The sequence below is a fragment of the Salvelinus fontinalis genome, chromosome 28, assembly GCF_029448725.1.
Source record: "Salvelinus fontinalis isolate EN_2023a chromosome 28, ASM2944872v1, whole genome shotgun sequence".
NCBI classification, from domain to species: domain Eukaryota; kingdom Metazoa; phylum Chordata; class Actinopteri; order Salmoniformes; family Salmonidae; genus Salvelinus; species Salvelinus fontinalis.
Window position 1 is genome coordinate 6807000 of NC_074692.1, and position 121385 is coordinate 6928384.

The following is a 121385-nucleotide window of genomic DNA, read 5'->3' on the forward strand; positions in this document are numbered from 1 at the left end:
TAACCTTTATATAATGGATTGATCTTCTTTTAAATTTGACACAATGTGTTCAAATAGCCGCATCCATACCATTGTTCATATAGGCCTACCACTGAAAGAAAGTAGTTATCGACCGACAGTCTTTTCTATCCCAGGATTTGAAGATATTCCAACTCTATATCCTTAGATTTAGTAGAGCCACAAAAAGGAGATGACTAACGGCAAAACTGAAACTTTCATCGTTTTGCACCTCAACGCATCAGCAAATGTGATTTGCATTTCCCCCTCAAGATAACCCCATTTACCATGAGCCTTAAAGAGGCAATCAGCAGTTGAAACATTGCCAAAGCGTTTTCCCCACCACTATTTTGGTAAAAACAGGGTGATTGGGGCTGGAGAAATTTAAAGACAGAGCTATGGATGCAAGGACTGACCATCCATGATATCCAAATGATAGTTTTAACCATGTTATGAGGCTGTACAGTGTTAGTTTACATTTACAATGTTTTTCCAAAAATGGAGTAAAACAAGCTTATATTTTGTGTTCTGATGGGGTGCGACAGTTCTAACTAATCTCATGAGGCATTTATAAGTTATACAGTGCTGGGAAAAAGTATTTGCCCCCTTTTATAGTTTTCTCTACTTTTGCGTATGTTTGATACTGAATATTATCAGATATTCACCCAAATCCTAATATTAGATAAAGGGAACCTGAGTGATCAAATAACACAACAATTACACACTTATTTCATTTATTTCATAAACAAAGTTATGCAACACCCAATGCCCCTGTGTGAAAAAGTAATTGCCCCCTTACACTCAATAACTGGCTGTGCCACCTTTAGCTGCAATGACTCCAACCAAACGCTTCCTGTAGTTGTTGATTATTCTCTCACGTCGCTGTGGCCAACTCTTCCATGCAGAACTACTTTAACTCGGGAACATTTGTGGGTTTTCAAGCATGAACTGCTCGTTTCAAGTCCTGCCACAACATCTCAATTGGGATTAGGTCTGGACATTGACTAGGCCATTCCAAAACTTCACATATGCTGCTTTTTAGACATTTTCATGTAGACTTGATTGTGTGTTTTGGATCATTGTCTTGCTGCATGACCCATCTGCGCTTCAGCTTCAGCTTACAGACGGATGGCCTGACATTCTCCTGTAGTATTCTCTGATACAGAGCAGAATTCATGGTTTCTTCTGTTAAGGCAAGTCGTCCAGGTCTTGAGGCAGTAAAACATTCCCAAACCATCACACTACCACCACCATGCTTGACCGTTGGTATAAGATTCTTACTGTGGAAGGCAGTGTTTGGTTTTCACCAGGTATAATGGGACCCATGTCATCCACAGAAGGAACCATGAATTCTGCTCTTTATCAGAGAATTCTACAGGAAAATGTCAGGCCATCCGTCTGTAAGCTGAAGCTGAAGTGCAGCTGGGTCATGAAGCAAGACAATGATCCAAAACACACAATCAAGTCTACATGAAAATGGCTAAAAAACAACAAATTTGACGTTTTGGAAAAGCCTAGTCAAAGTCCAGAACTAATCCCAATTGAGATGTTGTTACAGGACTTGAAATGAGCAGTTCATGCTTGAAAACCCACAAATGTCGCTGAGTTAAAGCAGTTCTGCATGGAAGAGTGGGCCAAAATCCCTTCACAGCGAGGTGAGAGACTGATCAACAACTACAGGAAGCATTTGGTTGGAGTCATTGCAGCTAAAAGTGTCACAAGCAGTTATTGAGTGTAAGGGGCCAAATACTTTTTCACACAGGGGCATTGGGTGTTGCATAACTTTGTTAACAAAACTTATTTTATTTATTTAATTATTTGTAAACTCAGGTTCCCTTTATCTAATATTAGGTGTTCATTGAAGATCTGATAACATTCAGTATTTAAAAAATATTCAAAAATAGAGAATCAGAAAGGGTCAAATACTTTTTCACGGCACTGTATTCTTCAAGAACCAATGGGTACATATCATTCATTTATAAGTCCAAAAATGTATGTAGCAACGCTGATTGCTCCTTTAAATGAATACGGTAATACAGTAGTGTTTGTGGAAATCCTTGGAAGGCTGACAAAGCAAAGCTCTTAGACCAAGGAGTATCTAGACTTGCACTAATACAGTAAGTATCCTCCTTAACATTCCACAGTGAAATATTTTCACGTTGTTTCAACAGCTTAACATCCCAGCACATGTTTCTGCCATCGTTTTATTCAGTCTTGTTGAAATATTTTGACAGATTTACAGAAGATGTATCAGATTCCAAATCCCTTTCCGTTTGGCTTCAGCACCCAAGCGTTAAACCATGTCACGTGATGTTGGAGGAGAGCTATAGTGAGACTACAGGCAGTGTGTGGAGCATTTGGTGTCAGCATTTTCCCACAAGGAGAGGTTATTGGTGTTGCGTCTCCCATCTAATGGGAGTATTGGATAACACCAGGCCGACTGACAGTGGGAGTAGGGTACATTTGTCCACAGGATTGTAGTGCAATTTACCCTGTTTTTCAGAGAGCAGGGGGATTATCTTTAGGAAAAGAATAATCTCTAAAACTGTTGATAAATATTTTAATATCCCTTATTAATTCCTGTTGTTTCCCATCACATATTTTGTCTATTAGTGTTTTTTAGATAATGACAAGACACATTAGAATTTAGTCATATTTTTTCATCATTGGACAAGGATATGTTAGGAACAGGTCTGAACTTTGAGCTCACCGCCTCCGACGTCACTGTGGCAGACACTCAACACTCAAGTTAACCACACAAGTCCCTGGGGACTTGGCATTGTGACGGATTGTCTTTCTTCTTTTGGTCGTGTCTGTCAGATCGTTGTCACCACAAAAGGAACGTCTCGGAGCACCCTTCCAGGCGGTTATCTCTTCCGGCCTGGCCTGTCATCTACTGTCTGTCACTTTTGGGAGGTTGTGTTTTAACAGTGGATGTGCAGGACTTTAGTACTCAGCTTGGTTCTTCCTTCCTGTCTGTACTCCATACAGACCTATATTGAGGCTTATATTATATCCAAATATAAAGCTCTGAACTCCATTATGGACACTATCCTCTCAAACTCTAGTCCTGTAGACAAGTTATGTATTTAATGTCCATTTGTAGCTCTCTGCTTTTTCAGAGTTGTCATTATGAGAGGGTAGAGGATAATACTGTGGTTTAGAGTTAAAGAGCAACTGCCCTTGAAAAGCAACTTCTCTTTTTGAAAATGGATTATGTGGCATCGATATGAGTCAGAAACCTTTATTCTAGTTGACTCGGAAGTGTAAATAAGATCATTTTGGTCATAAATATTTGCGAGATGATTGGAGAAAAATGTGTCACGGAATGAAGGGTAGCGTAAAATTATCCTGCTCACATGCCAACAGTAAGTAGTTGTCAATTCTGAGCGTTACACATGACCCTATCTTAATGCCCATGACTTGACATTAAATTTGACATCACTATGGGGCTAGTTTTTTATTTAACCCTCATTTAGATAGGCAAGTCAGTTAAGAACAAATTCTTATTTACAATGACAGCCTACACCGGCCAAACGCAGACGACGCTGGGCCAATTGTGCGCCGCCCTATGGGACTCCCAATCACGGCCAGTTGTGATACAGCCTGGATTCTAACAAGTGTGTCTTTTGTGACTTCTCAAGCACTGAGACTCAGTGCCTTAGACTGCTGCGCTACTCGGGAGCCCGAGTGGGACCATCAGTAAAGTAAACAATGTACATGGGACAATATCTTAAAAGGTCAATAGCTCCAAATGTCAATTAAATAAATTAAATAAAAAAGTCAAACCAACTTTGCCACACCAGCTAATTGGCTAAATGATTTGGCTAATTCTTCCCACCTGTAAACACACACGAGAGACACCCACATCAAACCACACCCTGAAACCAACTCATGTTTGAATTCAGTCATGGGCGCTAACATTTCTTAATGAACCAAATCTAAACTGGGCCAAATCTTTAAACATTCCAAAAGAAAGTCTCTTCAATTTATCGTTCCATGGATAAAAATAGAGAACATTTCCCATGATCAATGAAAGTGATTATTTTCTATTGTTAGAATGGAGTAATACTATTACCATGCATCCCTCATGTTTCTTCATGGAGTGGGATAGGGGGCTTTATTTTAGTTCCCACACAGTCTCCAAACTGTCTGTCCCAAGGGAGGTTACTGTTCGTGGAATATACCTCTGTTGCACTGGCCTCTATCTAGGATTTCTAGGCTCCTTTGCGAAAATGGATGCTCAGCCCATATTAGGATAATGGAATTACATTTTCAATAAGACTTGTGACCGCCCATCCATGGCTCCATCCGTGCAGGGCCTCTCGGCTGCAGAGTGGCATATGGCATGTCATTATCTACGCCCTCCCTCCCTCCCCCTCATCCAGGGCCAACAGGGTTCACCAGTGCTTAAACAAACCCAGGGTAAGGAGGACTGACGGGATGGGGAAGTGTTGAGGGGGTGGGTGGACACTGAACCACAGCCAATGCAGCGCCATCTCGGATGGCCTTCCTCCTCCACACCACCCTGGGCTCTGAGGCGGCAAAGGCACCTTTGAAAGATGGCCTGCTGTTTTTGATGATGGAGGGGAATTTTTTTGTTGGATTACTCTATGTGCCTTGGCCCTGGCTGGCTGGCTGGCTGAGGGGCCCTTTCTGCTCTCTGTGACAGATCTCAGGGAGAGAGCGAGATGGCGAGGCAGAGCAGGCCCTTGAAGCATTTAGTAATCAGGATAATTGTCATGTTGCGGCTGGTGCTGCTTCTGGTTTCAGCCACCCAACCTGTGACTCTATGCATTGAGAAACAGTAGTGTGTGTCTCTGGGGATGTTATGATGCACACTGGTCGCTCGCGTCAAAGCTCTTCTGCCTATCAATAAAGGTCTCTGGCCAGGATTCCAACAAACTAGACCAATATCATACAGTTTTTTTTACTGGTAAATTTCATTGGTCAATACTGCAGATGTCGGCTCAAGCGTAAATTACCTTCATAAGTCAAGTGCAGTGTGATGTCGTCACAGTGTAGCTTGCTTGAATCCTGGCCCAGGTCTCTATCTTATTGAAGGACAGTCTTCAGTGAGCGGTATTGAAAGATTTCCATTTGTATGAAGCACAAATGGTATGTTCATGTTTATCACTTGCCATTTGTTCCTGGAAGCGCAGAGGTTAGTGGATATATATATATTCTCCCACTCCTTCACTACACAGAGAATGACCTCCACATATTTTGTGCTATCTTCCTGTGGCCAATGGCTGTATAGAGAAAAGTTATCCTCACAGAATGTCTATTGACGTATTCCTCCAGCGCTCTGTATCTCAGGTATTTCAACAGCACCATGACTCTGGGAAAGGGACGATACTATGAGGCAAAGGGGAGAGAGGTGAAGAGGGATAGACTGGCTGTTAAGATATCTCAGTCAACAAAAAAGGGCAGATGCTCTCTCTGTAGAGCCTTGGCGCTGCCTCTATATACTGTACCTTGCACACACAGATGACACGGGTTGGGGTGGTTCTCCCCCCTACTAGACACTGCTTTTGCCCAGACCTAGAAGGCTGGCTGAGACATATCCTCTGACTTCCCCTATCCCCGGGACCACTCCTGTCCTCCTCCATTTTCCCACTGCCGACTGGAACATCATATCATCAACACAGTCCTCTCCATTTCGCTCTTCTACCTGTTAAAAGCAAAGCATTGTTTCCGTTGATAATTCTGGTCTTCCTGAGGAGGCTTGTACAGGTGACCTAAGAACCTTATGGATGTTGCACATGATCTATACTAGGGATTGAATTGCCCACAGATTTGGAGCAGAGTGCTTACAATGACTCCTCGTAGGCACAGGTGATACAGTTGACAGACGGACGTGTGAATATCATTAAGTTTGAATGTAAAGCACTGGTGATGTACTGTAGCGTCGTTATCTTTTAAAAATAATACAACATCAATAAAATAATCAAAACAGTTCATTTATAGCACAGATTAAAGATCAAAGAAGTATAATCAGTGGGATGCCCGTGTCCCGAGGATAAGCTTAGAATCCCTTCTCTGTCAACAAAGTCCAGCTGGGTACAATTTCAGGTGCCTATGAAGTTGCATTTTCCTCAATGTTATAACTGTATGTAAGGGAGACTGTTGGCAATTTGAACACCTTGAATGTATCAAAGCAGACACAAGCTAGAGTGATGAAACGCCCACAGTGCATGCCCATTTCGGTTATCTTCCTGCTTGAAAAATCACAGCCAAATATCTCACTATTTAATATTGTATGAATTATAACATAATATCTGTAACTAGCCTTGGGGTCCTGTAGAGTGCCAAAGAAGTTGTGGACAGATATGATCTGGGCACCTCCATCACCATTGGGCTGCTGAGTGGCGCAGTGGTCTAAGGCACTGCATCTCAGTGCTCGAAGCATCACTACAAACCCTGGTTCGATTCCAGGCTGTATCACAACTGGCCGTGATTGGGAGTCCCATAGGGCGGAGCACAATTGGCCCAGCGTCGTCTGGTTTAGGGTTTGGCCGTCATTGTAAATAAGAATTTGTTCTTGCCCCCCTATTCAGATGTTTTGAGAGGAAGCGAATGCTCATGCAAAAACATGAGTGTTACTGTAATTATTGATTAAGTACATAGAAATGTTTCTTTCAGAATCATTACATTTGTCTATGATAATAGGATCATTCATCAGCATGAATGTTTTTAGGTGATACATTTGACCCCAGCTACTTTTACAATAGCAGGGGAGAAGTGAACGTCCTGACTTTTAGGATTAACATCAATATTGTGTTCCGACCGTCTTATGTACAGACATAAATGATATGAGTTATTAGGAGACATATGCAAGTTAATTATATATACAAATTACTGGCCTAGTTCAAGTGGTTCTGAGCGATAGAGTACAATACAAAAACTGTTACAATTGCCCCCCGTCTCCCCTATTACAAGATTAATTCTAGAAGGACCCCCAAATCTCTCATCTATTTCATGGAGTGTCTATATGGCTGTGTGCGATCTAAAATTCTGGGGATTTTTTGGTTTGTTTTAGTATCTATTTATTGTTTGTTTGGCACACAGAATGTTCCTGTAGACAAACAGGACTGATTCTACAATGATCTCCAATGCTGCCAAAGTATGAGGGTGCCACAACCTTGAGAAAATCATATATATGGAAATAGGAAATCTATAAAGCATCTCTCTTATTGTTCTCCCTGCAGTGTTGTATTTATGATTTTGCCTCCTCAGGATGAAAAATGTGTAAAGAATACCGTTAGTTTTTTGTTAGTTTTTTGGAAACCGTAATAATATTTATTGATCTTGGATTTCAAACGGATGGTTCTGAATTCAAAAAAATGAAAAAGCTGTAAAATTCTTTAGCCTTGGGATTTTCAACTTTTGAATGTGCCTACAGCCAAGCATACCTGCGATTGCTTACCCCCCTATATCCCAGCCCACCTCTACAATCTCACCATAATCTCCCCGACGTCCCCCCTCACCTCCCCTTCCCACCCCACCTCTACCACATCCAATCTTTTGTGCCGCTGTATGCCCTCTCCCTCACCCCTAATTCCAACCCCCTTCAGCCCCCTTCCTCCAGCCCAGGTACCATAGTGGATAATCTAATGTAACTGCTTTTTTTGGGGGTCAATCTCAGGACTGAAATGTCTTTATTATGATGTAGATGGTTAATTTATTCTCTCTGTTCTGTAATATTGTTTGACATGAAGTAAATAAAGTGGATGATGACTTCTATGTCCATGACTCTGGTCGTTTTTTCCCTCTCACGGGAAGCTTTGCTATGATATAATAATCTGATTTCACTGCAATGAACTCATTTGAATGAGTTGCAATCTCTCTCATTTGTCCTCTCACTCTCTTTTTTTTATCTCTCTCGCACTCTCTCCATCGCACTCTCTCTCTCTCTCTCTCTCTCTCTCTCACTCTCCTTGCTAAACCTATTGTGTAAAGGACTTTCCCATCAGGTCCTAACTGATTACGGTAACCAAGGTAAGTTCATTAGTGGGAGGCCGAATCTCCATGAACGACACTATGAGCACATGTTGTAGTACCATATGCTGCCCTCTGCAATCCGCTTTGGTTTTTTCATCTGTTAGTGTGCAACTACATCTGAGGGACAGAATGTTTCTCTGTTTACAGGCAGGCAGCCTTTGGGTGACTTTGGTACTCGCTACTGCTTCTCTTTCTGTTATGTCCATGGTTTACCGTTACTGTTGCATAATTAACATTGATGCCCCACATGAGGAGAAAAGCCTTGCAGTGCTTTAAGCTGAAAAGGGGGAAGCGAGAAAGCAGTAGTATTATATAGTAGTACTGCAGTGATGGAAAAAGTACCCAATTGTCATACTTGCATAAAAGTAAAGATACCATAATCTAAATGATTTAAAACCAAATAAAAGGGAAAGTCGCCCAGTAGAATCCTACTTGAGTGAAAGTCTAAAAGTATTTGGTTTTAAATATACTTAAGTATCAAAAGTCAATGTAATTGCTAAAATATACTTAAGTGTCAAAAGTAGAAGTAAAAGTGTAAATCATTTCAAATTCCTTGTATTAAGCAAACCATATCGCACCATTTTCTTATTTTTTTAAAGACGAAAATGCCATGCTAATGCAGTCTTTTGGCCACTAGAGGACCCCATACAACTCCATGTCCAGGACATAGGTTTGGTTACAGTGGGTTTCAATTATAAATCTATCCTAATATGACTTGGATTTAAAGGGCATGTGCCTAGACTGGTACAAGAAATATGGTGGAGGGAATCTCTCTTGCACTGACTCACCCAATGATGGGCAGCTCAGTGGCTGGTGATGGCCGATGCGCTGATTGTGCTTTTGCCAAAAGCCGACATCTATCTCTCTTGTTTTACTTTGTAAAACAATATGCACTCAATAGGCCTATTTGGATGTTGAGCAAATATTTTGGTCATCTACAGCAGAGAGATTAGTCGTCTCTTCTCAGCAGGAGCCATTTGCTTACCCGATTGTATTTGCAACACTCCCTGATACATAAGTAAAAATATATATATCCCCCTATATGCTACACACAATCCACAGCTAGACAATTTTTTAAAGAAGCTATTGATCCTTTTTGGCTAAAGTGTAGGCCTACTCATGGAGTAGTAAGTAGGCTATTCTGAATTATTTAATTTCTTCTGAACAAACAGCAGTAATTCTATAACTTCTGGGAAATATATTTCAATTAATCAGCTGCAGCACCTCCGGCACGATGATTCTATAAGGAAATAAATGACTAAGTGCTGCTGCACATATGCTATCGGCCAACCAGACCGAATATTGATGATGATGTAAATCAAGTGTTATCAAGTGTTAATCAAATGTTATTCTGATGTGGCAGTACTGTCAATATTTAAACGAGGTAGCTTGCTACACACACTCGACAGTAACCAATACAGGGCGGGTGCTATCTCTGTACAGGGCAGACTGGGAAAAGACACAACCGGGCACAGGTAAGCTCTGTAGGCTACAGGGCAGACCAACAAATGGGGTAGGGGTAATGTAGCAGGCGTAAAAGAAACACATGAAACTAGATCCCCCCTACATATTGATCTTGATTTATTTTGTATTTATTTTTTAATTGGGGGAGGTTCTCTTCTGCGCTGTTCAACCAATCCAATAAATGTGGCAAGTGGGATAGGGCAAAGAGGCAGCTGCTTGAGCACAGGTAGACCCTTATCTGTGCACGAGCAGGAGAGCAGCGCATTACATTTGACTTTATAGATGATGTATGCTTGAGCTGACGTGCAATGTTTACCGTGAAATACCATATCCGCAAATGTTGAGGAAAACGCCTATAAAAGGCGCATTGCGTTGTCAGTTGTCCATTGCGCTGCTCTATAACGCACCTTGGATTGTATCCCGGCCTCAAACTACAAGCACTCCGTTTAAATGTTTAATGACACTGTCACCTTTAACCCCAGAAAGTTGAGCTGTGGTTGTTTTTTTCCATTCCATCCTCCCCACCACCACTACACTCCACTCCACCCACCTAAACCCTCTGATAAGCTCCCAGGCTGATGAGGCAGCCGCCTTCACCAGAGCCTGTGGATATGGGAGACTCACTGCACACTGATTTCATGCACAATGATTTCATGCACGCTCACTCACACAGTAAAGAGGGGATCTGTAAAGCAGAAATGCTTCTCTTATTAGCAAAACTCATCCACCAGCACGCCACATTGAGTCCCTGGCAATTTCACAAGAAATCAGGAGGACAGATGCCCATAGAATGGGCCTCCAGTGGGTTGCTGTAGCTCTGCTGTCACCATAACATCAACCTGCTATTTAGGCTTGGTTTACACAGGCAACCCAATTCTGATAGTTTTTCACTTATTGGTCTTTTGAACAATCAGATCAGCTCTGAAAAAGATCTGATGTGATTGCTCAAAAGGCCAATTCATGGGAAAAATATCAGAATTGGGCTGGCTGTGTAAACGCAGGCATAGACACTCAATTATAGTCCAAGGCCCGGTTTCTCAAAAGCATCTTAAGGCTAAGTTCATTGTTAAAATAGTGGACCAGGTTCAGAGCTTCAAGTTCCTTGGTGTCCACATCACTAATTCCTTATATTAAGCAAATCAGACAGCACCATTTTCTAGTTTTTTATTTATTTACGGATAGCCAAGGGCACACTTCAACACTCCGGAGGACAGATGCCCATAGCATGGGCATCCAGTGGGTTGCTCAACTATTTTAACAATGAACTTAGCCTTAATTAAGATACGTTTTGGGTATTGTGTGTAGATTGCAAAAAAAAGATATTGAATCTATTTTAGAATAAGTCTGTAACATAACAAAATGTGGAAAAAGTTACAAGGTACTGTGATAATGTGCACACTAATTAAGCAGGTCACTGTTTGCCTGTCCTCATTTTTTTCCTATGACAACCGAGAAATGCAGGGCAGGAGCAACTAGGGAATAATTTGTAATGTGAGCACTGAACATCCTGGGATTGAGGATGGAAGGAATGAAAGATTTGGGACAAGGGAATCGTGAAATGTGAGTGCGTCCAAGTAGTTAAGATTTTAGAAGTCATGTAGTGTATGCCCAGCATCAAAAAGTTGTCACATAGATAACAATGCATCTTGTATGATCATCGTAATGCTTAAATTACATTGCAACTGGAAAACGAGGCCCTGGTCCCTATTCCCAACTCCCCCAATGGCTATATTCATTCAGAAATGTCCCACTCAGGTGAGGTATTTCACAGGTGCATATGAAAAGCTTTTTAGGGAATTACTTCAAAGGAAAGCCTAATTACGTTTGGCAGAATAAATTGTCTGAGGGGCAATGAGTGATTCTGAGATAAAGATGTGTCAGCATGGCTCTTATTCTCCTTTCTGTAATCTATAATCTATCTTCCCACTGGGCAAAAACGGGTTGAATCAAAGTTGTTTGCACTAAATCAATGTGCAAAACTGATTGGATTTGCATTTTTTTTTTTTTTTCACCAAACTTTTAACCTAAATCCTATGACAAAGTGGAAATGTTGGTTAATTTCACACTGAATTCAAGTTATTTGACAACTCAACCAAACGTAAATCAAAACGACATTTAACGGACGTCTGTGCCCAGTGGGTTTCAATGGTTTCTGGACTCTACCATCTATCATCATTTAATGGTTATGAGGAATGTGGTAAATATGTTAGTTGTGGTTCATTCCGTTGATGAAAGACTTACAGTTCCCGTCTCCGCCACATTCTGATCCATGATGATCAGTATCTGTGGATATGTTGTTTTAAAGCTGAGTTGGTTCATGCGTTTAAAGTACAGCCAGAATGTCGATATCTTTCATTTACCATTGAGTGTCTTTAAAAAAAATAAAAAATAAAAGTGAATGTGTGGAACTATCTGACTGATATTCAATATTGTAAAAGTAATCAACAACCTTAGCAATCGGCTGGGCCAACCTGGTCTAAGAGCATTTTGTATTATTCTGTACGTAAATCCGCAGACTCCATTTTGTATAATACGTTACATTTTGTATGGTATGTATTAATTAATAATGATATGTTACGAATTATAATTCTCAGGGTTCCTGAGTGTCGCAGCGGTCTAAGGCACTGCATCTCAGTGCTAGAGGTGTCACTTCAGACCCGGGTTTGATCCTGGGCTGTGTCACAACCGGCCGTGACTGGGAGTCTCATAGGGCGGCACACAATTGGCCCAGCGTCGTCTGGATTAGGGGAGGGTTTGGCTGGGGTAGTCCGTCATTGTAACTAAGAATTTGATCTTAACTGACTTGCCTAGTTAAATAACATTTATTTTATGAATTTGCAAAACATACAATATGCTACGAATTTTCAAAATGTATGATATGTCACGAATTCTATCTAGGATAGGGGTTAAGGTTAGGGTTAAGTTTAGGAGTTAGGTTAAAGGGTTCAGGTTAGGTATAGGGGAAGGGTTAGCTAAAAGGATTAAGGTTAGGCTTAGAGGAAGGGTTAGCTAACATGCTAAGTAGTTGCAAAGTAGCTAAAAAATAGTAAGTAGTTGAAAAGTTGCTATTTAGCTAAAATGCTAACGTTGTCCGTGAAGAGAATCAAACTAGCAACCTTTGGGTTGCTAGATGTTCACGTTATATGCTCACCCATCCACCCCGACCAACCACCCTACTTTCGTTTTTTGCCTTTAGTAACCATCTGTCTTACGTAACCATACCAAACAAAACATATCATACGAATTCGAGTGTCCCGGATTTACGTGCAGAATAATACGAGATGCTCGAGACCAGGGTGACTGGGCAGGACACTTGATCCAAGTTGGATGCTGCCTATATCATAATGTAGGCACACTGAAATAAAAGAAAAGCAGCAGTGAGTGAGAATAGTAAGCAGGAGTGGATTGAGCAAGACTGAAGTCCAAATATCATCAGACTCATCAGGCTCTACTTCTAATGGTCTAATTGGCTGGGTGACAATATTTGGACAAGTTGTGCTGCCAAAACTGCAGCTCAGGCTACCCATTTCTGATATATATTTTTCCCCACTTATTGGTCTTTTGACCAATCACATCAGATCTTTTCACATCAGATCTTATTCAGATTGGTTATAAAGACTAATTAGTGGGAAAATATATTGAAATTGGGCTGCGTGTGTAAACGCAGCCTAAGAGGCTGCAGAGGGGAGGGCAGGCCAAGTTGTCAGGTGCTCACACTACTTAGATAAACCTGAAGGATTAGTGGCGTAGTTAAAGTTAGAGCAGATTAGTCTTTCCTCTGTGATGTGGAAAGAGATTCCCGGTGTGCTTCAGTAAGGCTGGGAATGTAGGGAGGGAGGGGAGGAAGGAAGGTGGGGGAAGTGATGGAAAGGTGAGAGGTGAAGCTCTGGGCCATATTCACAAAGTGCTATAGGGTCAGATTTCCCTTTTAGACCATAATTAATACGATTATATATCAGCACTCTGAAACTCTTTCTGAATACAGGCCCGGGCATCATGGTTGGAGGGTCGTGCAGCACTTATGCCTACAACGTATCTGAAACAGATGACTGTTCAACTAGACGGCAGGGGAAGACAAAGGAGCAGGTTTGCTGGATGAAGGGGAAAATCTTGGAGGTGCTTTCGGAGGTAGTGGGGCTTTGACTGATGAATGAGAATGTGTTTAGATTAAAAAGTAATTGGTCAGGGTTGTATTCATTAGGGAAACACCGTAGCAAAACATTTCCAATGGACAAAGAGGATTTCTTATTGGACAAGTTCAGGTCAGGTGGTCTTTTTTCTTCCTTTTGGTGCCTAATGAATACAACACGGGTGCTTTTGCGACGTGAGGGCACTGACTACATCATTTAGGAATTTAAACATCTGCTTCCATCTGCTGGCCAACATAAGGATTACAGTAGATTGCAGCTTCAGAACAGAAATAAATAATTTACCGTAGCCCAGAGTTCACCAATTTGTGGGCCGCAGGCCAAATTGGTTACATTTTGTAAAAAATATTATTTTATTTTTTATTGTTGGACATAAAAGACTGTAAAAACAACAGGAAATCAGCTTCAAGTGATTTTAATTTTGGAAAACTGTTCAAGTATTCCCACGCACAATATATTTTATACAAATTTAAGCAAGGTTTGAAATTATTATTTTAGTCAAATAATATATCTGTTTGGGTAGTCTACAAATGATTTGTAATTCTGTCACGGCTACCCGCTCAATAAAATAATCATCCCGCGGCTGAATCTATTTGACGATCCCTGCTGAAGCCTATACAATATAATAGTACATAATGTCATTTTTTTCTTCAGAAAAAGACAAAAAGACCAGGAGTTAACGTTGTCGCAAAATTTATTAGGAATTGTATAAAAGAAAATAAAAACATTTTGAAACACAGGAAGCTAATGTCCATTATGAATCAAAATGCCTCAACCAAACTTGATGGAAAAACAGCTTACATCTTCAACACCATTCCCTGGGTGATGTTGGATCAGTAGCAAATGTTTCAGTTATAATTGAAGGCATATTTTCATTTTGGTATAACACCCAAAGCTTAAGAAAATCCACATCCACGTAAATACAGTTGGGGAGAATATATCTTCCTCTCAACAAATCAATTCAGTGTTTGTTTGTTTTTCGATATGCTTTGCAATGATATACACACTTCATAAAACAAGTAAAAATTGCAGTTATGATCAAAGCAATCCTATCCAAGCATGAATAATAAAATTAGGGCCCTGTGCTTCGGACTATCAACAGGACTAGACTGATGGAAATGATAAACAGTGGGCCATATAAAGCTAGCGTTATTTTTTTTTGTCATTTAGTACATAGCTACATACATACAGTACATATTGTGCTTGAACACCCCATCCCAAAATGGTTGTTTGAACTTTAAATCAGTTCCTCTCAGTCCTTTTTCCAGATACTAAAAACAACAACGATATGTGTAAGAATATAATAAATATTGTTGGCCTTCTTGAACTCCCTGAGCAAGGTTTCTTAAATACAGAGGTACAATATGCTTTCATCAGCAGTCTCCCAGTAGATCACATCGACATACGTCTCATCTATGGTCAACTCTTGAAAACACACATTTGGATATGTTGAAAGTTGAAGCCATGGCATTCTGTCAGGTAACAGCTTTTCGAGGGTCCTTCCTCCTGGGTTAAAACCACCACGGTAGAGGATACTTATAATCAGAGGTATGACCACCATTCACAACTAGTTTCATAAAAAAGCTTTTGATAAACAAATGAATGGTTTCCTTTGACCATACACTACATTCCTATATTTTCTAAATCCTTTCTATTGTCTTATAATACTTTGTACATATCTTTGGTTCTAATCTCATGCCAACAGAGTTTTGTGCAAAGTGGCAAACTTTGTGGCCCAACTCTTCTTTGTCAGTCTGAGTACTGCCGATCTGTAGGGTGTTCTTAAGGACCCGGGCTCCTGGAGGCCCCCAGAGCTTGGGCCATAGCCCTAGCTGGGCTTTAGCCCTCTGCACAGGGTCTGTGTCTGGGGGTCAGTGGCTCCATCTCCAGTACTAGGTCTCGTGGTCGTGGCCCTTTATTCTGCTCCACAACCCGTGGCACCACCGTGGACCAGCGATCTACATGGGTTGGGGAAAGAAAGTCAAATGTTGGCTGATGTGATTTGGCTTGCCCTTATACACTGTGTATTAGCCTTGGTGAACTGTACGTATGCATCAGTGCATTTTTTTTTAGAGAACGCAGTAAAAGAGTCTCACCTCTCCTTAGGCCACGGACGGTTTGATGCACTGTACCAGAGCATTGCTGGGTCTCTGTTATGTTCTTTCCCGGGTCTTCGTTGATTATGGCCAGGTTCTGATTCCAGTGGCACCAGTTGACCTCGTCCACCCTGAAACGACCACAGAAGATGGTTTACATTTGACTTACCAATCAGACCCGTTTCTCTGACGCAGAGAGGGGTGAGAGTTCAGTGAAATTAGCATGTGTACCTGAAGCACCAGCGGTGGTCAGGGGTACCGTCCCAGTTCTTCCCCACTGTCACCATCTCCCCGGACCGGAAGGACTTCCGCAGACACACAGGGAAGGAGCGCTCGATGTCCAGGATTGTCGTAGCCCACTGTTGTTAAAACATAACGTCAACCAACATGCAGTAATGTTTTTCATAACATACTAATGTGACGGTGAACTAGAGGATGCACTGTGCATAAGGCCATCACCAGGGGTTCCCAGGGTCCTATTTACTAGGTACCAAACGTAAGAAAAATGACTGAAACAGGGAGGGACTACCTGGACTTCCAATAATACATGTTTATTTTCGTTTTCCGTGACAACATTTGCTGCGTTGTGCTTTCATGAATAGTGTTTACTGCATAGGGGACCTAGCTGTCCATCAGCTGTCCTCCTCACTCACCTGCAGCTTCCAGATCTTCTTGCTCTCCTTGGACACCTGGCTCACCGTCTCTCCCATCAGAGCGATCAACATGTTGAGCAGCAGCACGAAGGTGAGGATGATGTAGGTGACCAGCAGGATGAGGAAGACAGCTGGGTACTGGGCGCTGCTGACCATGTCCAGATCACCCATTCCGATGGTCAGCTTGAACAGGTCCAGCAGGAAGTTGCTGAAGGTGTCCGTGTCCCGGCACTGGGGGTAGGTGGGGCAGCCGCCTTCCTCCGGACACACCTCGTCAGGCCCGGGGCACACCGCCAGGAGGGACACCAGAGCTGGGGGGTGACATGGGAAACAGGAGGAGATGATAAGGTAGGTTTCTCCTCTGTTTCAACTGGTCGACAGACTGTGGAGAAGAAGTGTGCAGTAGGGGACACTGTACCTGACGAGTATCCAATCATGAAGAGCACGTAGACCAGCAGAAACCGGAACAGGTCTTTGAAGAGAATCTGAGAGCCAAGGAAGAAGGATCAATTGTGATCAGGTGTCTAGTGTCCAATTTGATTTCAAATTCAATGTGATGGATGAGAGAGTGAAGGAGTCGATACCTTCTGTATCATGATGCTGTAGGTGCCGGTGAGCTTCAGGCCTCTGGTGAAGTATAAAGTGTTCATCCAGCCCAGGACCAGTGCAAACACCATCACAGACACATAGGCCTCGATACCCGACAGGTAGAGGGCCGCAGTCACTATCACCAGCACAGAGTAGATGAAGCTAGAGATATAGTGTTCATTAGGCACAAAATTGAAGAAAACGGACCGAAACCCCTAGGTACTAACTGAACTTGTCCAGTAAGAAACCCGTTTTAATTTTCCCATTCAAAATGTTTTGCAACAGTGTACCCTAATGGCCTTGGTGTTCAGATTCCAGGAAACAGCAATAATCCTTATCCTTTCCTACGTGTTAGATACAGGCAACATTCCCAGTACACAGGAATGCCATTTGGGATTTAACGGACACCATGTTGGCTCTCGCAGATGCAGCACTAATGATGCAAACAAAACACCCTTCGGAGCGGCACTCAACATCCTCCGCTCTTTGTTGGGATCGTGAGTTTAATTAAAGAACATGTAAACTAGAAAACGTGCCAGGAAAAGGGGGGGCTTTAATGTGGAATTAAATACAAGACTCAATTAAGAGAGGATGATAAATTAGCCTCGGGTACAAGTCAGAGGGTGTTACAAAGGAGCTGAAGGTTAAGGAGGGGGAGCTGGAGTCTTACTAGAGCAGTTGAAAGGAGCCGTCGACAAATAGAGAGTTCACCCCGGGGCATTTCTTCAGGAAGAGGTCCTTAATCTACAAAGAGGGGACAGGGAGAGAGAGATTTTGGTAATGGCTGCCCACAAACATACTGTATTTTAGTTTTGGGGTTTGACACAAGAAGAAAGAAAGAGAGAGAAAGAAAGAGAGAGAGGTCAATTTACAGGGGAGATCGAAGATTTATAGTGAAAGTGTGTGTTTGTGTACACATTTTGAGGCCTCTTTAAAAACAAGTTGTTAATTGTAGAGTCAACATTCAAAGCTGTAACTCTGATTGGATGGTTCAACCGGAGAGAAGATGTAGTGGCTGCAGGCTGCAGACTTACGTTGGTGAGAAAGAAGAAGACTCCGGAGCCCAAGGTGATAAACTCCCCTCCCAGACGCAGATAGTCTGTGGAGGTGGTGTAAGGGTACGGAGGCTGGGCAGGGACAAACAGAGTTAAAGCTTTGCTGATCATGGCACCCATACTGTTTGCACAATACACATAATAATGCCACTTGGCAGACACTTTCATCCAAACCGACATTGAATAAGTGCATATATTTGTTGCATTTGTATTTGAGTTGTTGGTCATGTCCGTACCATTCCCTGGGATGGGCGGTAGTAGGCCACCAGGGTGAAGATGATCATGGTCACCAGGTAGGAGACAACACTGATGTAGAAGGTGACGGCAGCAAACTTCTGCCACTTGGCCCTCAACAGCTCGTTGATGGGCTCCACAGCCAGCATCTCATGGCGATTCTACGGACAGTGCAGGAAAACTCACAATAATGATAGGAAGAGAGTATGGTGTGAAAGAGAAATCACACTCCATCTTTCATACCATGCTGGCTCTCCCTTTATCGCAGGTAAACAAATCTATTACAGGTAAAAAGGCAAAAATCCACACTTGGCCTCTGCCTGCTCCATCCCACCTCACACTCTCAGCCACAAAAAAATACACTGTAGACTTGCGTTAGCTCCCAGAGCTTTAGAGTCAAGGCTTTATCTAAGCGGGCTTTCACGCACCTCGATGCGGCTGTTGTAGACCAGGATCTCCAGCACGGACACCTCCTCTCCACAGGTGTCCAGTGAGGAGAGGTCGTACAGGGAGGAGTACACGGGGCCGTACGCCCAGTCCTTGAACTTCCGTGAGAGGTGACGCGCTTCCTCGTCCTTGATCTCCCTGCGAATTATGTGCTGGAAAACCTGGGAGAAATAATAATAACAAAAGCAGACCTTGGTTGTCTGTTTTACAACGCATGCAATTATATCTTCTGTCAATAATAGAATATATAATCCAACAAGGCACCACACGATAGCATTTCCATGTGTTATACAAACTATCCAGTTAAGAGTATGATTCCTTATACACGTGATACATGAGTTCGTTCTCACCCCAATTTTTCCCAGCTTTGCTGCCATCATAAGGGGCGACATGCCGTCGTTGTTGAGAACGTCCTCCAGGCTGCATTCTGGGTAGAGTTTGGCACACTTGGTCAGCAGCAGGTCGTACATCTTGGTGAGGAAACGGGTGTTGTCCCGGGTGTTGTCGGCGATGTGCACCAGGGCGTGTAGCACTGTGTTGCCGCGCGAGTCCTGCCGTCGAAGGTCAGCCTTCTTATGGGCGTTCTCGGTCAAGTAGTGCACCATGTTCGGCTGGTTTGTGCACGCTGCCAGCGACAGAGGCAGCTCGCCTGGTCAAAGAGATACAGTCAGATACACACAGCAACAAGCACATCAATCAAGGGTATCCCATTTTACAACGGAAGCAATAGAAAAAGACTCAAACGTGCAAACCCTGCCCAACTGGCACTCATGCAGTTTCTTTCCACTCTGGGAAGTGATGTAAGTTCATATGGAACAGCAAACCACTTTCAACATGTCTTTGAAGGCTTTCTTTGCCTGGCTACCCAAACTTCTTACTCAGGCCTAACGCTACACCGGGCCTATGGACGTGGCAGACAAAAATATGTAGCGAACAACAGAGCGGCGGAAGAATTCAGTGTGAGTCATCAGGCTAAGCCTACCTATAAGTGGATCAACGATTGGATTTAAAACCTTGCAACGAAAAGGGCACAATTAGTACTACTTGTCTGAGGGAGGGGCCTGTGCATTGAAACCAGTGTGCCAAAAGCAGCTACTGAAAACGAGCCGTTGCCACGGGTGACAGATTACCCTGTCACCTCGCATGGGAAATGTTCTTCTTCATGGATTTGCACGGGAGCTCGTGGAGTGTTGGAGTAAGCGCTAAATCACATTAGCTGCCGCCCCTCTGCCAGGTTTCCTGGTCACCTTAGCACAAAGCTCCAGAGTGAATGACTTGCACTGTGCCACAGACACGCCAGGAGTTTGGAATGATTTGGGAATGACAGTATATGACAACTGGATATAATCCCTTGTGTGATGGAACATAACGCATTAATACAATAACAATGGCACTAGTGAGTTTCTTGGGGAAATAATTGCCTACTCAAATCTCCTGTCTTTTGCATGTCTCTCTTTCTCTCCCTTTCACATTCCTGAGCAGAGTTGTAGGTTTCTGCACTGGCCTGGTAAAGCATTCACCATAGTTGCAAACACAGTGCCAGAAAAGACAATGTCAAAATGAAATATCAGTCAGCACAGTCTAGTTCGGGTCAACATGAAAGTGTGAAAATTGTATTAGTTTGTTGAACTTGAGGCTGGAAGGGCTGTTGAGGTGAATGGGATGTAGGCTAGTCTACTCCGGAAGATCTTAATTTGTGCCAGTTTGCTACAACAGGAAAATAATCCTGCAGCAACAGCAAATGTGAATTATTATGTGGATTATAATTAATACCAATTTTTGTAGGGGTTGATACATTTTTCGTAAAGGGAAAATCAAGTCTGAAATTTCAAAGTGGACATTTTTAAACGTTTTACATTTCCTGCATTGCAGAAAAGTTCTCCTGCAACAGGGTGATCAATTAAGATCCTACACCTGTAGTGGGATGTTTGGTTCAGGGATATGAGTTGCAGGGATACTCTCCAATTAGCAGAGGGCAATATTACATTTACATTTAAGTCATTTAGGAGACGCTCTTATCCAGAGCGACTTACAAATTGGAAAGTTCATACATATTCATCCTGGTCCCCCCGTGGGAATTGAACCCTGGTCCCCCCATGGGAATTGAACCCACAACCCTGGCGTTGCAAGCGCCATGCTCTACCAACTGAGCCACACGGGACCAATATGGAGTGGCACGTTTTATTTGGAGGCTCTCTGTTTTGCTGACCTCACCGAGGTTGCTGGTCCATTGACAGAGGCAGCCCGCCCATTTAAAGGGAAGAATGTATGTTGGGGTTTTTTCAGCAGCAAGACACAGACACCTTTCATTAAACTGTTCGGAAATACTTGTTGAACTTGTGACATCATTGTTTTCTTTTCTTTTTTGGAGAAGCCTCCTACTAATAATGACATTTCTGATGATATGACTTCAGACTAGTTTTGGGTGGTTATATGAGTTTATCATAAGCCTAGCGAACTGTTCTGACTGCGTTTTCCCAGCCCAAACCTGCCATGTAAAAAGGGAAGGGTGGGCTCTAATGTCACTTAATCTTACCATCAGTGGTGTAAGGTACTTAAGTAAAAATACTATAAAGTACTAAAGTCGTTTTTGGGGGTATCTGTACTTTACACATTTTTTTTACAACTTTATACTTTTAATTTTAATTTTGATACTTAAGTATATTTATTACCAAATACTTTTAGACTTTTACTCAAGTAGTATTTTAATGGGTGACTAACTTTTACTTGAGTAACTTTCTATTAAGGTATCTATACTTTTACTCAAGTATCACAATTGGGTAATTTTTCCACTGCTGCTTACCATGGTAACTGAGAGCATTTTCCAAAAGATGCTTAACTCTACCTTAGTAGTGGTATAGTACTCCAAGTTATCCAACTGCGCAGCGATCCAGTCTTTGTAGCCCAAACCTCTGGGCATGTAAAATAAAGGCACACTGAGGTAGCTAGAAAACCACTTTTCAAGTGCACTGCTTTAAGATACACTGACATGACCTCACAATGTCAGGAACTAAGGCGCCTGTCATGGAAAACTACAGACATGTCATTAAAAAACCAAGAGGAATAGAATATGACTTTAACAGTATCAAAATACTGCCAAAGTTCAATAATACAATGCTAGGGCAAGAATGTTACCATAAATAGGACATGTATGAAGTCTCATCATGTGTTTAACTCTTAAATGTAACTACATGTAATCTAAAATGTAAACTATGTGATCCCGAAAGTAATTATTTATCATGAGAGGACCATAAACAATAACTAGTAACGCTGCATACTCCAATAAAGGCTAAAATCTCACCTTTCTGGTAAAAAAGTTTGAAATTGCTGCGGTGTAGTCACTTTTGAGGACACAAGCTCAAGTAAACAGTGCAAATATGATAAAAATATGAAAACATGAAATATTTCATATGTCGTATTTCCTATTCAACAAAACTGTTTGAATAAGACTTGAAATGACTTATATGCTTTCTAAATATAGTATCGTCAAATTATAAAATCACTAACTATAAGATTTCACCTGATAACTTTGTAAAATAGTTTTAGAACACCTACTCATTCAAGGGTTTTCTTCATTTCTACTATTTTCTACATTGTAGAAAAATAGTGAAGACAATTAAACTATGAAGTAACACATATCGAATCATGTAGTAACCAAAAAAGTGTTAAACAAATCAAAATATATTTTATATTTATACTTCAAATAGCCACCCTTTACAACCATTGAATCTATATGTTTTGACCATGACAGTTTACAATCGAAGGTAAGACCAAGTAATTTAGTCTCTTCAACTTGTTCAACAGCCACCCCAATCATTACAGGTTTCAGCTGAGGTCTAGAGCTTGGAAATTATTTGTAACAAATACAATGCTCTTAGTTTTAGAGATGTTCCGTACCAGTTTATTCCAAGCCATCCATTCCAAAACTGACTGCAACTCCTTGTTGAGAGTTTCAGTGACTTCATTAGCTGTGGTTGCTGACACGTATGTGATTGAATCATCAGCATACATGGACACACTGGCTTGTTTAATGCCAGTGGCATGTCATTGGTAAAAAATAGAAAAAAGTAGAGGGCCTAGAGAGCTTCCCGGTGGTACACCACACCCTACATATTTGACATTAGACAAGCTTCCATTAAAGAAACCCTCTGAGTTATCTTAGATAGATTCCTCTGAATCCACGATATGAGGTTGAAAAGCAATGAAACATTCACTACCGTTCAAAAGTTTGGATCACTCATGTGTCCTTGTTTTTGAAAGAAAAGCAAAGAATTGTCCATTAAAATATCATCAAATTGATCAGAAATACAGTGTAAACATTGTGAATGTTGTAAATTAATACTGTGGCTGGAAACAGCTGATTTCTTTAGGGAATATCTACATAGGCGTCCAGAGGCCCTTTATCAGCAACCATCACTCCTGTGTTCCAATGGCACGTTGTGTTAGTTAATCCAAGTTTAGCATTTTAAAAGGCTAATTGATCATTAGAAAACCCTTTTGCGATTATGTTAGCACAGCTGAAAACTGTTGTTCTGATTAAAGAAGCAATAAAACTGGCCTTCTTTAGACTAGTTGAGTATCTGAGCATCAGCATTTGTGGGTTCAATTACATGCTCAAAATGGCCAGAAACAAAGACCTTTCTTCTGAAACTCGTCAGTCTATTCTTGTTCTGAGTAATGAAGGCTATTCCAGGTGAGAAATTGCCAAGAAACTGAAGATCTCATACAAAGCTGTGTACTACTCCCTTCACAGAACAGCGCAAACGGGCTCTAACCAGAATAGAAAGGGGAGTGGGAGGCCCAGTTGCACAACTGAGCAAGAGAACAAGTACATTAGAGTGTCTAGTTTGAGAAACAGATGCCTCACAAGTCCTCAACTGGCAGCTTCATTAAATAGTACCCGCAAACCACCAGTGTCAACGTCAACAGTGAAGAGGCGACTCCGGGATGCTGGCCTTCTAGGCAGAGTTGCAAAGAAAAAGACATATCTCAAACTGGCCAAAAAAAAGAAAAGATTAAGATGGGCTAAAGAACACAGACACTGGATAGAGGACCTCTGCCTAGAAGACCAGCATCCCGGAGTCGCCTCTTCACTGTTGACATTGAGACTGGTGTTTTGCGGGTACTATTTAATGAAGCTGCCAGTCAGTTTGAAGCTGCCAGTCAGTTAACAGGTGCATGTTTATCATCAATTAGAAAAAGAAATTTCATAGATTCATCAAGTGCAGCGTCTGGATGCTCCTTGCTAATCAAATCAGACCAACAAATATTTTTTACATCATCCACATAAGAGTCACAGCAAAAGAAATTGTAAGATCTCTTATACACTATTCTAGGCCCATCTTTTGGAACCTTGGTTCTCCTAGATATAGCCACTATATTGTGATCACTGCAATGGGTACGGATACAGCTTTAGTTCAGAGTTGTACAGTATTAGTAAAAATGTGATCAAGACCTGAATGATCTTGTTCCTGTAGTGTTAGTAAACACCCTGGTAGGTTGATTAATAACCAGAACCAGATTACAGGCATTGTTACAGTGAGAAACTTCCTCTTGAGCGGAGAGCTTGATGAAAACCAGTCAATATTCAGGTCCCTAAGAATGTAGGCCTCTCTGTTTACATCACATACACTATCAAGCATTTCATACACATTATTTAGATCACAGGTGTCAAACTCATTCCACGGGGGGCCGAGTGTCTGCGGGTTTTCGCTCCTCCCTTATACTTGATTGATGAATTAACATCACTAATTAGTTAGGAACTCCCCACACCTGGTTGTCTAGGGCTTTATTGAAAGGAAAGACCAAAAACCTGCAGACACAAGGCCCTCCGTGGAATGAGTTTGACACCCCCTTGATTTAGATACTGACTGTTAGCACTTGTTGGCCTATTGCGAAACACCCCAAAAGAATAGGCTTTAGATGACTGTAAAATAGATATACGTTCCCCTCAAGTTCTTGGCTTTTTCCAGAACTGCTACCTTGTCCTTGAACCTCAGGATGTCACACCCTGATCGGTTTCACCTGTCTTGTGCTTGTCTCCACCCCTCTCCAGGTGTCTCCCATTTTCCCCTGTGCATTTATACCTGCGTTTCTGTTTGTCTGTTGCCAGTTCGTCTTGTCCCGTCAAGTCCTACCGGCATGTTGCCGTGTTTCCTGTGCTCTAGTTTTTTCCTACTCTTCCCCTGACCTTTCTGCCTGTCCTGACCCTGCCTGCCGTCCTGCACCTGCCTGATTCTGATTTGGACTACGACTCTTTGCCTGTGTCGTGATGTTGGTACAATTCATGCGATGACGATTATTTTATGAAATTAATGAACTATGTTTAATTATTACGATGATTACATTCATCATGTAACATTTAACTCAAAAGCAATCTTGGAGCACCACGGAAAAAGTTTGTTTAATGAGTTAACTCAAGAATATCGTTATCATCTTAGCCATCTTAGCCAATTATTATTACCTCATATCAGTCTCATTCTGAATGTCGCATAATCCGTAAAATCTGCACGAACCCTAGTCTAAATGATGACTCAGCGATACACAAAGTGGCCTAATTATTTATTTACTAACTAAATAATCACACAGAATTACATAAACACACACACACAGGATCGATTATACATTGATTACTAACAATGCAATGAAAAGTCCCTGGTAGACTAACCCGATATAGCGGCTTAGAAAGAGTGGGAGAAGGAGAGACAAAGGAATTCAACTATCGTACATACAGTTGAATAATACTCGTAAATATGGATATTTAGCACCCAAACAACCGCTCATTCAAATTTAGAAATGTAATGTACATATTTATGCTTGTATGTCTTTGTCGTCTCTCTCTGTTGAAATCACCCAATCAGTATGTGACGAATAGTTTAAAAGAAAGTCTCTGGTTGTGTAAGTCTCTGGTTGTTCACCTGTTCACCTGGTTGTCCTTAGTAGTAGCTTTCTTTGCTGGAAGTGTTCGTTAGACTGGATACAACACGTTCCAATGGTTGTTTGATAAGGAAATGTTCTTCTTTTCTCATCTTCGGTTGAGTTTCCTAGACTACATTACATGCAGAGCTGCATGTCTAGTCTTTGTCTTCTCTCTGAGTTACCCTTTCCTGGTCTGGTAGAGTCTAACCATTTTACCATCTAACCATAGCTTTACATTTTCTGGTCTAGTAGTTTTAAACCATTTGTGACATCCTGTTTACCGTCCGTATAGGAAAGGGGGATACCTAGTCAGTTGTACAACTGAAATGTATCTTATGCATTTAACCCAACCCGTTTGAATCAAGGAGGTGTGGCGGGCTGCCATAATCAACATCCATGTCTTTCGTTGCTCGGGGAATAGTGACTTGCTCAGGCGGTTCGACAGATTTTTACCTTGTCAGCTCGGGGATTTGATCCAGCAACCTTTCCGTTACTGGCCCAACGCTCTAACCACCTGCCGCCCCTGGTCTGTATTTAAATTGCAATCAATTCCATGTGTAGCCACCACTCCATGTTTTCTGGTCTACTGTAAATTTAGTTAGGAGTCGTTTTATAAGCACTCTGGAATAAGGGGCGTTCCATCCTTTTGGCATAATGTCTGTGCTCACGTGGGCGTGGTTACTAACTGGGTAAAACTTTACATGAAAAACAATTCTCATTTAGAAGGATAAAATCCCATTTCATCTTCTCACAAATAGTTTCATATTTAATCATATGAGTTTTACAACATTTAGACGTAACTCTGACATATACATTGTGAAAGATCTTAAAGTTACAATGTTTCCGTTACAACATCTTTAATGATACCACAAAATCACAAATGATACGACATCATCATTGTTTGGATCCCCACCGAACCATTTCCCACATTCTTTATGTTAGGAATATTGTTTCATTATCCACTTTTGGATGTTGAAGTTCTTTGGGCAAGAATTTCTCTATACCACTCAGACATTCCATTCGTGGATACTGAGAGGCAGAGGGAAGAGAGTTAGAAACAATTTACGACTGGTTGTTAAGTCATAAAACCGACCCAACTCCACCCCCCTTCCTCTCTGGTGGGAGAGAGAGGGGGGGGCTCTCTTTGATCCTCACCCAGGAGTGAAAGTCATGGCACCATCCTTGACCTACCGATTGCCTGCCATCCTGTACCTGCCTGACTCTGATTTGGACTACGACCCTTTGCATGCCTTGACTTACCTTTTGCCTGCCCCTTGTACTTTAATAAACTCAGAGACTCGTACTATCCACCTCCTCTGTCTGCATCTGAGTCCTGATACAGGAGCTTGAAGACTATCAACCTGGGCCTGTCACCTGGGCCGGTGTTGGGTTCTCCAGTCCTGTGGGCGCATTCTAACTCAATCTTCATGTGGTCCGTCTTCAGTTTCTCCGAGATAATTTTCCTCACTTTGTCCTCAAACTCCATCCAGATCTCATGTGTAGATTCTGCAATTCCATCTAGAACAATGTTGTTCCATTTTGATTGTCCCTCGAGATAACAATGCCAGAGAAATCAGATTATCATGGATTCACATATAGAACTAAATGTCCTCTCTCAATGACTTATAGACTTTTGCCATCTTGCCGTTTTCCTGCTTAAACTCATCTAGCTGACCCTGTGAGAACTGCAAACTGTTCTTCAGGTCCTGGACTTCTCTGCTCAAGTTGTTCATTATTTTATTAGTTGACTGCACTAGTATTTGAACAAAACACTTGAAGCTATTGTCTTGTTGTTGTAACTACTGCTTGTAGAACTCTTTTTGTTTGTTTAAAATATCCTTCACCTGTGATAGAGACACTACTGTCCTCAACGGTACTCCCGCCGGCTTTGGTCTTTGTCATGGTAGCAACGTAGGCTACGCTGTTACTCCCTGCAATTCCAGACAGGGCAGGTCGCAGGGAAGATGGAAACAGCAACAAAATAGGGATCTAGACAACCACAAGCCTGGGATAATCCGCGGTACCAGCCACAATGGCTAATCGCGTTGTAGGCTGCGTTCAAGTCCTCAAGGAAACCCCTCTAGCTTGATAGGCAGCTAACAGTGGCAGCTAGGTTAGCTGCTACGCCAAGCAGCTCATCATCAGACCCTTGGTCGTCAGGATCCCTGGACAGATAGCAGCGGTCCCAGCAACTGATGCCAATCATGTCGCGGGATCCAAAATCAAAAGGTACAGTAGCTAGCTAATAACCAAGCTTTTCCAATCGAACACTTTTTCAGACACTTTCAACCTTTCCAAACCAATTTACCGAGTGCTGCCTCATTCCGCGTTCAACAAGAAGTGACCTGTTGATTTCAGGCCTGCGCTTTGTCAGTGGCTTTGACGTAGGGTTCAGCCAGGAGTTGGACAGGTGGAAGAGCGAATGAAATGGTAGGAGAGAAGCTTCAAATGGTTTTTGATTTCACATCCCAAGTCACACAGGCACAAAAAACATACTACTGTGTCCGTGGGACGATTTATAAGCAAAAAACTGTCAGCCGGAACTGGTACTAGGACCATGCAGGTCTCCTAAACGGGGGGACTTTAAATCCAAGAGGTTTTAAACTATACTCCTACACTTAATGTACTGCCACTTTAAGTCCCTAATGACTGAGGACTTAAAATTATTGAAAATATTGAATCTCGAATCTGAATCTTGCGGTTTCTGAAGACAGAAGAATGGATCAGATCTGATCCTAACGTTATGGTGTCTTACCAAAGTAGAAGTAGCCCCCCTCGTCCCTGGGTTGGAAGAAGCGTCCGCGGGCCTGGGCGTGAACATCTGCCCCTTTCTCCACCAGCAGCTCCACGTACTGCTTACAGCGCCTCTCAATGGCGATGTGGAGCGCCGTCTGGCCTGTCAGACCACACAACAGTCAGTCAACACATTGGGTAAAGGGACAAGTGGTTAAATTGGGATTCTTAGATCATTCATATATTCTCTATTCCAGCCTTGACTGAGAGGGATTGAACTCTAGAGTGGATTTATTGCATTGTTTGGTCTCTCACTGTCTGCTGAGTTCCACCTTCAGGAGTGAGGAAAGGTGCATTGACTAGAGGTCTCGGACAAAGACGCAAAATCTCCATTCCAAGACTGGGTCGAAGGTCAACCGCTTTCCTCTCCTATCCACATTTCAACAACGGTATTGTTGTAACTAAGGCGATACCACATTCACTAAGTCCCTGTATCTCATCAATACATTTATTTTTATTTTTATGTTCAACAAAGGTAGCTTGGTTCTGCTGCAGTGTCAAATCTGTGAACAGTCATGGCACACAGACATAAACACATTCCTTCTGGCTTGTATGTTCATTAAAAGGGGACCTGTACCAACAGTAAGTAGACCATATGGCTGCCATGGGCTCCTCAGCAATCACCATCTGTCTACTACTTCATTACTGTGTGGAGGTGGACTATGGTTGTGTCTGAAATGGCATCCTATTCCCTATATAGTGCACTACCTTTGACCAGAGCCCTATGGGAAAAAGTGCACTACATAGGGAGTAATTTCAGACGCACGGAATGTGAGATATGCTGGCAAAAGTGTGAAATCCCATTCTAACAGCAAATCTTAAAGTGGCTGACATAGTGTGTGATGAGTGAATTTTTTTTTTTTTTTTTTAGACAGGGAGTTTATTGTGCTTAGACCTAAGACAGTAGATGGAAGAAAAAGGTGTGCTGCACTGCTGTTTCCAAGCTGTAAAGGCCAATCGTGGAGGTGTAACAGCCACATCATCCAGCCTTCCTCTGGAAATAGAAGCCCCATAGAGCAGCCCTGTGTTGGGCCGGAGACTGGGATGTGTGGTCTCTTTGTGCAGAAGGGGCAGTGGAGGGTGTAGGTAAGGGCGTCTCTATTAAGCCTGCCTTCATGGAAGTAGTACTGGGCTACGTGTGCATAGTAGGCCCTACATTTCAGGTAGGTATCTGTGATAATATCAAATTATAAACACAGTCCACGTTTGAAATAATCTACTTCAATCCTAGTCAAATGACTGGTTAATACAGTACTGGGTCGTGTTCATTAGGGCGCACAATTTAAAATAATCATTATAAAGGTTCACGGTTCATAACAGAAACCAAAAGTGAGCATTTCAGTCTGTGGTACCTATTGAACAGGACCCTGGTGTTTTTAGCGGCTAAAATGTGAAGAGAGTTTACCTCTGTAGTAGACGTCTCTGAAGGGCGTGTTGATGAACTCATGGAGGTTGACTGTCTGCTCTGCGATGTCCATCAGCATAGGAATGGTGTCATTCTGACCACTGTACAGGTTCAGAAGGGCTTTGGGTAGGCATGTCTTCCCTGTAGAAGGTTCTGGGAGAAATATAAAACCAAATTGATGGGGGGAGGGGTACTCAGAAACGGCATGTACATGTATAGTTCTGGACATAAAATTACTTTTAAAATATCCTTTGAGGCAGCAAGGTACATTGTTCATGTGACAAACGGTCTTGCAGCCACGGCGACACCAAGTGCCAAGTTCATAAGCAATCACCTAATAAACAATGTAATGAAATGCATTTCTGAAATATACCCTGCACCTCTCTGATTCAGAGGGGTTGGGTTAAATGCGGAAGACACATTTCAGTTGAATGCATTCCGTTGTACAACTGACTTGGTATCCCCCTTTCCCCAGACAGAGCAGGACCCTCCAATTTGAAGCAAATGCTTTTTCACTGTGCTGCAGTACAGGTGAACTTTATGATACACAGAACTGTGCTTAGAGAGGAACATCCAACAAATCACCCAAAACAGAGTTGCCAGTTGAGAGAAGAGAAAGAGGTAATTTTTTTTAAATGTTTGTTGAAAAAGTAAAAACTGGTGATAAATCGTTAGTGATAAAATAAGAAAGGAAAGGGAAGCAAGCAAGACATTTCACTAAACATGAAAGTGCCTCAAAACCAGGAGAAACAACAGCCAAACTAAACGTGGTGGTAAAGTAAGTTGTCTGCTTCTATTGTTTACTTTTAGTCTGAGTTTTTCATGTAGTCTGTCAAGCCACTTTAGTCATTTTCTTCCCAGAAGGAGACAGTTTGCTGTGATTTCTCTCTGCTCTCTGTTATAAAGCACACACACACACACAGGCAACAGGAAGCTGTCCTTGGACCAACCCTTGGCAGGACAAAATCTCTGACATCACAGTAGTTTCCTTCTCATTACTCTATGGCAGGGGTGTCAAAGTCATTCAATGGAGGGCCTAGTGTCTGCAGGTTTTGTGGTTTTCAATTAAGGCCTAGACAACCAGTTAAGAGGAGTTATTTAATAATTAGTGACTTTAATTCATCAATCAAGTACAAGGTAGGCGTGAAAACCCACAGACACTTGTCGCTCCGTGGAATGAGTTTGACACGTGCTCTATGGAGCCAAGAACAACAGGGAAAAGAGGACGGTGGAATACTGAGGAGTCAGAGACAGATAACCAAGTCACAGGACATGCCAAAGAGTTGAAGCCCTAAGGGCAGAAAAAGGTCTGTTTAGACATCGATACCTATTATCAATACACAAAGTCATGACAAACTCCAGGATGACACATTAACTGAAGGTGTTAGTCACAGGGCTAAGTGGACTAAGAAGTAAGGCTTCTCCTTTAGTAAGGCAACTGTAACAGATGTGAGATGTTTTGTTGTTCCATGACATCCAATTGGTAGTTACAGTCTTGTCCCATCGCTGCGACTTCCGTACGGACTCGGGAGGTGGCGAAGGTCGAGAGCCACGCGTCCTCCGAAACACGACCCTGCCAAGCCGCACTGCTTCTTGACACACTGCTCGCTTAACCCTGAAGCCAGCCGCACCAATGTGTTGGAGGAAACACTGTACAACTGGCGACCGAAGTCAGTGTGCATGCACCCAGCCCAACACAAGGAGTCGCTAGAGAGCGATGGAACAAGGACATCCTGGCCGGCCAAACCCTCCGCTAACAACGCTGGGCCAATTGTGGGCCGCCTCATAGGTCTCCCAGTCGCGGCTGGCTGCGACACAGCCTGGGATGGAACCCGGGTCTGTAGTGACACCTCTAGCACTGCGATGCAGTGCCTTAGACCTCTGTGTCACTCAGGAGGCCAAATGTGACGTTTGAGATAAAGTTCTGATGCTATCTTAGTCCCACCCCTTAAGCCCCACTCCTTAGGGCGGCAGGTAGCCTAGTGGTTAGAGCGCTGGGCCAGTAACCGAAAGATTGCTAGATCGAATCCCCGAGCTGACAAGGTAAAAATTGGTTGTTCTGCCCCTGAACAAGGCAGTTAACCCACTGTTCCTAGGCCGTCATTGTAAATAAGAATTTGTTCTTAACTGACTTGCCTAGTTAAAATAAAATTAAACAAACACACACTTTCTCTTTTCCTCCGACCTTTCTGCGTTTGGCTGTGAAAGCTGAGACAAGAGATATTTGGCACCACAGGGCTCCACCCACCACACCACCAATGGGGTTGTCTCACCTTTGAACTCCTCGTCGGTGAGCCTCTTTTCGTGACCCTGTAGGTACTCCAGCAGGCCGGAGAGGGCCTCTGGGTCGGCCCGTGACACGCCATCGAAGAGCAGCATGCGGTTAAACACCTTCAACACCTTGGGTGGGTCCAAGCCGGGAGGGTCCAGACTTTCATTGCAGGACGTCTCAGTCTTACTATGTAGGGACCATTGACATACATATACTCACATACACTGAGTGTACATTAGGAACACCTGTCTTTCCATGACATAGACTGACCAGGTGAATACAGGTGAAAGCCATGATGTCACTTGTTAAATCCACTTCAATCAGTATAGATAAAGGGGAGGAGACAGGTTAAAGAAGGATTTTTAAGCCTTGAGACAATTGAGACGTGGATTTTGTATGTGTGCCATTCAGAAAGTGAACAGGCTAGCGAAAATATTTAAGTGCCTTTGAACGGGGTATGATAGTAGGTGCCAGGCTCACCGGTTTGAGTGTGTCAAGAACTGCAACACTAGTGGGTTTTTCACACTCAACAGTTTCCAGTGTGTATCAAGAATGGTCCACCGCCCAAAGGACATCCAGCCAACTTGACACAACTGTCAACATGGGCTAGCATCCCTGTGGAACGCTTTCAACACCTTGTACTGTAGAGTCCATGCCCCGACGAATTGAGGCTGTTCTGAGGGCAAAAGGCGGAGCAACTCAATATCAGGAATGTGTTCCTAATGTTTTGTACACTCAGTGTATAACACATACTCTAAGTGTTTATAGACATCATTGGTAGGAAATCCCTGTGTTACATTACTGATCCGAAATGAAAGATGGCGGCTTATTCCTGGATCATTTTTTTTAAATGGTGATTTCTGGCATCAATAGGCCTAGAGGTGGTGGGACTAAACAGTGGGGGTCAAGAATGGCAGTTGGGCCAACGCTTTATTTAAAGCCAACAGTAAAATAATGCTTTATTACTTGTTATGAGCATGTATGAGCCTTTGAAATATTTTAGCAAATGTTCAATACACTCAAAATGGCTGGTATTTAGTCAGGATCATAATGCGATGATAAAATATAATATGGGGGTCATATATGCTTATGACAAGTCTAACAATGCATTATAACTCCATCATAATTCATCATACCTGTGGACTATGTAAAGTGTTACCAGTAGTTGTAGCCTAGAAAAAAGGTTGAACGTTAAACCATATAAAGTGAACTGCTGTCCAAATTCTACTACTGAACTACTCAATAAATAGACCTCACTGTGAAGCGGGTAGCCGGGAACAAGCTCCAGCCTAAATATTACCTCAACGGCTGTGAGGAGGGAAACAACAACACACTCTCTGTTAGATGACTGAATGTCCCTCTGACTAGCCCTTCTGTTTACGAAGTTCCACATGAGAGGGGCACACCTCTGTGACTAAACAGTGGCAGTTGAAGGAGTTTCTATATTTTTGCAATGAGCCATTTTTTTCCAAGCCGAGCCTTTGATTAATAATGAAAACTGCAATGTATTGTAAAATAGAACATTAATACAACTCTCAGCTCAGAAACCAAGCCAATTTGATCAACATTTTTAGGGGAAATCTCTTATATGGTAGAAATATATAGCCACAATCATAGAGGTAGTTTTTGAGTATCTATAACCCAGACCATCTCTAACAGGAATTTGTCTTTTATATTATATGGTGAGGTGTTAAACATGTCTAACAACCTTTGGTTCCAAGTACAAACCCTATGGTGTGGTCTGTGTAACAGAGATAGTTAGGTGAATCACAATTGTGTGATAAACAACCTTGCCTGACACCTGAAGACTTGCGTTCCCTCCCCAAGCCGATGCCTAGGCTTTAAGCTCAGGGGGTTAACACAGTCTTGTGGCATACAGGAGAAACCGAGTTCGAACCCAGTCGGTCACATTTACACCCCAGAAGTGATCTACTATGCTGCTTCTAACTCCGCATGTTGTTCAACAATCTATGCCTCTGCTCATAGACTCATGAAAGCCACCATAACGAATGAGTCACGTTTCTACTTCAAAACAGAGGGCCCTCCTCACCCTCGTGGGAGCTTCTTCCTGCGTGGCTTCTTGTTGTTGGTGTGCCTATAGGTACCATAATCAAAGAGAGAGTCCATGGGGGCTTTCTTGGGGCCGGGCGCCACGGGTGACTCGTAGATGGTCGACTCCAGCAGGTCCATGGGGTTAGAGATGCCCTTCTTAAAGGCACCATGGAACTTCATGCGGAGGTTTTGTCGGCTGTCCCCTGGCTGCAGCTGGCCTGGCCGGTCGACGTCCGGAGCCGGGTCCTGAGGTGACTGGGAGCCCTCCTCACTCTCAAACAGGTCGGCCAGTGCCGACAGATCAGGACAGGTACCATCGGCATCAGGCTGTCCCTCCCCACTTCCTCCTCCGTCCCCTGAGCCCGAGGTCAGGGCAGCCTTGTTCGCGGCCGAAGGAGCCGTGTCCGTCTCTGTCATGGCGATGCGACACCTTCTTAGTAGAGTGGCAGGGGAGCGGTCCTAAAAAACACCATAGCAAAATACACAGGTTATAACTCCATCTGGGTCATAGGTCAAAGGCACGGGAGAGAAACTTAGCAGTCCAATCATAGACCTTGTATTTGGTCTCACTCAACTGTGAATGACCTGGGTCGTGTTCATTTGGACACACAAGCGGAAAATATTTTTGCCACAGAAAACAAATTTAAAAAATCCTGTTTCAGTCTGTTTTCTTCTATCTGGTGCTTAATGAACAGGGCCTTGAACAACTATCACTGATTGCACGACAAACAGTCACTTGAATAAAATGAGCCTTTGGGTGATTGGACTGTGTATTTCAAGAAACAGAAAATGTATGTCTAAAAGTGATGCTCCTGTATGTAGCCTTGATCCTGAAGTAGCCAGGGCTGAAATGGTACCCTATTTCCTTTATAGTGCACTATGGGGGTAATACCCTATGGGCCCTGGTCAAATGTAGTGCACTGCAACCCAGATGTGTGTGGGCAGAGCTCTGGCATCCTGCTCATCTTGTGGGCCGCGTTGATGGCACAGAATGTCCACCAGTCAGCCATTTTCCGCCGCTGGCAGCCTGGGAACGTCATCTGTAAATATTGAGCAATGCATTGCCTGACCATTGCTGGCCCGGAACTAGTGCATGGTAGTGGTGCCCAGATTTTCCATTTGGGGTAGGAGAACAGAGTGGGATGCCTCTGAATTTCCAACCAGTTTACTGACCAGACAGAGAACACAACAGAGGATGACTTCAAATGCACTTTTCCCATGGCTGAGTATTTTTTCTTCTTTCCAACAGACACTGGAAGACGAATTCACCTTTCAGCAGGACAATAACCTAAAAGGCCAAATCTACACTGGATTTGCTTACCGAGACAGCAATATTTCTGAGTGGCCTAGTTATGGTTTTGACTTAAATCAGCTTGAAAATCTATGGCAAGACATGACAATGTTTTTTTTTTTTTTTGCAATGATCAACGATCAACTTGACAGAGCTTGAAGAATTTAAAAAAGAATAAATGGGCAAATATCTTGAGACGTACCCAAAAAGACTCCCAGCTGTAATCGCTGCCAAAGGTGATTCTACCATGTGTTGTCTCAGGGGGGTGAAAGCTTATCTAAGCAAGATATATTATATTAGATCGTTGCCGATCTACACAAGATGTTATACAACAAAATCTGGAAAAAGTAAAACGGTGTGAATACCTTCTGAAGGCAAGTAACCCATTACTACATTATAGTAATGCTATGGAATATGTATCTCCCTTTCTTTTGCAGATGCTAAACTGACTAAAACAGAGGGGGAACTACCTGGTTCAATAAGGGAGAAAACGATGTGTTGCAAAACCTTTATTTCATGGCCACGACCCAGAAACCTTTTCAAGTGGGGAAACATGCAACCACCACCTGACCAATTCTGAATGGCTACACTTCTAATGGTGCATTTTCTACTCGGGGACGACAGAAACAGAAAGCTGGTAAAGACCTATGACTCCTGCGATTGTAAAGGGCAAATCCCATGTGTGTTCTCCTGGGGTCCTGGGTTCTATTCAGATGGTCCCTTAATCCCTCCGTACCTCATTCATCCCTTATGTCACGCTGAGGTGCTGAGTTCTTCTTCAGGGGAAACTGGAAGTGACGCTGGGGCATGGGGGGGGGGGGGGTCCTGTTTAAGCGAAAAACAAAAAGTGTGGTATTTATTAACAGCATTAATACAGACTGGTTGACTCGCAGGAGAGCTTGATAAACTGATGAAAGAGAAGGGTGTCAGAGTAAGTAGAGGTTAGTCCACAGTCACTCCATGGGAAGCTCCATTTGTCACTATGGGCAAAATGTGTGTTCTGGTTGATCTTTTGGTTACTAAACATACATTACATGACCAAAGGTATGTGGACACCTGCTCGTCGAACATCTCATTCCAAAATCATAGGCATTAATTTGGAGTTGGTCCGCCCTTTGCTGATGTTGGAGCGATTATCCCTGGCTTGCAGTCGCCGTTCCAATTCATCCCAAAGGTGTTCGATGGGGTTGAGGTCAGGGCTTTGTGCAGGCCAGTCAAGCTCTTCCACAACGATCTCGACAAACCATTTCTGTACGGACCTTGCTTTGTGCATGAGGGCATTGTGATGTTGAAACAGGAAAGGGCCTTCCCTAAACTTGTCACAAAGTTGGAAGCACAGAATCACCTAGAATGTCATTGTATGCTGTAGCGTTAAGATTTACCTTCACAGGAACTAGGGGTCCTAGCCCGAACCATGAAAAACAGCTCCAGACCATTAATCCTCCTCCATCAAACTTTACAGTTGGCACTATGCATTCGGGCAGGTAAAGTTCTCCTGGCATCCACCAAACACAGATTTGTCCGTCAGACTGTCAGATGGTGAAGCGTGATTCATCCCTCCAGAGAACACATTTCCACTGCTCCAGAGTCCAATGGCGGTGAGCTTTACACCACTCCAGCCAACACTTGGCATTGTGCATGGTGATCTTAGGCTTGTGTGCAGTTGCTTGGCCATGGAAACCCATTTCATGAAGCTCCAGAAGACCACTTCTTGTGCTGACGTTGCTTCCAGAGGCAGTTTGGAACTCGATAGTAAGTGTTGCAACCGAGGACAAACAATTCTTATGCTACGTGCTTCAGCACTCGGCGGTCCTGTTCTGTGAGCTTGTGTGGCCTACCACTTTGCGGCTGAGCCGTTGTTGCTCCTAGACGTTTCCACTTCACAATAACAGGACTCACAGTTGACCGGGGAAGCTCTTGCAGGGTAAACATTTTACGAACTGACCTGTTGGAAAGGTGGCATCCTATGCCTGTGCCATGTTGAAAGTCACTGAGCTCTTCGGTATGGGCATTCTACTGCCAATGTTTGTCTATGGAGATTGCATGGCGGTGTGCTCGATTTTATACACCTGTCAGCAACGGGTGTGGCTGAAATAGCCGAATCCACTCATTTGAAGGGGTGTCCACATACTTTTGTATATATAGTGTCGCTTTGTACAAAACAAGCTGTATCCTGTTGGGGAATCATTGGAAACTCAAGTTAAGGTCTCCTGTCAGAATCAACCATACAGTTGCGGGCTGTGTCTGGCCTTTACTATGACAAATCCAGCAACACCTTTTTGTTTCACAGAGATACACACGCATGCACTTGCACACACACACGCACACGCACGCACACACAGAGAGAGACAGCAATGCTAAGTCATCATTCTGGATTCCCCAGGATATAGTCACCTTGTCTAGGCATTCCTTTAACAGTGAGTTATACAGTACATCCTTGGTATCAGCTACACACATCATAAATTGTAGCATGTCCTTGGTTGTAGAATGTTCTCACTCTCTCTGACAGCACATGGGGTTGACATGTAAACTTCCTCCAAGAGGAGCAACACAAATAGAGAGACTGCAATCCAGTCAGGGGAAACAGAGTGCCTCTAGCACACTCCAACATATAGGATTATCAGACTTTACTGTGGAGGGTGAAAAGATGAAAGGATGAAGAGGCTTTCTTTGATAAACTCTCCAAACAGAGGGGTGACAAATGAATGAGTCATCGGCCAGGCGTGTTTGAGACTACTCTGTTTGAGTTCAAACACAGAATGAGTCCAGAACCAGGAGCTAATACTATTGTGTTCACACCAGTGGAAGCTGACTTCAATTTAATGGTTCAATGCGGCCGTTTTTTTTTATCTCAATATCAAAGCATTTCAGGGTAACAATATAAGTACCTTAAGGTGATCCTTTTCAATTAAAATGGTCAAAAAAATAACAAAAATAGTTTCTTAGCAGCTTCTTCAAGCAAGAATTATGCTAGGACTGTCTGGGAGTTGTCTGAGTGGGGATGGGAAAACTGAAAATGTGCTGTTATTGGCAAAGACGTTTGTAACTCTTCTTATTGGTCTATTAACTAATTTACCGCATGGTGATGTCACCATGGAAGGCTAAAACTCCATCCCACGAAAACAGGCTGAACCTTCAGGCAGAATTTTCAAACAGCTCTTACACTAAAAGGGGATCATTATAAATTGCACATATTCATATTCATATTCCAACCTCATAGTATGGAAATATATATAAAAAACATAGGGAAATCACGTTTATGACTGCACTGGGCCTTTAAATCAGAGGACAGGCTCATTAATGCAATGGAACTGTGTCAAATACAAAATGTATAACGTTCCATTTATTCAATTCCAGCCACTACTATGGGCTGTCCTCCCTTCATCAGTCTCCACACATTCACACACTCCTCCAACATATTGGTAGTAGTAATGATTTATGATGACATGTCAGCTGGGTCAGACTGAGGATAACTATCCCCTTAGAGACACAGTGTGACTTCCTTAATCCTCCTCTTGGATTTAGTGGATATGATCCAGACCACTGGGGAATGTCCGGGTGCAAATATGGTCGTGGGAAAATGGGGGTTAGCAAAACAAGTTCCACTATTGTTTCAATCACAGCCCCCAACTCTACAATAGGTTTCACATTCATGTGGATGCATGCTTGACAGCAGAGGATATGTTCATAACCTCAATGTCTTAAAGCTACAATATGTAACTTTTCGGGCAATCTGAGCAAATTCACATAGAAAAGTGAGTTGTAGATCTTTCATTCCCGTTGAAAGCAAGTCTAAGAAGCGCTAGATCTGCTCTATGTGTGCTATTTCTATGCTTCCCATTCTGAAGTTTATTTTTTGTGTCTTTTACTTTCGGTTTTGTACACCAGCTTTAAACAGCTGAATATACAAATATGTTTGGTTATGGATATATATTTCACAGCGGGTTAGATGGTACAATGATTCTCTACACAATGACTGCAATTAGGCGAACTATTAGAATTTTAGCAACTAGGAAATGGCGGAGCGATTTCTGCATTTAATTGTATATTTTGGCCTTTTTACCCAAATCTGAATAGAAAAATTCAAATAAAAAGCAATTAAAGATGCACTATGCAGAAATTGCTCTGCCATTTCCTGGTTGCCAAAATTATAATAGTTCGCCTAGTTTATGTGACAAAACAAACAATCATTGTGAAGAGAATCGTTGTAGGCCTACCATCTAAACCACTGACATATTTTCCATAACCAAAAATATTGTATATTCAGCTGTTTGAAGCTGGTGTACAAAACCAATTTTAAAAGACACAAAAACTTCAGAACGGAAAACTTAGAAATAACACACATAGAATGGGCACAACATGCTAGATACCTTCATAAAGTGTTCTTCAAATGCAGTTCTAAAAATATGAAATACATAGTTTAACACAAAATACTCTCTGTTGAAAATAGGAACCCTTAATGGGGTAAAACGTGTTCGTTCTTACCTTGTCCTGTAATCAATGGACCTTTTGTGCAGCGCAGTTTTTCATTCTTAAAGATAGGAAAAGTTCTAAAAAGTTTGTGGACACAACATTTGGATCGACTTCCTCCCGACTTTAGTACCCTAGTTACTTCTTTCTTCAACTATTTTTGAAGAAATTGGTGATCTGATTTCGCGTGTAGCCTAGTCCAGTCATTATTCAGCTCTCCAGGCAGTGTTCCCAGTTAAATTTACACACTGCTACAGCAGCATACCTCAGTCCTTTGCTTTCCATGTTCACGCATCCAACTCACCGCCCACCTAAACAAGGGGCGCTTTATTAAAAGTGTTTGTGTGGTACAGTGACTACTCTTAACGTCAGTCCCACAGGATGACTTTTTTGTTTGTAAAACTACAAAACTCTTTGTAGTGGAGTTCAATTAATTGTCTATAATCACATGCCGTCTAAATCAGATAGGCTACTGTAATAACTCAGTCTGAAAACCGCCAGAAAGTAACTCAGACGCACCCCAAGTGGATTATAAAACAACTTGACCTGTTTATTTTACCCATAAATGTATATGGCTTTTTCTTAACAACTCTGTCTAGAAGCCCAGCATCCCGGAGTTGCCTCTTCACTATTAACGGTGAGACTGGTGTTTTGCGGGTTCTAGCTCTAGATTAACAATAATCAAACTGAACAAAAATATTAACGCAACATACAACAACTTCAAAGATTTCACCGAGTAACAGTCAATGAAATAAATTCATTTGCCAGCAGCATACTGCCCTGCATCCCAATGCTAGCTTGCTTCTGAAGCTAAACAGGGTTGGTCTCTGGATTGGAGACCAGAAACTGCTGGAGTGGTGTTGGAGGGCCAGTAGGAGGCACCCCTTCCTCTGGTCGAAAGAAAATATCGCAATGCCCTGTGTAGGGTGCTGTCTTTCAAATGGGATGTTTAACGGGTGTCCTGACTATCTGTGGTCACTAAAGATCCCATGGCACTTATTTTAACAGTAGGGGTGTTAACCCTGGTGTCCTGGTTAAATTCCCAATCTGGCCCTCATACCATCACGGTCAACTAATCATCCCCAGTTTACAATTGTCTCATTCATTCCACCTCCTCTCCCTTGTAACTATTCCCCAGGTTGTTGCTTAAATGAGAATGTGTTCTCAGTCCTTACCTGGTAAAATAAGGGTAAAATAAATAGAAAATAGGACCTAAGGTATTGATTTCACATGACAGCAATGGGAGGCCCACCCACCCACTGGGGAGCCAGTCCCGGCCAATCAGAATATGTTTTTCTCCCACAAAAGGGCTTTATTACAGACATAAATACTCCTCAGCACCCCCTCAGAAGATCCCTTAGGTGAAGAAGCCGGATGCGGAGGTCCTGGGCTGACGTGGCTACACGTGGTTTGCAGTTGTGAGGCCGGTTGGACATACTGCCAAATTCTCTAAAACAACGTTGAAGGTGGCTTATGGTAGAGAAATTAACATTCAATTATCTGGCAACAGCTCTGGTGGACATTCCTACAGTCAGCATGCCAATTGCATGCACCCTCAAAACATCTGTGGTATTGTGTTGAGTGGCTTTTTGTGTCCAGCACAAGGTGCACCTGTGTAATGATCATGTTGTTCAATCATCTTTTTTGATATGCCACACCTATCATGTGGATGGATTATCTAGGCAAAAGAGAAATGCTCCCTAACAGGGATGTAAACAAATTTGTGCACAACATTTGATAGAAATAAGCTTTTTGTGCATATGGAAAATATCTGGGATCTTTTATTTCAGCTCATGGAATCAACACTTTACATGTTGCGCTTATAACATACTTTAAACCTAGGCTGCTGTAACTGAAGTGTGTGGCCATGCACCATTGAATATCACAAAATACACACACACATTGTCATAACAATGCACGATTCAATATGAAACTACAATTGGTCATTGTTTATTGTGAAAATTAGTTTTCAATATTAGTTGAATATAATGTAAATTATCTTGCAGTATGAATGCACTGCAATTAAATGATTTTCATCACACAAATGTTTTCAGAGATAAATACATTTTCAGAGCCAGAAAATGAAATACTGTTCAAATAAGCAATACATTTTCAGTGTATTTAATGTTTGCTTGAAATTTGCTATAATTCCATAGTGTCTTATTACATTCTTTGAAGTCCAGGCAACCACACAAATTCCTATTGCAGAGGCATAGGGCATGGAAAGGGAAACATCTCACCTAAACCGTCTTCATTTTATAAGATTACACTACTTAAAGATTATTTAAAGATTATCTTGAGGCACATGAGATGGTATTAGGAAGAAATTCAGAATTGAAACTGAGGAATACCAAGCAAAGATACATGACATGGAGTATGATGGAGCAAGACTAACTATCTACAAGTGTTGTGTTCATTAGAACACACCGTAATAAAACGTTTTGGAACCGGAATGGAAAACATGCATTTCTTCCGTTTGGTGATGAACATGACCCAACTCAAGAGGCAGCCATTCAGTAAACTTGCACTGTTGGATGAAGACAAAGATAGTGAGTTCACCCTCTCCCCTGTGTCACTAGCAGAAGGCACAGTTAGGTTAACTATATTAGAGGGCAATAGTCTGTGGCTTGAATCACCCACTCCAATTACAAAGCACACTTCAAATAAACCTGGTTTACTATTCATATTGAACACGGCATCATGATTTTATTTCACAATTAATCACATTTATTAACTTCTACGGGATCGGTGTCTCCACCCGCGGGACAGTTAAGCAACGTAGGCTAATGTGATTAGCATGACATAAGTAACAAACAAAAAAAATCCTAGGACATAGACTTATCTGATGTATGCAGAAGGCTTCAATTCTTGTTAATCTAATTGCACTGTCCAATTTACAGTAGCTATTACAGTGAAAGAATACCATGCTATTGTTTGAGAGTGCAGAATTATTAACTTGAAAATGTATTAATAAACCAATTGGGTACATTTTGGCAGTCTTGAGACAACTTTGAACAGATGTGCAATGGTTCATTGGATCAGTCTAAAACTTTGCACATACACTGCTGCCATCTAGTGGCCAAACTCTACATTATGGTCTTTCTCTTGCATTGATTTCAATGTCACTCATCAAGTAATGGTTATACAATATTTCCTTTGTAACAAATGGCTTTATTTTTACACAACACTTTAAAAGTCTCACTTATTTGAATCTTAAACTTACAAAAACAAATCACTTTGACTTGTGTTTACTTTTGCAGGTTTATTGACTATATGAATACTAGTATCTTGTGACAAGACTGTTTCCGCAAGACAGATTTAGTTTTGAGTTCCAAGATGTGATTATGTAAAAACGCAATTTTACAGTCACAAAAGACACTAATCAATAACAATATATTTAGTGACACACAATCACATTGATGTAACAATGGAATCAGCTCTTAGGATGTAAATTTAACAAAGAATAAATAACACACATTTTTTTATTTATATTTACTGTCCTAATGATACAGAGTTGCATTATCAAAGTCAGAAAATTCTAACATATAAACAAATAAGAAATAGATGACATTCAAGTAGATAGAATCAATAAATCACATACCAGCAGAGTTAAAAAGGTTCATTAATATAAAATACAAATATTTGTATATTATTATTCAAATATCATAAGAAAATACATAATTATGAACTAAATATATTTTTGGTTTTGATTATTCTTTTACCACAATCCTCGAAAACGTTCTCAAAGTGCATAGGTTACTCATGTGACTACAAACAATTACCAAATAGCAATTACTAATACAATCATTTCCTCCATCTCTACTGTTAGTAGTTTTAAAAGAGTACTATGGAACTGCCCGCTATGCAGTTGTGTACAATAAACTCAATGAAACGTACATACACAAAATAATAATATCTAAGTTACTTGGGTAAGATGAATTTATAATTACAGTAATTCTAAAACATGTATTTCAGTGAAAATAAATTACAGTTGACCGAAATGTTTATCCATAGACTATACTTTCGACAGTTCAGATGCCTCTGCAGCTTTGCTCTATTGGGGCAAGAAATGGCAAATGTTTTAAAACAATTTGCAGTGGAAAACAAAAATGATAATTCCTTATTGGATAAGTCCAGGTAGTTCCTCCCCATTTCAGTACGTTTTCTTTCATTTTGTGCCTAGTGAACCTGATAACAATCAAACACAAATCGCCATGTAAAGACTCGGGTCCTATTGAAAGCTATTCCCTGTAAGAAAGTTTGAGGCATTGAAAATAAGCCACTAAACAGTTGACAGAGAAACATACTGATTAAGAGCAGCAAGCAAATGCACTCAAAGGAGATCTTAAAAAGAGCACAGACTGGATGTGTGACACAACACCGGATCTAACAAACACACACACACACACACACACAAACCTGTAGGAAAGCATAGCAACTCTCACTGCTTGTAATTGTCCCAATGGGGGGCAGATCATTGAGGGAATCGGGGGTTAGCTTGCGTGGTCACACGGTGTAATCTAGCTCGGCATTCATCTTGGTGTACATTTCATAGACGGCATCATTAGCGGCAGAAAAGTTGACTAGAAACTGTCGGATTTTGTCCAGGCAGTCCTCTTCCTTGACCTTACGCCCCTTGGACAGCGCCGTCAGGAAATCTGCCTTGTAGGGAGCTGCGAACACGGCTGCCTTCAGTGGAAGACATTCGAGTAAAGTCAGTTCAAAATGCAGGCTCGTCAGAATCATAAACAAAAGTTGCCTTTTAGATCTCAGTGAAGGTGACATCACTTGAACGATAACCACTACTAGCACAACTAACTATCAATCGATTTATTTGAAAAAAAAACTATATAAATTTAAAACATCTATTAAAAAAATAATAATAATCAGCTACACTTGCACAGTTTAAATGGCAACGGAGAAGCTGTGTAATCAAGCAGTAATCTAAAGCAATCGTGCTATGGTGAGACGCTTACCTTGAAGAGCTTCTGCACCAGCCAACCATGGTACTTCTTCAGGGCCAACTCATAAGCTTTGGTGCAATTTACACGGATAAGGTCAGGGTTGTTCTCATCTTTCTCCCCATCCACCAGACTCTGCAGCAGGACCTGGATGAACCGGAGTCCCCTGGTCAATGAAGAACACGGAAACAAACAAATCATATAAAATCAGACAGACAATACAAACGTGGAGCAACATACAGTATATCTAAGTAGACAGACTCATGGGTAACAGAATTTTCAGGTGGAACGCTTTATAATAAAGCGACTAGGTACATCCCTTTATTATTATTATTATGAGCAGATATGAGGCTTTATAATGTCTTATAATAAGGATGATATTAATATCACTCTATTGAAGTTTCTACTGAATCAAAACGGCTGGTACTTATTAGAATCATTATGAGATGACGCAGAGATCGTATGCTCATGACAAGTCTTATAATGCATTATATCTGCATCATAATGCATTACAGCTGTAGGCATTAAGTACCGACTCAAAGATCCAAAATTACAAAGTTGTCTGACCTCTTTAGCCACATAAGTGCCAGGGTGGCTCCCACTTTGGGCCAGTCTGCTCCATGCAGCTCCTTCTCAGCCTCCAGGATTTTTTGGAGGGTCTTGAACCTGCTAGGGTTGCTGTCAAAAACTGCTTTGATTGTCTAAACAGGGATAGTACAGTAATATAGTCGTTTGTTTCCTTATGGATCTAAGGTTACCAGTTTGAACTTTGACCGTATAAAAATGTTGCTGTAGGCTACTTACTGTGATGTTCCCTACAATGTCTGCTTTAATTGGAGCAAAAACAGTAGAGCCAAGGCAGTCTGTCGAGAGATGTAAAAATACCATGTTTGCCCGTACTGGAGAAATAACATCCTCCACAATTCACATGTCAGCTTTGTCTACAATCCCAAGAGCTAGGATAAGAGCTAGGATAATACAAGAGAGAGGGGTACAATTAGCATTACTGCAAAACTATTTTGCTGAAACTTCGTTGTAACTATCAGTAAGACATGAATCCCCCAAAAATGGTCAAAAAGCCATCCATCCATGACATCCCACACCAATCCCAACAACAGGCTGCAGTATCTCGGTCTGACGAGTAGTATGGAGCTGCGGGTCAAAGTATTGTTTCTTCAGCCTATGTAATGTATTTGGTGATGTTTTTTCCCCCCTACTGTTCAGAGAAATTAGTTATTGAAGTTGTTCGGTTCATGTCCCATCCTGCATCCTGATATTACCAGGTTCTGACAACTAAAATGAACATCATGGAGTTACACAATTCAATTTTTGGGCCTACAGAGTGGCGCAGCAGTCTAAGGCGTTACTACAGACCCGGGTTCATTCCTGGGCTGTGCTACAACCGGCCGTGTCCGGTTGTCCCATAGGACGGGGCACAATTGGCCCAGCGTCGTCCGGGTTAGTGGAGGGTTTTGACGGGGGAGGAGGGCTTTACTTGGCTCATCGCACTCTAGCGACTTCTTGTGGCGGGCCGGGTGCCTGCAACCTGACCCTGGTCACCGGTTGAACAGTGTTTCCGCCGACACATTGGTGCTCCTGGCTTCCGGGTTAAGCTGGCGGGTGTTAAGAAGCGCGGTTAGGCGGGTCATGCTTCAGAGGACGCATGACTCCGCCTCTACCTCTCCTGAGCCCGTTGGGGAGTTGCAGCGATGAGACCAGATCAAAAATTAGGGAGAAAAAGGTGGGTGAAAATAAAATGAAAATGCTAATAGAAGTACAATTTATTTGCATTGGATTTGTGCCACAATTGCTTAAAAGTTAGCAGTTGAAACAGTGACCAACAAAACCAAAGCATGGGTGGCTGTCATACCTTGTCTATAGACTGCTTACAGGGTAAGAAAACCAATGTAATTTGGGTGAACTATCCCTTTAACATTGAAAGGGGGGGCTTCAAACTTGTGGTCAGAACTTGGTAATATCAAGATGTAGGCTGGAACACGAACCTAACAACTTCAATGACATTTCTCTGAAATACGGAAAATAAACATCACCAAATTCACTGGGAATACATTACATAGGATGAAGGATCAAAGAATACTCTGAGGGGCAGCTCCATACTATATACTTGTTGTTGGGGTGGGATTGGTGTGGGGTGTGAGGGGTCCGTGGGTAGCTTTTGACCACTCCTTTGGAATCCTTGTCTAATTTTTTAAAAGTTTGGTCCAATTCAGATGTTTGTTACAATATTTCTTGAATATTATATGAATCCTATAAATTAAAATTGTCAATTTCAATGCAATCAATTAGATCAAATAATATTTCAAAAAAATAATCTTCTGTTTCTAATAACATGCATAATTTCAGAACAATTTGAGATGGTGGGTGTGCTTTTTGAGGTGGAACGAGAGAGCGAAAGAGAGACAGGACTACCTGTGGCCTCAATGGATCACGTCCCTTGAAGATTAACAATGCAGCCTAATAGACCCCTACGCTCTGTCAAATACTTTTGGCAAAACAAAGCCTTATCATTAGAACTAGAAAAACACAGGGTTGAGACAAACAGAGAATAGCATTCTGAGCTCTATGACTATGACTGAGCATGACTTGAATGCTTTTGATACAAAATGGTAGGTCGACAGCAAACTCTTATTGAACTTGAAAATCAACAAAATGCTAAATAATTCACTCTGCTCAGAGCACCTGACAGATTTCTGAAAGCACCAGAGAGACTCATAAAACTTTAAGTAGGTCCTAGTATCGTGCCAAATCCAATGGGTCTAATCCAATGCATCCCATCATTGGCCCTAAGCCTATCTATGCAACCGGAAAAGGAAATATATCCTCACATCATCTGTCTCTTTGAACCTTGGCGAGACCTCGAACAGAACCAACATATTACCCACATTTTCAAACAGTTTTTTTTTTCTTCATAGCAAGGTATTGGCTAGTTCTGTATAGTAACCTACATGTGCACATTCAGTTTAAAGACTTCCAACAGTTTGTCACAATGCAATTCTTCACTTAGCCTCGTCTTTCCCCAATCCATTTACATAACTACATAAAAGGGGGCCTGGCTGTTCATTTGGGGTAGCCCAGTGGACGACTTACATTCCGACCACACACGGCTTAAAGTGGAATGAAACTGACAACTGTTAGCCCTCAGCCCCAGAAGGCTATCCATTGTGCAAGTGGTACTGGTATCTTCTCTAGTTACAGAGAAGCCCCACCTTTGTCCTTATCATTTAGAGAGAGACATGCCTCTATCTATCCTGAATGTTACTCATTCATGACTACCACCAAAGATGCCCATCTCTCATTTTCCACCCCATACAATTAAACCCTTTTCTCTCTCTCAATTGCTTCCACATAATGCTTTTGTGCGGTTGCTTTGGAAGGTCCAGGCTATGTGATGAAAGCAGAGGTCATCAATTTATTATCGATGAATCCTAACATCAAGTGTAAATACACAACTGAGGTAAAGGTTGGTGGAAAAACAAAGAGAAGATCCTATCCTAGGCATATCCTCCAAAGAGATTTGAAATTCCAACATTATATACGCTAGTCACAACTCAATGTAGCAGTTATGTATAATTGAGCTGCGACTGATTATATCACGACACAAAATTCGTTACAGCATTAAAAAAAAGATAGAACACAAAATAAACCATACAAACACATATCCAGTTTCTTGAGTTGATAAGGTCAAATGGAAAGTTGCCTAAGAAATTATTAGGTCAGTTGGATCAACGATAACAAAATGGAAAGATGTTAATTTCAACACCAGACTTGAGTGTTTTCAGGGGTTTCACCTGCCTAATTCAGTAGAGTATCTTTGGCATACAGGATGAAGCCACACAATGATGCCCGGTGGGCTACACAGTCAGTGAATGGCCAAGGGGAACTCAACACCGCGCTAATCAATTTTAACAACTTCAAATCGAGGCCAGTGAATTAAATTATTAATGCAAAAGGTTTGTTGACTGCTTGATAAAGAGACATACGATCCAAAAAAAAGATTGTCCCTTACGGCATTTAATTGCTTGGGATTGACAGAGGTGTTTTTGACAGATTGCTTCTCACATTCTGAAATCCCAAAAGCAAACTATCCCACAAGCAAATCAGACTATGAAGTTAATTTAAGTCCGTTTTCTACACATATGAATGTTTCTCCTCACTCCTGGCATTGTCAGGTCAATCAAATGTTGATAACTCCACCCCTGCAGGCATACAAAATATTCAGAGAAAAGCAATTTGCCTATGACAAGTTGATGGCTAGCCACAAGAGTGTGATCATAAATTGTCTTTATCCATGATGGTCTGTATTAAATGGTGTGGCTTAACGGACAATATGTTGTTTGTTGCAACAAAATAGCGAGCAATTTGGGTGGTCGTCTATGCACAGACTGTGGCTAGAATTCATGTAGCAAGCTGAAATCATAGTTTACAAGCTACTTACCAAAGAATGGCGGAAGATATGACACCGACTCCAAGAATGATCTAGTTTCCACTTGTTTATCGGCTGGAAGCTGTTTAAATTGGTGCTCCATAAGAAGAGCCATCGTTAACACTAGACACAATATCTCTGACAATAACCGCGACCAGTGAAGTGATTTGTAAAACCCGGAACTGCCACCGAAGTGAGTTTGTGAGCCTCTCCAACAGTGCACGCCCCTTTCTGGTCCGAAAGATGCCTGGAAAGCACAGAAGCTGACTCAGAATGCTCATTTTAAATAGATGGGGAGCAGTGCACCAATCACGTGAAAAATGAGGGTTATTAAAAAACACTACATGAAATTTTGCATAGGTATCTATCTGACAGCAGAACGTCTCAAAATGTAGTACATTATGTAATAGTAGCCTATGCAACTTGTAAAAGCTGCCCTTTTAAATGCTTAATTGGTCAGGGAGCTGGGTACTTTTTATACATCATTATACGGCTAAGTGGATTATATCCCGTGGTGTAATCATTAGCCAAACAGTTGCAACTAAAACACGAGTTTCTATTGGACAAATTCAGATATTTTCCTCCCAGTTTCGTTCCGTTTAAGAAACGTTTCGCATCAGAATCGGCGTAATGAATATGCCCCTGTTGTTTGCTGTTTTGGTGTCAGAAGATGGATGATGCTCACTCATGTGGTCATTGAAAAGGACTTGTGAAAGTGATGTAGGTATTCCTGCAACTGTCTAGTGATCAACAATATAATTAGAACAAAATGAGCATACTATATTCAAATTGAGCTCATTGTGCGCTGCTAGACGTTTCGCAGAGAAAGGAAGATAAAACCTTCTACTTCTGGTCTAATTCCTTGATATAGCAGATACAGATGACAAAGGCCGAGAATGATCTGTTCTCCATTAAAGATTTAGCTATATATAAATAATTCATCAGACAATTATGTCTCCACTTAAGCCTACTCCTGGTGTGCTTCTTTATGCAATGTGGAATCACAACTTGGTGACAGTGGGCCAAGAACGGATTTGCATACAATTACTGCAGGAAATGTACTCCCGAAAATTCTGAGGGTTACCTCTACCCAGGTCACTGCGACTGTCAGTCCAACACATTACCTGCTATGCAAAGACATCTTGACAAGGTCGCTAGGAGTTGTACTTATAGGTGTATACACACAACCCCTGTCTTCAGAAAGCTCGTCCCGTCCCACATTTCACTCTAACAAGTCCTTTGATCTTGCTCCTACGTTGGGATATGCTGTCGAAGACTACCCACATTATCGATGTCTGCAACCAAGGGTCATCCCTCTTCTAACACCAATGTAGCGAAGTCAGAGGGCACATTGAACCACATACATTGAACTGTCACCCAACCCTTAGCCGTTACGGAGAGATCTGAACACTCATGGTGAGGTCGCTAGGTGTTTGGTTAGTCGCTACAGTAGCATACAGTATGTTGCACTGGCCAATATGAAGGCATGCGCTGTTCCTTTCGCTGATTTGTCCCAATCAGGGATCCCACCTACCCATCACCTCACCAATCAATCAATCAGCAAATTCACTAGTTTCAGTTTTTGGCAAAATTCAATACCACCAGCTGGTCTAAAGCAAAAACGCTGAATTAAAATCATGGATTTGGGTTGAAGTGCTGCGTGTATGCTTGGCATACATTCATCAATCGCCAATAAATTACAACGCCATTCTCGTTGCGCTGTTTGACCCTTGTGATGCGCCATAGTGTAACTAGGAAGAGAATTGGTTACTAAGTGAAACGGGAAGAGAAAGAAATGCAAGGATTTTCTCCAGTTGCAATCTAACATAGCCAGCTAATTTATATTTTGTAGAAGGAACGTAGACCGGTAAGCAATGTTATTCAAACATATCTCTGTAAATACAGATGCGAATTTTACGCTAGCTAACGTTTGCTACGACTTGATAATGGTTTGCTAGCGTCATGACACGTCATGATATTTTGAATCTACGTTAGCTAAATTAGCAAACCTAAAGCGTTAACTACCTAGCCAGCGGCTTTGTCCATTGCGATTGTCTTTAACACCAGCAGTTTTGTCTGTTTCTAAATAGCTAACTGAATAGGTGAGTTTTTCAATCTGGATCAATGGCTCTACCAACCCTCTCTGCCCACATTGGCCGAGTCGAGTTCGTTCTCTGGAAAGCCAGATGGTGCGGCAGGGGGAACAGGAGGCACGTTGGCGGCAACACTGGGAGCTGCACGCAATGCACTAAAGACAACAACAGAACATTGTAATCATTAAGCAGGCACACTGGAGTTCTCGTCAATCATACTAGACGAGGCAGGCTAATTAACAACGCAAATGCATTTTCTGTCCACTGTTTCGTTGATACTTTTGAAACTGATCATTGCCTGAGACACTATGATGGGAACTAGTCTGTTATTGCTAGTGTGTGTGTTTTATTTATATATATATATATATATATATATATATATATATATATATATATATATATATATACATATACATATGTATATATATATATATACATATACATATGTATATATATATATATACATATACATATGTATGTATATATATATATATATACATATACATATGTATGTATATATATATATATATACATATACATATGTATGTATATATATATATATATACATATACATATGTATGTATATATATATATATATACATATGTATGTGTGTGTGTGTGTGTGTGTGTGTGTGTATGTATGTATGTATATATATGTGTGTACAGTTGAAGTCGGAAGTTTACATACACTTAGGTTGGAGTCATTAAAACTCGTTTTTCAACCACTCCACAAATTTGGCTGATTTCTTTTTTCATGACATCAAAATAAATCAGCCATATTTGTTGAGTGGCTGAAAAACGAGTTTTAATGACTTCAACCTAAGTGTATTTAAACCGACTTCAACTGTGTGTGTGTATATATATATATATATATATATATATATATATATATATATATATATATACTGCTCAAAAAAATAAAGGGAACACTTAAACAACACAATGTAACTCCAAGTCAATCACACTTCTGTGAAATCAAACTGTCCACTTAGGAAGCAACACTGATTGACAATAAATTTCACATGCTGTTGTGCAAATGCAATAGACAAAAGGTGGAAATTATAGGCAATTAGCAAGACACCCCCCAAAACAGGAGTGATTCTGCAGGTGGTGACCACAGACCACTTCTCAGTTCCTATGCTTCCTGGCTGATGTTTTGGTCACTTTTGAATGCTGGCGGTGCTCTCACTCTAGTGGTAGCATGAGACGGAGTCTACAACCCACACAAGTGGCTCAGGTAGTGCAGTTCATCCAGGATGGCACATCAATGCGAACTGTGGCAAAAAGGTTTGCTGTGTCTGTCAGCGTAGTGTCCAGAGCATGCAGGCGCTACCAGGAGACAGGCCAGTACATCAGGAGACGTGGAGGAGGCCGTAGGAGGGCAACAATCCAGCAGCAGGACCGCTACCTCCGCCTTTGTGCAAGGAGGTGCACTGCCAGCGCCCTGCAAAATGACCTCCAGCAGGCCACAAATGTGCATGTGTCAGCATATGGTCTCACAAGGGGTCTGAGGATCTCATCTCGGTACCTAATGGCAGTCAGGCTACCTCTGGCGAGCACATGGAGGGCTGTGCGGCCCCACAAAGAAATGCCACCCCACACCATGACTGACCCATCGCCAAACCGGTCATGCTGGAGGATGTTGCAGGCAGCAGAACGTTCTCCACGGCGTCTCCAGACTCTGTCACGTCTGTCACATGTGCTCATGTGCTCAGTGTGAACCTGCTTTCATCTGTGAAGAGCACAGGGCGCCAGTGGCGAATTTGCCAATCTTGGTGTTCTCTGGCAAATGCCAAACGTCCTGCACGGTGTTGGGCTGTAAGCACAACCCCCACCTGTGGACGTCGGGCCCTCATACCACCCTCATGGAGTCTGTTTCTGACCGTTTGAGCAGACACATGCACATTTGTGGCCTGCTGGAGGTCATTTTGCAGGGCGCTGGCAGTGCACCTCCTTGCACAAAGGCGGAGGTAGCGGTCCTGCTGCTGGATTGTTGCCCTCCTACGGCCTCCTCCACGTCTCCTGATGTACTGGCCTGTCTCCTGGTAGCGCCTGCATGCTCTGGACACTACGCTGACAGACACAGCAAACCTTTTTGCCACAGTTCGCATTGATGTGCCATCCTGGATGAACTGCACTACCTGAGCCACTTGTGTGGGTTGTAGACTCCGTCTCAAATTTATTGTCAATCAGTGTTGCTTCCTAAGTGGATAGTTTGATTTCACAGAAGTGTGATTGACTTGGAGTTACATTGTGTTGTTTAAGTGTTCCCTTTATTTTTTTGAGCAGTGTATATACACACACACACACACACACACACACACACACACACACACACACACACACACACACACACACACACACACACACACACAGGGTGGCAGGAAGCCAAGTGGTTAGAGCGTTGGACTAGTAACCGAAAGGTTGCAAGATCAAATTCCGGAGCTGACAATGTAAAATCTGTGGTTCAGCCCCTGAACAAGGCAGTTAACCCACTGTTCCTAGGCCGTCATTGAAAATAATTATTTGTTCTTAAATGACTTGCCTAGTTAAATAAAAAATAATATATATATACATACACACACACACACACAGTTGAAGTCGGAGGTTTACATACACCTTAGCCAAATACATTTAAACTCCGTTTTTCACAATTACTGACATTTAATCCCAGTAGAAATTCCCTGTTTTAGGTCAGTTAGGATCACCACTTTATTTTAAGACTGAAATGTCAGAATGATTTATTTCAGCTTTTATTTATTTCATCACATTCCCAGTGGGTCAGAAGTTTACATACACTCAATTAGTATTTGGTAGTATTGCCTTTAAATTGTGTAACTTGGGTCAAATGTTTCGGGTAGACTTCCGCAAGCTTCCCACAATAAGTTGAGTGAATTTTGGCCCATTCCTCCTGACAGAGTTGGTGTAACTGAGTCAGGTTTGTAGGCCTCCTTGCTCGCACACGCTTTTTCAGTTCTGCCCACAAATTTTCGATAGGATTGAGGTCAGGCTTTGTGATGGCCACTCCAATACCTTGACTTTATTGTCCTTAAGCCATAACTTTGGAAGTATGCTTGGGGTCATTGTCCATTTGGAAGACCCATTTGCGACCAAGCTTTAACTTCCTGACTGATGTCTTGATGTTGCTTCAATATATCCACATAATTGTCCTACCTCATGATGCCATCTATTTTGTGAAGTGCACCAGTCCCTCCTGCAGCAAAGCACCCCACAACATGATGCTGCCACCCCCGTGCTTCACGGTTGGGATGGTGTTCTTCGGGTTGCAAGCCCCACCCTTTTTCCTCCAAACATAACGATGATCATTATTGCCAAACAGTTTTATTTTTGTTTCATCAGACCAGAGGACATTTCTACATAAAGTACAATCTTTGTCCCCATGTGCAGTTGCAAACCGTAGTCTGGCTTTTTTATGGCGGTTTTGGAGCAGTGGCTTCTTCCTTGCTGAGCGGCCTTTCAGGTAAATGTCGATATAGGACTCATTTTACTGTGGATATAGATACTTTTGTACCTGTTTCCTCCAGCATCTTAACAAGGTCCTTTGCTGTTGTTCTGGGATTGATTTGCACTTTTCACACCCCCGTACGTTCATCTCTAGGAGACAGAACACATCTCCTTCCTGAGTGGGATGACAGCTGCGTGGTCCCATGGTGTTTATACCCGCGTACTATTGTTTGTACAGATGAACGTGGTACCTTCAGGCGTTTGGAAATTGCTCCCAAGGATGAACCAGACTTGTGGAAGTCTACAATTGTTTTTTCTTAGGTATTGGCTGATTTCTTTTGATTTTCCCATGATGTCAGGCACTGAGTTTGAAGGTAGGCCTTGAAATACATCCACAGGGACACCTCCAATTGACTCAAATGATGTCAATTAGCCTATCAGACGCTTCTAAAGCCATGACATCATTTTCTGGAATTTTCCAAGCTGTTTATAGGCACAGTCAACTTAGTGTATGTAAACTTCTGACCCACTGGAATTGTGATACAGTGAATGATAAGTGAAATAATGTCTGTAAACAATTGTTGGAAAAATTACTTGAGTCATGCACAAAGTAGATGTCCTGACTGACTTGCCAAAACTGGATAAGAGCGTCTGCTAAATGACTTAAATGTAAATGTAACAAGAAATTTGTGGAGTGGTTGAAAAATGAGTTAATTACTCCAACCTAAGTGTATGTAAACTTCTGACTTCAACTGTACATATATATATATATATATATATATATATATATATACATACACACACATAGATCTATATACACACAGTTGAAGTTGGAAGTTTACATACACGTTAGCCAAATACATTTAAACTCAGTCAACAAGCAAGGGAGTCCACACGTTGGCAGCTATTTATTAAATAAAGTATAAAACTACAAAGGAAAACTAGCCTGTGACGTGTGAAAGTAGGCATGTGAGGTGTGTAATGGAGATATAGGTCAAATGTGTGTAAGTGTTGAAGGGTGCACCCTAATCAAAAAACAATCAACCAAATCACAAAACAAAATGGTGCTTATGGAGAGAGCCAGGACGGGGCACCAGGAACTTTTATATCGTAGATGATCCCAAACCCAGGCACAACTTGTCACCTTAATGACCCAATCAGCTCCACCTGTCCCCAATCTGCAAAGAAGAAGAGTCAAGTGACACAAGCCTCATTTGAGGCTATTGCACTGTCCAACTAAAGAGAGCCCAGGATGAGCTCTCATGTCCCCCTTGTTTTTAACTGCATGTGAATTGACACAATGGGATCATCCCCCTTCACCAAAGGGACCTCTGCTTGTAATGTCTGTGTTGTCCACCAGGAGGAGTACTGCAGACTCCTGCCAGACCTGTTGTAGTAGGAGCAGGGGGACCAGAGGCTGGAGAGGGCGGTGGCAGACGCCGCCAGGAAGAAGCATGTCATCGAGGAATAGCTCCAGTTGGAGGTGGTGGGAGGCTGTTTGCTGTCCTGTACAGGTTAGTAGTATCACCACTTATGACTGCCGCTGCCAGTCTAGGTCTGACTAAGGGGTGGAGATCTGCATTTGTGTTGCAAAGTGAATTGAATGTCTTGTCCTGCTAGGGAGAAGTCCCAGCGTGTTTGGGAGAAGTTGGAGGCAGAGTAGGAGAGGAGAGCCAGGGAGAGGCTCATGCAGGAGGTGAGTGGACTTGAGGGGAGGGCATGTGCAACACACCAAGGAGTGCCAAGCTTGTCTTTTTTATAGTGACAGCAGACTAGAGAATCCCAGCTCTCTCCCTTTGCTCCCTGAAAGGCTCTTGCAGATGGAGCTCAAGATGCAGGAGAACCGTCAGGCTCAGAATGAGTCTCTGAGGAGAGGGCTGATCCAGGAGCTGGAGAGGCAGACCAGACGCCGAGAGGGAGGAGGAAGAGGGCCAAAAGACGGCTCGGATACAGGAATAGCCTGTGTTGACCGGGGTCAGTTGGCCGGGTTAGATGGAGTGGAGGGAGGACCAATGATGTAGCTCATTGTTCTCCCTCCCCTGCAGGTGGCGCAGTGGGAGGAGCAGCGCCAGAGGGGGCAGGTGAAGGAGAGGGATGCTCTAAGGCTGCAGGAGGAAAAGCGGAGGCTGGAGACTCGTAGGATGGCCCAGCAGGGCTACCAGGACATGGTACTGGTCCAGTTCCATTAGGGCAAGCAAAGCCAATGTTTTTACCTGGTAGCTAAACAGATGACAATCAATTTGGCAAATATACATGCCCCTCCATATGTATTTGGAGGTAAAAATGGCTCATTTCTAAACAGTAAATCAGATATGCATGAAAATACCTTAATAAAAGGTGACATTGTGTACTGTTGTCTTATGACACATTTGATCTTAAATCTAAAATGCTGGAGTATAGAGCCAAATCTTGCATCACTGTCCAAATGCATGCGGAGTGGGATGTAAGACTATTGCAGTCGATTTGCATTGCTATGTTTTTTTTGTGTTAATTGCTGAAGCATTGGATTCGTTTTGTCCCCTGTATTTACTCTTGCCTTCCTCTGCTCATAGATTTTTAGCAGACCTGATCAGCCTGGACATGAGGATACCGTGAGGCCAAAAGACACTCCTATCATGTTTTTATACAAAATTATTCTTAACGGGTTTAAGATGTGTCAAGTATTCCTACACCATGCTTATATCAGCTGCTGCATGTGGTGGTTGTAAGGTATGTTACATATTTAGCAAACTGGTTTAAAGGTGTTATAATCCTGGTGTGGTTTTAGGTTTTTCTGATGGAATAGTTGTTTACATGAACATCATTTCTTTCTTTGCACGTTTCTCTACACATCACAGTTGCACAGTACGTGGCCAAATACGACATGGCATGAGGTTACAATTATAAATTAAGTTTATTTAAAAAAAAAAAATAAGGCTTCCCCCCCAACTGTAGCTATGATTACTGCACAACTGACACCTGTTATGAAGTCCATTCCGAACAAGAGTCAAGCAGAGGGACATTTCCTTGATTACATTTCAAGTATAACACAGCTCTGAACCATATGCTGACGACAACCAGCCACTTGTCGAAATATCTACGATCCAATTAGTTGCACATGTCAAAGCTAGCAGCATTATAGAACGGTGCACAAACACACATGGAAGAGGGCAAATGATTATTTGCGCTGCAAATCTATCCACTGTCACAGTACTAACACTGTTCTAGCACAAGACTGTGTCTAGCATCTTAGCTTATAAATAAAAAAATTCACTAGAACTCAATACAAGTACAACATATTGCTGGTGAAGAGCATCATTTGCCCCCCTGAACTAGTGTTGAAATGCAATAATAGATGGTTCTAGTAGATGCAGTTTGAAATGAATGCAATTACACTTGGACGGGGGAGACATGGGCATTGCAGGGATGCAAAAATGTGCACAGATGAGTGATGGTTCATCAGATCCAACTCTCCCAACATTCCTCCCTACGCTTGCTGGAATTGTATTAAATGATACATTAGAATTCCATAGTTATGTAGCTCCAAGGTAAGTAAAGTTTGTTATACACTTACGGCTTATTCATAGCTTTCACCACATCCTTAACCATGTGGAATACTATACTGGATCGCATTTGGCCTGGGGGCTGCCAGTGTGAGACCCCTGGTTCTGAGAAGGCGCATCAAAGTGGATGAAAGGCATTTCTCAGGAGGAGGGTATAGGTGTTCGGGAGTTAAAAAAAAAAAATGGCTTCTTCGTTGGTGTGAGAAATACTGTATCTGGAAGTATGTAGAACCACAAAACTAAGAAGTGTGGTTAGGAAACTGCATATTAGCAACAAAGGATCTCCTGGAAATGCCCAATCATCTTGTCAGTATTTGGCTGTACTGTGGATTCCTGTAGTAGCTCACGACAAACAGCTTCTCCCTTCCAGTTAGTAGAGCTACGGATGATTTCCCATAGCTGTTCAGTCTTTTTGTCCCAATATTTATACTCTCATTTTGTACACTTTGTATTTAAATAAATTACATGCAAATATCAAAACACAGATTTTTTTTTTACGACCACAGTAAAACAATGCATAAAAAAAACATAAGTTAATGGATGAACAATACATTAACAAAATGGAGACGTTACAGGGCCATACGGTATCTAAAAGCCCTGCGACGGTGGCCATGATGGTCAGTTGCTGTTCTCCTTGGTGGTGATGGTGACAAGCTGCTTGGCAGCTTTGGCAATGTCATAGGCACACTGGATAACCTGCTGGGTGACCAGCTGCAGGTCGGGCCCTGGGCCTTCCTCGGGGGGCGCTGCCTTCCGACACTCACCCTGGAGCCGGAAGGAGCTAGACGTCAACAGGCGTAGGGGGCCTCTCACCATCTCCGAATGGGGTCTCTGGAAAGCGTAAGGTGAGATGAGGTTAAACACATAATGCGACTATGAGCTGGGTTGTGTTCATTAGGCAATAAAACAGAAGAGAAAGTTATTTTCCGTTGCAAAACATTTTTAAATACCTTTGCATGTGAGTGATGGAACCATGGAGGATTTGTAAGCTTACCTTGGGAAAGAGAGCGGCCATCTCTGTCACGGCCATATATATTCTTTCGGAGCATGGTATAAAGCTGTAAAAGAAAAGGCATCAGGATAGTGGTTATTAAGACAGTCTCTTAACATAATTATTTCATGGAGGAAATCCAAAACTTGGATTAAAAAGTTACCTTTTGCGATCCCAAAACAACACTATTCAAAACAAGTCACAAATAAAACCTTTTTAGTCTGGGTGAGGAGGGGAGGCAAAACACAACACTGGCCAAGCTACATGCTGGAATACAAACCGCAGTCCCAGGTTAATGCTTGGTTAATCTATTTTACTATTCCAAATATTGCATTCTGACATGGTCAGACAGCAGCTGCCACAATTCGTGTAGCCTGGATGCCAATCTGTTTCTGCACTATGGAGTAGGCAAGAGGCAGTGGCAACCAAGCTACTGTATAATTCACGGTTAAACAATAGGAGTGAGGGATTAGAGCTGATCATGTGATGAACTATCAGCTACACCAAAACAAGAATATATATATATTTTTAATAATGGCTCATATGGATATTAGACTACAGGGCACAATTCCTTAACCTAAACGCATACATAAATGATCTAAAATTGATGAGACTGCTTGTATTCATTATGCGCTTGGTGATGGACTACTATGGATGCAACTAGCTCCAGCTCTACTCTAAACACAAGGAATACCACACATGGGTACCTTGAATATCAAAGCCCTTTGATGGGTTGTCTGAGTTTAGTTGAGGTAGTGGTGTTTGCGCTGATATTTGCAACGGAAGAAATGAAGAGAGTAGGTGAGTGAGAGTTCATTAAGATCAGTCTTTCACTCTAATGCCTAGCAGACAACACACCATAGCAAAAGGAGGAAATCATCGGAATTGGGAAACAGCAGGGGCAGGAGAGAGAGAGAGAGAAAAGACACTGTGCCTGGGAGGCAGGGACAGAAGCTAGTAGAGTACCGGGAGGCAGGATCAGGGGAGCACAGGCTGAGGGGCTGCATGGGAGAGGGGTCCTTCTCAGCCCAGGGCACCAGGGTGCTGAAACAGCCCAGACTGTGCCTGAGCCGGCGCACACCCTCACAAGGTCTGCTTACAGGAATAGGATAGGGGAGGGGGGCAGAGACACCCCCACCCCCGAAAGAATGAAATGCCAGCACGAGGAGGGGAGAACACAGAAAGTGGAAGAGGTGAAATCATAGGGAAGATTCTATTTTTTTTTAAACTGAACCGAGAAGAACACATACTGTAAAAATGCAATAAACAGCGACAGTGGGGGAACTGAAGAAGAATCTAGAAAGTGGAAGTACTTTGAATACAAAAAAGGGAAAAGGCGACGCTGCTATAATGAATTCGGTTAAACAAAAGGGGGGTGACTATCTGGAACTTTTCAAGAAACACAGAAAAAGCCTTGTTTTATCTCCATAGAGATAGTTACAGAGTTATATTTCATTCGGCTTCATTGTTCGAGCTTGTGGCCTGTCACTTTTTCCTCACCTGTCGTGCTTGTTCTCCTGCGCGGCACGGAGCAGCTCCTGGATGTTCTTGGTGATCTGCTCCGTCTTGCGGATGACATCCTCAGTGCTGGGGAGCACTGAGTCCGGTTCTGCCCCCAGGTCATCCAGCTCAGGGATGGAGCTGCCCTCCCCCAGCCAGCCACTGCTCCTCAGCCTCCCACGTCTACTAAGGGGTAGACAGGATCATCCAGGATGTTACTACAATCTCTGCACCCCAACATCCAGCCCTAACTGTCCACCTGATGTGCAACACAGAAAGCAGTGGCAACTTCAAAGTGACACAGTGTGTGTTCCTACCCAGAGTCCTTCATCTCATGGTCATTGGTTGTGTTGTCATAGTCACTGTCTGGCATGCTGCTCTGCTTGTCCAGCTTGGAGGCCTAACATGAGGGAGAGAAAACGAGAGTAACAAAAATGTGTCACAGTGACAAATGCCAATGATAATGCAAGCAGAAAGAGGATATAGATTTCTAGATAAATTCCCAATTTCAATGCACTGCATCATACTCACAACATACAAAATAGTTTCTAGCAGTGTAGCACAAACCATTGCATTATATCTATCCCTAAAACGTAAACAGTAGCTGACAGAAATTTGACTTTGAAACAGTTTTACATCGTTGTATGGCAGTGACAAATGAAACGAACTAAAACCACGGGAAAGCAACATGGAGAACGACAACGCATTAAACAAGTCAACAAGCAAAAGCATGGAAGCACAACAGAAAATCATAGTAAAGCCTTTTCAATTTCATTGCCAGGGTTAGTAAAAAGAGGTTATCCGGGGGATAAAAACATGTTTTTTTACCCTCACGCAATTGGAAAAAGTTGCAAGTTCAATGTCTATAAGCTATTGTGACAGAAACCACACTGGACAAATGGAATGGCTGATTGATTGGTACCATGCCAAGCGGAGACGCTAGGCTGGTTCAATGTCTATTGCGTGTAAAAGATGGAGACTTTTGGACGATATTAAACCATGGCGATGAATCAAGGGCCAAATGCATAGTCCAGGAAAAGCTTCAAACACTGCCACGCTGGCTGCACCCCTTTTTAAAGCCATATGCCAAGACAGATGAAGTCAGGGATGTTTGAGGAGAGAGAAATCGCTGGATAGCTATCACACAGAAAGAAACAACCGCTACTGAATTACATCAGAACCATGATCCATTCCAGATCTCCGATCCAAGACTTTCATTAAGAGTCATAATAACTTTCATGACATGGAATCAAGGTCCCGATGAGTTCGGGTCAAAAGTCAAGAGGGGGAAAAAAAGCACTGTGACAATGGACAATTGTGTGGCACAAATTCAACGTAAGTCATTGGCTAAGACGATGCTGATGGAGATACTGCTTAACAAACGTGTATTTGACCATCTAAAGTTGGCTGTACTCAATACGCAATACTGTGTGGTGCTCCACCCAGCCTGTAAGCGTTGGTGCTGCGTCACGAGACTGGTGGACAATATCGCTTGAGCTGTACTCTAATATCAGATAGGAAGCTTTGGGTGCACAGCACTGACCCCGCACTGTCACATCCGCGCAGATCCCGCCCTCTTTCTGCACAGAAGAGAAACTATGTAGGAGGAGGTGCGTTTTCAAAGAAAGGAGCAGAGACAAACACCAAGAGGGACACAGGCCACATACCGTACAGTTACATACCCTTTCCAGCCTAGCCCAATAGACCCGTTCAACAACATCCTCTTCCTGTCTGCAGGACAAGATGCCAAGACCCACACAAACACACACTACAGCAAACTGACGAAAGTGGGATTAGCTCATACAGGTGTTTTGTTGATTTCTCTCCCACTGGGCTTGCAGTTCTGCGCATGTCAGTCAAAGGCCCAGTCCAGAAACAACCCCTAGCCCCTACCTCCTAGACACTTGTGGAGCTTTGATAGGTTTGAGCAATATGGTGATAGCTCCACCTTGCCCTCTGATAGGTTCGGTGGAATTGTTATCATATTGCTTTAAATCTACTAAATCCTCTCAGATCTTCGACATGATCTCAGCAAGTGTCTAGGGGGTAAGGGCTAGGGGTTGTTTGCTTCTGGAAAGGTCCACAGTCTCAGTGAGGAACAGACTCCTGGATAACCGGAGAGTTTGGGTGTTACTAGAGGGGAGGGAGGGCGTGCTGGATGAAGCTCACTGGGCGACAGCCGTGTGCTGATTAGAGATGGAGAAAAGATGTCATCAATAAAAAAAATATATTAAAAAAAGTACAGCAAAATGTTGGCTATGGAGGTGGAAGGAGCCCAAGGCTTTTTTTGTTTGTTAAAATTAACAGCATGAGGAATTTGGGAAAATGTAAGAAAGAAAAATTGAAAACCTTCTAGCTGATTGTAACAGGCATGAGGATGAGGACAGTGATGGTGGAGATGCGTGTGGGTGGTGGTGCTGAAGAAAAGGCAGCCCATGGGGGGGGGGGGGGGTTTGGCTCATGCAGCAGGACAGGTAGGGAGCAGCATATGGAGGGAGGGAGGGGCTCCCCCAGTAGATTTGCTGCGTCCCGAGAGGCACGGACCAAGCGAGGAGGTACTTAACCCTTAGAGCACCTTTGTCCCGAGACCAGGACAGGGTGGATGGGAAGGAGGGGAGGGATGAAGAGGCCACAAAAGCACCCCTTCCCATCTAGAAAGGGGTTCAAATGATATGTTTTAAAGAAATAAAACAATGGGTTTTATAAAAACTAGTTAGTGCTCTCAAGAATAAAGTCTTGTTTAAACCACATCATGGAAATAACAGGGTTTGGGAACACTAAAATAAAAATATCATTCAAGAAAACAAAACCATAGTAAGAATGAAGAACACCATAAATTGTGATTATGACAAGGAATTACACTTAAATGACTGCATTTCAATTCCTTGTTGGATCTGAGCATACTGTACCTCAAATCCCATACCTTGAACGTTATAAACATCTAGACAATGAACATATTTTATCATTTGATATCGCATAGTACACGTTTGTTTCATAGACATTGAAAGGGGCAATCCGGGATTCGAACGGCAACAAAGCGCTACCCGCCCCGTTTTGGTGAACGGCTGAGGGAATGGGGCTGGAGAAATGCAAACCCTCAAATTCACAGAGCTACAGATGAAAGGACAGACCATCCATGAGATTGCAGGGTAAAGTTTTTTTATTTATTTTTTATTTTAAGCTATAGACTATTGTTTACAATTACATTGTTAACAAACAATGGCGTGAAACAATCTTACACTTTGAGTTCTGACCGTGTAGAACAAATATATGTGCCAATCCCGAACTGCTCCTCTTGAAATACTGTACCAGAACTAAGAGATTCGTTACAATTAGAAAAACACAAAATTCCCATAAATGTTTAAAAGAGAAATGACAATGCACCTGGATTTAGAACCAGAAATGATCTTGTTAGTCAGAGACAGAATCAAATAAACACTGAACAAATTTGAATGGGATGTTTAATTCTTATTTGAAGTTACATGAAAACCTTCAAAATATTTCAAATTCAACCTTGAAATGACATTTGTCTATTGTCTACCTGAGAAAATGTTTGAACAGAGTACTCCGAATACCTTCAAATGCACCCGGCCTTTTCTTTGAGGAAATCGCTGATCTAAACACATTAACATTGGTGAAAGCAACAGAGTGGAAATGTTTGCACGCGTCCATTCACGTAAAGATCAGGGATTATCTCAAGGAAGAGAGAGGAAGGATGCATGTTAAAGGTATTGGAACAGGGGCCAGGTGAACATTGTGGAAACCAACAGCCCTGAGAAGAATCCTATGAGACTGCAGCCATTCAGAGCAGACACCGAGTTGAGAGTGGCTATGTGTGACCTGTGTGCTTGGCATTGTATTGGCTGATTATCACCATCAGGTTCCAAATAACAGCTACAGGCAAACACTACCAGTACACCAAAGAACAACAGATTTGAGTAAAAGTAGAAAGGAAAGGGAACAATCAGAGAGAAAAAAAAGGACTGCAGAAACAGACACAATGAGGAAAAAAGGAGGAGGAAGAGGAGAAGACGCCTAAAAGACGGAAATGGGAGAGGAAATAGCAAAGGCTGGAATGTGGGATTTTTACTTACATGAGGTGGGAGGAAGGGTTGCAGGGTGGGGACACCCTCCTCTGGGTAGGGGGTGTCCCCCTTAGGGAGGTGGGGCTTCAGACCTGAGCCAGTCTCATAAATAGACATGGACATGGGCCGGCTGGCCCGCGCCGACTGCCGGCGCTTCATGGCCGAGGGACTGGAGGAAGAAGGGTCAGTGTACTCTGACCCGCTGCTGATGGGGACCTGATAGATATGGGTGGTTGGGCCCTGCCGCCTGAGAGACGTGTTCTCGCTTTGCAGAGAATGCAGCTGGAAGAGACGAGTCAGCAAATACACTAAGAGGACGCGTTTCTTATCAGCGAGCAAGGTGACTTGTTTTTCTAGCTTTAACGCATGCTTTATTCTCTACAGGGCGAATCCTGACTTTCACTTAAGTTGAATTTCACTTGTCATGAATTGATGTCAATAGGAGACTAAGTGAAAATGTAACTAAAGCGGATGTTAGGATTTGTCCCCATTTCCCCTTCCTCTAAATGTTTACTTCAGGTGTTGGGAACTGTCAGCATCCATCTGTACGAAGCTAAGGCCAACGCTACTACTCATGTCTTTATAACATCGTCTTGTTATGCATTTCCCCGCTGGTGTTACTCATGCTAGGCATCCGAAAACTCCACTCAAAAAGCAAGGGGTAAGAGCAAGTAGAAAGTGTTGCAGGCAAGCCAAGCAGTTCAGATAGCTCGTCTCTGTCTAATCTATCTGAACTAGATAGATAGATAGGACAGACAGGATAGATATATAGGACAGATAGAAAGCCCTCAATGGCGCCCTCTATCCAACTCTATGGTCTGTGCTATTTATTCAGAGAGGGCAACAGGGAAGTTCTCTGACGGCTAAGAAAGACAAACGAATGTGCCATCAGTTCAATCAATGCCATCCCACACAGCTAAATCACATACTGTACACGTCCACCACTGAGGAATGCCAGTTTGACTTCTACTGTCTGTTCCATAGAATATTATTGAGAGCATTTTTTTTTTTTTTTTTTTTTAAGGATGCACGACCCAGGATAAAGAAGGGGTTCAAATGCACGATCCGGAGCCTACATGTCTGCAACAACAGCTGTTCAAACCGCGACAAGAGCATCTCACCACCTTGTAGAGTCATACCCTATATTTCTATGGTTAATCGTTCTCGTAAAAGGCGTTTGTCACCATTTATGCCTTTTAGGTTGAACAGAGGCTGTTGATTGGGGCAACGACAGTTTGGTCTATTGCCAAATAAAGTGGTGGGCCTGCTGTTGGGCTGAAACACACACTCCGGATTGTGACTGGAAAATCATTAGGGATTCTGTATGATAAATCATAGGGGTCATATGGATAAGAAGACTCCAATTTAGAGTCAAACGATAGTGTAACACTTTGTAACACCGACTGTGGAGGAGAACTCTGGAAGTGACAGTACTCCTGAGCATTTAAGATTATTATGAATGGACACAGGGGCCCTGATCCTAAATCAGCACTCCTACTCTGAGACGCTTTAGAAATACAGCTTTGTTAGGAAACAATCAGACGTAAAGAGTCTTACTAAAACCACAGCAGAGGACCATTGGAATGTTTTCGAATGACAAAGGCAAATGCTGCACCTGTGTAGCAATAAGAGCTGTGCTATCAAACACCTTCAAGGAGGAGTCTTCTGATGAGCGAACATCAAGGTTAAGAAGAAAATCACGTATAATTGATAAGCTTGTTGAAATCACAATGCAGGGTCACACAGATAGAACACAAGATAACAACAATGCTATGCTTACTATGTTAGTCACCATACAAACGACTAGAGGAGGGAAATTCACAGTGCGAGTGATGTCATGCTGTTTACTTGAGCATGCCTGTTAGTCGTACCATAAGAAAGAACACCGCTTTCAGTGTATGATGCACGGTCTCCAGGGGGAGGGAGATAGTTTCCCACAATAGAGTGGAGCAAGAATGCATCTCTTGAACACAAGTAAAAAAAATAAAAAAAATGCGAAGAATTTGTCAAGCTATAGAAGCCATTGTCTGAACATGGACTGAAACATGCTGGCCCAAATAGTGGAGCTAGATGGAGAGCAGTCTTGCCTTGCAGGAGAACCTTCCCAGCAGCCTGGTGGTTACCGGTTAGGATCCTCACTCGAACCAGTGTGTGAAGGGAGGTTACCGTGAGGGGAGGGACCAGAGCTCAGCTGACCAACCGCTGTGCCCCCCTCAGTCCAGCCCTCCGTCCCATTGGTCGAGTGGCAGACGGACCGAACGGTGTTAGTGATCTGATTGGTGGATCTCTGCAGTGGGCGGTACCTTTTTCTGCATCAGCCGCAGCTCGTCGCTCAGGTTGCTGTTGACCTTCATCAGCTGCTGGATCTTGGCCTCCGAGGCCGACAAGGCGTTCTTCACCTCCAGGAACTCCTGCACCGTGACAGGCCCGTCTGACAGGTCCGAGTCCAGACTCTGTAAGGGGAAAAGTCAGAGAGGGTGGGCTTTAGGACTTGTCTGAGTCCAGACTGCGGGCGCTCATTTTCAGGGTAAGTAAGTACTACTTCAAACCCTTTACTAGGTTTGCGTGCCAAGAGATCACATTAGTCACCTTGGTCCAGTCCTTGCCCGAGAGTGTCTCCTTATCCGTGTCCTCGTCAGAGGCCACGCTGTCGTAGTCCGGTTGGTCGTTGTCCAGACCATCGCCACCACTCCGGCTTTTTAGGATGAGTTCAACGTTTTCTGTAACCACAAAGCAAATGACCCCTTTCTCATTTCATATAAAGACATGCAATTTTAATTATGACCTTAAGCCATGTGTGTCTGAGATAGTAGGTCCATTATCTCCCAGTACTTTACCTTTGGGACGTATCGTAGAGTTCCCCAGCTGTCGACGTTTCGAGTCGCTTAATATGTCGATGACAAGAGTTGCAAATTCATGTGCGTTAAATCTCGCAAGCTTTTGCCGTCCCTGGAGAAAAAATAAAAAAGCCTAGCAAAATGCATCCTCTCCTACTGCATCTGTTGAAACGTCACTGAAGGAACCGAGAATCAGTCATACTTAAAGGGAGAGAGAAAACCAGCAAGGGGGAATGTATTTAACTAAAGCAATCAGTATCAAAGTGTTAACTAGGGAAGGAGTTATGCAGCAGACTTGCCTGGTTTCGTGTGGATGAGTACTCTGGGTTCACAGGAAGGAAAGGCACCACTGTGGTCTCTGTCACCAGGGTGCTGTGGTTCTGTGTCGCCAGCCATACTGTGCAGAACATAGAGTGTTGCATCAGGGCCATATTCATTAGGAAACGCAAACGGAAAACGTTTTGCAACGGACAACAAAAATGTGTGTTTCTTATTGGATAAGTCTAGGTAGTCCCTCCCTGTTTCAGTCCGTTTGGTGCCAAATGAACGCCACCCAGATGTTTGACTGGACATGGTGGACCGAATGCTTAAAAAACATGCACCGACCATTACTCCGCATCACTGTCTGTCCGTCTTACCAGCATCGGTCTCCCTTCGGTCCACTTCGTCAAACACGTCCATCGCCAGCTCCTCAAATAAATGATTACTGAGCTGAAATGAAATGTGTGATTTGTAGAAAAATCAACCCAGAACTAGTTGTATGAATACGTTTTTGATTACATAGGTCTCTAGATTGTAATATCATACAACTTATCCATTCAAATCTTAAAGTGAACACTTACAGACTGGAGTTTCTTCTTTGCCGCCTTTGCCAGTTCTGATAAATCTAAACTGCTATACATGGGGGAAAAATAAATCTGCTTAGCCTCTCATGTTGAATGGGAGGGGAAATGGTCAAACCTAATTATGATAAAATACTTACATGTTCCTTATCCATCAAGACAGCAATAAAAAAAGAGAACATGTTTTGAGTTCAAATATCAGAACTATGCTATAATAAGTTAATAATATGCTGTAATAAGACCAACCAAACTGTAGCAATTTAGCTCAGATATGTATTATTAATATTATGGTGCAATAACAATACTGGGTACATTCACACTAGTCATACTAATAAAATAGTTTGACTAAAACGTTTACATGCTTTGCAAGAAGAACAATTTCCCTAATAATCCGGTTTACATGGACACATCTGAAATCAGGCTACCTGAAGGGACTTTGATAAATGCAGAAAATTCTCAATCAAAATAAATGTTCTACCACAGCGACCATGTTCTTTTTTGGAAGCCATTTTGATTCTGAGTTTGGACATATGAAGTATGTACGTCAAAACCATTTCTAAGATGTATACTTTCAGTTTTTCCCGAACTCACTTCCCTTGCGCAAAAGGAGGTAGGCTTGTGCTGCTGGTGCTAACACATTCCCAGACCAAATACACCGCTGGAACTCAGATTAAGGTGTTTATATGTCCTAATAATTACAACAATTTCCCAGAAAACCTGGTGTTTTAATTGCTGTATGCTTACTTAAATGATGACCTTACACCAATTAATATAAGCAGAGTAAGGTGTTTACATGACTAATGCCATACTCGGCCTACGGCCATAATCGAATTATTAGTGCGCATGTAAATGTACTCAAAGATTTAAGGGGAAGATTATGATCTTGACAACATGTAACAATTGCTTCAGCCTGTTTCATCTCATGCCTGTTACAAAAAGCCACAAAATATATGGCTCTAGAGGCTCTAGAGTTGGACTGCACTGTCAAACAGCTCACGTTTTCTTTGCCCCCCCAAAACAGATTTAAAACTTCACCCACTTTACTTATCCTAGAACAAGCCCCCCCCAAGTGCTATTTAATTAGTCTGGTCCCAGATTGGTTTAAGCCGTCTCGCCAACTCCTACGGTCATTGTCAGTTGGCAATGACAACGACAAAAGGGTTCGGCTATTTTTCATTATACCTTTATTTAACCAGGTAGACAAGTTGAGAACAAGTTCTCATTTACAATTGCGACCTGGCCAAGATAAAGCAAAGCAGTTCGACACATACAACAACACAGAGTTGCACATGGAGTAAAACAAACATACAGTCAATAATACAGTAGGAAAATAAGTCTATATACAATGTGAGCAAATGAGGTGAGATAAGGGAGGTAAAGGCAAAAAAAAAGGTCATGGTGGCGAAGTAAATACAATATAGCAAGTAAAACACTTGAATGGTAGATTTGCAGTGGAAGAATGTGCAAAGTAGAGATATAAATAATGGGGTGCAAAGGAGCATAAAAAAATATATACAGTAGGGGAAGAGGTAGTTGTTTGGGCTAAATTATAGATGGGCTATGTACAGGTGCAGTAATCTGTGAGCTGCTCTGACAGCTGGTGCTTAAAGCTAGTGAGGGAGATACGTGTTTCCAGCACAAAGCCTGGGACCAGGCTACTATTTTATACATTGAGCCACACAATGCTTCCTTACCTGTCGGCCATCTGTGGGACGATGAAGTGTTGGCCATTTTTATGATCTGAAAGCAAGCACGGATGGGTTGTGGCGATAAGAAACCTCATGGGAGACACTGTATGCGTTCAGTTGAGTAACCCCTGAAACTAGGCTGCAAGCGTTGCGTGTGCATTGTTTCTTGCCTGCTATACCAGAACCGTAGAGGCAAACATCTAAAATGCATGCCACTTCTGTGTGTGCTTCAGAGAGGCATGTCTCTGCCCTAGACGTGAAGCGGAAAAATGAAATGTTTAGCGACCCACGAGTTGCTTCACTGACGTGCTGCTTCTGTGGCTGGTGTAGCATTTCTCACTGATTACTGTGGGTTTGTTTCAGCTGTGGCTGACGGACGCTAGGATAAGCGGACACGCAACACTTGCAGTCTAATTTGAGCAGGCGAAAGCCTCTCCTCACTTACTAGGCTTTCTCCCACAGAGATAGAAAGCCAGTCTGTCAGTAAGTTCATACTGGATCTCTACCAGCCTATCAGCCAGGTCATGGTAGCCAGCTTGCCTGAGAAAGAGACACACAATAGAAATCAGTTAGGCCTCTTTTCTTGCCCATTAAGCCTGCCTGGTCACCACTAAAACATGAAAAAAATGACTTTGATAAAATAAGTTGACATCCTAAATGTTAAACTATCCCTTTAAAAGGCTGGATGTTGCAGTACCTTGCATAGTTGATGGGGGTCTTGGCGTTGGCGTCGGGGGCGCCGGGGTCAGCCCCGTAGACGGTCAGCAGCTCTGCCTGAAACACCTGCCCTGCCTTTGCAGCCACATGCAGCGGCGTATTTCCTTTCTCCTGGAGAGAAGGTAAGACCCCACCCATACGTGAACAATTAAAACTGGGGGGGAAAAATACTAAAATACATAGATAGGGTATGAGAAAGGGTAAGGGTCGGTTCACACTGCTTGCGGACATTTAACTGGTTGTAGTGCAAGGTTGCAATTAATCCAATGAAAAGGTTTCCTTTTTGGCATAGTTTTTTCCCACAAGCAGTGTGAACGGTCCTTCCCTCTTTCTATTAAGTTGCTCTCGTACCTGTGGGGCAAAGCGGTATTTATGGAAGTTACACTGTTGTATTAACATGTTGTTAAGGATATGTTTAGAAGCTGGATGGGGGAGAAATGAGATCTCTTACTGGGTCAAAGAAATTGGCCTGGGCTCCAAGAGAGAGTAACCTCAGACATGTCTCCAAGTTACCAGTGCGGACGCTGGAGTGAAGTTGCTGAGGAAAAATAGAATCAACATTTATTGGTAAAATATTGCTCATTCAAGCTTGATACACCTTCATTAGGGAGTTGTGTGGGCACCGAGTGGCAGATGTCTCACCTTGCTTAAGTCCTTGGCTGTGAAGCTGTCGTCATCTCGACAAGGCATCCGGTGGACAAAAGCCAGCATTTGGTATTTGGCCTTTATGAACTCTGTCTTGTTTGGGCTTTGGGAATAACATCAAACAGAGGGGGGTTAACAGAACAGCAGAGCATTGTAGGAGGATTTCAATTGAAGCACTTCCAACTTCAAGCAACAATCACTCTTAGGTTCAGGTGAATTGACCCAACCATAAGTTAACTGAAGCAATTCAGGTTTCTCCAGCATTGTGTGCTCCTGCTGAAACCCATACACTTTTCATGCTATCATGCTGAACCAAACCAGTACTTTGGTGGATGTGTATCCAGGCCAGTGCAGTTCAGCCAGTTCATTTCTCATTTGGGTCTCGAGCTGAAAAAGCTTAAGAACCTATGTACTAGTGTAACTGGACCAATTGCCTCTCCTTCACTAGTGAACAAGGCTGCAATCCTGGCTCACTCGGCAGCCATCAAAAATACATGACTCACTGCACTTTGTCCTGAGGGTTGGCCTTGCGTTTACCACTCATCATCGGGTCCAGTAGACAGTGCTCCCATATCGAATTTGCACCGTTGTTGTATAACGTCTGAACCATCTGATTAAAAGACAAAGAGATATTATCCATTAAATGAAATATACAGACAGCCTCTTCTATCACAAAAGCAGAAAAGGGGATACCTTTGACCAAGGTAAAGAATAGTGTGTGTGTGTGTGTGTGGAGATCTTACTTGTAGCTGTGTAGGAGCCCATGGTGTGTGAGTCAGGTGACGCACTTGGGAGCTGTGTCTGCCCAGACTCCGATGAACACTACAGCACTCGTCGCAGATCAGCACGCCCCTGTTCACAGAGGCCCAGCGAGGCTCTAAGCATAAAGGAAACAAATACGTATACTAAATAAATACAAAGACATTCATCTGAATATTTCATCACCTCAATTACAAAGCCTTATTTAGCTTTCGTTCATTCATTTGTAATGCCACGTAGTAAATATACTGCGAAGGACATGTGGGAGTAAATACACTGACAGTGCGTGTAACCTATTCTTATAACCTATTGCTTAATAGTCACTCATTTTAATAACTGGGCAATTCCACAGTAACAGAATTGCAAAAAGACAAAAATATATTTCACTTAAAATGTATTCCAAACAAAAATACATTGATTTCAAAGTGTAACTCTACGCACAAAGAGTACTTTTAACAATTTACACTGAACATTTAACAAAAACACATTTACTGGAACAACTGTGCAGATGCAAAGTTTGGCAACAGAATATCTGTCAACTTCTCTTTTTTGTTGTTGTGTGTGTGTAAACAACAAACTCAAATATCTTCTCTGAATTAAGATTCAAATATGTCGGCAGAAAGAATGGGGTGTCAGCTATGACTTGACATGCTTGACTCTGAAAAAGTTTTACACCAGGTAACGGAATTGCAGTAACGGAATTTCGTTGTGGGTCCCTTATCTGTAAGACACAGAAATTAATAATTATGAAAAGGAACGTCATTATCTTCATAGTAATGTCCTGTACTTTAAATAGGTACACAAATGTAGAAATATGCAATATCCTCATTTGCATATTATTCTACACACTGGCTATTATTTTAATGAGCTCTCCTCCAAACAAGACCAAATTTGGTTGGTCCGAACGAACCAAATCTGAACCAATCATAGACATCTACGTTTCACAAGTTTGGACATCAACGTACAGCACAGTAAGAGTTCAGTGGAGTACAGTACAGTAGAGTCAGGGTTTCCATTAGGAAAATGTTGCCTGTCAAATGTCCAGCGCCACATATTCATTTACAGGACTTTTGGCGTAAACTAATTAGGGCGTCCACCCACGGTGCTCAGAATTACATAATTCCCCATTTAGAATATGGTAGGCTAATTCATATTAACAGAACATGCAAGTCTAGGATGCAACCATTCTTACTGAATTCTGATGTGCACTTTGAACATGTTAGAATAACTGCCCACACTTACTTTTCCTCGAGTACCAAAAAGCAAAATCACTAGGCTACGTCAATCTACTATAGTAGAAAAGTTTAGGCTATTCTATTGGTCAGCTTGTCGTGAAAAAAAATTGCCTATTCCAAACAGACTCTGGGAAAGTTGTGGGACGACAGATCCCAAATTCATACAACCTAGGCCCATTAAAAAAAAATCAAAAACACCTTTAAAAGAAATAAGTTTGATGCAACAGATCAGAACGTTTAGCTTAAAATGCTGATAAACTATTATTTCTTCACATTATAAGCGCAGCAATGCACACAAGACAGTATGTTACACATGAATGTTCGTTCTATAATGCAATTAGCGGGAAAACCCCGTTGTCAAAAGGGGACCGCACACGCGAGTGGTTTCACGTGACAGAGGTGAAAATATCTGTAAGATATTTTGAAAGAGAGTAGACATAATAGGCATTCCTCATAATATGTATGAAAACGTTCAGGTTTCAAAACAATTAAGTATAGGCTATTTGTATGCTGTACGCTTCTGATTAATAAGATACATAACTAATATACTGTACACGCACGCCAATTTAATGCCACAAAATTATGCAAACTGCCTATAGACGGATAAGCATGACCTGTCAAATGTATTTCCATCGACTGGTATTTCCATCAATGAATAAGCTAAAAAGCATTATTTCGCAATGGGATTTATTCTTCTCCCAGACAGTTGGCCGGCGCCTATTTATTTAAATCGGCTTTTCTATATATCCTTTTTAATTTTTTTAAATCGGACAAAAGCCTGCTATTACCGGCTAATGGAAACCCTGAGTAGAGTATAGTACAGTATAGTAGATTTCAATACATTAGTGTACTCAACTCTAATGTGCTCTACTGTGTACTGTACTGAACTCTACAGTACTCTGCTTTAATTTACTGTACTCTACTGTGCTATCCAAACTTGTGAACCCAACCGCAGTTTGCAGACTACTATGATTCCCCCCCTACACATTTGTGTGAGTTTTTTTCTCTCTCGCCTGAGTAGCCTCATTTCACTGCCAAAAAAATAAATTAAACCATCTAGTGTTCAGCGAAATAACAAAAATGTTAAATACAGGTAAAGCCTAGTCAAATAATTAACATCCAATCACATTAACCGGTACTCTCTCGCAGGAATTCCACTAACGGTCTGTATGTAGCTGCTGCTCATTCCGTTTGCTCGAAAATTGATAAATGGTTAAAAAAAAAAGTAAGGCCCGCGTCCTGCTACTACCAGCAGTACTACACCTGCACCTGTTGACTACACAAGTTTTTCTGCTTCCACGAGCACATCCAATGCTAGCTACAGTAATTCTACATTTGTTGTTAGCCCAGCTAGCATGGACACTGACAGTTGTGAATCTGATGCAGCCGAAGAGCTACTGCCCCCTTACCCGGGAAAACACCGAACAACAGACAGGGATGTTGGACCATCGAAGAGGCACAAATATGATGGGAACACATTGATTTGGGGTTCACTTATATTGGGAGTAGTGCCTTTCCTCAGGCACAGTGTGTTATGTGCAAAAGTACTCTCTCACAACTTGATGAAGCCTTCATTCTTGCGCAGACATTTAGAAACAAAACATGCCAATTTGAAAAATAAGCCACAGGAGTTTTTTGGGTGAGAATTAAGACGATTTTCGAGTAGTTAGACAGGTATAAAAGCAACAGATACCATTAATAAGTAGGGTCTAGAAGCGTCTTATATGGTGAGCTACCGAGTGGCTAGGACAGGCAAGCCCTATACTATTGTGGAGGACTTAATTCTTCCTGCTGCTGAGGATATGGCTGGGACAATGATGGGGTAAAAGGCCCCAAAAAACTATACAGACTAGAGGTCAACCGATTAATCGGATTGACCGATTAATTAGGGCCGATTTCAAGTTTTCATAACATTTTTGGACACCGTTTATGGCCGATTACATTGCACTCCACGAGGAGACTGCGTGGCAGGCTGACTACCTGTTACGTGAGTGCAGCAAGGAGCCAAGGTAAGTTGCTAGCTAGCATTAAACTTATCTTGTAAAAAACAATCAATCTTAACATAATCACTAGTTAACTACACATGGTTGATGATATTACTAGTTTATCTAGCTTGTCCTGCGTTGCATATAAATCGATGTGGTGCCTGTTAATTTATCATTGAATCACAGCCTACTTCGCCAAACGGGTAATGATTTAACAAGCGCATTCACAATAAAAGCAGTCGTTGCTCCAACGTGTACCTAACCATAAACATCAATGCCTTTCTTAAAATCAATACACAAGTATATATATTTTTAAACATGCATATTTAGTTAATATTGCCTGCTAACTAACATTAATTTATTTTAACTAGGGAAATTGTGTCACTTCTCTTGTGTTCTGTGCAAACAGAGTCAGGGTATATGCAGCAGTTTGGGCCGCCTGGCTCGTTGCGAACTGTGTGAAGAACATTTCTTCCTAACAAAGACCGTAATGAATTTGCCAGAATTATACATAATTATGACATAACATTGTAGGTTGTGCAATGTAACAGTAATATTTAGACTTTGGGATGCCACCCGTTAGATTAAAATATTTTACTGAAAGAATAAATGTTTTGTTTTCGAAAAGATAGTTTCCGGATTAGACCATATCAATGACCTAATGCTCGTATTTCTGTGTGTTATTATATTATAATTAAGTCTATGATTTGATATTTGATAGAGCAGCCAGACTGAGCGGTGGTAGGCAGCAGCAGGCTCGTAAGCATTCATTCAAACAGCACTTTACTGCGTTTGCCATCAGCTCTTTGCTGTGCTTCAAGCATTGCGCTGTTTATGACTTCAAGCCTATCAACTCCCAAGATTAGGCTGGCAATACTATAGTGCCTATAAGAACATCCAATAGTCAAAGGTATATGAAATACAAATGGTACAGAAAGAAATAGTCCTATAATTCCTATAATAACTACAACATAAAACTTCTTACCTGGGAATATTGAAGACTCATGTTTAAAAGGAACCACCAGCTTTCATATGTTCTCATGTTCTGAGCAAGGAACTTAAACGTTAGCTTTTTTACATGGCACATATTGCACTTTTACTTTCTTCTCCAACACTTTGTTTTTGCATTATTTAAACCAAATTGAACATGTTTCATTATTTATTTGAGACTAAATAGATTATGTATTATATTCAGTTAAAATAAAAGTGTTCATTCAGTATTGTTGTAATCGTCATTATTACAAATATATATAAAAAAAAAAATCGGTATTGGCGTTGAAAAATCATAGTCGGTCGACCTCTAATACAGACAATGCCTTCATCAAACAACACTGTTTCACGACACATCAGTGACATGGCAAGAGATGTTTTGAAACATTTACTGCTTCGCATACAAGCCAGTGAACTCTATGCGTTACAGCTGGATGAGTCAGACGTGGCGGGCCTGGCACAGCTCCTGGTATATGTCCGTTACGTTTATGGGGGGTCAATTAAGGAAGACATCGTCTTCTGCAAACCAGGACAACAGGAGAGGAGAGGATTTTTTAAGTACTGGACAGCTTTGTGAGATCAAATGGACTTTGGTGGTCTAGATGTGTTGGTATCTGTACTGATGGCGCAAAAGCCATGACAGGAAGACATAGTGGAGTGGTAACGCGCGTGCAAGCAGTTGCTCCCGACGCCACTTGGGTACACCGCAGCATCCACCGAGAGGCTCTTGCTGCCAAGAGAATGCCTGACCGTTTTGGAAACTACAGTGAAAATGGTTAACTTTGTTAAAGCAAGGTCTTGAACTCTCGTGTATTTTCTGCATTATGCAATGATATGAGCAGCGACCATGTAACACTTTTACAACACACAGAAGTGCGCTGCTTATCAAGGAGCAAAGTATTGACATGTTTTATTAAAAATTGAGACGAGCTTAAAGTTCTTTACTGACCATCATTTTCACTTGTCTGACCGCTTGCATGATGACAAGTTTCACACACGACTGGCCCATCTGGGTGATGTTTTTTCTCACCTGAATGATCAGAATCTGGGATTACAGGGACTCTCCGCAGTTATATTCAATGTGTGGACCAAAATTGAGGCTATGATTAAGAAGTTGGCGCTCTTCTCTGTCTGCATTAACAAGGACAACACACAGGTTTTTCCATCATTGTATGATTTTTTTGTGTGCAAATGAACTCAAGCTTACAGACAATGTCAAATAGAGCAGCACCTGAGTGAGTTTGGTACGCAATTACGCAGGTACTTTCCTGAAACGAATGACACAAACAACTGGATTCGTTATCCTTTTCATGCCCTGCCTCCAGTCCACTTACCGATATCTGAACAAGAGAGCCTCATCGACATTACAACAAGCGGTTCTGTGAAAATTGAATTTAAATCAGAAGCTACTGCCAGATTTCTGGTTTGGGCTGCGCTCAGAGTATCCTGCCTTGGCAAATCACGCTGTTAAGAAACTGATGCCCTTTGCAACCACGTACCTATGTGAGAGTGGATTCTCACATAGCATGAAAACTAAATACAGGCACAGACTGTGTGTGGAAAATGATTTAAGACTGAGAATCTCTCCAATACAACCCAACATTGCAGAGTTATGTGCATCCTTTCAAGCACACCCTTCTCATTAACCTGTGGTGAGTTATTCACAATTTAATTAAAAAAAATAAGGTTTTAAAATGTAAGATGGCTAAATAAAAAGAGCAAAATGATTGATTATTATTTGTGCCCTGGTCCTATAAGAGCTCTTTGTCACTTCCCACGAGCCTGGTTGTGACAAAAATTCACACAAATTTTTATGTTTAACCTGTTGAGGCTGGGGGCGCTGTTGTCACTATTTATGGTAATCTTGTAATTTTTGAAACGGCTTCCTACAAAACTCTTGATCGTACAATATGCATATTATTATTATTATTGGATAGAAAACAGTCTATAGTTTCTATAGGAGTTGAAATTTTGTCTCTAAGTGGAACAGAACCCATTCTACAGCAATTTCCCTGACATGGAGTCAGATTTCAGAAATTTTGGCCCCTGATCTGGAGTCAGTTAAAAGGCCACTGTTATTGCTATGAGTATACGGACACTGCTTACGTCTTCCCCTGGATGCCTTTACGTGATGACGATTTGAATGGGGTCGATTGCGCGTTCACAGGCACTATAAATTAAAAAACCCTGTAGCTAGTAAGTCTTTTGGAGCTGCGTCATGCGCGTGGAGGACACCGACCCGCACCTGTTCCAAGCATTAGTGTTGGGAGTAATCTTTCTCCGGTCATGTTAAGACTCGTTATAGGAGTTAAAAACATCATAAGGTAGTTAATTTAAAGCGTTTTATAGCAATTTATATCCGTTTAGTGCGATTTTGGGACATTTATTTCTGAAACGCTGTGAATGGCTGGGCACGCTTCCAGTTCATGCTGAACGCAGTTGGCATTTCCACATGGCAAGAGGACAGCTTTCCACCAAAAGACGATTAGACCCAAGAAAGGATCCTTTGCCCAAGATACTGATGGAAGAACAGCTCAAAGTAGGACATTTTTATTATGATAAATCGTGTTTCTGTCGAAAAATGTTAGTGGCTTAGGACGCCATGTTTTTTGACGTAGCTTCGCTTGGCGCAAACTGTATTGAAAAGTAAGGATAATTTAAAAAATGTAATTCCGCGATTGTATTAAGAATTAAATTGTCTATCAATCGATGTCCACCCTATATGTTTTAGTCACGTTTATGAGTATTTATGTATAAGAGTAGATCACTGTCTAATATGGCGCACGGACATTTTCTCACCAGCTGGGCTACTTTCCCCATTGTCTAACCATGATTTTGGTGGCTAAATATGCACATTTTCGAACAAACTGTATATGCATGTTGTAATGTGATGTTACAGGGGTGTCATCTGAAGAATTCTGAGAAGGTTAGTGAAAAAAATAATATATTTTGGCGATGTTGACGTTATCGCTCACTTTGGCTAGAATTAATGCTGGGGTAATGTTTGCACCTGTGCTATGCTAATATAACGATTTATTGTGTTTTCGCTGTAAGACACTTAGAAAATCTGAAATATTGTCTGTATTCACAGGATCTGTGTCTTTCGATTAGTGTATGCTGTGTATTTTTACGAAATGTTTGATGATTAGTAAGTAGGTAAACACGTTGCTCTATGTAGTTATTCTAGTCCATTTGTGACGGTGGGTGCAATTGTAACCTATGCCATCTACCTGAAATATGCACATTTTTCTAACAAAACCTATCCCATACCATAAATATGTTATCAGACTGTCATCTGATGAGTTTTTTTCTTGGTTAGGGGCTATAAATATCTTAGTTTAGCCAAATTGGTGATAGCTACTGGTGTTGGTGGACAAATAAAAGATGGTGGATTATGCTAATGTGTTTAGGTAATAGATGTACATCTTTACATATTGTGTCTTCCCTATAAAACATTTTAAAAATCGGACATGTTGGCTGGATTCACAAGATCTGTGTCTTTCATTAGCTGTATTGGACTTTAATGTGTGAAAGTTAAATATTTAAAAAAAATATTTTTTTTGAATTTCGCGGCTCTGCCTTTTCAGTGGGGGTGGGGGGGGGAGTGCCGCTAGCGGCACCATTAGCCTAGACAGGTTAATAAATGTATCGTATATTGTGTGTGTGTGGCAGGCTAACAAAGATGGCAAAAAACAACATTTGAGAGTGCGCTAACCCTGGAGCTAGAGGGGGTACGCAGCTGGAGGTTTAATGTTTGAAGGGGTACGGGACTATAAAAAGTTTGGGAACCACTGCCTTAGACCTATCAATTAGTTAGTGTTTATCATTATTTGTTACTTCTGTGAACTTTCATTATTCTCACTCATGAGGGAGAGAAATTAGAAAATATCTTAAAGATGTGGGTTTTGGTAACGGAATTTCATGTTTCTTAAAACTCACAGAAGGCAGACACATTTCTCCAAAAACAAATTGTTGATATTAGTTGGCAGAGGTCTATTTACTTCAACATTGTGTTTTAATGTATTTGTAAAACTTTTAAAGACTTAGTCTTGGTAGTTGTTTACCAAGACTCCTTATCCATCTATTTGTCCAGAAATCAAAGTATTTGCTTACTCCAAATTTTTTAGGATGGAAAATGGTTGAAAAATGTATATGCGCCTTAACTTCTCAAAACATATAAACTCTTATCTTTCATTTGACACCAAATTTGACATGCACTTCATGTTAATGCTCATGGGTACATGGAAATGACATGGAAATGACCAAACTGCCACTTTTAATATCATCAATATTCTACAGTACATCAGCAGTCAAGCTTTAAAGGAATAATTTGGATATTGGTAATAAGGCCCTTTATCTACTTCCCCAGAGTCAGATGAACTCATGGATACCATTTTTATGTCTCTGTGTGAAGTTTGAAAGAAGGTACTAACCAGCGCTAGCGCCATTGCTAACTAGCACTAGCTATGGGTATCTGTTAGAATGCTAACACCCATAGACTTCCAGTCATTGTGCTAACGCTCAATAGCATTGGCTTGCAAAACTACCTCTAACTTTATACTGGACACAAACATAGAAATGGTCTCCACAAGTTCATCTGACTCTGGGGAAGTAGAATTAGGGCCCCATTGCCAAAATCCCAAAGTGTCCTTTTAAGTCCAGAGAAGTTTCTGAAATCCATCTTCAAGCTAACACTTAAGGCGTCCACATGCTTCCAGGCCGAAACAGTTTGGAAGTTTGTTCATATAGCATGACAACATTTTGTGGCGTTCTCATTAGGTTTTTTATTTCGGTAAGGGTTTTTTCAGGTTGTTCAGGCACAAAACATTTGAGGCAAGCCGGAGTCAGGTTCCGAAGTCTACACCCCTTCGTCAGTGATTGGTCAGCAGTAAGGATTCTTCAGTAAAGTCTGTCATTCAACGAGAGACGACTCGTTTTCATGCACGTTTTTTCATTGAGAAATACTGCACCAAACATCAGTCAACCGAGAGTTTGATGTTCTGAAACTGGGTATTTACAAAGTGTAGAATGGAAGGTTTTTGCTTTTGAGTCCTTACTAAAAAGACTAACAAGATAAACTAACGGAATATGATAAGTAAAATTGCGTGACTAAGATCTCCTCAGCAAAAACATTATAATTAGTGACATATTTCTTGAATTATCTTAGATTATTTCTGACTATTTTGAGGAAGTGTATACTGTCTATGGCGTCTCAAAATGAACGAACAGTGCAATTGCCACTTGAAAAAATATATATAGTTTTTCAAGCAAAGGTCTTTTAAGAAAGTATCCAAGCACACTTGTTTGGTTCGCCTAGCCGTCTTCGGCTAGCTGATCTGAAGCATGCTGATGTCTACACAATCACAGCTTATCTTGGTTTCTTACACCTTCCTTATGACTGGGTTTTTCCACTGGTCTTCACATTCATTATTCAAATTTCTGGCATGCCGCCTTTGGCATCTAGTCCACTTCACGTCTCACTCAGCTGCGAACTCACTCTGGCCCCAGACTCTCCATTCTTGTGGCATCCCAGTTAGGCTACATTGACGGGACAGCCGTCCCAGACACACCTTTGGAACCTATACGCCTGAGGTCTAACTGGTCCTGTTTAGATGCCTTTGTTGATTAAGGAAACCCTATTTAGGCTCATGTAACCTGGAGACAACCTCGGGGCACACTATTCTGATAGCAGATAAGAGTGAGGCATCTAGTCTGGTCAGTTAACTTATTGTGACAGTTTTTTTTCACAGCTGTCATATGCAATGCATTCAGAAAGTATTACGACCCTTTGACTTTTCCACATTTTGTTACATTACAGCCTTCTTCTAAAATGCATTTTACATTTTTTTTGTCATCAATCTACACACAATACCCCATACTGACAAAGAAAAAAGTTATCTTGTGCAAATGCATGAAAAAAATATATTTACTTAAGTATTCAGAGCCTTTGCTCAGGACTTTGTTGAAGCACCTTTGGCAGCGATTACAGCCTCGCGTCTTCTTGGGTATGACGCTACAAGCTTGGCACACCTGTATTTGGGAAGTTTCTCCCATTCTTCTCTACAGATCCTCTCATGCTCTGTCAGGTTGGATGGTGAGTGTCGCTGCACAGCTATTTTCAGGTCTCTCCAGAGATGTTCGATCGGGTTCAAGTCCGGGCTCTGGCTGGGCCACTCAAGAATATTCAGAGACTTGCCCCGAAGCCACTCCTGCATTGTCTTGGCTGTGTGCTTAAGGTCATTGTCCTGTTGGAAGGTGAACCTTCACCTCAGTCTGAGGTCCTAAGCAGATTTTCATCAAGGATCTCTATACTTTGCTCCGTTTATCTTTCTCTTAATCCTGACTAGTCTCCCAGTCCCTGTCGCTGAAAAACATCCCCACAGCATGATGCTGCCACCACCATGCTTCACCATAGGTATGGTGCCAGGTTTCCTCCAGACGTGATGCTTGGCATTTAGTCCAGAGTTCAATCTTGGTTTCATCAGACCAGAGAATCTTGTTTCTCATGGTCTGAGTCCTTTAGGTGCCTTTCGGCATACTCCAAGCAGGCCGTCATGTGCCTTTTACTGAGGAATGGCTTCCATCTGGCCACTAACATAAAGGCCTAATTGGTGGTGTGCTGCAGAGATGGTTATCCTTCTTGAAGGTTCTCCCATCTCTACAGAGAAACTCTTGAGCTCTGTCAAAGTGACCATCGGGTCCTTGGTCAGCTCTAGGAAGAGTCTTGGTGGTTCCAAATTTCTTCCATTTAAGAATTATGGAGGCCACTGTGTTCTTGGGTACCTTCAATTCTGCAGAAATGTTTTGGTACCCTTCCCCAGATTTGTGTCTCGACACAATCCTGTCTTAGAGTGCTACGGACAATTCCTTCGACCCCATGGCTTGGTTTTTTGCTCTGACATGCACTGTCAACTGTAGGACCTTATATAGACAGGTGTGTGCCTTTCCAAACCATGTCCAATCAATTGAATTTACCACAGGTGGACTCCAATCAAGTTGTAGAAACATCAAGTATCATCAATGGAAACAAGATACACCTGAGCTCAATTTCGAGTCTCATAGCAAAGGGTCTGAATACTTATGTAAATAACGCATCTGTTTTTAATTTTGTATAAATTAGCAACAAAAATATATATATTTTTTCTGTTTTCGCTTTGTCATTATTGGGTAGTGTGTAGATTGATAAGGAAAAACATTTATTGAATTCATTTTAGAATAAGGGTGTAACATAACAAAATGTGGAAAGAGGTCTGAATACTATCCAAATGCACTGTAATTACAATGCTAGTAATAAGAAATAGCAAATAGCTCCCATATACTCAGTGTCCAGTTTATTAGGTATACCATCCCGTTCACAAAAATGGTTTGCTCCTACAGACAGTGAGTCACGTGGCAGTGGTTTGCTATTTAAAGCAGCCATACAGGCACCCGGTTACTGTTTAATTGAACGTTAGAGTGGGCAAAACGAGGCTGTAACTGTGTGTGGAATGTTTTCCTGGCACACGTTAAGTCCCTTGATGCGAATTGAGCAACGTGTCCATGCCCCAGATAATTCGGGATGTTCTGGAGGCAAAGGGGGGTCTGACCCAGTACTAGATGGGTGCACCTAATAAACTGGCCACTGAGTGTATAGGCCTATAGCCATATATATATATATATTTTTTTTTTTCTTTTTATTTTTTTTATTTATATATCCCTAAACTGTGCAACCCCCAGTTCACTACATTTAGGTAGTGACGTCATGCAGAATGCAAAGGCGAAGTTAACCCACACACTTCCATATATGGACAGTGTCAGAGACTGCACCAACATCTCGTCCTCTTATGTTTTGTAGCTGAGAGAGCAAAAGAGACATTTCCTCTTTCACTGACTTCCGTACAACCAGCCACAAAATATATGCACTTCACAGGCATGTGCACTCCACTAACCAATATATGGGGATGGTAGTCTCATTCTAGGCTCATGGTGTATTGCAGGGGTCTGAGTGGATATAATGACAAAAGGACTGTGCAAGAGACATTCAGCGTAGATCACACAGGGCTTCAAAGAGGATCGCTAACTGCAGAGAGAAATGAAACTTGTTTGAACTTGTGCATACCGTGCTGCTGGTGAAGTAACAGCAAACACACAGAGAGACAGAGGGATAGGCCTTCTGAGACAGACAGTCTCTACAAAATAAAAAAAAGTCAGTATTAAAAGGCTTGTCATTAGATTTCTCTGACTTCTTACTTGAAGCAACAGTCGTTCCCCTAATTTAATTTCTTTGAAGGTGTGGCGCAAAGGCATCCAAAACATGCTAATGTTTGCTAATCTTTATTTGTCAATTGAAACCAATAGAAAGCAAGCTTCCTTTGAGATAGGGGGCAACAGAATTAACACGAGGACTGCCTCAACGCCCCAGGCATGCATTCTCCTCATGTGACCCCATAAGCCCAAGGAGAGAAGTGATCAACTGATCTGCATCTTCATTTAGAGAACTCTCTGTATTCTCTACAACTGAGCCCTAGAGTCAAAACTAAATAGGCTAGGCTGTGGTTTCCCTTCTAAAACAGTTTATAAAAATACTGAACAAAAATATGAACGCAACATGTAAAGTGTTGGTCTCATGTTTCTTGAGCTGAAATAACAGATCCCAGAAATGTTCCTTAAGCACAAAATGCGTATATCCACCTGACAGGTGTGGCATTTCGAGAAGCTGCTTAAACGGCATGATCAATAAAAGGCCACTCTAAAATGTGCAGTTTTGTCAAACACCACAATGCCACAGATGTCTCAAGTTGAGGGCTGACTGCAGGAATGTCCACCAGAGCTGTTGCCAAAGAATTCAATGTTAATTTCTCTACCATAATCCGCTTCCAACGTCATTTTAGAGAATTTGGCAGTACGTACAACCGACCTCACAACCGCAGACCACGTGTAACCACACCAGCCCAGGAGTCTGGACCTCCGCATCCGGCTTCTTCGCCTGCAGGATCGTATGAGACCAGCCACCCGGACAGCCGAGGAAGGTGTGGGTTTGCACAACCAAATCATTTCTGCACAAACAAACTGTCTCAGGAAAGCTCATCTGGGTGCTCGTCGTACTCACCAAGGTTTTAACCTGACTGCAGTTTGGCATTGTAACCGACTCCAGTGGGAAAATTCTCACCTTTGATGGCCACTGGCATGCTGGAGAAGTGTGCTCTTCACAAATTAATTCCGGTTTCAGACGTACTGGGCAGATGGCAGACAACGTGTATAGCGTTGTGTGGGCGAGCGGTTTGCTGATGTCAACGCTGTGAACAGAGTGCCCCATGGCTGCGGTGGGGTTATGGTATGGGCAGGCATAAGCTATGGACAATGAACACAATTGCATTTTATCGATGGCAATTTGAATGAACACAGATACCATGGCGAGATCCTGAGTCCCATTATCGTACCATTCATCCGCCGCCATCACCTCATGTTTCAGCATGATAATCTACAGCCCCATGTCGCAAAGATCGGTACACAATTCTTGGAAGCTGAAAATGTTCCAGTTCTTCCATGGCCTGCATATTCACCAGATATCACCCATTGAGCATGTTTGGGATGCTCTGGATTGATGTGTACGACAGCCTGTTCCAGTTCCCGACAATATCCAGCAACTTCGCACAGCCATTGAAGAAGTGGGACAACATTCCACAGGCCACAATCAACAGCCTGATCAACTCTATGCAAAGGGGATGTGTCGTGCTGCATGAGGCAAATGGTGGTCACACCAGATACTGACTGGTGTTCTGATCCCCGCCCATACTTTTTTTTTTAAAGGTATCAGTGACTAACAGATGCATATCTGTATCCCAGTCATGTGAAACCCATAGATTAGGGCCTAATACATTTATTTCAATTGACTGATTTCCTTATATGAACTGTAACTCAGTAAAATCTTTGAAATTGTTGCAAGTTGTGTTTATATTTTTGTTCATTGTATGTTTTGAGATTAGACCTTCACCTTCCCTGGGTGACTTGCTCTTTCACTTCCTTGTGGTTCAATATAGAGATGTAGAACCTTCAGTCAAGAATTTTGGCGAGTACTTCAATGAATGTCTAAATACAATATTGGTGGCAGTGTGTTAGCTTAAAATACTGTTTGTGGCATTCTATTGAGCTGAATGTTGCTAGCTCAAGTTACACTGACAAACTTACCAACATATACTGTTGGTTGGCTGCCAGATTGACCGACAAACTGGCAAACAAAATTGCAACTCATAAACAGACAAGCAAAAATTGCAAATGAGTGGCAGTGGGGTTGTCATGTCTCCCTGGCAACAGCTGAAGTGTGTGTGTGTGTGTGTGTGTGTGTTAGGGGAGGGGGACATGGCCGAGGACCAGGCTCTGACACCTAGTCCACCGTTCTTTTTTTATTTAACTAGGCAAGTCAGTTAAGAACAAAATATTATTTACAATGGACGGCCTACACCGGCCAAACTCTCCCCTAAGCCGGACGACACTGGGCCAATTTTGTGCCGCTCTATGGGACTCCCGATCACAGCCGGTTGTGATACAGCCCTGAATCGAACCAGGGTGTGTATTGACGCCTCTAGCACTGCGATGCAGTGCCTTAGACCGCTGCGCCACTTGGGAGCCGGAGTTCTGTTTGTCTCTTCGTCTTCCTATCCAGTGAGAGATTGGTGTTGTCAAGCCCAGTCAACAACTGGTAACAGCCCCACAGAGGGGCAGTCCAGGCCAACTGGTGTTGGGAGGGAGGGACCTTGACAAATTCATGTGATGGTCAGAGAATTGGATATAGAAATATGCTGAAATGAATGTAATGAACTGCAGTAACCCTATCTGTTGGTAAATACATTGGGGAAAATCCATTAGAAACCTTTTTTTACAGCATTTATTTTCAATTTTTTGCTCATGGATGAAATGGTCAGAATGTGACTTTTGGAACTGAATGCCAAAACATTCCAGAGATAAAAGTGTTCAAAGTTGACCCATGTTGCATACCCCACCATGAGATCCATGTCTTCATCACTGGAAAAGATACACTGTTGACTTTGATATCATTTAAAAGCTTACCAACAGGGTATGCAAAATGGGTCAACTTCGAGCATCTTTATCTCTTTAATGGTTTTGCCATTCAGGTCCAAAAAGTCACTTTCTGAGCACTTTGGAGTTGTGGCTGAACAAAGACATGGATATTATTCATCTAGCTGTTTTTTCTATGCATAGTCAAGACTGAACGGCAGCTTCGGGTAAGGTTAAGAGGGAGGTGTGTGTGTCTCTTTGTTAACAACAGCTGGTACGCAATCTCTAATGTTAAGACTAAAGGTTTTGCTTGCCTGTGTTAGAATACCTTGTGATAAGCTGCAAACCATACTATTTATCAAGAGAGTTTATCTATATTTTTCATAGCCGTCCATTTACCACCTCAAACCAATGCTGCCACTAAGACCACACTCAACGAGCTATATAGGCCCATAAGCAAACAAGAAAATGCACATCCAGAGGAGGTGCTCCTAGTGGCCGGCTGGTGATTTTAATTAGAGGTCGACCGATTAATAGGAATGGCCGATTAATTAGGGCCGATTTCAAGTTTTCAAAACAATCGGAAATCGGTAATTTTGGACGCCGATTTTGCCGAATTTATTTATTATTATTTTTACACCTTTATTTAACTAGGCAAGTCAGTTAAGAACACATTCTTATTTTCAATGTCCGCCTAGGAACGGTGGGTTAACTACCTTGTCAGCTCAGGGATTCAATCTTGCAACCTTACGGTTAGCAAGTCCAAAGCTCTAACCACCTGCCTCACGAGGAGCCCGCCTGTTACGCGAATGCAGTAAGAGGCCAAGGTAAGTTGCTAGCTAGCATTAAACTTATCTTATAAAAAACAATCAATCATAATCACTAGTTATAACTACACATGGTTGATGATATTACTAGTTTATCTAGCGTGTCCTGCGTTGCATATAATCGATGCAGTGCGCATTCGCGAAAAAGGACTGTCATTGCTCCAACGTGTACCTAACAATAAACATCAATGCCTTTCTTAAAATCAATACACAAGTGTATATATTTTTAAACCTGCATATTTAGCTAAAAGAAATCCAGGTTAGCAGGCAATATTAACCAGGTGAAATTGTGTCACTTCTCTTGCGTTCATTGCACGCAGAGTCAGGGTATATGCAACAGTTAGGGCCGCCTGGCTCATTGCGAACTAATTTGCCAGAATTTTACGTAATTATGACATAACATTGAAGGCTGTGTAATGTAACAGGAATATTTAGACTGATGGATGCCACCCGTTAGATAAAATACGGAACGGTTCCGTATTTCACTGAAAGAATAAATGTTTTGTTTTCGAGATGATAGTTTCCGGATTCTACCATATTAATGTATGTATTTCTGTGTGTTATGTTATAATTAAGTCTATGATTTGATAGAGCAGTCTGACTGAGCGATGGTGGGCACCAGCAGGCTCGTAAGCATTCATTCAAACAGCACTTTCGTGCATTTTGCCAGCAGCTCTGTTTATGAATTCAAGCCTATCAACTCCCGAGATTAGGCTGGTGTAACCGATGTGAAATGGCTAGCTAATTAGCGGAGTGCGCGCTAATAGCGTTTCAAACGTCACTCGCTCTGAGACTTGGAGTAGTTGTTCCCCTTGCTTTGCATGGGTAACGCTGCTTCGAGGGTGGCTGTTGTCGATGTGTTCCTGGTTTGAGCCCAGGTAGCGGCGAGGAGAGGGATGGAAGCTATACTGTTACACTGGCAATACTAAAGTGCCTATAAGAACATCCAATAGTCAAAGGTATATGAAATACAAATCGTATAGAGAAAAATAGTCCTATAATTCCTATAATAACTACAACCTAAAACGTCTTACCTGGGAATATTGAAGACTCATGTTAAAAGGAACCACCAGCTTTCATATGTTCTCATGTTCAGAGCAAGGAACTTAAACGTTAGCTTTCTTACATGGCACATATTGCACTTTTACTTTCTTCTTGCATTGTTTAAACGAAATTGAACATGTTTCATTATTTATTTGAGGCTAAATTGATTTTATTGATGTATTATATTAAGTTAAAATAAGTGTTCATTCAGTATTGTTGTAATTGTCATTATTACAACAAAGAAAACAAAAAAACAACAAAAAAAATCGTCCAACAACAGTGCGATCTCGCTCTCCATAGCTGATGTGAGTAAGACCTTTAAACTAGGGCGGAATACCGGTATTGATGCACGGACTGGTTTGGGTTTTAAATTGACCTTATATAACGGTATTTGAATTTTTGGTTTGTTAAATGTGAGATGCCGTATGTAACATCCATTTTTACAGTTTACTCCACTACTTGAGTCATCTCGCTCCACGCCGCTTTCCACACAGACCTAGCCCCGACCTTCCTCGACCACGAGACACTTGTGTTCAGTCTGCATGGTCAATGCAGCACATGCAACAATGTTGATGACAACGATGCCGTTTTCACTTTGCTTCTTAATATAAATCCACTAGCATTCTAAAATTACACTATTAGTTTTTTTTTTTTTACATCTGCAAACAGCTAGTTTGTCTTTTCTTAGCAAGTTGGGCCTAAATCGTGTCAGCAGCTAATGCTAATTGCTAGTTAGCTAGCTAGCTAATAAATGTACTGAGTCAGAGCAAACGTAACTAGCTATACAGCCTGATAATACCAGTGATACTGCAGACCTAAATCAACATGCTGTTTGTGCAACAGTATCTTCAAAATCAAAGAGGAATACGCGAAGCATGAATATGTTAGCTACATGAAGTAGCTAAGACAAAAAAACGTAATATAGCCAAAGATTATAGGGCCCCGTAGGAAACATTCCTACCCTGTCACAATAACTCCTCCCTGGCATTTCCATTCATTGTCATGTCAAACAACACTAAGTGCCCACTATTATATTCTAACTATTTCCATGAATTCTACAGTCCACCCAAGAGTTTGGCTCTAAATCACAATTGCAATATTTGGTTAAAAATACAGCCTAAATTGTTTGCCCATATCGTGCATAGCAGTGTGGAAATGATCTCAAATGAGCACAGGAAATGCAGAAATGGATCAATTATTTTTTGGTTGAAGTTGAATTGAACAGTATAAAACAATCAGAATGTAGAAAGACCCATTGAAATCACATAGAATGTATGTGTTGCCACCCTAGGGTCACGCACTAGTCATAGAAAATTTGTAACTTTTATTTTTCAAAAACATAAATACAGTCATACCGTCAATTTCTTTTTAAATACCGTGATAGGACATTTTGGACATGTCGCCCAGCCCTACTTTAAAACAGGTTAAGATTGACAGATTACTTGGAAGCCTACTCAGAGCATGTGCTGACCAGCTGGCAAGACCCTTCACTGACATTTTCAACCTCTCCCTGACACAGTCTGTAACACCTACATGTTTCAAGCAGACCACCATAGTAGCTGTGTCCAAAAACGCCAAGGTAATCTGTCTAAATGACTATCACTCCGTAGCACTCACATCTGTAGCCATGTAATGCTTTGAAGGGCTGGTCATTGCTCACATCAACACCATCAAAAACCCACTCTAATTCGCATACCGGCCCAACAGATCCACAAATGACGCAATCTCTATTGCACACCACACTGCCCACTTCCACCTGGACAAGAGGAACACCTACGTGAGAATGCTGTTCATTGACTATAGCTCCGCGTTCAAAACCATAATGCCCTTCAAGCTCATCACTAAGCTCAGGACCCTGGGACTGAACACCTCCTCTGCAACTGGATCCTGAACTTCCTGACGGGCCTCCACCAGGTGGTAAGGGTAGGTAACAACACATCCGCCACGCTGATCCTCAACACGGGGGCCCCTCAGGGGTGCGTGCTCAGTCCCCTCCTGTACTTCCTGTTCACTCATGACTGCATGACCAGGCACGACTCCAACACCATCATTAAGTTTGCAGATGACACAACAGTGGTAGGCCTGTATAGGGAGGAGGTCAGTGACCTGGTAGCATGGTGCCAAGACAACAACCTCTCAACGTCAGAAAGACAGGAGCTGATCGTGGACTACAGGAAATGGTGGGCCGAGCACACCCCCATCCACATTGAAGGGGCTGTAGTGGAGCGGATCGAGAGCTTCAAGTTCCTCGGTGTTCACATCACTAAGAAATGATCATGGTCCACACACACTTCCCCTCAAGAGGCTGAAAAGATTTGGCAGCCGACCGCAAGGCGCTACAGAGAGTAGTGCGTACAGCCCAGTACATCACTGGGGCTGAGCTCCCTGCCATCCAGGACCTCTATTTTATTTAACTAGGCAAGATAGTGAAGAACAAATTCGTATTTACAATAATGGCCTACCCTGGCCAAACCCTAACCCGAACGACACTGGGCCAATTGTGCGCCGCCCTATGGGACTCCCAATCATGGCCGGTTGTGATACAGCCTGGAATCGAACCAGGGTCTCTAGTGATGCCTCTAGCACTGATATACAGTGCTTTAGACCGCTGCGCCACTCAGGAGCTCTATACCAGGTGGTGTCAGAAGAAAGCTCTAAAAAATTGTCAAAGACTCCAGCTACCCAAGTCATAGACTGTTCTCTATACTACTGCATGGTTAGCGGTACCATTCTATCAAGTCTGGAACCAACAAGACCCTGAACAGCTTCTACCCCCAAGCCACAAGAGTGTTAAACAGTTAACCAGACTATTTATATTTATCATTTTTTTAATCAAAATTGGTGCTGTCAAAAAGTGAATGAATTGAAGTGTGGGTAATTCCATTGGGAACAGGTTGGTATGGGCTAGCCTACTTCAAAATGACCCTAGGCTAATGTATACAGCTTAACCTTGTACCAAGGTTCAATTGAGAGAAAGCCGGCTATAAGACAAGACTACATACAGCTAGGCCTACTTATTGTCACAATAATTAGGTTAGGCCTATTTCTCAACAAGGATATCCAATATTCTAACCAAGCAGTGTTCCTCTTTTAACTAAGAACATCAACCATTGACAAATTACATCTAACCTCCATGTTTAAAAAAACAAATAAAATGTTTTAGACAAATATTTCACAAAAAGGAAACGTGCAGATGCTTGTTCAATAGGCCTAAACTGATTTAAAACTCCCTATGATAGAAGAACCTACTGAGAGCAGTGGAAGAAAAGTACAAAAATAGGTGAGGCACATTTTATACTAAGTCAAATACAATAGCCACAATTCTCACTGCATCCTCAGCATCCAGTCAATTCACTCAACATCCTGTTTTTCTTCCTGTGCTCATTGGACATCACGTCATTGCTGTACGAAATAGTCTAAACATTATGCAAAACAACCCTCATAACACTTAGCCTAAATCTCACAGCTAAGCAGGACGTTACATGATTTCTACACATTTTGGATGAGCTCTAAATTGTTAGGAAATGTTCATTATTCTATCAGATAAACAATGTATGGTATTTGTAGTGGATTTTGTTTACTAACCACTGATAAAGAGCCTCTTTATCAGTGGAGTGACAACATCAAATTGGACGGCACATCAGCATCATTCTTAAATCGCAGGTTGACAGTTGGTTCATTTCCCCAAAATGAACAGCAGTGTGAGGTTGTAACTAGGGGACCCATCCAAAGTTCAGATGTGGAAGCAGTGTGTACCTGGTCAGTTGTTCTCCTACTCTTGTCAAAACTCATACCAGAAGGCAATTAAAGGGAAGCACCTCTAGGTAGTAGAATCTAAAACCATGACCACTGGGGCAAATTCTTCTTCCCTCTGTTACGACTCTTCAGAAGCATGCAGCCAGACAGACACAGGAAGACAACCAACAACACTAAAGTGCCACAATCAGGTGTGCAAAAGGGCAAACACACTGAACTACACCACATTGTAACCATCTTCTGATATTTTATAGCAGAAAGAGACTTGATTGTTGTCTGTATCCCATGTCATACACATTTTACCTGGGCAGATGAGAAAGGAGATTTGCATGCCCTAACTTAAACTGAGACTAAGAGACAATGGCCTGTCTGAAAATGAACATATTACTTCACTTGCCAACCCGATTAAATACATTGTGGCAGCCCTTTGACAGGAAATCGTATTTGAAATGGTTATTCCTGCAAAATCAAAACACCACTACATTGGAATAACCGCACCGTGATCACATCACGCAAAGACTTGCATGACTCACGCAAGGACTCAGGAGATAGCTTGATGATTTATTTTATAACCAATTACCCAGCAGTAATTACATTTTACACTGTAGTTGATAATGTTGGCTTCATAGAGAGAAGACACCGCTTGTAAAACTGTCATAACTAGCTAGTTTAGTTAACCTAATCGCATGCTTACGTTTGAGCTCAGTGCTAGCTTCAAACACCAACACATCAACTATTTTACTGATCAACGCTGGGTAGCTAGAAGCTAGCCAAGCCATACAAATAGATCTATCAGCTATTACTTGCTAGCTAGCAAGTACGCTCAGTAGTAATAGTTGATATATAGATCTATTAGCCATGTTAATAGAAGTATTCTGCCTGAATAATGTATGGCTTGGCTAGCTACCACCTTTGATCAGTAAGTGACTTACCTGGGACACTGCAATCCGCGCAAACCTCACTATTCCTTAATCGTTTAGACATCCTTTGCAGAGGGAAAAAAGGCCTTCAAAAAAAGTCAAGGGAATTGATGTGCTTCTATACTCATTTGATAACCGGAAAGAATTTATCTAAGCGAATTACATATGACCAGTTGTTTAAAAAGGCAGTTGATTGGCGAGGAGCAAAATAGTTCCCTCTTCAATCTTAGTTTCTTGCACCAACCAAGCTACCGCTAGCTAGCTTGCGCACAACAAGCAGCAGCGATTGTCAGGAAGGAAACTCTTGCCGCAAGTGGTCTGTAGCCGGATTTTCACTAGTTACTCCAGCCACAGTCAAACGTCTATTTCTCGTCTATTTCTCAAATATATCCTCTAAAAAGCTGATTTTAAACCAAAACATAATCACACTGCTAACCTTATACCCAACCCTAACCTCGATTGAAGACCCAAAAGCAAATTTTTGTTTTCATGAATTTTTACGATATAGACAATTTTGTTGGCTGTGGTAACTAGTTAAAACCATGTAGCCGAGTGGTTACGAATTATCCGTGGACAGCAGTAACACTAGATAAAACATACTTTGTAGATTGTGATCAATCGGCAGTCGCCCAATGTTAAACGACTAGTCAACTACTGACATTCGTTTAATTTAAAAAAATAGATGTAAACTGGTAGAGTGTGCCAAAGATTTGCGCAAACTAGTACCAAAGACGATGAACAAATTAAGATAGTTCACTCAGGCCGTTAACCATTGATTAAATTGGTCAATTCCGAGGTCCTTAACTCGGGGGGTCCATATACACCAATGTAATAGCAACTGGGTCTAGTCTACTTAGTTCATTGACTTGCATTGAACCAGGAGAAGAAAAACAGCGAGTGGGGTGTCTCGCTTCCTCTTCCCTCTCTGCTAGTACTAGCTGTGGTACAAGTAGTCGGGAAGAGGAAGCGAGACAGCTTACTCCCTCATTTGTTTCAGTGGAAGTCAATGAACTAAGTAGACCAGTCCCAGCTGTTATCACATTGGTGTCTATGGGAGAGCCACCCCTTAAGTACACCGGCATTTATATTTTGTTCAATGGTAAACGGCCGGAGTAAACTATTTTCATTTATCAACCATCTTTGCTATTAGCTAGTTGTTCAGTGGTCATGGTTAGAAGGCTTCCAGATTTTGTCAAATTCATTTCAGATTTGACGTTATGTAGCAGGTTAGGAAAATGAATGTAGCAGGTTAGGATAATTAGGTTAGGGTTAGGAAAAAAGTTGGGGTTTGCTATACTGAACAAAAAAATATAAACGCAACATGCAAAGTGTTTGTCACATGTTTCATGAACTGAAATAAAAGATCCCAGAAACCTTCCATATGCACAAAAAAACATATTTCTCAGAAATGTGCACACATGTGTTTACATCCCTGTTAGTGAGTATTTCTCCTTTGCCAAGATAATCCATCCACTGGACAGGTGTGGCATATCAAGTAACTGATTACAGCATGATCATTACACATATGCACCTTTTGTGAAAAATCTAAAATGTGCAGTTTTGTCACAATGCCACACATCTCAAGTTGAGGGAGCATGCAATTGGCATCCTGACTTCAGGACTGTCCATCCGAGCTGTTGCCAGAGACTTGAATGTTAATTTCTCTACCATAAGCCAACATTGTTTTAGAGAATGTGGCAGTACATCCAACTGGCCTTACAACCGAAGACCACTTGTAACCACGCCAGCCAAGGACCTACACATCCAGTTTCTTCACCTCCTGGATAGTCTGAGACCAGCCACCCAGACAGCTGATGAAAGTATTTGTCTGTAGTAAAGACCTTTTCTGTGGTGAAAAACTCATCCTGATTGGCTGGGCCTGGCTCCCGAGTGGGTGAGCCTTTGCCTTCACAGACCAACCGATGGCTGCGTCCATGCTCAGTCATGTGGAATCCATAGATTAGGACCTAATTAATTAATTAAAATTGACTGATTTCCTTATATGAACCTTAATAGTAAAATTGTTGCGTTTATATGTTTGTTCAGTACAAAAAGCAAAGAAACAAAACACTTGACGTCCATTTGACAAAAGCTGGATCCCTTCTAGCCATGACCTTCGTAAGTGCTTGTTGTGGTTAAGGGATGTGACGTCGATGGTAAATAGGATCACAGAAATTGTTGTCATTGATTTGCAGTTTAATTGCGCAAATATGCACTACTTGAAGTAGCTTTCTATATTTACAATACTTAAATTATATGTACGAAAAAGTATTTTGTATTTGGCACAAATTAGTAAAGCCTCGCTTCCCCCGGCCATAGCGTAACATGGTCACGTCCTTGCTTGAAAAAATATATTTTCGCGAGGATTTTTTTTTTTCAGCAAATATTGAACTTAAAAACGTGTCTTTATTTAAGAAATATATACATGTAATAATATGTATTCATAAATATAGTCATATTGGTCTTTATCCTCAAATAGTTTATCTCAAACACCCCTACCACAAGTCTCAACGTGACACTTCCTTGTTTTTCGAAAAGTTTTATTTGGTAGTAGTTGGCTATCTATGGCTAGCACAATTTGACATGGATCCTATTGGAATATGAGATGAGGTGCATTGATTAACATTTATTCAACTTTAAGGTTTAGCTTTTAGGTTGTCCATGGCTGTAAATATAGGCTAGATAAATTGAGAAGTTTAAACTAGTAGGGGAAGATGTTATCCGCGGGCAACGAAGATTTCAGGGTGAAGTTTCCACTACATTCCTTAGTCTGGGAAAATGATTACAGGAAATTGGAAAACGACTCAACAAAGGTAGCTATGTCAAAATATGGACAATGAGCTAGCTATAGGTACTTTTCTGTTTTGCCGCCTTTAGCTAACTACCGTAACTACAGATTTATCTGCTTCAAAATGTCTGAAGCTAGCTAGCACGTTACTAACTTGGCTACCTTGATAGCTAACGTTAGCTACTTGGCCTGACATGGATAACCATATACTTTGATTGGCGTAATTCCTAGGCTATGTATGCTCTGCCAGTTTAACCGTTCATGGAATGCCATGTTGCATTATTGATCATATTAACTACAGTACACATTTCATTCAGCATAGCTAGCCGCCTTGTTTACGTTACTACCTGGCTACTTTGTTCGACATCTGACAGACTGGCCACTGATTCTTGAAGAATATACACGCCTTAAGAGCTTAGAAACGGTATTTTCCTACTATAATAACCTAGCTGAGAATTGATGTGGAGTGGATAATTATCAGCAAATCATAACCCAAAGATATGGTTGCTTTACGCCATTCTAAATGTTTTTGTGGTCAGTTGTTGAGTATTTGTTATTAACAGGAAATGAGGGAGTTCTTTTAACCTGAGCCGCGGTGAACCGGTCTATGGCCCGTGGAGTGCAAAAGTGGTGAGGGAGGAGCGCCCTATACAAATGAACAGTAATCTGAGCTGCTCGGTCAATGCAGCATTTAGCCTCTTTTAGAATAGGAGAGTGAAATACACTCTCGTTTCTAACATGTAGGCTCAGCATTCCGGAACAGTCTCATTACAAGTCAGAATGTTGAACAAACTCCATTTCAACTTACTTCACCTGTTGTCTTCCGATTTTGCCACTGTCTGAGGTAATCTGATACAAATTACCCACAGGGAAGTGTTATCAATCAGACCTTCAGTATGCTGGTCTGTATATTGATTTGTATTTCCGGTTTTTATTTTCAATACTGACACAATTCGCACAAACACTTGCACAATATGGCCGAGCCAAACCGAACCACAGGGTGCATGATGTCCCGCACAATCAGCTGGCAAATTTTACTAACACTTCCAGATTGAGGAAACGTGCTTCGGATGATACGTTTGGTTACATTTGGCTATTGTTTACATATTGTGCAATGCGTCAGGAGATTGAAAATAAAAGCGGCAGAACCTACTGGTGCTGCAAAAAGTTGGGTAAACAACACTTTCCTGTGTATACCCCATCTCCACCTCCTAACTTCAAAAGCACCAACAGCATGTACAACCGGTAAAGTAAGTGTAAATATAATTGTATTCAACATTCTGGCTTGTAGATACTCGTTTGTAAGCAGATTTATTTCAGACTGAATATCCATGGGGAAATCTAATTCAATCACTTTTCACCCGGTGCAAACTCCTCCCACCTGGGTAACCCGGGCCAGATGATCGAATCTCCTCAGTGTAGCTATAACTTCCAGTGTGTATGATGTCGATCTCGAGAGATTCTCTTTAGGTAGCTAGGCTATTTGTTTTTGAAGGCATTGCAATGCTTGTTTGTTTATTTCTCTCAGAACGACGTCGAGGCTGTGGATCCCAGGGGAAGGACACCGCTCCACCTGGCTGTGTCGCTGGGCCACCTGGAGTCGGTGAGAGTGCTTCTGAGACATGGCGCTGAAGTTACCAAAGAGAATGCCAAGAATTGGACAGGTTAGGCCGGCTATCCTCCACGACATACTGCAATTCAGACCTCTGTGCTTTGCCTTCATTAGCCATATAAATAGTATGCCAAATTCATGATATTTATAATAAACATTTACGTTTTGATATTGTCTTTTTTATTTATGTAATGAATAAAATATAACGTATATCCAAATGTAAATGTTTATTAATACCATTACTTTGGCAAACTATTTATATGGCTATGGCTTCATCGGACGCGCCTTGGTATAGGTCTATTTGTTGGTTGTTAAATTGTGTGATCAAAGTCACTTCCACAAATTGACCTTGGGGGTTTCCGTAACAATTTCACACAATATGTACGCTTGAATCAATAGGTGTCTTTTCCAGTCGGAGTGGGACACTTTCTTTCTACTGCTTCACACAATACCTCTTGTTACTACACACACAGCTTACTAGTTGATGCTGGCCATAACAAATGTATACAAAAGTAAGAATTGTTATCACAGAAGATGTTATATGTTAAAAATATCTTGTTGTAAGCATGTGTTTGTGTGTAGTGCTGCAGGAGGCAGTCAGCACCGGCGACCCAGAGATGGTGCAGCTAGTGCTCCAGCGACGAGACTACCTCAAAGCCTCCACAGCTCTGGGAGGAGTGCCTGAGCTTCTGAGCAAGATCCGTGAGGTGTTCTCTCTCTCTGTTTGCTCCCCTCTCTGAAATGTTTTTCACTCATCACAAAAAACTAAGAACTGCAAACTCAAGCCTCTTTTCAATCCCCCCCAGTCCCCAGATTTCTACATGGAAATGAAATGGGAGTTCACAAGTTGGAGTAAGTTCTACTTGAAAATCCCCCTTTACAATTGGCCATGTGTGGATGTTTCCAACTTTGTAGTTTACATTGCTTTCCCATCCTTTCCCAGTCCCTCTCGTTTCCCGGGTTTGTCCCAGTGACGTGTGTCGGATCTGGAAGAGTGGGGCCAGCCTGCGTGTGGACGCCACTCTGCTAGGCTTCGAGAACATGACCTGGATCAGAGGTCGTCGGAGCTACATTTTCAGGGGAGATGGTGAGTCCCTTTTTCCCTGAGTGAGGCTTACACACAGCTGTGTCCTCCTGACCTCTGTTTTAGCAGGCCGTCTCATCTTTGATCTCGTCTTTTGCTCTGTTGGCTTATGTTTCATAGTGTGTGTTTGTGCCCATTGGCAGATGCCTGCACAGAGTTGATGGAGGTGAACCATGACGAACAGGTGGTGGACACGGAACGCTTTGACATCTCCAGGGAGATAGAAGACGTAACGCTGGACTCCATGCAACCTGCAGAACAGGAAGTGGCCAAGCGGCTGACCACGCCCGTTGTCAATACCTTTCTGGACACCAGGGACATTGCTTTTGAGAGGCAAGACCCAAACCGTACTTTATCTTGTTTCTCTATTGTGTAGTATAATGTGTCTGTTGAAGGATGTGTAAACTTGTATAGGGATTTATAGTAACATGACATTAAATTGTTCTTCACAGAAATAAATCTGGGTTTTGGGGTTGGAGGAGTGATAAAACGGAAGTTGTCAATGGGTTCGAGGCTAAGGTTTGTGCATTTATTAAAGCATTCTTGTGTTGATATTTAATTATTTTGTCGCTTGTCTATGTTTGCTGACCTTACGCAAGTCCCTTTCTTTAATTTGACAAGATCTACAGTAGATTGCCAGCTTTTTTTTAAATAGTTAGTTGTTTTCTTTTAGTACCAGTAAACGGAAGAATAGTATGCGGTATACTGCACGAGTTGTTTTTCTTTTCATTGCAGGTTTTCACTGTGAACAATGTAAGCGTGGTGATCCGGACGAGGACAGAGCATCTCACCGATGAGGAGAAGGCTAGAATAAAAAGTACACACTCTTTGATCCCTCGAGGAGGTGGTAGAGGGACATACCAGTTAGTCTGTATCTGAAATGGCACCCCGTTCCCTACGTAGTGCACTACTTCTGGCCTAAGAGACATGGTCCATATCTCAATGTTTAATAAGCAGAGTTTCAGTTGCAGTGTAACGCTAGGAGACTCTTGCACAGCTATAATAACCCAGAGAGACCTGTCTCGGTTTAGAAGGGGACTTGTTGGAGACCAGCGCTCTGTCAGACACAATAACACTTTGTGTGGATTGTCTTTTTTTTTGGCTTCTAGGTGAGAGGAATGTTCTGGAGTCTCTTCTGGGCACAGTGGAGCAGCAGATAAGTGCTCAAGGGGTAAGAGATCAGCAGACCTGAATTTGAGGTTATTGCGGGATTATCCCATCAAATTTCTGTAATACCTACATAGACAGAATCTTACTTGCCTATTTGGTTTATAATGGCTTCAATAAGAATGCTCTACTCTGGTCATATTGTGGATAGGACCTCACGCTGGAGTACGCGACAGCCAACAACCCCACCGCCATCACACCGGAGGAGTACTTTGACCCTGCGTTTGACCTTGAAGACCGAGACATTGGCCGGCCCATTGAACTTACCATCCGAACCCAGAAGTAAGAAAATTATGCTGCAAAACCCAAGAGAGAGCAAGACTTTCTGATCAGTATTCATGTCATCAGAAGTCTTGGTTGTTTTTATTTACATTTACATTTAAGTCATTTAGCAGACGCTCTTATAACAGGTTCCCTCTCAGTTCATATAAAGGTGTTAGTGTTGAGGTTTTAGCATAAGGGTGGTTGTATTGAGATGGGACTACTTTGCAGTGTGCATAATCTACAAATCGCCATATCTACAAATGACTACTCATGATGGGATCAAGATTAGCGATTCTGCGCTTCCTCAAACTGATCCCTCAAACACGATCAGAGTGTTTTCTGGTTCGTATTCATGAGGCACCAAACAGAAGAAAACGGGACTGAAACAGGAGGGACTACCGTAACTTGTCCAATAAGAAAATTCTTATTTTCATTTTCCGTTGCAAAATGTTTTGCTACGGTGTACAATAATGAATATCACCCTGATGTGTTCAGGTTCAAGGGTACATTGTGGATGAGCGAGGAACACCCCCTCTCCCTGGTGGAGCAGGTCACCCCCATCATCGATCTCATGGCCCGGACCAGCACCCACTTCGCCCGGCTGCGGGATTTTGTCACCCTCAAGTTCCCTCCAGGGTTCCCTGTAAAAATAGGTACAATCACGCCTCTGGAACAGCGTGACGAAATGAGTATGTTTGCACAAAATGCTAGTGCCAATCAGCTCATTCAAGCGCAACTGTATCAAGCGTCTCAGAGGAGGTTTGCTGATCAAGGATCAGTCCTGTCCATATAACCTTATTCCTTGTGAACTAAAAGGCAAATCAGCACTCCTACTCTGAGACGCTTCATACATACAGAGCCTGATTGATGGAAAAACTGCACATACACATACAAGGTATCACAATGAAAAGCCCAACATAGAGATGTTTGCTTATAGATAATGGGATCCGTGGAGTGACCCGTCTTTGTTTCCTCTCACACAGAGATTCCCCTATTCCATGTGCTCAACACCCGCATTTCATTTGGCAGTGTCAACAAATGCAGTACGGGCGAACCCTTGGAGACACCCCCCTCCGCTGCCACACCCGAGGAGGAGGTGGAGGAGGTGAGGGAGGAGGGCGGCTGCAGCGAAGCTGCAGGTAGGCAAAGCATGCCGCTGACCAGGGTGACTCCGGCATTCGTCCCCATGGGGTCTGAACAAAACAAATCACACATTGAGTCATTTCTCAAATGTATTTCTTCAGTTGCATTTAACAGATGAACAACCAATACTAATGTTTCTATCCATATCACTTTTGGTCGAAATGTCAATATTAACAGCCACCACTAGTAACATCATTCTGTATGACTGTTCCCTCCACCCAGTTCCCCCTCTATTCCAGGTGTGCCCGTCGGTGTTTGAGGTTCCCTCACACTACCGCCACCGAGGAGGGGGTGGCAGCCGCCACACGCCGGTGTCAAATCATGACGAGGAGCTACTGCAGTATGCCATCCACCAGAGTCTGCTGGAGTCCGGTGGTGGAGCCCTGGGACAGGTCCTAGATGCCACACACACACACACCCCTACTCATCTGTTTCACTCCCTATCTGGTCCTCTTGTGCTCACGGCCATCCGCCTTAGTGTTCGACCTGTGGGCGGTCTGTTCAGGAAGCTGCAATGTTGTAAAACTTCTAGATAGAATGTATTGCGTGGAAAAGATATTATTGTTTAACATAAGGAATAGGGAACTCTGTCCGTTACATTTATGCAAGTTTTATTTGCGACGTGCCGGGAGTTTCACCTTTCTAACTCCACCTTTTTGTTTTGTCCTCTAGGAAGTGACCTGGGAGGATGCCAATGGTGACCTCACAGACCCCATACTCAGTAGCCAGAGTGACGGGTACACCAAGTATTCATGCATATCATTATCTACACTTTTCACTTTTGTCCAAAGTGACTTCCAGTTAGCGCATACAGTATATTCAGTCTATATCCATATCCCTCTGTTGTTCCAGAAGCATCCCAGAGGGGGTGCTGGTGGACCTGGGAGACACCACGTCGAGTCAGGCGAGCTCGGGCACCTCGGCCTCCAGCCCCGACACTGACCTCCGCATGGCCATGGAGCTGTCGGCCCGGGCCCAGGCCGAGGAGGAGAGGAGGAGGAAGGAGGAAGAGGAGGAGCTGGAGAGGATATTGCAGCTCTCGCTCACAGAGAAGTAAAAAAAGGAAAATAGGAGGGAAAAAAATAATAATCAAGGCCATGCCTTGCCATAACTGCATTAACTTTTCGTTGATCAAGAAGCGGCCACCACCACACCCCCAATCCAGCCCCACCCCACCCTCCTCCTCCACTACAATCTGCCATGACACCGGAAAAACATCCATGTAACATATGTCAAACACAACCATCTGTATTTAATACTTTAATACCTATTTTTGTTTAAAAAAAAAAATTGAACAGATGTATTGCTAGATTTGTGTTTCTGTATAACACTTAGGCTCTGTCTTAAAAGTGTAGAAGCTGTCAAATCCTTGATTCCTCCCGTCCTTTTAAAACAGAGCCAAAGCCACTCCGCTCTCCCGAAGAGGTATCCAGGTATTCTTTGATATTATTTTGGGAAGGATTTCCATTGGAGTGTAAGGGTTCCAACAAGTGATTGTGTTTGTTGGGTGTTGTGAAGAGCAGGTTAAACTTGGGACCGGTAGCTGCTTTAGTTGTGGCTCTGGAAGGTTGTTGTTTTAGAGCCCTGGGTCATGTTCATTAGGCACCAACTGGAAGGGAGCAGAATGAAACCGGGAGGGGCTACCTGCACATATTCAGTTTCCTGTTGCAAAAAGTTTAAAACATGTTTTATTTTTTTATTAAGATGACCCTGGAAATGGCATTCCAGTCACACAGCCATTCGAAAAATTGAATATCTCAGGGTTCCATTGTTCTACAGTTCCTCTGAAACTAGTGAAAGTGCAGTATGTTAGTTTATTGTAGACACATCGAACATGGTTTTCTGGTCATCAATATGGACTTTTTTTTCAAACAATATGACTTGCTGGTGCTTCCAACCCTTTTTCTTCTCGTGCTGCAAGAATTCATGTTTTGGATTTGTGTTGTCATTGACGCAATTTTAAAATGAAAGTGAACTACATGATCATTCAAACAGGTTTTGACTTGCCCCAGAAACCAGGTTTTATTCAAAGGGCTTGTTATGTAAGCGGGTTTGATCTTGTTGGCCATGGGCACCATCAAGCATCAGAACCTCAACAAAGCAATAGCAGAAGCCGCTGTGCCTACCTGTGGATGACAAAGGAGCATACACACGGTTCAGTGGTGCTCGCAAACAAACAAGGTCGAAACATTGATTATCGTAGGCTATCCATTGTCTAACTCTTTTTCCTTTCTTAAAGGTCAAAGAATCTGTCCATTAGACTTCAAACTCAGCAGGGTTCTAAGTTCTCCTGTAAGTGTGTCTTTTTTTTATTTTTATCTTGAAACTACAGAGACCTGTGAACTGAGTGACGTGTGAGATCTGCTCCCATGTAGCATCATCATTTTGTACTGAAGGAAGCGATCCCCTCTAACGTTCCCAATCCCAAATGGATCTTACCTACAGTGCCTTCGGAAAGTATTCATACCCCTTGACTTTTTCCACATTTTTAGTTACAGCCTTATTCTAAAATTGATTAGTTTTTTCACTCATCAATCTACACACAATAACACATAATGACAAAGCAAAAACAGTTATTTATAAATAAAGTATTCGAACCCTTTACTCAGTACTTTGTTGAAGCACCTTTGGCAGCGATTACAGCCATGTGTCTTTTTGGGTATGACGCTACAAGCTTGACACACCTGTGTTTGGGAAGTTTCTCCCATTCTTCTCTGCAGATCCTCTCAAGATTTGTCAGGTTGGATGAGGAGCATTGTTGCACAGCTATTTTCAGGTCTCTCCAGAGATGTTTGATCGGGTTCTGGCTGGGCCACTCAAGGACATTCAGACTAGCCCCGAAGCTTCTCCTGTGTTGTCTTGGCTCTGTGCTTAGGGTCGTTGTCCTGTTGGAAGGTGAACCTTCGCCCCAGTCTGAAGTCCTGAGCACTCTGGAGCAGGTTTTCATCAAGGATTTCTCTGTGCTTTGTTTCGTTCATCTTCCCTCGATCCTGACTAGTCTCCCAGTCCCTGCTGCTGAAAAACATCCCCACAGCACCATGCTTCACCGTAGGTATGGTGCCACATTTCCTCCAGACGTGACGCTTGGCATTCAGGCCAAAGAGTTCAATCTTGGTTTCATCAGACCAGAGAATCTTGTTGCTCATGGTCTGAGAGTCTTTAGGTGCCATTTAGCAAACTGCAAGCAGACTGTCATGTGCCCTTTAATGAGGAGTGGCTTCCGTCTGGTCTCTCTACTATAACGGCCTGATTGGTGGAGTGCTGCATAGATGGTTCTCCCATCTCCACAGAGGAACTCTAGAGCTCTGTCAGAGTGGCCATCGAGTTCTTGGTTGCCTCCCTGACCAAGGCCCTTCTCCCCCGATTGCTCACCTTGGCCGGGCGGCCTGCTCTAGGGAGAGTCTTGGTGGTTCCAAAATTCTTCCATATAAGAATGATGGAGGCCACTGTGTTCTTGGGGACTTTCAATGCTGTAGACATTTTTTGGTTCCCTTCCCAGATCTGTGCCTCGGCACAATCCTGTCTCGCTCTGCGGACAAATTCTTCGACCTCATGGTTTGGTTTTTGCTCTGACATACACTGTCAACTGTGGGACCTTATATAGACGTGTGTGACTTTCCAAATAATGTCCAATCAATTGAATTTAACACAGGTGGACTCCAATCAAGTTGTAGAAACATCTCAAGGATGATCAATGGAAACAGGATGCACCTGAGCTCAATTTTGAGTCTCATACCAAAGGGTCTGAATACTTATGTAAATAAGGTATTTCTCATTTCTAAAAACCTGTTTGCTTTGTCATTATAGAGTATTGTGTGTAGATTGCTGAGGATTTTTTTGTATGTTATCCATTTTAGAATAAGGCTGTAACGTAATAAAATGTGGAAAAGTCAAGGGGTCTGAATAATTTCCAAAGGCACTGTATGCTCTTGTGCAGACCTGAGAAGATTTGATAGGTGTACGCGATATGGTAATACATTTAACTTGCCCTCTGATGGGCTAGGGGAATAAAAAAAATCGTATTGCCAATTACAGTATATCACAAAAGTGAGTACACCCCTCACATTTTTGTAAATATTTGAGTATATCTTTTCATGTGCCAACACTGAAGAAATTACACTTTGCTACAATGTAAAGTAGTGAGTGTACAGCTTGTATAACTGGAAATTTGCTGTCCCCTCAAAATAACTCAACACACAGCAATTAATGTCTAAACCGCTGGCAACAAAAGTGAGTACACCCCTAAGTGAAAATGTCCAAATTGGGCCCAAAGTGTCAATATTTTGTGTGGCCACCATTTTCCAGCACTGCCTTAACCCTCTTGGGCATGGAGTTCACCAGAGCTTCACAGGTTGCCACTGGAGTCCACTTCCACTCCTCCATGACGACATCCCGGAGCTGGTGGATGTTAGAGACCTTGCACTCCTCCACCTTCCGTTTGAGGATGCCCCACAGATGCTCAATAGGGTTTAGGTCTGGAGACATGCTTGGCCAGTCCATCACCTTTACCCTCTGCTTCTTTAGCAAGGCAGTGGTCGTCTTGGAGGTGTGTTTGGGGTCGTTATCATGTTGGAATACTGCCCTGCGGCCCAGCCTCCGAAGGGAGGGGATCATGCTCTGCTTCAGTATGTCACAGTACATGTTGGCATTCAACATGGGGAACTGTAGCTCCCTAGTGCCGGCAGCACTCATGCAGCCCCAGACCATGACACTCCCACCACCATGCTTGACTGTAGGCAAGACACACTTGTCTTTGTACTCCTCACCTGGTTGCCGCCACACACGCTTGACACCATCTGAACCAAATAAGTTTATCTTGGTCTCATCAGACCACGGTTCTAGTATTCCATGTCCTTAGTCTGCTTGTCTTCAGCAAACTGTTTGCTTGGTTTCTTGTGCATCATCTTTAGAAGAGGCTTCCTTCTGGGACGACAGCCATAGAGACCAATTTGATGCAGTGTATGGCGTATGGTCTGAGCACTGACAGGCTGACCCCCCACCCCTTCAACATTTACATACCGGTAGTCATTTAGCAGACGCTCTTATCCAGAGCGACTTACAGTAGAGTGCATACATTTTATTACATTTTTATTTATTTTTTACATTTCATTACATTTTTACATACTGAGACGAGGATATCCCTACCGGCCAAACCCTCCCTAACCCGGACGACGCTATGCCAATTGTGCGTCGCCCCATGGACCTCCCGGTTGCGACAGAGCCTGGGCGCGAACCCAGCCCAGCCTGGGCGCGAACCCAGAGACTCTGGTGGCGCAGCTAGCACTGCGATGCAGTGCCCTAGGTCACTGCGCCACCCGGGAGGTCGTTCAACCTCTGCAGCAATGCTGGCAGCACTCATACGTCTATTTCCCAAAGACAACCTCTGGATATGACGCTGAGCACGTGCACTCAACTTCTTTGATCGACCATGGCGAGGCCTGTTCTAAGTGGAACCTGTCCAGTTAAACCGCTGTATGGTCTTGGCCACCGTGCTGCAGCTCAGTTTCAGGGTCTTGGCAATCTGCTTATAGCCCAGGTCATCTTTATGTAGAGCAACAATTCTTTTTTTCAGATGCTCAGAGTTCTTTGCCATGAGGTGCCATGTTGAACTTCCAGTGACCAGTCAGTATGAGAGAGATGACACCAAATTTAACACACCTGCTCCCCATTCACACCTGAGACCTTGTAACACTAATGAGTCACATGACACCGGGGAGGGAAAATGGCTAATTGGGCCCAATTTGGACATTTTCACTTAGGGGTATACTCACTTTTGTTGCCAGCGGTTTAGACATTAATGGCTGTGTGTTGAGTTATTTTGAGGGGACAGCAAATTTACACTGTTATACAAGCTGTACACTCACTACTTTACATTGTAGCAAAGTGTAATTTCTTCAGTGTTGTCACATGAAAAGATATACTCAAATATTTACAAAAATGTGAGGGGTGTACTCACTTTTGTGATATACTGTATATCTCCACAAGTGCATAGTAGGGTCTTGATTCCATTTGGGCTTGGGCCACAGACATAATTTGGTTGGGAGGATCAGTGTTCTACTGCTACTTAGGCCAGACCTACTAAAGACAGCAGAGAACATTTGAAATGTCTCATCTTTAAAGCTGTGATCAAGGGGCTTAAAAAAATGTTTCCCGTCCAGTGGTGTTGCTGGACATAAAATGAATTAACCAATGTAGTTAATTACACTGATAACCAACAGCACTTTGGGCATGTTACTGATGCGTCTTTTTGTGTGTTTTCTGGGGGCTTGAGCTCAAAACGGCTAATGATCAAGTTGCCAAACAGCAGAACATTCTCTAAAGTACCAGAGTTCACTTTGATTAGATTTCTGGGGAACAGTCTTCGTACTGCTTTATTTGCTAGCAGGTAAGCTTATTTTTTTTAACAGAATTCAAGAAAGCATTTGTTAACTGATGTTGGTTTCAAATTGTTTTCTTTCTTAAATAAATGCACTTTATTTCAATTTGGGTGGACTATGGCTTATTCTTTTACAAGTAGCTGTTTCCTAGCCTGCTTCTTGCTAAGAATAACAGCAGATGGCGCAAACCCATTCCTTTTTCTGATCATAAAAACACACTCGTTTTTCAGACACATCTGCCCTGATCATTGACTGGTGAATGACCCCTGAATTGCTGTACATTTTCAGATTTCACCGTTTTACAGAACTGGATTAATTGGTCACAGCAATGCCCTTTGTATTGTTTCATCAATAATCCTTGGTATATATGGTTAGATTATCACATAGATCTATGAATGGGTGGTATGTTTTGTTTGGCTAAATATAGTCACCGCCTTCATTCAAATCCTGACATCTGCTCTGTGCGTACCACACTGACCAATTAGAGCATCTGAACTGTTTACCGTAATCCAATTGGATGCTATAAAAAATATTATGGTGGATATACACGGGCACCATATTGTGTAAGAGGAATCAACTCTGAAAATGGAATCGAAAATTCTATTAGCCCTCTCCATGAACTGAGAGCGATTATTCATAATCAGATACCTGTCATCTTTCCAAATTTCACATTTAAAAAACAAAATTAGACACAAAATGAGCAACAGGGAAATGGTTTTGGTGTCTTCAACTATTTCTATTCTTTATTGATTTTATTACAATTTGACATTTTAGTCGAGGGATCTGGTTTGAGGTAGATTTTCATTTTAGATGCTTGTAGTAATGCTGTCACCTTGTGTATTATTGACCTTTTCTAATCTTGACAGCATGTGAGGGAGTACCAATTGTGAATCTCTTTGAAAGCGACAGCTACATCATGGTGTCATATGTTTTAAGCACCATGCAACCAGTCTCACTTCGATGTCCCCTGTAACACTTAAAAAGGGAAAAACAGGCAACAACAAAATATATAGGCATTTGAACACTAAGAAGGTGATTACACACTGATGTAGCTTCCAAATGGTGAAAAAGTACTGTGGATAATTGCACTATTTACCTTTTTGGCAGCTATGAGAAGTCCCTTTTTTTTCAATTATCCATTTAAGTGTATTTTCTAGCCAACTGCTACCTGATAAATGTGTGCGTGCTAACTTGTCTAACAATGAGAAGCGGTCCCATTTTGTAAGATACCTTAATGCTCTGTCACAGCTTGGTGTTTGGGGTTCTTTCACATGCATTAATTCTTTAACTCTCAAGCCACCAGATGGCCCATCTCTAATATGCTTCTCTACTATTCCAAATTATATTTTTTTCTCCCAATTGGGAAATTTGTTGTGCAGTCGGGGTTCAACACTAAAAAACATTCAAAACAGTGACAACCGTACAATCGATATAAACACAACATGAAACAATGAGATGGATAAAAAGGAGTAATCATTGTGCAGAAGTGCAGCAATAGATGGACATTTCATGTGCAGATTCAGAAAGTTAATGGCCTGCGGGATAAAAGAGTTATTGTATATGTTGCTATTGAGTTTGGGAAGTCTTTGATGACCTGAGGGGAGAAGCGCAAAATGGTCAAGGAGGGGGTAACCAGGACAGTCTGATACCGTTAGTTCTCTTCACCACTTGCTTTCTGAACGTCACTGAGCTGCGCTTGTTGCCTTCTGATGACCTTGCTGGCCACCTTAACCATCCTGTACAACCTATTTCTGTTGCAAACATTAAGATTGCCAAACCAAGCCACCTTTGAGAACATCAATACGGATTCAATAAAACTCCTGTAAAACAGTGTCATCATTGTCTTGCTGACAAAAGAGTTCATCTTTCTCAGATGGTATGTGTTCTCCTCAAACGTCAACTTGTTGGCCAGCACTGTTCCCAGGTACTGACCAGCTCAATGTCATGTCCCATGACCACAGTGGGTGTGGGGTTCAGTGGCAGCCTTCTAAAGTCAATATCTTTAGTTTGGGAGACATTCAGTTGGAGGAAGCCGTTCTCACACCATGACACAAAGTCATCTACCACAGGCCCATGCTCAGACTCTCCATCCTGTAGTAGACCGATGATGACAGTCATCAGCAAACTTGATGTGCCTGTTTTCATATTCACTACGACAGTCATTAGTGTAAAGTATGTACAGGAGAGGAGAGAAGACACAACCTTACCAACCGGTGGAGGAGCAGAGCTGCTTTGACATGACGCCTTTTACTCGCACTTGTTGGGACTGGTCGGTAAGGAAGTCCACAATGCTCACATCCAGCTTGATGTGGGAGAGGAGCTTCTCTGCTAGTATGTGAGGCTGGATAGTATTGAAGGGAGACGAGAAGTCCATGAACAGAAGCCTCGTGTGTTTTTTTTTGGCCCTCCAGGTGCTTGTAGAGGAAGTTGAGTAGGGTTAGAGTGGGGTCCTCCATCCCTCGCTTGGCCCTGTATGCAAACTGCAGGGGGTCCAGGGAATACTCAACCTGACACAGTACATCCTTCTTGATTAACTTCTCAAAATGATTTCATCACCAAGGACGTCAGTGCCACTAAAGTCATTTAGCAACTTGGGGAATTTGCTTTTTGCCACAGGAACAACAGTAACATGCTTCCAGAGTTTAGGCACCTTCTGCAGCTCGAGTGAAAATGCGATGAAAAATTCCACTGAATTGTTCGGCACATGACGTAGGTACCTGTCCACCAATGTCTGGTCCTGCGCTCTTTTTAACTTTGGTCTGTCTGAATAGGCTCGTGACACTGGATGCTAAATTCAATTTTGGGAGTAGCAATTGTCCTCATGCGCATCTCAGTAATTCCTCCACTAAGGTCTGATTGTCAAATCTGAGATAAGCTAAATGGTTTTATCAGCCAGTCCTTTGAGTTAAAACCATCAACCTGTATCATCTTGTTTCCCTTGTCTTGTAGCCCAACCACAGTTCTCAGTCCATTCCAGGCAGCCCTCAGATTGTTGCTACTGAGTTCATCCTCAATCTTCTCATATTTCAGTCTAGATTCCCTTTTAGCAGTCACATAGCCTTCATAGAAAGCAATATTTATTTTACACAATAAGCCCTTCAAGGGATAAATAGTAAACATTTTGCTAGGATTGCTGTATTTTCACAGAAGGAGATGTAACTGCACACCACATCAGTGAGTTCATCTATATTGGCGCTATAGAGACTCAGAGTCTGGGATTAAAAAGGTTTAATCCAGAATATAGTAAATATGCTAAATACAATTATAAAGATGACCTAATGTAGAGGAATAAAGTTCAGGCAACTTTTAGATTTCTAAATATATATCCCTGTGAAGGTTAGTATTTGACTCAAACCCAATCCCCATCTGGTGTTTTGAATAGAGAGCCAAAAATGGGGGCATGTGTTGATCCCTCCCTCGGGCTCTCGGCACATGCCCAAATTGCTTGGGACATGATCAGAACTCCTACTCTGAGATGCTTTATGAATATGGGCCTGGGTCCCGTTTTCCACCACTTTAACATGAAAGAAGGGAGCAGATCCAACAGAGCACTCTGTTTCCATGACTTTGGATTAAGGGGATGAGTTCACTCAACCACCTTAACCTGTTTTTTAATGAATGTAAGAACGAATGTAAATCTGATGCTCATTGACGAGTGGTGCACATGTGAAAAGAGGCTTTGTTGAGTGGCATGCCCCCAAAAATTACTGTTTGTCTGTTGCCCTCTCATTCACATTTAACACTGATGCTTCAGTCCATGTCTCAAACCTGAATTCTGTTTTTATTTTTTAAGTAACTCGCTTTGGACTCAATAATGCCTAACTCTTTATAATAACTTTAATGAATAAACATGAATAGACTATTTATAAACTATGAATAAGTAACAATAATAATCTGTTAACATTTTTAAACATGTATAAGCAGTTTTTAAGCATATCAAATATGTAAACCATTTAGAATGGATTATTCATGAGTTATATTATACTGAACAAAAATATGAACGCAGCATGTAAAGTGTTGGTCCCATGTTTCATGACCCGGAAATAAAAGATCCCAGAAATGTTCCATATGCACAAAAAGCTTATTTCTCTCACATTTTGCGCATAAACTTGTTTACATCCCTGTTAGTGAGCATTTCTCATTTGCCAAGATAATCCATCCTCCTGATAGGTGCGGCATATCAAGAAGCTGATTAAACAGCATGATCATTACACAGGTGCACCTTCTGCTCTAAAATGTGCAGTTCTGTCACACAACACGATGTCACAGATGTCTAAAGTTTTGATGTAGCATGAAACAGGCATGCTGACTGCAGGAATGTCCACCAGAGCTGTTGCCAGAGAATGGAATGTTAATTTTTCTACCATAAGCCGCCTCCAACGTTGTTTAAAATAATTTGGCAGTACGTCCAACAGGCCTCACAACCGCAGGCCACTTATAACCACGCCAGCCCAGGACCTCCACATCTGGCTTCTTCACCTGCGGGATCGTGTGAGACCAGCCACCCGAACAGCTGATAAAATTGTGGGTTTGAACAACCAAAGAATTTCTGCACAAACTGTTAGAAACCTTCTCAGGGAAGATCATTTGCGTGCTCGTCGTCCTCACCAGAGTCTTGACCTGACTGCAGTTCTGCATTGTAACTGACTTCAGTGGGCAAATGCTTACCTTCGATGGCCACTGGCACGCTGGAGAAATGTGCTCTTCACAGATGAATCCCAGTTTCAACTGTACTGGGCAGATGGTAAACAGCGTGTATGGTGTTGTGTGGGCGTGAAACAACTGACGCCGGAGACAAGAAGCAGGTACGGAGAGTTGATATTTAATTAGGAGCCCACGGATATACAATGACAAATGATAATCAATGCAGCAGCGGGGAACCGAGCTGGGGAACTGACAAATATATGGGAGGTAATAAACAGGTGATTGAGTCCAGGTGAGTCCAATAATCGCTGATGCGCGTGACGGGGGGAAGGCAGTTGTGCGTAATGATGGTGGTAGGAGTGTGCAATGCTGGGGAGCCTGGCGCCCTCGAGTGCCAGGGGGGAAGAGCGGGAGCAGGCGTGAAAGTGAGAGCGGTTTACTGATCTCAACGTTATGAACAGAGTGCCACATGGTGGCGGTGGTGTTATGGTATGGGCAGGCATAAGCTACGGACAACGAACAATTGCATTTTATTGATGGCAATTGGAATGCACTAAGATACCGTGATGAGATCCTGAGGCCCATTGTCGTGCCACTCATCCGCCATTATCACCTCATGTTTCAGCATGATAATGCACGGCCCGATGTCGCAAGGATCTGTACACAATTCCTGGAAGTTGAAATTGTCCCAGTTCTTCCATGGGCTGCATACTCACCAGACATGTCACCCATTGAGCATGTTTGGGATGCTCTGGATTGAAGTGTACGACAGCGTGTTCCAGTTACCGCCAATATCCAGCAACTTTGCACAGCCATTGAAGAGGAGTGGTACAACATTCCACGGGCCACAATCAACAGCCTGATGAAGGTGTGTCGCGCTGCATGAGGCAAATGGTGGTCATATCAGATACTGACTGGTTTTCTAATCCATGCCCCTACCTTTTTTTTAAGGTATCTGTGACTAACAGATGCATATCTGTATTCCCAGTCATGTGAAATCCATAGATTAGAGCCTAATGAATATATTTCAATTGACTGATTTCCTTATTTGAACTGTAACTCAGTCAAATCTTTAAAATTATTGCATGTTGATTTTATATTTTTGTTCAGTGTATATAAAGTGTTACCCAATAATTTGGGTCATTTGCCTACAGCATGCCCGGAGAAATGGGAGTCTTTAAGTAAAGGAAGCTAATGTTCATGTCACTCAACACCCACACAAAGTATTTCATTCACTTAATGAATTTTACCAAAATAAAAACCAAAATAAATAATTACTTATGTTTGTTTTCTCGTTTAAAACTTCTTATGGCTGAGATCCCGTTAACGGGATCGACTTGACAACAGCCAGTGAAAGTGCCGGGCGCCAAATTCAAACAACAGAAATCTCATAATTAAAATTCCTCAAACATACAAGTATTTTACACCATTTTAAAGATAAACTTGTTGTTAATCCCACCACAGTGTCCGATTTCAAAAAGGCTTTACAACGACCATCTGATTATGTTAGGTCAGTACCTAGTCACAGAAAAACACAGCCATTTTTTCCAGCCAGAGAGAGGAGTCACAAAAATCAGAAATAGAGATCAAATTAATCACTAACCTGTGATGATCTTCATCAGATGACACTCATGGGACTTCATGTTACACAATACATGTATGTTTTGTTCGATAAAGTTCATATTTATATCCAAAAATCTTAGTTTACATTGGCGCGTTATGTTCAGTAATGTTTTGCCTCCAAAAACTTTACGGAAAAAGCACACCATGCTATAATCTGAGTACAGCGCTCAGAGACCAAAACAAGCCATACAGATATCCGCCATGTTGTGGAGTCAACAGAAGTCAGAAATAGCATTATAAATATTCCCTTACCTTTGATAATCTTCATCAGAATGCACTCCCAGGAATCCCAGTTCCACAATAAATGTTTGTGTTGTTCGATAACGTCCATAATTTATGTCCAAATACCTCCTTTTTGTTTGCGTGTTTAGTTCCAAAATCCAAATTGATGATGCGCAGGCCAGACGAAAAGTAAAAAAATTCCATTACAGTTCGTAGAAACATGTAAAACGATGTATAGAATCAATCTTTAGGATGTTTTTAACATAAATCTTCAATAATATTTCAACCGGAGAATTCCTTTGTCTGTAGAAATGCGATGGAACGCCCTCTCATGGGGGCGCGCCTCGTGGCACTCTGCCAGACACCTGACTCAATCAGCTCTAATTCCCTCATCCTTCACAGTAGAAGCATCAATCCCATAGAACATTTGTGGGCAGAACTGAAAAAGCGTGTGCGAGCAAAGAGGCCTACAAACCTGACTCAGTTACACCAGCTCTATCAGGAGGAATGGGCCAAAATTCACCCAACTTATTGTGGGAAGATTGTGGAAGGCTTCTCGAAATGTTTGACTCAATTTAAACAATTTAATGGCAATGTTACTAAATACTAATTGAGTGTATGTAAACTTCTGACCCACTGGGAATGTGATGAAAGAAATAAAAGCTGAAATAAATCACTCTCTCTACTATTATTCTGACATTTCACATTCTTAAAATAAAGTGGTGATCCTAACTGACCTAAGACAGGGAATTTTTACTTGGATAAAATGTCAGGAATTGTGATAAACTGAGTTGAAATGTATTTGGCTAAGGTGTATGTAAATTTCCGACTTCAACTGTACATGAGACAAAAGTCCCTAGAGGACTGACAAGATATGACGGCTTATTACACAAAGATGGAAAAGGGGGTGGGGAAAATAGAAAAATAGGGAGAAAGGGACATTTTTCGTACATTTGGTAACTACGCTCACAGTAACCATATACCTTGCACACGAGCTGCTGCCCGTTTTGGTAAGAAATGCAATGTATTTACGTGTAGATGTCTTTATCTGTCGTCTCTCTGTTGAAACCAATCGATCCTTCAATGGGGAATGGCTCGATGGGTGTAAGGCTCTGGTTGTCCACCAGAGGTCACAATGTCCTTCTTCTTAGTTTTGGTCTTGTAGTGGAGTGTTCAAATAGATCAGATACTCTGTGATTGTCTGAGATGGGATTTTCTTCCTTCCCACCTTGTGTCTTTAGTCAAAGTTATAGATCCCTTTACATGCACAGCTGCAAACTCAATGTTTTGGTCTAGTGAGTTTTTCTTCACCCCGTGTTGAGTTTCAGAGTTTCCAACCATTTCAACGTGTGGCCACGGCTTCACGTCTGCTGTTCTCAGTTCAAAGTTTAGAACCATTTCAACGTGTGGACCACAGTCTAACGTCTTCTGGTCTACGTGTTCATTCTTAACGAGTCCTGTTAAGCACTCTGGTCGAAAAGAGCGGTTCCATCACACTGACACGCTCTTCTGACCTCATTCGGGTGTGGCTTAGTTAATGTGCAAGGGACATGAAAACTATGATCTCGTTAGAAAACTAAAATCACATTCCTATCCAAAAATAGGCTCATCATTATGCATATTGTATTAACATCATAATGGATGGGGTTACGTTTTTTAATAACACCACACAATGAAAATCAATATGACATGATTATTCTTTAGATCCCCACTAACCATTCTTAACATTCCTATCTTAGAAATATTGTTCCAATATTCACTTTTTGGACGTTATAGTTTTGGTGGCAAAAGTTACCTGGAGGACAAAGGCGTTCCTTTGGTTGGTACTGAAGAGCAGGAGAGGGTTCTTTGCTGCATAACATGTACGATTGGCGTGAGATGTCATACAACTGGCCCAGCACCCCCCTCTCCTGTGAGAGAGAGGGGGTCTGGCTATCTGCCTGCCCGTGACCTGCCCTGGCCTGTCCCCTCATAAATATTATGAGAACTGTACAATCCGCCTCCTGTGTCTGCATCTGGGTCATATCCTGAGTCGTCATAGTCCGGGAGGTGACCAAGAACCCAATTGCTCTCTACAGTAATTTAACAATCTTGGCTTTATGGGAGAGTGGCCAGACAAAAGCCACTCTTGAGAAAAAGGCACATGACATCACGCCTGGAGTTTGCAAAAAGGCATGTGAAACACTGAGATCAAAAGGCAAAAGATTCTGGGGTCTGATGAGTCAAAAATGTAAGTCTGGCCTGAATGCAAAGTGCTATATCTGGAATAAACCAGGCACAGCTCATCACCCGTATAACACCATCCCTACCGTGAAGCATGGTGCTGGCAGCATCATGCTATGGGGATGTTTTCAGAGGCAGGGACTGGGAGATTGGTACGGATAGAGGGAACAATGAATGAAGCCAAATACAGGCAAATCCTTGACGAGAACCTGCTTCAGAATACAAAACGACAGACTGGGGTGTAGATTTACATTCCAACAGGACAATGACTCCAAGCATACCGCTAAAGCAATGCTGGAATGGCTTCAGAATAACAATGTGAAAGTCCTTGAGTAGCCCAGGCAAAACTCAGACTTGAATTATTGGAAATCTGTGGAAAGACTTCTTGATTGCTGTTCAATAACGCTCCCCATCTAATTTAACAGAGTTTAACAGAAAATTTGCAAGGAAGAATGGAAGAAAATCCCTAATCCAGATGTGCAAAGCTGATACAGACATACCCAAGATGACTCCCAGCTGTAATCGCCGCCAAGGTGGTTCTACAAAGCATTGACTCAGGGAGGTGAATAGTTATGTAAATGAGATTTATTTATTTATTTTCCACTAAATTGGCAAAAATGTCTAAAAACATGTTTTCACTTTGTAATCATGGGGTATTGTGTGTAGATGGGTGCGGGGGGGAAATCAAATCCATTTTGAATTCAGGCTGTAACAACAAATGTGGAATAAGTCAAGGGGTATAAATACTTTCTGAAGGTGCAACTAATCATCCAGTATCTCAGGGCAACTAAGCAAATATCTTCAAATAAATACAACAATGTTATGAAATAAAGATAAATAACGTGAACAATCATTTAACAGCAGCAGGAATATTACGTCACATAAAAAAATACATCAAATCATATCAAATAATATGGTCTAACCGAGACACACAATCCAGTGGTAGGAGCTTTATTAGGCTAAACAGAATAAAAAATTCAAATGAATAAAAGGTTGATACAAATGATGGACCCTGTCCCTGATGTTTTATATTCCCGTTTACCACCTCACATGCTGACTAGACCGGGCATGCGTCTGCGTCCTCGTGCGCATGTTGATTTTGTCCATCCACACCAGACGCGATCAGGACACACAGGTTGAAATCTGAGTTCTGAGTTCTATTTTAGTGCCTGAATACGGTTGTTGACTCACGTGAGCAGTTTGGATAAATTGATTGAATGACATGTATGTGTAAATGGCTTTCGCAACGCTCACTCACGCAACGCGGGCGGTGTGGTTAGCATGTCAGACAGATACAGCAAGCTATACGTATGTATTTTTGATTGTTGAATCCCTTGGCTGTTGATTCCCCTGGATCCAGTCGGACAGCATGACGTCGCTGCGCTGCTTCACCAGTGACGCAATGGTTTATATACACAAACTGCCATGACAATCGTCACCACCAGGGAATTTGTGTGACCGGACCTTCTCAAATAGTACTTGAGTAGCCCTGGGCAACATTAACCCGCATAAAAACTTTACACAAATGTTGATTCTGTAGGACCACATATGCCCTGAAAAAAAAGTAGGAATTCAACCATTTGTGAAGGAATTGTTCAGGTGTCCTGCAGGGATCCTGTAGGATTGACAAAATCCTGCAGGAAAAGTCCCTGATGCTCCTGCAAGAGTATGACTTGTCCTGCATAAATGTTGAAAATCCTGCACAAACATGACAATTCATGTAGGAATCCTGCAGGACCGAACCCTGCAGGATTTTGATATTCCTGCAGAATATGGCAATTCCTGCAGGAATCATGTAGGAACAAAACCTGCAGGATATGGCAATTTCAAGTTAACTATAGGATTTGAGATACAGTATGTTGTGATAACAGAGAAAATAGACTTTTGAAATATAGTGCAATATCAGACATTTCAACTCAACAAACGAGAAATGTAATAAATGACAATGTCCAAACGCAATAATTATAGTGTGTTATTTTTATTTGATAGATACCAACACAATTGATAATGGTTTCAGTAGGCCCACAGTTCAGTCAATGTAATAATGCATTTATATTTGGGTTCCCAAGTGGCGCAGCAGTCTAAGGCACTGCATCTCAGTGCTAGAGGCGTCACTACAGACACTACAGATTCCAGGCTGTATCACAACTGGCCGTGATTGGGAGACCCATAGGGCGGCGCACAATTGGCCCAGCGTCTTCCGGGTTAGGGTTTGGCCAGGGTAGGCCATCATTGTAAATAAGAATTTGTTCTAAACTGACTTGCCTAGTTAAAATAAAAATATAATGCTGCCAGTTTAAGAGACACCTTCATTCATACATACTCTGAATAAATAAATATAATGTAAAGAAAGTTGTATACAGTTAACTCCGTTTTATTTATTTGTTCGAGGGCCTACTGTATACATGAGGCCAACTTACCATATTATACCAGAGGCATAGCTACTAACACACCCAGTCTCATTACTTTGCGTGAATGATATCTCTCAACTTTAAACAATGCAAAATTTGAATACAAAATCATTTGTTTCGCTTCTTTCTTTTCCAACACAAAGGGAATTCAGCGATTACAATTGTTTACTTCATCTTTGTGGGTTCCTGAGGAAACGGTAACATCCATTACTGTAGTTAGGTTAAGTCAACCAGTACTCTATGGCTCAGCGGTGTACTGATTCCAAGATCCAGACATGAGAGAGTGCTCGGCTCATTCTGACACTGTGTGCACCCGTACGCATGCTGAAATCTACACCCCAAATTACATGTATTTAAGTATTTTTTGTTGTAATGGGGACAGCGACAGAACTTTGAAAAATGTTTTTATATTATTATTATTACTTTTTTTATGTTTAGCTCACATAGTAAAGGTATGCATTAAGGTGTCTGTACTAGAATAAGTGTTGCAAAAACAAGTGTAGACATTAAGAAATGCATTTCTATACCTTCAAAATTATTTTATACAATTGTGGGGGATTGCCAAAATGGAGGCACGGTGGCTTCAAAACACAGTATTTCAGTTGCGTAGCCTATCTATCACTCAGTATCATCTAGTCGAGTAATTCTACTCAGTTTCTGTTACGGCTGTCCTCACTGACAGAAGGTGTGGACCAAAACGCAGAGTGGTTAGTGTTCATTCTTTTAATGAAAGTCAACAAAACACTTCAAAATACAAAAAAACAACCAACGTGACAAAACCGAAACCGTCCTGTGTGGCAACAAAACCTCCACAGGAACAAACACCCACAAAACACAAGTGAAACCCAGGCTGCCTTAGTATGATTCTCAATCAGGGACAACGATTGACAGCTGTCTCTGATTGAGAATCATACCAGGCCGAGCACAAAATCCCAACATAGAAAATCAAACCTAGACCAACCCACCCAACTCACACCCTGACCAACTAAAACAAATACATGACAAAGGAAAACAGGTCAGGAACGTGACAGTTTCTTATTTAATTAGGTCAGAGTGTGACTTTCGGTTAAGATATTTTTTGCTTCATTATGATTTCACATTAGATACTGAATAGGAAATTGTGTACAGTAGGGTTATCATATCGGATAGAATAGCCGTAAAGAAAATGCAAGTTATTTGTACTATACTGTATAACTTTGCAAGACTAGCCTATTCTGTGTTTCTCTTTGAGTATGTTGGTCTCTTTTCTCTTATATTATGAATTCTATAGCCTACTAAATATCCGTTAAAGAAAGAAAACAATTCCGTAATTATAGATCATGTAAGTGTGGGCTTGCATCATTACATTCCCTACATTGATTAATGTCAACGAAACAATGGGGTGATGTCATAAAGGTCAAGATGCTTGGGGTTACAGACTCTAACATAATAATGTGAATGACTGATTTATTTGGATTTTACCACTTCATCTGTTGCAACAAGTAAAGCAGATGTACCATTACAAACACTATTTTCTGCTCTTAATGACGAGCCCCAGAAGCGTAGTGTGTTCTGGAGAGTGTCTCTACCACATAGGGCTGGAAATGAAATTGGAGGCTTCCTGGCCCCATAAATCATCA

General features: G+C 42.1%; 4 protein-coding genes and 1 long non-coding RNA gene across 10 annotated transcripts; 2 read left to right on the top strand and 3 right to left on the bottom strand.

Annotated features, from left to right (window-relative positions):
• Positions 1–14289: 14289 nt before the first annotated feature.
• trpv4 (transient receptor potential cation channel, subfamily V, member 4) lies at positions 14290–40273 on the bottom strand. 2 transcript variants are annotated; one of them, XM_055886271.1, is made up of 16 exons: positions 39903–40273; positions 34125–34585; positions 32076–32260; positions 29803–29955; positions 28360–28500; positions 19037–19335; positions 18668–18847; positions 18242–18400; positions 17985–18077; positions 17621–17694; positions 16947–17112; positions 16781–16847; positions 16363–16673; positions 15941–16068; positions 15710–15840; positions 14290–15571 (listed from the first exon to the last, which is right to left on the bottom strand). In XM_055886271.1, exons 2-16 carry the CDS (start codon positions 34541–34543, stop codon positions 15453–15455), a joined length of 2625 nt encoding a protein of 874 aa, XP_055742246.1. In that variant the 5' UTR covers positions 34544–34585; positions 39903–40273; the 3' UTR covers positions 14290–15452. The 2 variants fall into 2 exon arrangements, with proteins under 2 accessions (XP_055742246.1, XP_055742245.1); XM_055886270.1 differs by lacking the exon at positions 39903–40273 and adding an exon at positions 36154–36239.
• Positions 40274–43037: 2764 nt separating this feature from the next.
• On the bottom strand, positions 43038–49548 carry LOC129826018 (glycolipid transfer protein). Its single transcript, XM_055886273.1, has 5 exons — positions 49305–49548; positions 45653–45711; positions 45416–45549; positions 44864–45014; positions 43038–44576 (listed from the first exon to the last, which is right to left on the bottom strand). Exons 1-5 carry the CDS (start codon positions 49405–49407, stop codon positions 44394–44396), a joined length of 630 nt encoding a protein of 209 aa, XP_055742248.1. The 5' UTR covers positions 49408–49548; the 3' UTR covers positions 43038–44393.
• Positions 49549–51014: 1466 nt separating this feature from the next.
• On the top strand, positions 51015–57605 carry LOC129826020 (uncharacterized). Of its 2 annotated transcripts, XR_008754981.1 has the most exons (6): positions 51015–51159; positions 56211–56364; positions 56471–56546; positions 56661–56824; positions 56896–57018; positions 57403–57605. It is a non-coding gene; the product is annotated as an uncharacterized LOC129826020 (long non-coding RNA). The 2 variants fall into 2 exon arrangements; XR_008754980.1 differs by having other exon boundaries at positions 51016–51159; positions 56661–57018.
• Positions 57606–57751: 146 nt separating this feature from the next.
• LOC129826019 (ARF GTPase-activating protein GIT2-like) lies at positions 57752–95007 on the bottom strand. 4 transcript variants are annotated; one of them, XM_055886278.1, is made up of 21 exons: positions 94221–95007; positions 72441–72574; positions 72201–72307; positions 71695–71800; positions 71504–71590; positions 71033–71163; positions 70781–70875; positions 70342–70387; positions 68648–68699; positions 68444–68516; positions 68105–68202; positions 67806–67917; positions 67558–67688; positions 67272–67421; positions 64978–65250; positions 63448–63534; positions 61201–61283; positions 60884–61069; positions 60350–60475; positions 59387–59450; positions 57752–59223 (listed from the first exon to the last, which is right to left on the bottom strand). In XM_055886278.1, exons 1-21 carry the CDS (start codon positions 94270–94272, stop codon positions 59011–59013), a joined length of 2406 nt encoding a protein of 801 aa, XP_055742253.1. In that variant the 5' UTR covers positions 94273–95007; the 3' UTR covers positions 57752–59010. The 4 variants fall into 4 exon arrangements, with proteins under 4 accessions (XP_055742253.1, XP_055742250.1, XP_055742249.1 ...); XM_055886275.1 differs by lacking the exon at positions 60350–60475 and having other exon boundaries at positions 68648–68696; positions 94221–95002; XM_055886274.1 differs by lacking the exon at positions 60350–60475 and having other exon boundaries at positions 94221–95001.
• Positions 95008–96361: 1354 nt separating this feature from the next.
• On the top strand, positions 96362–108748 carry LOC129826021 (ankyrin repeat domain-containing protein 13A-like). The gene is made up of 15 exons (XM_055886279.1): positions 96362–97021; positions 98525–98660; positions 99191–99315; positions 99415–99460; positions 99552–99695; positions 99836–100025; positions 100145–100211; positions 100428–100509; positions 100802–100863; positions 101011–101141; positions 101619–101776; positions 102107–102262; positions 102489–102658; positions 102939–103003; positions 103119–108748. The coding sequence occupies exons 1-15, from the start codon at positions 96923–96925 to the stop codon at positions 103321–103323; spliced, it is 1836 nt and encodes a 611-aa protein (XP_055742254.1). The 5' UTR covers positions 96362–96922; the 3' UTR covers positions 103324–108748.
• Positions 108749–121385: the final 12637 nt, after the last annotated feature.

What these genes read in the sequence shown, in the direction of transcription:
- trpv4 (XM_055886270.1), bottom strand. An exon ending in AGGAAGAAGCTCCCACGAGG is followed by an intron (nt 32,261 to 34,124) that starts GTGAGGAGGGCC and finishes GTCCCTACATAG; the next exon opens with TAAGACTGAGACGTCCTGCA. An exon ending in CATGATTGGATACTCGTCAG is followed by an intron (nt 16,674 to 16,780) that starts GTACAGTGTCCC and finishes GTCACCCCCCAG; the next exon opens with CTCTGGTGTCCCTCCTGGCG.
- LOC129826018 (XM_055886273.1), bottom strand. Translation starts at nt 49,407, where the DNA reads ATGGCTCTTCTTATGGAGCACCAATTTAAACAGCTTCCAGCCGATAAA. An exon ending in GCACTTATGTGGCTAAAGAG is followed by an intron (nt 45,015 to 45,415) that starts GTCAGACAACTT and finishes TTCATTGACCAG; the next exon opens with GGGACTCCGGTTCATCCAGG. An exon ending in TGGTGCAGAAGCTCTTCAAG is followed by an intron (nt 44,577 to 44,863) that starts GTAAGCGTCTCA and finishes CTTCCACTGAAG; the next exon opens with GCAGCCGTGTTCGCAGCTCC.
- LOC129826019 (XM_055886278.1), bottom strand. Translation starts at nt 94,272, where the DNA reads ATGTCTAAACGATTAAGGAATAGTGAGGTTTGCGCGGATTGCAGTGTC. An exon ending in ACCCCCATCAACTATGCAAG is followed by an intron (nt 70,876 to 71,032) that starts GTACTGCAACAT and finishes TCTCTTTCTCAG; the next exon opens with GCAAGCTGGCTACCATGACC. An exon ending in TCCCCTGATCCTGCCTCCCG is followed by an intron (nt 59,451 to 60,349) that starts GTACTCTACTAG and finishes TTTCTTTTACAG; the next exon opens with CTTTATACCATGCTCCGAAA.
- LOC129826021 (XM_055886279.1), top strand. Translation starts at nt 96,923, where the DNA reads ATGTTATCCGCGGGCAACGAAGATTTCAGGGTGAAGTTTCCACTACAT. An exon ending in TGGAAAACGACTCAACAAAG is followed by an intron (nt 97,022 to 98,524) that starts GTAGCTATGTCA and finishes TATTTCTCTCAG; the next exon opens with AACGACGTCGAGGCTGTGGA. An exon ending in AGGGTTCCCTGTAAAAATAG is followed by an intron (nt 101,777 to 102,106) that starts GTACAATCACGC and finishes CCTCTCACACAG; the next exon opens with AGATTCCCCTATTCCATGTG.